The sequence below is a fragment of the Phocoena sinus genome, chromosome 10 (genome assembly GCF_008692025.1).
Source record: "Phocoena sinus isolate mPhoSin1 chromosome 10, mPhoSin1.pri, whole genome shotgun sequence".
NCBI classification, from domain to species: Eukaryota; Metazoa; Chordata; class Mammalia; order Artiodactyla; family Phocoenidae; genus Phocoena; species Phocoena sinus.
The window spans coordinates 28,635,004-28,779,182 of record NC_045772.1 but is presented as its reverse complement, the minus strand read 5'-3'; positions in this window follow the sequence as shown (position 1 = coordinate 28,779,182).

Below are 144,179 nucleotides of genomic sequence, written 5' to 3'. Positions count from 1 at the left end.
TTCAGCAGCTGTGTTCATAGAAACTCCTTCTCATTTCTGGTGGGACAGGTTGCACCAGTGAATCTCTGATACAGACAAACTAGGCAGGCAATTCTTTCAGATGCCAGTAGCAGCAACCCCTCCCCACCTGCGCGCGCGCGCGCGCGCGCGCACACACACACACACACACACACACACACACACACACACACAGGGCTTCTCACTGCCCTGACTGTGTGATCCCCTTCCCCCGACACTGGGAATCCCTCTCAAAATTAAGGCTGAGCAATGTTTGACCCCTCTCTGGTATGGCCAGTGCAAATTTTCGAGAGAGAAGCTTCTCTTGGATTCCCTTAGATGTCAATGCTAATCAAAACCTACAGACTTACTATCACCTCCTTCTGAATCTAGATGTCTCATGAGGCTTCAGTTTTTGGTGTCTAGACATGTATTATTTGGAACCACAGGGTCGCTGGGTAATGTTCAGAGAACAGCAACTCACTATCTGACCCCGAGAGAGAGACTCCATGTGAGTCACTGACCCATTCCCCTGAGGAAATGTTTTTTCTGGAAGCAGGGAATGAGACGCTCTCATGAAGAGTTGTCCCACCTGGGGATCACAATTTAATTTTTTTTTAACAACAACCAAAAAAAACCCTGAAAAACACTAACTCATTTCTGACACAATTTGCTATTTATTATTTGTGACACTTAAACAAGCTTTAAATGAAGGCTCCCTGAGAATGTTAGATTAAAACAAAGATATTCATATTCCGCCTGGGATTGTTAGTGACTAGGGAGTGGTGGAGAGAGAAGGTCTATATCCATCATCACAGCTCTCTTTACTCTCTCCTCTGCCACTTCTGCCATCCAGAAGCAGGAGGGACAGATCAGTATCATCACATTCACATTTTGGGAGGGCACTTGGGTCAACGGCAAATGTCAGTAAACTTTGGTCTACAAGCCAAATCCAGTCCGTCATATGCTTTTATAAATACAGTCATCCCTTGGTATCCACTGGGGATTGGTTTCAGGACCACCTGAGGATACCAAAATCTGTGGATGCTTAAGTGCCTTATATAAAATGGCAGAGTACAGGCATACCTCATTTTATTGTGCACCTCTTACTGAACTTTGAAAATACTGCATTTTCTACAAATTGAAGGTTTGTGGCAACCCTGTATTGAGCAAGTCTATCAGCACCATTTTTCCCACAGGGCTGTTCATTGCAGGTCTCTCCATCACATTTTGATAATTCTCACAATATTACATTTCTATTTTCATATCTTCCCAAATACGTTAGGTCATCTCTACTTATAATACCTAATACAATGGAATTTCTATGTAAATAGTTGCAAGTACAACGTAAATACTATGTAAATAGTTGCTGGTGTGTGGCAAATTGAAGGTTTGCTGTTTTGGAACTTTCTGGAATTTTTAAAAAATATTTTTAATACTCACTTGAATCCACAGATGCAGAACCTGCAGATATAGAGGGATGACTGTAAAGTTTAACTGCAGCACAGCCATACTCATTTGTTTACATGTCACCTACAGCAGCTATCATGCTGGTAACGTTGAACAATTGCAACAGAGGCCATATATGACCCACAAAGTCTAAGACATTTACTCTCTGGCCCTTTATAAAAAATGTTTGACTTGATCTAAGGTAAAGCAGAGACATACATGAGGAACAGTCTGCTCAATATTTACCACATTTTGGTTCATTTGACAAATATTTGTGAAGAACTTCCTGGGTGGGAGGCTCTGAGGATACAACAGGGAACAGAACCCGCAGAGTCGTTTGCTTCACAAAGTTCACAGTTTTCTCAGGCTTTATTGCAATGGTCCCTGTTCAACTTTTCTTTCTTCTTCTATGTTTGTTAAATACAAGCTAGTATTACAATACAGTAATAGGCATGGAATAGGGTATCAAATAGAGTTACTAAATACAGGATGCCCAGTTCAATTCAGTAAACATGTACTAAATTAAAATAGCTACTATGAACAAAGCCAAATGCTGTAATATTATCCTTCCTCTGAATGGGACATCAAGAGAGGGCCAACGAGTAGTGTTCTGTACAGGTAGGGTGTTTTTATCCCATTATCAAGGAGACAGAGGTTAGTGATGGATAGAGGTGACTGATGGACTTTAACCATGAGGACAAAGCCATCTCTGTGTAGATGTATGTGTCAAGCTATTTTAAAACGATGCTAACAAATATTCCATTAAAAAAAGTAGTAGTAACAAGGGGAGATATTTTAAAAAAAGAAAAAAGAAGAGGAAGAGAAAGCTCTTTCCTCCTTTCTGGTAGGAGGGAGAAAAGAGAAACCTGTACGTAGTACACAGAGGAAAAAACCAAGTTGATTAATTCATGAGTGCTGAGAAATGTGAGGAGTGCTCATCTGTACAAGTCTCATTCTGAAAACATCTGGCTTGACAAATCTGGGATCTTAGTGTTGTGATAACAAGAAAAAAGAATGGAGGGGAGAAAATGTGGTGGGGGCTGAACCTGTCACATATATATAAAATCTAAACCCAGAGTGTTCACGTGGGCAGAATGGAAACCCTTCTAGCAGCATGGCAGTGAGTCCTGCACAGTCAGTCCCTAGAGATAGAGAGCATGCAAAAGGTCACGTGGTATTTGCCATCTAAAATAGATGAACGCATTAATCCATTTCATCAAACTAGTATTTGTGTTTACAGGCATCGGTAGATATTTAACTCACACACAGAGGTAATATATAAAACCAAACATAGAGACAGAGTCTGTTGTGAGCATTTAAAAAATCAAACCTGGACTACATTAGCTAAATCTTAAGCAATCCCTAAATTTAAAACATAAATAAGAAGTGGCTTGTTTTCAGGTCATCCCTGAAGGATTTTCATCAGGCCTTCAGTTTGTCACAGTAGCAGACTGCAGATTTTTCCTCCCAAGCATTTCCCAAGAAGGATTTTCTGATTTGTCACACATGTTCCCATTCATTGGTCCAGTGCCCTGGCAGAACCAGAGATTCTAAACTTGTCCGGAAAAGGGTTTCATAATTCATCATGCATACCACTCTCCTTGGCGCCAAGAGCAGTGGCCTGTTCCAAGTGCATGCTCTTGGACATTCACGGTTGACTAAAGGGACCAGATTTTTGATTAACTAATGTAGGACAAAAGGAAAGAGCCTGATAGCACAGGGCCTGCGGCTGAGATAGAGGAGGGAGAAAGAGAGAGACAGGGAATGAGGCTGTGGTGAGAGGGGCAGGTGGGGCTCCCCTTGTTGGGTATCCCATGAGACAAATGTGTGACTGCACTGGTTGAGGAAGGTTGCTCCCTGCAGTAAGGGGGGTAGGGAGTACTAGAAGAATAGTGAGATGTTTGGAAGGATGAGAGAGGAGGACAGGCAAAAGGGGAAAGGAGAGCCTGGGGAGAGAGCCAATGTTCCAGGACGGATCGTTTTGGAAAACATGGTGCCTACCAGCCAGCCCAGGAAGTTCATGTTGAGGGCCATCGTTGGTACAAGGTGACCATTCACCTTGGCTTTGATGAGGCTGGGCAAGAGGGGGTGGAAATGATGCACGGGGCCCATATCATGCTAACATTCTTTGAGAGTGCCAATTTGTCTACAGAGGTAAGACATTCTGAAAAGTTTCCCATTTCCACTGTGTTCGTAATGATTTCAGCAGTGAGCCATTTAAATTCAAAATTCAGATTTACTTTGTTTGAAATGTTTCACCTTAGAAAGCTGCAGCAGAATCATAAGAAAAGGAATATGTTTAACTATTGTTAAATCTAAGTATTCAGTCAGCCTTCTTCTCCTTCTGAATATTCAAATTGGAGAGCCACAGAGGACAAAGGGAAAAATAAATGCATTTCTGATAGAAAATGCAAATTAATGCCTGCATTCTGCCTAAACTCCTCCAATATATCCTTTCAGTTGTTTTCTTTCATCACCATCTGACTAGAAAACTTACATAAATTTTTTTTGGTTGGTAGGTGAGTGGGAGTCTCTTTGTAAATTTTCTTATTTAAAAAACATTATATTGATAATTAAAGAAATGCAAATTAAAGCTGCAAAATAACAATACCGTTACCAAAATGGTGAAGATCCAAAACACTGATAATTCTCCAGATGGGTACAGTTGTGACAAAACAGAAACTGCATACAGTCTTGATGGCCTTATTAAATAATATTACAGTTTGGACTGACAATTTGAAAATTTATCTACACTCTAAATCCACTTCTCCCAAGAATTTTACATCACTTGATTTACTCCGTAGAAATAGTTGCCCAGTTGATCACACATATATATGAACAAAGATGTTCACTGCTGCATATTTCACAGGTGCAAAGAACTAGAAATGATTAAAATGTTCACCATGAGGGAACTGGTTTATTACATTATGGTACCTCCTTTCAACAAAAATCCTCAACAGCCTTTAAAGGAATGAGCTACAATATGCTTCTGCATATATTATATATCCTTTCAATATATTAGATGGGGGATGGGCAAGGGGAAAAGGTCACAACAGCATTCTAATATGATGATTCTAATCTTATTCTAAAAAACATTATCAGTGGATAGATTTCATGAATATTTTACAGAATTGTTATGCAAAGGAAACATCTGCTAGGATTCACAACAAAGTGTAAGCAGTGGCTACTTCTGGAAAGCAGCAGGTGGAGTTTGGCAGAGATGGGGGACTTTTACTTTCTTTTCTTACTCCACTGTATTTTTCCTATTTTTATAGGCCTGTGTGATTTCATAATTCAAGAAGGTCAATGTACATACTCAGATATTTTAGTTTACTTCTTCTCTGGAAAATCCCAGGATTTGTAGATCCTCCTAGGTAAGAGTCATCATATGTAAAAAATGCAACGTTTTACCATTCAGTACTGATCCTGTTACTTTCTTTCAGTGGTTTCTACTTCAGCCTCCCAAAAGTCCCTGGAATTCATAGCATCCTCTAAATTCAGCTGTCCGGTCCCTGCTCCATTCCTTCACTGTAGGCCCCTCTACCAACATCATATGCAAGCCTTTAGGGATTCTCATACAGAAAACAGGGTGAAATTCCAACCCTTACTTCCAAACTCTCACCATGGCAAAACTCTGCAAATTTTATCTCCAGTAGTAAAGGTTGATGATCTACCATTATATAAGAACAACTGTTAGATCATAAAATAGTAGAGCTAGAAAGCTAACATTATCCAGGTGGGTGGTACTCAACCGTCACTGCATGATAGAAACACCTGAGGAGTTTTGAAAGCATAGAGACACTTGGGCTACCCCCAGACCAACCAAAACAAAGTCTATTTTGGAACCTTATCTAATCCCTTATCAGAAAGGTAAGGACACTGAGTAGCAGAGAGGATGAATGACTTGCCAAAGGTCATTCATGTGCTGGTTGGAAGACATTTTATTCACCAGATTTTAATTGCTTGTCTAGGGTACATGGTAATAAATAACCCAGATACTGGAATTAAGCACACACTTTTTATTAAAATTAGAAAATCAGAAGGTATATTTTTCTATTCTGAGATATATACTGCTTGAAAAGTACCATTATTAATGACACTAGTCCATGTTAGTCCAATATTAGAAAAATAGATCTCACGTTGCCTTGATTGTAAATAAATAATTTCTCAGAACATTGTGTCTAGAACAGTTTAATTGCCCTAATGGCTTGCATCATAACTCATCACCCCATCAAAGGCATCAATACAAAGGCTCAACAGTAGATTTAAATGTCTTAATAAAAGAATATTATAACGACCTATATTATCTCTGTTTATAGCTCAGCATAAATTAGGTCAGAAAAGTAATTTTGAAAACCATCCCCATATGTTTAAATCTAGAAAACCATCTAAAATTAATCAAATTCCCACAGGGATTAATGCACAAGTCTTAAGTTTTTGAATTGTTCTGCAAACAAATCCCAGGGCATGCCTAATGATCATGAATATTTTTAAGAAGCCGTTTTTCTCTCACAAATATTTCTATCTCAACCTTTTAAACAGTGAAGAATTTGAATTCACTTCAAGTTTTCATACTAAAAGTAAAGGCACCTCTCCAAGCCAGACAAACACACATCATTGTTGCACAGCTCAGAAATCAGAGTTGTTCAGCTTTTCCCTCAAAGGAGTTTGGGAACCAGAGTTTGCTATTGAAACCAAGAAGGACAGGGCTCCTGGGCATGAAAGCCTTTTTGTCCCCAGTTTCTTGTAGGCAAGACTCCAGCCTCCGTGACCTTCCCTGAGTTGCAAAGGGCAGATTCGGAACAGCTGCTAATCAAGGGAGGGGCAGCAAAGAAATCACCTGAGGCAAGATTATGGGGACCAGAGAAGTTCATCAAGATTAAGAGACCAACCACCTGAGACAAGATTAAGGGCGTGCAGGCCCTGCACACACCCTAATCTTATCAGCAAGCCCACCCTTGAACTATTGCTATAAAACTCCTCACCAAACCCTCCTGGGTTGGGACACATAGTTTTTGAGGGCAGGAGTCCACTGTGTCCCCCTTTGCTGGAAAACCAATAAGGCTATTCTTTTCTGCTTCACCCAAAACTTTGTCTCGTAGATCCAATCTGGCACCGGTGCAGAGAGGCTGAGCTTTCGGCTTCCCTATTGATGATTCTCAGGCAAAATTCTAAAATTCCTCCTGTAGTAGTCCCAGCTTCAAGGTCTCAAATACCTGCTTCATGAAGCCTGTGTCATAAGCAATACTCTCAGCTGACTAAGAGAGAACCTTTAAAGGAAAGACTCTAACCCTGTTAAAAACAGTTAACTCTTTGGGATATCTTTCATCAAATACATCTTAATCTAAACGTGGCTCAAGCTAGGACAAAGGGTATCAGGCAAGAAAGGAAGAAAACTCCATGGTGGAATCATAACACACTTATGTCCGCAGAAATTGGAAAGTTCATTTCTAGCACTTGTCTTAACATGTATGAATCAGGCATTCTAAAAATATAGGAAGTGTCTTTGATCTGCTGCTGCTTTTTGGTTTTTTCAGAGAAAACATCAATCCTAATGAACTTTTCAAACTTCTCCGTGAACAATGTAAATAAAGCTAGATTCCAGCTTTAAGCAGTAAGTCCTTACAATTTCCCTCTTTTTGAATAAGGACACTTTAGTTACTGCCCTGAGAGAATTCATTATCTTGCTGTTGTTTTGTTTTAAAAATTCTTTATCTTTGTTTTTGTTTATTTTTTCCCCACACGAGGAAATAGTTAACTTAAAAATGAGTTACTGGGGGCTTCCCTGGTGGTGCAGTGGTTGAGAGTCCGCCTGCCGATGTAGGGGACGCGGGTTCGTGCCCCGGTCCGGGAGGATCCCACATGCTGCGGAGCGGCTGGGCCCGTGAGCCGTGGCCGCTGAGCCTGCGTGTCCGGAGCCTGTGCTCCGCAACAGGAGAGGCCACAACAGTGAGAGGCCCGCGTACCGCCAAAAAAAAAAAAAAGAGTTACTATTGGTGTGGTTGGGGCAGCCTCATTAAATCTTTCAGAACACTAAATTCTCCATCTTTTATTTTCCTTTCAATAATATGATAAATCCTGTGGGTCTTTGCCTGAGCTAAACAATGTGGCATTTACTTATTCAAAAACATTTCCCAAGAACCACCTAAAAAAGTTTCTAAATGCCTTAATAATATTATACTAATCCATCATGCTGCTCACTATTTGCATAGTCATTTCATTGGATAGTTTATGATAAATGGAAGTGAAAGGATTTTCTTACACTGCCATTTTTCACAAAGCTTGCTTTCTTATTAGAACAACATTAGAGGCAGTTTCCTTCTGAGACCCCTTCAGTTAGTTTCAATTTTCTAAAGAGATACGGGGCTGCCCTGGCAGCCTGCTGATCTTATATACTGATCTATCCTCCTCTGTTAAGCTCCCCTCCCATGCTGACTTCCTGAAGACCACCTTCTGGAAAAAATAATCATGAAAATTCCCATTCAAGTCTATGCAGCCAAGAGCACAAGTGCTCAAGCTTCTTTCACACCCAAAGCTTCTAGGAGTCATTGTACTTCTTTTGTCACCTCTTCCCAAGTACCTTATGACTAATATGGCCTATCCAAACTTCCCATGGCATATTCATCAATGGCTAAAGAACATTATTGTTATGGGCTCAATGATGTTCCCCCAAAATTTGTATGTTGAAGTCCTATTCTCCAGTACCTCAGAATGTGACTGTATTTGGAAATAAGGTCTTTAAAGAGGTAATTAAGGTAAAATGAGATTATGTGGGTGGGTCCTAATCCAGTATGACTGGTGTCCTTATAAGAAGAGGAGATTCGGTAAGACACAGACGTGCACAGAGGGAAGACCATGTGAAATCATAGAGAGGAGGCTAGCCATCTACAAGCCAAGGAGAGAAGCCTCAGAGGAGAAACCCTGCCGAAACCTCGATCTCAGATTTCTAGCCTCCAGAACTGGGAGAAAATACCTTTCTGTTGCTGAATCCTCTTAGACTACTGTATTTTTGTTATGGCAGCTCTAACAAACTAATACAAATATTTTTCTCTAATTCAAGTTTTAGCACCTATTTGAGGTCAAGGAGAAATGTGGGAAAAAGTAAGACTGGAAAGAAGGACTGGGCCAAGATCAGATATAGTCTTCAGGTATGGGAAGGAATTAGAATTTTATTCTAAATGAGATAGAGGGGGGAATACGGAATTCAACAATATGGACAAGCCCCTTTGAGAAAGTAAGATTTGAACAGTTTTGATAGGCAATGATGTCAGCCAAACATGCAGTGGATTAAAAAATGTCTAAATGGGTGCTAAGACCATGGACTCAGGGAACATAGGTGATGAAACTACCTATGTCTTTCCTCTAACAAAAACCCATGTCACACTACTTGGTATTTAATATGAGAAATTCAATACAAGTTTAATGCCTTGATCTAATAGAAACAATTCTGCTTCCTCAGTGAAAAAAGAAGCAGTAGTCCCCTGACAAATGACTTACCCCTAGCACCAAAACAAGCACATTCTTTTCTCTTGTGAAGTTGACTACTTGTAGGACAAGTTATAATTTATCCACATCTTACTTACATTTAGGATAGCCTAAAAATATTTTCTCTAGAGACTGATATTTATGGACTTGCATCATTATGCTAAATAGACGTAGAATGTTAGGAAACTGTAGGTCTGAAGATTCAGTTTTCTTTTGCCGTTAGGCATTGGGTGCCATTAGCCTTACATCCCTAGTCATTGTACTTCACAAGTGAAAACTAAAAATCATATTTGTGCTACCTTGTGACTTTTCTCTCTCACATCCAAATTCTCAGGTGATTATGTGAAACCTTAAATAGGTCATAATAATGGCCAGAGAGTATCATCTGCTTGCCAGTGCAATCTTGGAAGATAGCACTGAGTTTTATAAATAGAAACTTCTTTTCAACTCACTTGCCTGAAAGTAGTCATAATACAATTGGGATTTCACTTGAAAGTTGCATGATAGCCAGAATCAAATCTCCAAGGTTTCCTGAGATGTTGTCAAAGTACATTAAACATTGGCCATTGTTTTGCTCTTTGGTAGGTTGGTCTAATTGAAACTCAGTGAGATAAGGTATGCAAAATACTTAACACAAATGTCTGGTGGACACTCAAAAAATGTGTAGTGAATGAGTTATTAAATGAGTAAATGAATATATCATAATTAGAGCAAGAATGCGGCTGGTTATCAAGGAAACTGAAACTGCGTCCTTAAAGGTTGTCAGGAACCATATCTTTGCCATTATTTCAGCTTCATTGTTCTTCTCCACTACCTGGCTTTCTCTGCCTCTTTGTTCCTATGGGTTTCCTAGTGCTCCTGAGTTTAAATCTTTTTCTTTTTTTTTTTTTTTTGCGGTACGCGGGCTTCTCACTGTTGTGGCCTCTCCCGTTGCGGAGCACAGGCTCCGGACGCGCAGGCTCAGTGGCCATGGCTCACGGGCCCAGCCACTCCGCGGCATGTGGGATCTTCCCGGACTGGGGCACGAACCCGCGTCCCCTGCATCGGCAGAAGGACTCTCAACCACTGCGCCACCAGGGAAGTCCCCTAAATCTTTTAACATGTCAATATATTATTATTTATCCACCCCTCAGAGACTGTTTCTTGTTCCCAGTACTAAATCTCTGGGGTGATCTGCCAGGTTCAGCTTAAATCAAATGTCCACCCAAGGTCCAACTGGCCTTCACCAGGAGAATGGGTTTGCACATGAAAATCATGGCCCCTGTGTAAATTACTTAAGTAAATGGAAGACCAGTTCCCAGAGAAAAAGGAATTGTTTTAAGTTGGGCAGATAACCAAACGATGTCTTCTGGTGATTGATGGTGGGGATGGAAGTGAAATTTTACTGAAAGATGAATAAATGAAAGGACATCAGGACGAGATGCAGAGGAAAGATGAGAAAATGATGACTTCGAATCAAAATGGAAGAAGGAGATTTGGAGTCAATATCACAGAAGAATCATTCATAATTTAGTGTCTCATTTCTCTGCTCATGGTCGCATAGGAACTTTCAGTTTTGCCAAATATACATGTTTCAAATTAATCGTATTTTGGAAATTCTATTATATTCATCTCACTATGATATATGTGATCTGTTGTCAAGAAATACATACACACAGTATGTACTTACATGAGAATCAGGAAAAGTGAAATCAACTATGAATATCTTTACATTTTCTATTCCTTCTTGTACATTTGTTAATCAAGAGTAGCACAGTAATCCATTTCAGAATACATTTTGACATTCCTTCATTATTGAATGAGAGTAGCTTATATATATATATTTTTTAAATCAGCTAAACTTTGGTTTCTGCTGAAGCAGTAACCAAGATGCTCTAGGTTACAAGCTGAAGTTTGGAAAATATTCAACCTGCTGACTTTTATCCTCTCTTTTGGACAAGATGGCTACGGGTAATTTGGGCCTCTGGCTATAAAACATGAACCTGTCTATCTGCATTATTAATGGATGTTTGATGGGATGAGCCAACAGTGACTTTGGTTTCTTTGCAAAGAGACTGAAAGGAAATTTCTTGAAATGGAAAAAGTCAAACTGACAGAAATATGGTGATAATAACAACGAACATTTGTAGCTTGCTTATGATGTTCCAGGCACTGTGCTGAGTACTTGAAATGATTCATTTGATGTAATGTGTGCAATTAACCTATGGCATGGATACTATCATTACTGCATTTTAAAGGTTAGAAAACCAAGGCTTCAAGAAGCAGAGTAGCTACTCAAGATTACAGCAGCTAGAAATAGGGTAGAACTGCAGTTTCATTTCAGGTAATATAAATTTAGAACCATCATTCTCCTCCAGATCTTAACTTATAGCTTTACTGCATCCTTCATGTTGAGGACTAAGTTCCTGGCAGAGCCAACAAGTCATGAAAGTACTGGGGCTGAAATTTCTCTCTCTGGGCTGAACTGTTCCTTGATTTTTTAAAGCATGAGATGAGGAGAGGGACATAGCATAAATGATGCTGAATACAGATACAACTAAAACCACTTTTTAAAATCCCCAAAACAGTTGAAAAGTTTCACGTACACTTATTCCCTGGTTAATATATTACACCCACAGCTTTTAGATATTACTCGCATTTCAGCTGTTTCAATTTTCTGACCCCCTAAAGCTGGAATTTCTCATTCACAGATAGGCGGAGAAACAGCAGGGAGAAGCTAATAGAAGGGTTATACCAAGACTATAATTAATTCTCCACAGGAAACACCAAGGAAATACTCCGTAAGAGGAGAGAAGACTTCTGACCTTTCTTCCTCTCTTATTACATAAAAGGGGAAGAATATTCTGGGTAGATTGTAAACCCAGATGCACATTTACTTACAACCTCCAACCATTCATAATAAAAATCCAACTATGACATGTATCCATGGTGAAATCATACTAAAGCTTTCTTTTGCTTTATTTTGGATAGAAATGGGCATACTTCTCCTTAATCTATGTACATACAGTTATCCCTTTGTATCCACAGGGGATTGGTTCTAGGACCCCCCAGGATACCAAACTCCGAGGATGCTCAAGTCCCTTTTATAAAACGGTGTAGTATTTGCATATAACCTAGGCACATCCTCCCATATACAGTCAGCCCTCCATATCTACAGGTTTCATATCCACAGATATGGAGGGCCGGCTATAGTCATTGTTCAATATCATTTTATAAAGGGGACTTGAACACCTGTGGATTTTGGCATCCACTGGGGCTCCTGAAACGATCCCCCATGGATAAAGACAGATGACTATACTTTAAATCATCTCTAGATTACTTATAATACCTAATACAATGTACATGCTATGTAAATAGTTGCCAGTGCACAGAGAATTCAAGTTTTCCTTTTTGGAAATTTCTGGAATTTTAAAAAATATTTTTGATCTAAGTTTGGCTAAAACTGCAAAGGCAGAACTCATGGATACAAAAGACCAACTGTAAATATGGATATGGCTCTATAAATATACAGATACATCAAAAATATTCTGAACAAAAAAGGAATTTGCATATTTTCAGTATTTTTATCATTTCTAAACGAGATAGGCAGATATCTTACAGCTGGGATCTCTGTGACCTTGATAGTCATACTTTGCTTAAAATAATGGTCATACTTTATTATTTCACCTATTCTTAAAAGAAGAAAAATACCAATACATGGGTGTTCCAGGAATTGCAGGCCCATCTGTTTATTTTCCCAGTGGTGCCCATACACTTCCCTCCCACAGCTTCTGGATGTGCTCCTAGGGTGTGAATATGGGAACAGAGAGGAGACAGAGCCCTCTCGCAAAGGCTCACTAAATGTGGGATGAGAGGAACAGGGCAAAGAGATTTGCATGGAGAAGAGCAGACAGTTTTGGCTTTAGAAGTTAAAACCCAAATCCTGAACCACAAATTCTTTTAACCCTACCGCAGAAGTCTTCATTATGAATACTCTCTTTGGTCTTAAAGTAAACAGTACTCATCCTAAGCCTTCTTCAAATGCACATTTTTTTCCCTAGGCTAATGTGCAGATTCAGAATTGGAAAACGTAATTAAATTGTATCATATCAAGTATTTTAAAGTATTTTATAATACAAATTTGAATGTGTTTATTGGCTTTTAGCTATGCTTCTTTGCATTATTTTTTAATGATTGCTTTGGAATTACAATATACACCTCTAACTTTTCACAGTCTTCTTATAGTTAACATTGTACAAAAATTTTCAACCATATAGGTCCATTCACCCCTTTCCCTGTCCTTTATAATTGTCATATTCATTACATCTTCATACAGTAAATACCTCATAGACAATAATGTAACTTTTCCTTTTAAGTCACATATATTTTAAAGAAATTAAGAATTAAATAGTCTTTATGTTTATCCAGACCTTTTCTAATGCTCTTAATTGCTTCCTGAAGATCTGAGTTTGTATCTGCTTTCATTTCCCCTAATTCTGAAGAATTTCTTTTAGCCTTTTTTTGTAGCACAGGTCTGACTGGTAATTGATTCTCTTTATTTCTCTTTTAGGTAAGAAGTTCTTTATTTTGTGCTATTTCTTGAAGTATATTTCTATTTTTTTTCCTGAATATAGAATTCTGGGTTGAAGTTTCACTCTTTCAGCACTGTGTGTTACACTGTCGTTACACTGTCTTATGGCCTTCATAGTTTTGTTGAGAAATTAGCAAAACTTGATCACTGATCCACTATGTATAATGTGTCATTTTTCTTTGGCTGCTCTCAAGACTTTCTTCTCAACTTTGACTTTCTAGCAGATTGACTCTGATGTGCATAGGTGTGGCTTTCTTTGCATTTGCCCTTTCTAGATTCACTGAGCTTCTTACATCTGAAAATTTATGTCTTTCACCAAATTGGTAAAAATTTTGGCCATTATTTCTTAAAATATATTTACTACCCAATTCTTCCTTCTCCTTTGGGAACTCCAATTACATATATATTACACATATTATACCTTTTTATATTGTTCCTCAGGTCCCTGGAACGCTGTTTTGTTTTGTTCCCCAGAATGAATAACTTATATTGTTCAATATTAAATTTTACTAATTTATTTCTCTATCTTTTCTATTCTACTGTTAGCCTATCCAGTATATTTTAATTTTAGATTGGAAGTTTTTATTTATAGAATTTACATATGGTTCTTTGATATATTTAAAATTTATCTGCCGAGTTTTCTATTTGTCATTTCTTATGTGTATATTTTCCTTTGTTTTATTGTGCTTAGTTGTAATAGCTGCTTTCAATTCCGTAGTCTGCTAATTCCAACATCTGGTTATTCTTTGGACTGGTCTTGGTTGATTGTCTTTTCTCTTGAAGCTGACCCATACTTTCCCAAATCTGTGTACATCAAATAATCTTGAATTGTGTCCTGAACATAGTGAGTGATCCAATAATGATTTTCTTGTCCTTATGTTAGCAAGTAATTAATTTTATTGCTCTCAAACTGGAAATTCTGTCTTTTGAGTGGCAACTAAAATATCAGTTTTATTCTTTCATCCTCAATTGACTGCTTTAAGTCTGTCCCACGAATGTATAGTTCAGGAGTCAGTCTAAGGTCTGGGCAGAATGTATACACAGAATTCGGAACCTCTCATCTCTGGCTCTCTTCTTTCCTGGATTCCCGTTCCCTTCACTTTCCCAGCAGCTGTGCTTTCCCTGATCTCTGTCCTCTCATTTTTCAGGGCAAAAGACTGGTTCTACGTGTAAAAATGGGACATTCACCCATGTCATTCCATTTATCCAAGGGTCAACTTCTGCCCAGAATTTGTTCAACTTTCTTTATTCTCCAATATAATAAAAATTATTTTTAAAATTTTGTCCAGAGTTATAATTATTATCTATAAGAGGTTTAGGTCAGTAAGAGATTACTAGGCCATACCAGAGATCAAACTCAAGGTTATATTGACACAGTGTAGACACTGATTGCTTTTATTATTTTCTTTCTCCTCTTCTTTTATTTTTTTTAATTGCGTTATTTGATTGTAGAAACAAACTTTAAAGAACATAGTTTGATGATTTGGGGGAGAGGTTGTGTTGTTATTTTAGTTTTTCATCTCTTTTTTAATGAAATGGGTAGTTTCTCTTCTCAAATATACGAGGCAAATTTACTATGAAAATGAAGTGTTTGAAGAGATGTAATCAAAGAAAAGGAAACGTCACAGCAGGGTAGAGTAGGAGTTAATTCCAAATACACTGATGACACATCAGATGACAGAGAAGTGGTAAATGTGAGAAAAGAGAACCAAGAAGAATTTGGCCAGCACTCAAACCCAGGTGTGAATTACTCCAAGGTGCACACTCTTGCCCACCCATGCTATACTGAGGAAGAATATTAAAACTGAAGATGGGAAAATACCATTTAACATAGAGGAGAAAAGAGAAGCCAGTGAATTTTTTTTCCCAAAGAATGTGAGGAAATTTTAAAAAAAGTTATTTTAGAAAATGGCGCTGTTTGTGTTATCTAACAACAGAAACCAATTTAAAAGGAGTTTCTGAATTCTAAAATTGAAATCTCAAGCTCTTTGTATAGAATTGGGCAAGTATCTTGAATATTGTAGAGAAGGAGCAATGAGATTTATTAAATACATTTAAAGAAGCATTCGTTCCCTGGGATGTCATCTTCATTGCCCCTTATTACTATTTGCTATTATTGTGGAAAATAAGGTAAAGTATTTTGACCATCTATAAGAGCTTCAGGACTCTTGAGTACTAAAGGCAGTTGCAGCAACTTCTTTAGAAATACCTATCAATAGGTATTTGATAGGTACCACCTGTTTGCACACATACTCTGCTGTTGCGTCACTGACGACATTAAAGACCACATTGATATAGGTTGACAGAAACAACCTACTGATCAACCTGAACAAGTATTTGCATTAAATAATAATTTATATTATGTAAAGCAAAGGTAGGTGCATTCACGGTAGGGAGGCAGATAGAGAGACCAGCAATTTCTTGTTTAGACAGAAAGACCTGACAAGGAAGAGTTCATTAGGGTCTCTGGAGAGTAGCTGACAGCTGAGGAGCTGTCAGCTCTGTCAAAAGACCTTTGAAAATAATGCTTGTTTTTGAATCAGAATTTTCCTAATCACCAGCAGGACGCCAGAATCACATTGTTTACTTCCTTGCATATTCCCTCACCCTTCAGTGCTATTACAATTTGCCCAAAGCCTTAGCTGCCTTCAAAACTTTTTTACTTTGGCACAAATGCCCACAAACAAACTGGAATTTGTTTTCTCAGAAATCCCTTTATTTATCCTTGCTTCTATTCTGGCTAATTAAGTCAGTGCTTGCCTTGAAATATGTCATTGTTTGTGTATGTGTGTGTGTGTATGTGTGTATAAGAAAGACACACACATGCACACACAAACAAGCGCAGAGATTAACTTTGATTTTGTGTCTCTAAAATGAATAAAATCAAGACAGTAGGAATAGAGTGCTAGACCTGCAAAAAGAGAACTTATTCAAATGACTATTGTTCAAGAAAAGCAAAACCCCAAATATCCCTGCAGACAAATCCAATGTAAGTCACATACTTTAATGATCTGCCTCTCAGATTTCTTCTGCTTACACATAGCAGTTTCTAATTTTCTATCCCAGAATCAGGATAGAATTCAGATATACACATGTTGGCCCTCAGCACCACCATTCCTAGTCTTCATGTCTATTCAACTTTGGTATCTTATCTTCTCACACAGCTCCTTCCCTGCCCCCGACATGCCTCCTCTCAATATTACCCTCACAGCAGTGTTACCCGCAGCTCTACTAGCAGCTTTGTATGTCCTAACAGCTTATACCAGCACTTAGCTTGGATAGGAAAGACGATGTTCATAAATATGTTTATGTACCTCTTTGAATGTGATAAATGCATTAATAACAGTTATTATAAAAGGTATGAGAAAGATTATCCTCATTTTAGTGTGGGGAGAACTGAGAAATGTTCAGCACTAGCTCAAGAGTATATAGCCAATAAGAGACAAAGTCTAGATCTGGCTTTCACACCTTGCTTTGTTTTAGCCACTATACCAGACCGCCACCCCTGAAGCAACCTCTTTTTCCTTGGTTGGTGGTTGTAGCCTCCCTGAAGTTAGAGGATGTGTGGGACCTTGCCTCCAAGATTCTGAGTACAAAACTGCCTCCTAGGTAAACCTACCACTGCTGGATGAATTCCTTTAATGAAATAACAGAAATTCTGTGTCACTTTTGGTGTGTGGTTTCCTTGATTTTCTTCACTATCTGACTGCTTCAGAGGTATGGTAGTGGTTGAGCTACTGGTCAGCCTGAAACAGGTATAATCGTAACTTCCACTTCATAGACAACGTGACTGAGGCTTATTAGAGGAGTCATGTGCAACCAGGATCAAAATCAAGATCTACTTGTCAACAGAACTACTTATGGATGAAAACTTCATCTTTATGTTGCTCAGAGTTCTGGTTCACACCCAATATATTTGTTAACTTAAATTACCCTAAATAACTAATTTCAGCACAATCTCCTTCCTGTGCCAATTCTCTCATGCTGAGCAGGAGCCCTTATGTGTTTCAGCACATTCTGACATCTCTCAAAATCTTTTTTCCTCCTGTATCAGTTAAAATCCCTACAAGAAAAAATAGCCTACTCAAAGGTTTTAGATTTTTATAGAATAATTATTTTTTCAGGAATGTGAATAGAGCTAAGAGTGCCTTGCTAGATGGAGAAATGCCCAGGCAGTAGCAACAATGGGTATCCATAATCACCCACCAAGCCTAAAAAGGCAAGGAAGAAGAATGGTGTTTGTAGAACCAGTGAGAGCTGGCACTTTGGAAGAGTGGCTGTCCAACAGGAGCTGTGTCTATAGAAGAATGGAAACTCTCTCTCTATGGTGGTGAAGTAGAGAGACAACAGAAGGAATAAATACTCTGATCTCTCTCTCTCTCCCCCCATTCTTCAATCAACTGCTGGGGCTTCCATAGGCTAAATCCAACCAGGAGCCAAAGTATTGGGTTGGCCAAAAAGTTCATTTGGGTTTTTCCGTAAGATGTTACGAATGGACCCCGAACCAACTTTTTGGCCAACCCAATATAAGGAAACGGGAAACTAGGATGATTCAGGGCACAGAGTATGACAGAGAAAAGCAAAAAATCGATCTAGAGGGGCAAACAGAGAACCACCAGTACATCTCCCATCAAAACTACCCTCCCAGAAAACAGTTTGGGCATTTTCTACTAAAGCTAAACTATGTATACCCTATGATCCAGCAATTCCACTCCTTGGTGTATATATGTAAGAGAAATATATGCATATATCCACCAAGCTACGTGTACAAAAATGTTCATATTTTTTTAAATGTTCATATTTTAAATAATCAAAAAATAGAAACAACCCAAATGTCTACCAACTGTACAATGGTTAAATTGTAGCATATTCATAAAAGAGTATACAGCAATGAAAAACAGCAAGCCATCGATAAATGCGACAGCATGAATGAATCTTACACATATAATATGAAGTTGAAAAAGCCAGACACCAAAGAGTACATACTGAATGATTCTATTTATAAAAAGTCCTAAAATAGGCAAAACCAGGCTGTGGTGATAAAAGTCAGAATAGTGTTTACTTTTTGGTATGCGTGGGAGAGGAGACAGAGCTGTGTATTGACTGAAAAGGGAGAGGAAAGAGCCTCCAGGTGGTGGTTACTTGTCTATATACACATGTAGAAATTTAATGAGCTGAACACTGAACACTGCTTCACTTCATGCAAGTTATATTTCAATTCAAGCAACAATAACAACAACCACTTCTACTATTACTACTCTCCCACGTAGCGAAGTCTTTCAGAATTAGGTTGTCTGCCAGTTAAGACCAGCAAGTGAGAGACAATCAGAAAATACTCTCTTCTGGTTTGTAAACTGGATATCCCTCACTGATAACAACAAAGAACAAATTATTGATAAGCAAACAACAATGACAGAAAAGCTTTCAACTCCAGAAGACATTTAGGGAGTGAATTCAACTTCTATAAACAACAAGAAGACCATGGGTAGAGTTAACATTTGCAGTGGGCAGCCCTTGGAACCCCTCAGATCATAACTGGCTGGCTAATGCTTGCGTAAGCCTGGCTCACAGCTCTGTCCTGTGTTACTATGTCACACGGGGCTAAAGCCTCAGAGAACTGTGACAGATAATCCATTTTCATGAAAAGTGGCCAGAAATACTGCATGACTGATTTTCAAACATAATTTATTTTTTGCCTGGTAGATTGGGTAGAACATAAAGTTGAGTGAAATTATACAAACCCTCCTGGCTTGCTGTTTTCTCATTTATTACTAAGTTGGTTTTCAATGCAATAGTTATTAATATTTCTAAACAGGAGCTCCAATTATTTTTTATTATTTTTTATTTTTTATTTTTTTTAAACATCTTTATTGGGGTATAATTGCTTTACAATGGTGTGTAAGTTTCTGATTTACAACAAAGTGAATCAGCTATACATATACATATGTTCCCATATGTCTTCCCTCTTGCGTCTCCCTCCCTCCCACTCTCCCCATCCCACCCTTCCAGGCTGTCACAAAGCACCGAGCTAATATCCCTGTGCCTTGCGGCTGCTTCCCCCCAGCTATCTACCTTACTACGTTTGTTAGTGTGTATATGTCCATGACTCTCTCTCGCCCTGTCAAAACTCACCCTTCCCCCTCCCCATATCCTTAAGTCCGTTCTCCAGTAGGTCTGCGTCTTTATTCCTATCTTACCCCTAGGTTCTTCATGACATTTTTTTCCCTTAAATTCCATATATATGTGTTAGCATACGGTATTTGTCTTTTTCTTTCTGACTTACTTCACTCTGTATGACAGATTCTAGGTCTATCCATCTCATTACAAATAGCTCAATTTCATTTCTTTTTAAGGCTGAGTAATATTCCATTGTGTATATGTGCCACATCTTCTTTATCCATTCATCCGATGATGGGTGCTTAGGTTGTTTCCATGTCCTGGCTATTGTAAATAGAGCTGCAATGAACATTTTGGTACATGACTCTCTTTGAATTTTGGTTTTCTCAGGGTATATGCCAAGTAGTGGGATTGCTGGGTCATATGGTAATTCTATTTGTAGTTTTTTAAGGAACCTCCATACTGTTCTCCACAGTGGCTGAACCAATTCACATTCCCACCAGCAGTGCAAGAGTGTCCCCTTTTCTCCACACCCTCTCCAGCATTTATTGTTTCTTGATTTTTTGATGATGGCCATTCTGACTGGTGTGAGATGATATCTCATTGTAGTTTTGATTTGCATTTCTCTAATGATTAATGATGTTGAGCATTCTTTCATGTGTTTGTTGGCATTCTGTATATCTTCTTTGGAGAAATGTCTATTTAGGTCTTCTGCCCATTTTTGGATGGGGTTGTTTGTATTTTTGTTATTGAGCTGCATGAGCTGCTTGTAAATTTTGGAGATTAATCCTTTGTCAGTTGCTTCATTTGCAAATGTTTTCTCCCATTCTGAGGGTTGTCTTTTGGTCTTGGTTATGGTTTCCTTTGCTGTGCAAAAGCTTTGAAGTTTCATTAGGTCCCATTTGTTTATTTTTGTTTTTATTTCCATTACTCTAGGAGGTGGGTCAGAAAGGATCTTGCTGTGATTTATGTCATAGAGTGTTCTTCCTATGTTTTCTTCTAAGAGTTTGATAGTTTCTGGCCTTACATTTAGGTCTTTAATCCATTTTGAGCTTATTTTTGTGTATGGTGTTAGGGAGTGATCTAATCTCATACTTTTACATGTACCTGTCCAGTTTTCCCAGCACCATTTATTGAAGAGGCTGTCCTTTCTCCACTGTACATTCCTGCCTCCTTTATCAAAGATAAGGTGTCCATATGTGCGTGGGTTTATCTCTGGGCTTTCTATCCTGTTCCACTGATCTATCTTTCTGTTTTTGTGCCAGTACCATACTGTCTTGATTACTGTTGCTTTGTAATATAGTCTGAAGTCAGGGAGCCTTATTCCTCCAGCTCCTTTTTTCGTTCTAAAGATTGCTTTGGCTATTCGGGGTCTTTTGTGTTTCCATACAAATTGCGAAATTTTTTGTTCTAGTTCTGTGAAAAATGCCAGTGGTAGTTTGATAGGGATTGCATTGAATCTGTAGATTGCTTTGGGTAGTAGAGTCATTTTCACAATGTTGATTCTTCCCATCCAAGAACATGGTATATCTCTCCATCTATTTGTATCATCTTTAATTTCTTTCATCAGTGTCTTATAATTTTCTGCATACAGGTCTTTCGTATCCTTAGGTAGGTTTATTCCTAGATATTTTATTCTTTTTGTTGCAATGGTAAATGGGAGTGTTTTCTTGATTTCACTTTCAGATTTTTCATCATTAGTATATAGGAATGCCAGAGATTTCTGTGCATTAATTTTGTATCCTGCTACTTTACCAAATTCATTGATTAGCTCTAGTAGTTTTCTGGTAGCATCTTTAGGATTCTCTATGTATAGTATCATGTCATCTGCAAACAGTGACAGCTTTACTTCTTCTTTTCCAATTTGGATTCCTTTTATTTCCTTTTCTTCTCTGATTGCTGTGGCTAAAACTTCCAAAACTATGTTGAATAAGAGTGGTGAGAGTGGGCAACCTTGTCTTGTTCCTGATTTTAGTGGAAATGCTTTCAGTTTTTCACCATTGAGGATGATGTTTGCTGTGGGCTTGTCATATATGGCTTTTATTATGTTTAGGAAAGTTCCCTCTATGCCTACTTTCTGGAGGGTTTTTATCATAAATGGGTGTTGAATTTTGTCGAAAGCTTTCTCTGCATCTATTGAGATGATCATATGGTTTTTCTCCTTCAATTTGTTAATATAGTTTATCACATTGATAGATTTGCGTATATTGAAGAATCCTTGCATTCCTGGAATAAACCCCACTTGATCATGGTGTATGACCCTTTTAATGTGCTGTTGGATTCTGTTTGCTAGTATTTTGTTGAGGATTTTTGCATCTATGTTCATCAGTGATATTGGCCTGTAGTTTTCTTTCTTTGTGACATCCTTGTCTGGTTTTGGTATGAAGGTGATGGTGGCTTCGTAGAAGGAATTTGGGAGTGTTCCTCCCTCTGCTATATTTTGGAAGAGTTTGAGAAGGATAGGTGTTAGCTCTTCTCTAAACGTTTGATAGAATTCACCTGTGAAGCCATCTGGTCCTGGGCTTTTGTTTGTTGGAAGGTTTTTAATCACAGTTTCAATTTCAGTGCTTGTGATTGGTCTGTTAATATTTTCTATTTCTTCCTGATTCAGTCTTGGCAGGTTGTGCATTTCTAAGAATTTGTCCATTTCTTCCAGATTGTCCATTTTATTGGCATAGAGTTGCTTGTAGTGATCTCTCATGATTTTTTTTATTTCTGCAGTGTCAGTTGTTACTTCTCCTTTTTCATTTCTAATTCTATTGATTTGAGTCTTCTCCCTTTTTTTCTTGATGAGTCTGGCTAGTGGTTTATCTATTTTGTTTATCTTCTCAAAGAACCAGCTTTTAGTTTTATTGATCTTTGCTATTGTTTCCTTCATTTCTTTTTCATTTATTTCTGATCTGATTTTTATGATTTCTTTCCTTCTGCTAGCTTTGGGGTTTTTTTGTTCTTCTTTCTCTAATTGCTTGAGGTGCAAGGTTAGGTTGTTTATTCGAGATGTTTCCTGCTTCTTAAGGTGGGCTTGTATTGCTATAAACTTCCCCCTTAGAACTGCTTTTGCTGCATCCCATAGGTTTTGGGTCGTTGTGTCTCCATTGTCATTTGTTTCTAGGTATTTTTTTATTTCCTCTTTGATTTCTTCAGTGATCTCTTGGTTATTAAGTAGTGTATTGTTTAGCCTCCATGTGTTTGTATTTTTTACAGATCTTTTCCTGTAATTGATATCTAGTCTCATGGCGTTGTGGTCGGAAAAGATACTTGATACAATTTCAGTTTTCTTAAATTTACCAAGGCTTGATTTGTGACCCAAGATATGATCTATCCTGGAGAATGTTCCATGAGCACTTGAGAAAAATGTGTATTCTGTTGTTTTTGGATGGAGTGTCCTATAAATATCAATTAAGTCCATCTTGTTTAATGTATCATTTAAAGCTTGTGTTTCCTTATTTATTTTCATTTTGGATGATCTGTCCATGGGTGAAAGTGGGGTGTTAAAGTCCCCTACTATGAATGTGTTACTGTTGATCTCCCCTTTTATGGTTGTTAGTATTTGCCTTATGTATTGAGGTGCTCCTATGTTGGGTGCATAAATATTTACAATTGTTATATCTTCTTCTTGGATCGATCCCTTGATCATTATGTAGTGTCCTTCTTTGTCCCTTTTAATAGTCCTTATTTTAAAGTCTATTTTGTCTGATATGAGAATTGCTACTCCAGCTTTCTTTTGGTTTCCATTTGCATGGAATATCTTTTTCCATCCCCTTACTTTCAGTCTGTATGTGTCTCTAGTTCTGAAGTGGGTCTCTTGTAGACAGCATATATAAGGGTCTTGTTTTTGTATCCATTCAGCCAATCTGTGTCTTTTGGTGGGAGCATTTAGTCCATTTACATTTAAGGTAATTATTGATATGTATGTTCCTATTTCCATTTTATATATTGTTTTGGGTTCGCTACTATAGGTCATTTCCTTCTCTTGTGTTTCGTGTCTAGAGAAGTTCCTTTAGCATTTGTTGTAAAGCTGGTTTGGTGGTGCTGAACTCTCTCAGCTTTTGCTTGTCTGTAAAGGTTTTAATTTCTCCATCAAATGTGAATGAGATCCTTGCTGGGTAGAGTAGTCTTGGTTTCAGGCTATTCTCCTTCATCACTTTCAGTATGTCCTGCCACTCCCTTCTGGCTTGTAGGGTTTCTGCTGAGAGGTCCGCTGTTAACCTTATGGGGATTCCCTTGTGTGTTATTTGTTGTTTTTCCCTTGCTGCTTTTAATATGCTTTCTTTGTATTTAATTTTTGACAGTTTGATTAATATGTGTCTTGGCGTGTTTCTCCTTGTATTTATCCTGTATGGGACCCTCTGTGCTTCCTGGACTTGATTAACTATTTCCTTTCCCATATTAGGGAAGTTTTCAACTATAATCTCTTCAAATATTTTCTCAGTCCCTTTCTTTCTTTCTTCTTCTTCTGGAACCCCTATAATTCGAATGTTGGTGCGTTTCATGTTGTCCCAGAGGTCTCTGAGACTGTCCTCAGTTCTTTTCATTCTTTTTTCTTTATTCTGCTCTGCAGTAGTTATTTCCACTACTTTATCTTCCAGGTCACTTATCCGTTCTTCTGCCTCAGTTATTCTGCTATTGATCCTATCTAGAGTGATTTTAATTTCATTTATTGCATTGTTCATCGTTGCTTGTTTCATCTTTAGTTCTTGTAGGTCCTTGTTAACTGTTTCTTGCATTTTGTCCATTCTACTTCCAAGATTTCGGATCATCCTTACTATCATTATTCTGAATTCTTTTTCAGGTAGATTGCCTATTTCCTCTTCATTTGTTAGGTCTGGTGGGTTTTTATCTTGCTCCTTCATCTGCTGTGTGTTTTTCTGTCTTCTCATTTTGCTTATCTTACTGTGTTTGGGGTCTCCTTTTTGCAGGCTGCAGGTTCGTAGTTCCCGTTGTTTTTGATGTCTGTCTCCAGTGGCTAAGGTTGTTTCAGTGGGTTGTGTAGGCTTCCTGGTGGAGGGGACTAGTGCCTGTGTTGTGCTGGATGAGGCTGGATCTTGTCTCTCTAGTGGGCAGGTTCACGTCTGGTGGTGTGTTTTGGGGTGTCTGTGGCCTTATTATGATTTTAGGCAGCCTCTCTGCTAATGGGTGGGGTTGTGTTCCTGTTTTGCTAGTTGTTTGGCATAGGTTGTCCAGCACTGTGGCTTGCTGGTCGTTGAGTGAAGCTGGGTGCTGGTGTTAAGATGGAGGTCTCTGGGAGATTTCCGCTGTTTAATATTATGTGGAGCTGGGAGGTCTCTTGTTGACCAGTGTACCTGAAGTTGGCTCTCCTACCTCAGAGGCAGAGCCCTGACTCCTGGCTGGAGCACCAAGAGCCTTTCATCCACACAGCTCAGAATAAAAGGGAGAAAAAGTAGGAGAGAATTAGTAGAAGTATGAGTAAAGAAAGAAGGAAAGGAGGAAAGGAAGGAAGGAAGAAAGAAGCAAAGAAGGAAAGAAAGGAGGGAGGGAGGGAGGGAGGGAGGAAGGAAGGAAGGAGGGAAAGAAGGAAAAAAAGACAGAAAGAAAGATGATACAGTAAAAATAAAATAAAGTATAATATAGTTATTGAATTAAAAAATATTTAGAAAAAAAAAAAAGGGACGGATAGAACCTTAGGACAAATGTTGGAAGCAAAGCTATACAGAGAAAATCTTACACAGAAGCATACACATACACCTTCACAAAAAGAGGTAAAGGGGGAAAAATCATAAATCCTGCTCCCTGAGACCACCTCCTCAATTTGGGGTGATTCGTTGTCTAAAGGAGGGAGGGAAGGAAGGAAAGAAAGAAAGAACGAAGGTAAAGTATAATAAAGTTATTACAATTAAACTTAATTATTAAGAAAAAGAATTTTTAAAAAAAAGTCATGGACGGATAGAGCCCTAGGACAAATGGTGGAAGCTAGAGTATACAGACTAGATGTCACACAGGAGCATACACGTACACCTTCACAAAAAGAGGAAAAGGGAAAAAAATCATAGATTTCGCTCCTAAATTCCACCTCTTCAATTTGGGATCATTCCTTGTCTATTCAGGTATTCCACAGATGCAGGGTATATCAAGTTGATTGTGGAGCTTTAATCCGCTGCTTCTGTGGCTGCTGGGAGAGATTTCCCTTTCTCTTCTTTGTTTTCACAGCTCACAGGAGCTCAGCTTTGGATTTGGCCCTGCCTCTGCGTGTAGGTCGCTGGAGGGCGTCTGTTTTTTCCGCTCAGCCAGGACGGGGTTAAAGGAGCCGCTGATTCGGGGCCTCCGGCTCACTCATGCCGGGGGTTGGGGGATGGGGGTAGGAGGGGCACTACGTGCGGGGCGGGCCTGCAGCTGCAGAGGCAGCGTGACGTTGCGGCAGAGGCCGGCGTGATGTTGCACCAGCCTGAGACCCGCCGTGCGTACTCCCGGGGAAGTTGTCCCTGGATCCCGGGAACCTGGCAGTGGCGGGCTGCACAGGCTCCGCGGAAGAGGGGTGTGGAGAGTGACCTGTGCTCGCACACAGGCCCCTTGGTGGCGGCAGCAGCAGCCTTAGCGTCTCCCGCCCGTCTCTGGGGTCCGCGGTTTTAGCCGCGGCTCGCGCCCGTCTCTGGGGTTTGCGCTTTCAGCCGCGGCTTGCGCCCGTCTCGGGGGCTCGCGCCCTCAGACGCGGCTCGCGCCCGTCTCTGGGGTTTGCGCTTTCAGCCGCGGCTCGCGCCCGTCTCGGGGGCTCGCGCCCTCAGCCGCGGCTCGCGCCCGTCTCTGGAGTTCCTTTAAGCAGCGCTCTTAAACCCCTCTCCTCGCGCACCAGGAGACAAAGAGGGAAGAAAAAGTCTCTTGCCTCTTCGGCCGGTGCAGGCTTTTCCCCGAACTCCCTCCCGGCTAGTCGTGGTGCACTAACCCCTTCAGGCTATGTTCAAGCCGCCAACCCCAGTCCTCTCCCTGAGCTCCGTCCAAAACCAAAACCCGAGCCTCAGCTCGCAGCCCCGCCCGCCCCGGTGGGTGAGCAGCAAGCCTCTCGGGTTGGTGAGTGCTGGTCGGCACCGATCGTCTGTGCAGGAATCTCCCCGCTTTGCCCTCCGCACCCGTCGCTGTGCACTACTCCGCGGTCCCGAAACTCCCCCCTCTGCCTCCCGCAGTCTCCGCCCGCGGAGGGGCTTCCTAGTGTGTGGAAACTTTTCCTCCTTCACAGCTCCCTCCCACTGGTGCAGGTGCCGTCCTTATTCTTTTGTCTCTGTTTTTTCTTTTGCCCTACCCAGTTACGTGGGGAGTTTCTTGCCTTTTGGGAGGTCTGAGGTCTTCTGCCAGCCTTCAGTAGGAGTTCTGTAGGAGTTGTTCCACGTGTGGATGTATTTCTGGTGTATCCGTGGGGAGGAAGGCGATCTCCGCGTCTTACTCTTCCGCCATCTTCAAGGTCCCCCCTCAGGAGCTCCAATTACATGGCATTTTAATATCTTGACCCATAGATAAGAATTTAACAGATATCTCTGCTATGCTGCTATCTCAATGGTCCTGAGCCTATGATGAAAAAAACCACACCCTGAGAGCAAATTGTTCCCCATAAGAGTGGAATTAATGTTTCTAAGCACCATGGCTCCATTTTGCAAATTGCTTCTCCATGGTACATTACTGGGCAACCACAGAGAAGTATATAGAGTTGGAACACAAGAGAAGAGACAACTGGAGTTGGTACTAGTCAGAAACAAAGATTTTAAGGATGCTCTCAAGGCCAGAAGGGGAATCAGGACTCTATTTATGTGTAATTTGCATAATCCATGAACCCAGAGCCACAGTAGCTTGTAGACGCACAATATGCAATATTTCTCTGATCTGTTCCCACTATATCTATGAGAACATCACCCCAAGTTCCTCTCACATTCGTATTGAAGTCCCCAGAAGTCATCTCGTATGGACCCCATGAACAAACCTGCAAGGCTACCATATGTCCTTCACCATTTTCCTCCTTTCTACCCAGCTCAACCCGGACATGTCTCCTGTTTGGGCCAATGCTGTTTTCTACAGCACTTATGTCTGTGATGAGGGCACTGTCTTTAGTCGGTGCAGCAATGTACACAGTGTTGCTGCTGATTTCTTAGTGCTCTCTCAATGTCACAGAGAGATTTTAGTGAGACCACCATTAGGGTTTTTTATTTTTTATCGTCTTATAAAATACATCACACATACAAAAGAATATCATTTATAATTGTCCTTAAATAATAATACTAATAAATTAAATAAAATAAGCCTCCTGTACCCACAATTCAGCTTGAGAAATAAAACTTTCCCAAAGATTTGAAGCTTTCCCGACATCCTAAACCCCTTCTTTTCCTCCTTTGTTCACAATTAAACATTATCCAAGACATGCTATTTCAGGTATTGTTGATTTTCAAAGCGAAGGGAGAGCTTTGTGAATCTCCCCCCCGAGAAAGGTCAGCTAGGGCAGAATTAGAGGACAGCTCACCTTGGAACAGCTGGGAGGTGGCTGGGGCAGCTTGTCTGAAGCATGGATCCCATAGCACATGGCTATTGGGATACTGAGCCTAGGGCCAGCACACAAGTGATGAGGCCAAATCTGAGCCTAAAACCTTAAGGTTAAAATGGTCCCAAGTCAGGGGTATCTCCTGGCTACTTGTAAAAACAGAAGTAGAAATAGAAGCAAAACCCTCTCCAGAAGAAAGGTACCTTCATTTAGGTGCGTGGACGTCACACATATTAAAACCAAAGTAAGTACAAAATCACAGAACACCAAGTACACAAGAAGGCAAGCTATAAAGAGTGGCCATCAACAGAAACAATAAACAATAGTTATTGATGCCTCCCCCTTCAGGGACTGTAGATACTGGAATTATTAGGTGCAAAATATAAAACAGGTATGTATGAAATCTTTAAAGAAATTACGGACACAAAAATTAAACAAGAACTACCTATTTATTTTAAAGGATCTGAACCTAAAGTTTTTTATCGTTTATGTGTGTGAGAATATTTTTAAGTACTGTGCAATTTCATTGATCCTTTAGGAACATTCAAGTTCCTATATCTTTAAGCATCAACTTTAATAATTTTATTTTTCCATGATGTGCCTGTTGAAGTTTTCCAAACTTATTGATATAAAGTTGTTCACATTTTCATTACATTTATTATCTTTGCTGCATCTTCAGCTACACGTTTTTCATTTCTAATATTGTTTCTTTTTCCCCCCTTTTTCTGACTCATACTTGCCAAAGTATTTTTTTATACAAATTTATTTATTTATTTATTTATTTATATTTTTTTGACGGCATTGGGACTTCATTGCTGCACACGGGGTTTCTCTACTTGCGGTGAGTGGGGGCTACTCTTGTTGCGGAACATGGGCTCTAGGTGCACGGGCTTTATTAATTGTGGCTTGTGGGCTCAGTAGTTGTGGCTCACGGGCTCTAGAGCGCAGGATCAGTAGTCGTGGCGCACAGGCTTAGCTGCTCCACGGCATGTGGGATCTTCCCGGACCAGGGCTCGAACCCACGTCCCCTGCATTGGCAGGCAGATTCTTAACCACTGCACCACCAGGGAAGTCCCGCCAAAGTTTTTTTGTATTAGTTTTCCCAAAGAATCAAAATTTAGTTTTGTTGGTCCTCTCCAAAAAATATTCATGTCCTATCTTATATATTTCTTCTCTTCCCTCTATTATTTCTACCCTGTGCTTTGTTTTGGCTTCTTCTGTCGCTATTTTCTGAATTTTTCCACTGAATAATGTGCCAGGTATTAGGTTCCAAATTCTATACTCTATTCTGTGATGACAGTTCTGCAAACAACAGGCAGTTCTCTTTGTCAGAAAGTCTACTGTTTCCCTCCCTAGGAGGAACTAACAGGGAGACTGGATGGCAGGAGAAGAGGAGAAGGGACTTGTCTATTCATGCTTGTTGATTTATCCTATCAGTCCACCCTACTTGCCTTGTATCCTGGCAGCAGAAGGATAAAAGCTCACAGCTGCAGCTTACTGAGGCGTTCCCACCACCAGCCTCCTTGTTCACCAGCTAGACAGTGCCTACTCCTCATGTGTCTGAGTCACAACAACACGAGAACTCTCTCAAGCTTCTGAAACACCAGCACCAGCTGTGCAGCATCCCCTGCTCAGGGCATCCCCTGCTCCCTCCTCCAAACCCCTGAAATACCAGCAGCATCCAGCTAGGTGGCACCCTCCCTTGGAATCCTGAGTTCTAACTTTGTAGGCTCCTTTCATGAAACCTCTAGATTATAATAATCGCAGCCTCTTCTTTTGACCTCTCCACCCCTAAGGGTGGTAGCAGCTTTTTGTAATGATCCCTTCTGTTCTCATTTTCCTTTTTTCAGTCCTCTAGCATTTGATTAACAAATTCCCTCTATTAAATTCTTTCTGTTGAAATACCTAGAGTGATTTGTTTCACTCACTTGAATGAATGAATGAATTCAACCAATATAAATGTTCAGCTTATTTATTTTCATACCCTTATTCTAAACATTTAAAGATTATGCTAGATTCCCTGTTGCTACTCCTTCCTTGCTGCACCTGTATGGCAGAGGAGAATCTGGGAACTACATCTCCCAGAATAATCTTCTCTGTATGTTTTGTATTTGAGTGTGGATTGGAGTTTCCTTCTCTAAAAGAGAGGCTATTACTAGAAGCATGGGCATATACCCCATATAAAATTCACAGTAACTTCTGGGTGAGCTCTGCTGTTCCAGTGCTTCAGGAAGCTAAGATAATCAACAGGAACTTCCTGAAGGTTTTTCAGATTCTTTGGGGCTTCTGGGAATGCACCTGAGAATCAACTGGAATTCCTCTTATATTTGTCTTTTTTTTTTTTCTTTTATTACAACTGTCGGGCTCATTCTGAGGCCACACTTTCTATTTCTTTAGGGTCATCTTTTGTTTCCTACTAAAATATAATCATATTGGGATAAACTGACATCTCTTACTTTTTCTCTACTAATTGACTTGTTATTAGTGAAGGGATTTCCGAATGGCTATTGAAAGTGTACTAAATATCTAGACTGTTATGAGCATTTAGAAATCATACTAAAGAAAAATTATGAGCTCATTTTTCAAGATTATACATACAAGTTAAAATACACAAATAGGCTCCCCATATATTAGCTTCCAAATTCTTAAGCAGCAGCTCTAAACTGAAACTGATCATCAGAATAACCATGGGAAATTTTTACTAGACAGGTGCTTGGGCCTTATTCCTGGAAGCTCTGCCTGAAACTGGGTTCAGGTTTCTATATATATATATTTAAAGCTCTTCAGGTGAATTTAGATGACCAGCCTTGCTTTGAAAGCATTACTTTGTATTATCTTTTAAATAATCTTGTGAGTTTGTGTTCTTAAATTCAATCCCAAGCTTTCTGCCTTACTTGTTTTTCTCCTTCACTGGCCTCAGTATATTTCAGGAAGTCACTTGTAAACTAGTGCTTTAGGAAGTAAGAGTTAAAAAAAAGAAAACTTCTCCTGCCTGACATTATCCCCCAAAACAAGGATTCCTTACTTTGTACATGATGTCCCTGACTATGTTTATTTCAGAGTGAATGATAATGATAGGCTTGTGAAATCAACATGCTGGACTACATATTTCTATTTTATAAATGCAGAGTAAATCAGGAATGCCAAATGGCAATGTCACAATCCTTCTGTTTTCTGCCAACTTATTTGCCTTATGGACTGAAATATGTTGCTCTTGAAGCAGATGGCTCTCCCTACCCTCCAGGTTATTACATAAGAAGGTGAGGTGCAGTGGATTGGGTATGCTTGGTTTCCAAGAAGACTAGCACACTGCATGTGGCAAGGCCCCAGGTGTAGGGGAAAGAACAGAGCTTCAGAGCCAGACATGCCTGGACTTAAATCCTGGCTCTGCCTCTTTCTGATCATGAGAACTTCAGCAACTCAGCTCATTTAGCCTCCACTGCCTCTTCCATAAGAATGGAGATAATATTTCCTTTGTGTTCGTATCGGAAACTTGAGTAATATATGTATAAAGCAACTGGCAAATAAAAGATGCATAATGAAAGATTTGCTTTTTAAGAATTTCTGTATGAAAAAAAGGGATTTCTCCTAAGCTTACTTTTTTTTAAATTTTAGTTTATTTATTTATTTTTTATACAGCAGGCTCTTATTACTTATCTATTTTATACATATTAGTGTATATATGTCAATCCCAGTCTCCCAATTCATCCCACCACCATCACCCCCACCCACACGCTTTCCCTACTTTGTGTCCATACGTTTGTTCTCTACATCTTTGTCTCTGTTTCTGCCTTGCACACTGGTTCATTTATACCATTTTTCTAGATTCCACATATATGCATTAATATACAATATTTGTTTTTCTCTTTCTGACTTACTTCACCCTGCATGACAGTCTCTAGGTCCAACCACATCTCTACAAATGACCCAATTTTGTTCCTTTTTACATCTGAGTAATATTCTATTGTATATATGTATTACATCTTCTTTATCCATTCATCTGTCGATGGGCATTTAGGTTGCTTCCATGACCTGGCTATTGTAAATAGTGCTGCAATGAACATTGGGGTGCCTGTGTCTTTTTGAATTATGGTTTTCTCTGGGTATATGCCTGGTAGTGGGATTTCCTAAGCTTACTCTCAAATGGCATTTGTTCTGAATTGAGGAGTTCACCTGATATGATTTAATGTAATCACAGGTCAGCAATCCTTTTGCAGGAACCTGTCACAGTAGTTGTTATAACTTGAAGCACACACAGACTGAAAACTCAGTCTGTAAAAGAATGATGCTTATGAGTTTGCTCTCTCAAGGCACTGAAATCTTGACTCTGGTGGTCTACCTGAGCTCAACCTTCCAATTATCTACAAAAAAAATCTCTGCATGTGTGTGTATACATTGTGGTATTGGAGGGAGACACAAAACTTAAAAGAACCCCTCAAAAAATATTTGATGAAAACTACTGAACCCACTCAACAGGATGAGAACTACATAAGAATAATTCAACAATTTATTTAAATACACTTCCAAAAAACAAATGACAAATAATAAGTAATGGGAAATTCAGAGTAATTTCCACTTTTGCTCCTGCAGAGGAATTAGTAAAGCTATGGCAATAATCAAAGGAATAGTTCAATTTAAAAATGTCTCATTTCATCTTCTGCTCAGAATTTTGTGTGTCCTGCATCCATGTCCTACACAAGCAGAGTGGTGTTTTCTTGAATTAGAGCCTCTGCACTGTTTTCAAATTTTTTTATCTTAAGCAAATTTTTAAGATATTTATATTAAGTATTTCTTGAGCTACACCTCAAATCTTTTACTCCATCTCAGTGGCCACAGTCACCTTTTGGGAGGGTAAAACCTGTCACCACCTTGCCCCAGCTGTACCCAGTTCTCTTGCTTTCTGTGCTTGGACTTGTCTGACACCTGACATCAGATGCCTGTGGAGCCCTGACTGGTACCCATGCATACCTAAAGCTGGAAGATCGGCATCCTACGGGGTAACCCTTGGGTCAATGCAGAATTAGAAACAGTGGGTAAAGGCCTGCTCTTCTGCCCCACCCTCCTGACAATTCAGACGTGCATTCTACATGATCCTCAGAGAGTCACAACGGGACCAAGCCTTTGTCACCCACAGCTATGACCTACTCGAAGATGCATCCTTATTTTGACAATCCCTCCTCCCCCTTTTCACTCTTCCCAGTCTTCACTCATGACCCCCTGAGATGACATCCTCTAGTAAACTACCTTCATAAAAGTGAGTCTCAGACTCTACTTTCTCATGGGAACCCAGGTGAAGATAGTATCACTAAGGCCAAACAAATAAAGCAAAATTGCTGAGGGCCTGAGCTTACAAACCACAGCAAGAGTGGCTGGGCTTTGCTACAGCATGCACTGTGTCTCTCTAAGACGACTGTTGTGTATTTTCTCTCTCTGCTTTCTGTTCCTCTGAGGTGGCAGAGAAGTTGATGTGCCATTTTGTTCAGTGGGTCAGAGCTGATGTTCCACTTCTACTGGGGTATAAAACAGATTCACCTTTGGGTCGAAAAGTGGAGTCATAACACTTGCTATGTAATACCCCACCACTATTCTAGTAGAATTAGCTCTCAGACTTTCCTGTTTAACCACTTAAAATATCAGGTAGCTTAACCATTTCCCCTCAGAGTTAAGGTCCCCAAATCTATTTCCCACAGCATCCTCTTTCACCAACCCCAGTAAAACAAGAATATGTCCTCTTAAATTTGTACCCACTGTGGCTTTTATGTCAGCTGGACAGTATCAACAAACACTCAGAAATAGAAAATGATGGCACCACGTGGCACATTCTTGGCAAAATGTTCTTTACCTTCTTTCACTTTCCTGCTGGAGAACTTCCCGAGACCTGCTCTCCTCCCCATCTGCTCACAGCCAGGGAGTGTTGTCTCTGCTGTGCTTGTGTGTTTACATGTTACTCTAGGTGGTGTGCTTTTCCCTGGTGTACCCCTTAGGGGCGGGGGAGGAGCCACCCATATTCTGCATATTTAGATCTGGCCTTGAAGAGATGACTACAGATGGGGCTTCTTTCACTCTAAGCTCTATTATCACCCAAAATATCTTCTGTTCTCTAGTGAGCTTCCTCCTCTTAATCAGCCATATGTTTTTGCGGGGTTTAGTTTTGTTTTCACCACAGGCAGTTTCCCCCACTCCTTCCAAAAGACTGAAGAATTTTCCCATGACAGTTTTGTTGTCTTACTTTATCTCCCAATATGACCTCCCTTGTCCAATATTCCTTTTCTTTACTCCTGCACACAGAAGCACAGAGAGAACGTGAACTTTGGAGTCAGACTGGCTTGGGTTCTAATCTGAGCTCTATTATCTCTTGTCTGTGTGACTCTGAAGCACGTGTTTCTACTCTTGACCCTGAGTGTCTTCTCCTGTAAAATAAAGGTAGCAATGTGTATCAGAGAACCGCAGAATTTTTGCAAAGAGTAAATTAAATACAGAGTAAATGCTCAGAAACTGACTGTGTCTTTATGTCTCTCTGTTAGTAGCTATATGTTACTTGAACATCTAGTTGGTTTTGCCTTACTCTAGTTGTCCGTTACAGCTAAGTCTACTTTTCCCAGACAATCTGCTTCCTTTCTCCTAGGTTTCATGCTCACTCTGCTTTTAAGACCACCCCTTGATCAGTTTATAATGAATGCCTTTGACCTTTACAAAAAGTTTCGTATGTCATTGTAGGAGTTGTTCATTGCTGAATAACAACAAACCTTATCACCTCATACAGTTTCTGAGAGTCAGGAAGCCAGGAGCATCTTAGCTGGGTTGTTCTGGCTCAGGGTCTCTCCCAAGGCTGGGGCTTCAGGGCATCACAAGACTCTATGGGGCTGGAGGACACAAAATACAGTACCTACCATAGAACCCATCTCAGAAATCAAGTAAACTGTGTGACCCCAAATTGTGATCATCAGAGCACTTACTGATTTACTCACTTTGGGTTTACAGTCTGGCTTTTCTCACCTAGACACGAAATCCCTAGCTGGATCAAATTGTTTTTCTTATCTGGGGACTTAATGGATTGAAATTCACAAAGCCTAGTAGTACCTTTGCCTGGTAAAAGTCTACCCTGTCTCCACATGAAAACGACCTGCAAGCAAGCCAGGATTTTCCTCATGGAACCACTTTGCATGCATGTCTAGTAAGTCCAGAGTTCTGCACCTTCTAGTTGAGCACAAGGGCTGGGCTTGTGTTCAAAGTCAATTTTAACAGTTCCCTCATCAGCTATGGGACAACTTCAGTAACGGTGATACTGGCTGCTTTCTGTTTGTTCTTCCAAATCTACTCTTCAAGGTTCTGGGCTGTACAAGACTGACCTACATGGACTTCATGAGCAGGCTCTCTTGACCTCAGACTTCTCAAGTTAGGTCTGGCCAGTTGGAAGCAATGGGAGGGGGTTAAAAGGGCAGAAAGAGAGTGAGGCTGGTGTATTTACCTCCAACTCCTTCCCAGAGCAGCATTAGCTGTATCTCAATACCAAAGGTGACAGCCCCTGTCGGGAGGTCCTCTCTGAACAGCTATCCACACTATGTTCCTGAGGCCACATCCTCCCCCTGCATTTTCAGACTTAGAAGTGGTAACTGCTCTCCCATATTTATGAACTCTAGGGCACTTCATTATCACTCTTTTCCCCTAAACCTGCCCACAACTTTGTACATAGCTCTTTACTAAACTCTTCTCCATACTCAGTTTGAATATGTCACCTGTTTCCTGCCAGGACCCAACTGATAGCTACTATGAAGTGGCTGGCTTTATCTATCTACCTATCTATCTACCTATCTATCATCTATCTATCTTCCAGTTGTTTTGAGATGAAATTGATACACAGCACTGGTTAAATTCAAGATGTAAGCATAATGATTTGTCTTACATACATCATGAAATGATCACCACAATAAGATTAGTGAACACTCATCATCTCGTGTCAATACAAAATTAAAGAAATAGAAAAATGTTTTCCTTGTGATGCAAACTCACGATTTACTCTCTAACAACTTTCAGATATAACATACAGCAGTGCTAAGTATATTTATCATGGTATGTTACATCCTAGTACTACGTTACATCCCTAGTACTTATTTATCATATAACTAAAAGTTTGTACCTTTTGTGAAGTGACAGGTTTTAAACAGCTCAGCCTCCCAAGCTTCCTGCAGGTATACATTAACTGTAAATTATAGTCACAACTAATTAAAAATAATTGACTGTTGAATTACCTAGTTGTTATTTGAATGAGACAGTGATTGGCAGCAGTTTTCATTTCAAGAAGTTCTATGTGAATAATCATTTATTGCCAAAAGTGACAAGAGGTGAAAATTAATTGAGGATCATCAATATTAAACCCAGCAAAAGGCTTCATGATTTAAAATAATATATAACTTGTATTAAGTGCTGTGTGACAAGCATTCCATCAAATGATTTACATTTTTAAATTCTTACAAATTCACTTTTACAAATTTTAAATTCTTTTAGTCCTCACAATTACTCTGTGAGATATATTATTTTTGCCATTTGACAGGTGTGAAAACCAAGGCTTAGCTAGGAGAAATACCTTGCCCAGTGCTACACAGGCAGTCATCAGTGGAGCTGGTATTCAAACCCAGGCCGTCAGAGTCCAGAGGCTACATGGTACTCAATTTCCTCCTTAGTTAATAAGGAAATAACTAAGAAAATATGACGAAGGTATGTCTTTGTTTAAATGGAAAATATTTGCAAATTCCTGTATGGTATAAATAGGCTGTTAAGAATTATTAATTATAATTTATAATTTACAAGTCTACTGCTTGTAAGACTTTTATTTATTCCAAGCTTGTTTGTGGATTTTGTGCAATAAAGGGTGCCCGAGCTATTGTGAATTTTAAGTGTAGCCCACAAATACAAATAATTCTGAATCCACCAAATACACACAACATAAACACACACACACACACACACACACACACACACACACACACACACACACACAAAGGAGCCTGACTTTACTAATTCTAGTGCTTAGCAATTCCTCAACTGGGAAGTGGTTAGTCTCCGTCTTCTTATAAATCGCCTTATAAATAATAGTTGTGTTTATACACCTGGAAATACTGGATTTTTCCCTAAATGAGTTGTTGTTTTGGAATAGTATAAATAGAGCCACTGTTAAGGAAGAGGATTTCTTTGTCTATTAAAGCTTTGAGCATTTAAACAGCTGCTTAGTTTCACTACCGAGGTGTTTGCATTTCATTGACAGATGGAGTAATTTACAAATGGTTTCAATCAATATATACTAGACAAGTGGTTGAGAATTATTTTTTTAACATCTTTATTAGAGTATAATTGCTTTACAATGGTGTATGAGTTTCTGCTTTATAACAAAGTGAATCAGTTATACATATACATATGTCCCCATATCTCTTCCCTCTTGCGTCTCCCTCCCTCCCACCCTCCCTATCCCACCCCACTAGGTGGTCACAAAGCAGCGAGCTGATCTCCCGGTGCTATGCAGCTGCTTCCCACTAGCTAGCTATTTTATGTTTGGTAGTGTATATATGTCCATGCCACTCTCTCACTTTGTCCCAGCTTACCCTTCCCCCTGCCCGTATCCTCAAGTCTATTCTCTAGTAGGTCTGCATCTTTTCTTTCTTTTTTTTATCACATAAATAGCCTACTTAATTAAGTCATATTAATAAGTTAATGAAATCTTTTAGGTCTGCATCGTTTTTCCCATCTTGCCCCTAGGTTCTTCAGACCATTTTCTTTTTTTTCTTTAGATTCCATATATATGTGTTAGCATAAAGTATTTGTTTTTCTTTCTGACTTACTTCACTCTGTATGACAGTCTCTAGGTCCATCCACCCCACTACAAATAACTCAGTTTCATTCCTTTTTATGGCTGAGTAATATTCCATTGTATATATGTGCCACATCTTCTTTATCCATTCATCTGTTGACGGACACTTAGGTTGCTTCCATGTCCTGGCTATTGTAAATAGAGCTGCAAAGAACATTCTGGTACATGACTCATTTTGAATTATCATTTTGTCAGGGTATATGCCCAGTAGTGGGATTGCTGGGTCGATGGTAGTTCTATTTTTAGTTTTTTAAGGAACCTCCATACTGTTCTCCACAGTGGCTGTATCAATTTACATTCCCACCAACAGTACAAGAGGGTTCCATTTTCTCCACACCCTCTCCAGCATTTATTGTTTGTAGATTTTTTGAGGATGGCCATTCTGACAGTGTGAGATGATATCTCATTGTAGTTTTGATTTGCATTTCTCTAATGATTAATCATCTTGAGCATTCTTTCATGTGTTTGTTGGCAATCTGTATATCTTCTTTGGAGAAATGTCTATTTAGGTCTTCTGCCCATTTTTGGATTGGGTTGTTTGTTATTTTGATATTTTTTTTTTTTTTTTGCGGTACGCGGGCCTCTCACTGTTGTGGCCTCTCCCGTTGCGGAGCAACAGGCTCCGGACGCGCAGGCTCAGTGGCCATGGCTCACGGGCCCAGCCGCTCCGCGGCATGTGGGATCCTCCCACACCGGGGCACGAACCCGTGTCCCCTGCATCGGCAGGCGGACTCTCAACCACTGCGCCACCAGGGAAGCCCTGTTTTTTTGATATTGAGCTGCATGAGTTGCTTGTATGTTTTGGAGATTAATCATCTGTCAGTTGCTTCATTAGCAAATATTTTCCCGCATTCTGAGGGTTGTCTTTTCATCTTGTTTATGGTTTCCTTTGCTGTGCAAAAGCTTTTAAGTTTCATTAGGTCCCATTTATTTATTTTTGTTTTTATTTCCATTTCTCTAGGAGGTGGGTCAAAAAGGATCTTGCTGTGATTTATGTCATAGTGTTCTGCCTATATTTTCCTCTAAGAGTTTGATGGTGTCTGGCCATACAATTAGGTCTTTAATCCATTTTGAGTTTGGGTATGGTGTTAGGGAGTGTTCTAATTTCATTCTTTTACATGTAGCGCTCCAGTTTTCACAGCACCACTTATTGAAGAGGCTGTCTTTTCTCCACTGTATATTCTTGCCTCCTTTATCAAAGATAAGGTGACCATATGTGCATAGGTTTATCACTGGGCTTTATATCCAGTTCCATTACAGATGGATACAGACAGTATTTTTGTTTTTGTGCCAGTACCATACTGTCTTGATTACTGTAGCTTTGTGGTATAGTCTGAAGTCAGGGAGCCTGACTCCTCCAACTCCGTTTTCCTTTCTCAAGATTGCTTTGGCTATTCAGGGTCTTTTGTGTTTCCATACAAATTGTGAATTTTTTTGTTCTAGTTCTGTGAAAAATGCCAGTGGTAGTTTGATAGCGATTGCATTGAATCTGTAGATTGCTTTGGGTACTACAGTCATTTTCACAATGTTGATTCTTCCAATCCAAGAACATGGTATATCTCTCCATCTATTTGTATCAACTTTAATTTCTTTCATCAGTGTCTTATAATTTTCTGCATACAGGTCTTTTGTCTCCTTAGGTAGGTTTATTCCTAGATATTTTATTCTTTTTGTTGCAATGATAAACGGGAGTGTTTCCTTAATTTTTCATCATTAGTGTATAAGAATGCAAGAGATTTCTCTGCATTAATTTTGTATCCTGCTACTCTAACAAATTCATTGATTAGCTCTAGTAGTTTTCTGGTAGCCTCTTTAGGATTCTCTATGTATAGTATCATGTCATCTGCAAATAGTGACAGCTTTACTTCTTCTTTTCCAATTTGGATTCCTTTTATTTCTTTTTCTTCTCTGATTGCTGTGGCTAAAACTTCCTAAACTATGTTGGATAACAGTGGTGAGAGTGGGCAACCTTGTCTTGTTCCTGATCTTAGTGGAAATGGTTCCAACTTTTCACCACTGAGGACGATGTTGGCTGTGGGTTTGTCATATATGGCCTTTATTATGTTGAGGAAAGTTCCCTCTATGCCTACTTTCTGCAGGGTTTTTATCATAAATGGGTGTTGAATATTGTCAAAAGCTTTCTCTGCATCTATGGAGATGATCATATGGTTTTTCTCCTTCAATTTGTTAATATGGTGTATCACGTTGATTGATTTGCATATATTGACGAATCCTTGCATTCCTGGGATAAACCCCACTTGACCATAGTGTATGATCCTTTTAATGTGCTGTTGGATTCTGTTTGCTAGTATTTTGTTGAGGATTTTTGCATCTATGTTCATCAGTGATATTGGCCTGTAGTTTTCTTTCTATGTGACATCTTTATCTGGTTTTGGTATCAGAGCAATGGTGGCCTCGTAGAATGAGTTTGGGAGTGTTGCTACCTGTGCTACATTTTGGAAGAGTTTGAGAAGGATAGGTGTTAGCTCTTCTCTAAATGTTTGACAGAGTTTGCCTGTGAAGCCATCTGGTCCTGGGCTTTTGTTTGTTGGAAGATGTTTAATCACAGTTTCAATTTCAGTGCTTGTGATTGGTCTGTTCATATTTTGTATTTCCTCCTGGTTCAGTCTTGGCAGGTTGCGCATTCCTAAGAATTTGTCCATTTCTTCCAGGTTGTCCATTTTATTGGCATAGAGTTGCTTGTAGTAGTCTCTCATGATCCTTTGTATTTCTGCAGTGTCAGTTGTTACTTCTCCTTTTTTATTTCTAATTCTATTGATTTGAGTCTTCTCCCTTTTTTTCTTGATGAGTCTGGCTAATGGTTTATCCATTTTGTTTATCTTCTCAAAGAACCAGCTTTTCGTTTTATTGATCTTTGCTATCGTTTCCTTCATTTCTTTTTCATTTATTTCCAATCTGATCTTTATGATTTCTTTCCTTCTGCTAACTTTGGGGTTTTTTTGTTCTTCTTTCTCTAATTGCTGTAGGTGTAAGTTTATGTTGCTTATTTGAGATGTTTCTTGTTTCTTAAGCTAGGCTTCTATAGCTATAAACTTCCCTCTTAGAACTGCTTTTGCTTCATCCCATAGGTTTTCGGTCGTTGTGTTTTCATTGTCATTTGTGTCTAGGTATTTTTTGATTTCCTCTTTGATTTCTTCAGTGATCTCTTGGTTATTAAGTAGTGTGTTGTTTAGCCTCCATATGTTTATATTTCCTACAGGTTTTTTCCTGTAATTAATATCTAGTCTCATAGCGTTGTGGTCGGAAAAGATACTTGATACGCTTTCAATTTTCTTAAATTTACCAAGGCTTGATTTGTGACCCAAGATATGATCTATCCTGGAGAATGTTCCATGAGCACTTGAATGTGTATTCTGTTCTTTTTGGGTGGAATATCCTATAAATATCAATTAAGTCCATCTTGTTTAATGTATCATTTAAAGCCTGTGTTTCCTTATTTATTTTCATTTTGCATGATCTGTCCATTGGTGAAAGTGGGGTGTTAAAGTCCCCTACTATGATTGTGTTACTGTTGATTTCCCCTTTTATGGCTGTTAGCATTTGCCTTATGTATTGAGGTGCTGCTATGTTGGGTGCATAAATATTTACAATTGTTATGCCTTCTTCTTGGATCGATCCCTTGATCATTATGTAGTGTCCTTCTTTGTCTCTTGTAATAGTCTTTATTTTAAAGTCTATTTTGTCTGATAAGAGAATTGCTACTCCAGCTTTCTTTCGATTTCCATTTGCATGGAATATCTTTTTCCATCCCCTCACTTTCAGTCTGTATGTGTCCCTAGGTCTGAAGTGGGTCTCTTGTAGACAGCAGCATATACGGGTCTTGTTTTTGTATCCATTCAGCCAGTCTATGTCTTTTGGTTGGAGCATTTAATCCATTTACATTTAAGGTAATTATCAATATGTATGTTCCTATTACCATTTTCTTAATTGTTTTGGGTTTCTTATCGTAGGTCTTTTCCTTCTCTTCTGTTTCCTGCCTAGAGAAGTTCCTTTAGCATTTGTTGTAAAGCTGGTTTGGTGGTGCTGAATTGTCTTAGCTTTTGCTTGTCTGTAAAGCTTTTAATTTCTCTGTCAAATCTGAATGAGATCCTTGCTGGGTAGAGTAATCTTGGTTGTAGGTTTTTCTCTTTCATCACTTTAAATATGTCCTGCTACTACCTTCTGGCTTGCAGAGTTTCTGCTGAAAGATCAGCTCTTAACCTTATGGGGGTTCCCTTATGTGTTACTTGTTGTTTTTCCCTTGTGCTTTTAATATGTGTTCTTTGTATTTAATTTTTGATAATTTGATTAATATGTGTCTTGGCGTGTTTCTCCTTGGATTTATCCTGTATGGGACTCTCTGTGCTTCCTGGACTTGATTAACTATTTCCTTTCCCATATTAGGGAATTTTCAACTATAACCTCTTCAAATATTTTCTCAGTCCCTTTCTTTTTCTCTTCTTCTTCTGAGACCCCTATAATTTGCATGTTGGTGCGTTTAATGCTGTCACAGAGGTCTCTGAGACTGTCCTCAATTCTTTTCATTCTTTGTTCTTTATTCCGCTCTGCAGTAGTTATTTCCACTATTTTATCTTCCAGGTCATTTATCCGTTCTTCTGCCTCAGTTATTCTGCTTTTGATCCCTTCTAGAGAATTTTAAATTTCATTTATTGTGTTGTTCATCACAGTTTGTTTGCTCTTTAGATTTTCTAGATCCTTGTTAAACGATTTTTGTATTTTCTCCATTCTATATCCAAGATTTTGGATAATCTTTACTGTCATTATTCTGAATTCTTTCTCTGGTAGACTGCCTATTTCCTCTTCATTTGTTAGGTCTGGTGGGTTTTTATCTTGCTCCTTCATCTGCCATGTGTTTCTCTGTCTTCTCATTTTGCTTAACGTACTGTGTTTGGGGTCTCCTTTTCACAGGCTGCACATTCGTAGTTTCCATTGTTTTTGGTGTCTGTCCCCAGTGGCTAAGGTTGGTTCAGTGGGTTGGGTAGGCTTCCTGGTGGAGGGGACTAGTGCCTGTGTTCTGGTGGATGAGGCTGGATCTTGTCTTTCTGGTGGGCAGGTCCACGTCTGTTGGTGTGTTTTGGGGTGTCTGTGGCCTTATTATGATTTTAGGCAACCTCTGTGGTAATGGATGGGGTTGTGTTCCTGTCTTGCTAGTTGTTTGGCATAGGGTTTCCTGCACTGTAGCTTGCTGGTCTTTGAGTGGAGCTGGGTCTTGATGTTTAGATGGAGATCTCTGAGAGATTTTCGCTGTTTGATATTACGTGGAGCTGGGAGGTCTCCTGTGGACCAGTGTCCTGAACTTGGCTCTCCCACCTCAGTGGCATAGCCCTGTTGCCTGGCTGGAGCACCAAGAGCCTGTCCTCTCACGGCTCAGAATAAAAGAGAGAAAAGAAAGAAAGAAAGAAAGAAGACAAAATAAAATAAAATAAAGTAAAATAAAATAATGTTTTTAAAATAAAAAATAATTAAGAAAAAAAAATTTTTTAAGTAATTAAACAAAACAGACAGATGGAACCCTAGGACAAATGGTAAAAGCAAAGCTATACAGACAAAATCACACACAGAAGCATACACATACACACTAACAAAAAGAGAAAAAGGGGGAAAAATATATATATCATTGCTCCCAATTCCACCCCCTCAATTTGGGATGATTCGTTGTCTATTCAGGTATTCCACAGATGCAGGGTACATCAATTTGATTGTGGAGAGTTAATCCACTGCTCCTGAGGCTGCTGGGAGTGATTTCCCTTCCTCTTCTTTGTTCGCACAGCTCCCACGGTTCAGCTTTGGATTTGGACCGGCCACTGCGTGTAGGTCGCCTGAGTGCATCTGTTCTTCACTCAGACAGGACGGGGTTAAAGGAGTAGCTGATTCGGGGGCTCTGGCTCACTCAGGCCGGGGGGGGAGGGAGGGGTACGAATGCGGGGCGAGCCTGCTGCAGCAGAGGCCAGCATGAAGTTGCAACAGCCTGAGGCGCCGTGCGTTCTCCTGGGGAAGTTGTCCCTGGATCACGGGACCCTGGCAGTGGCGGGCTGCACAGGCTCCCAGGAGAGGCGGTGTGGATAGTGACCTGTGCTCGCACACAGGCTTCTTGGTGGCGGCAGCAGCGGCCTTAGCGTCTCATGCCCATCTCTGGGGCCCGCGCTGATAGCCGCGGCTCACGCCCCTCTCTGGAACTCCTTTAAGCAGCGCTCTCAATCCCCTCTCCTTGCACAGCAGGAAACAAAGAGGGGAGAAAAAGTCTCTTGCCACTTCGGCAGGTCCAGACTTTTTCCCGGACTCCCTCCTGGCTAGCCGTGGCACACTAGCTCCCTTCAGGCTGTGTTCACGCAGCCAACCCCCGTCCTCTCCCTGGGATCCAACTGAAGCGCGAGACTCAGCTCCCAGCCCCTGCCCGCCCCGGCAGGCGAACAGACAAGCCTCTTGGGCTGGTGAGTGCTGCTCGGCACTGATCCTCCGTGCGGGAATCTCTCCGCTTTGCCCTCTGCACCCCTGTTGCTACGCTCTCCTCTGTGGCTCTGAAGCTTCCCCCCTCTGCCACCCACAGTCTCTGCCCACGAAGGGGCTTCTAGTGTTTGGAAACCTTTCCTCCTTCACGGCTCCCTCCCACTGGTGCAGGTCCTGTCCCTATTCTTTGTCTCTGTATTTTCTTTTGCCCTACCCAGGTACATGGGGAGTTTCTTACCTTTTGGGAGGTCTGAGGTCTTCTGCCAGCATTCAGTAGGTGTTCTGTAGGAGTTGTTCCACATGTAGATGTATTTCTGATGTATTTGTGGGGAGGAAGGTGATCTCCACATTCTACTCCTCCACCATCTTGAAGCTCCTCCGAGAATTATCTCTTAAGGGGAAAAAAGGAAAACAAAAATAGGAAAATGCAATTTAACCATGGTGTCTTTAATTATTTTTTTAGCATCTGTTATTAAATAACTACCACAAAAACCACATGTGGGGATGTGAAATTCTATGCAGTCGTCCATATTTAAAGCTGTTTATTTTCATGCCATTTAGTAGTTTTTGTGTTCTTGTAATTTTTTTAAAGAGGAAATAATATATGTACCTGAAGCATGTTTTTGCCCAAATTTATATTCATGCTACTCTTTACTTTGGCTTCTCTAGGAGGTGTCAAATTTTCAGTAAAACCCACAAGGCATTATTATTGTTATTTTATATAGCCAATGTTCACATAGATTTACCCACATGTTAACCATATTCTTTGTTTCTCATTTCTTCCTGTCTTCATCTCAGAGCATTTTTCTTTTGCCTGAAATACATCCTTAAGAATTAATTCCCTTAGTGAGAGATTGCTGGAGGCAAATTCCCTTTTTTTTTCTTGAAAATGTTTTAATTTCACTTTCATTCATGAAGTATAATGGATGAATATCGAATAGCAATTTGGGAATTACTTTCTTCGCACATTTCTGGTATTACCCACTGTCTCTGACTTCCATTGTGGCTGTTGATACGTCAGCTGTCAGCCTCACTGCTTTGAGCCAGAGAGAACTCTGTTCTGTGCTGTCAGAATTCCTTTGGGATGGAAGGAGTTGTACTCTCAGATGCTGAGAGTGCTCCCAGCTGACAACCCATGGCTATCAATCTTACTGGAAATTGCTCTCAACTCCATAGACCCACCTCAACCAAGTTCATGTCTCATTTTCGGAGACTGTTGGTATCTAAATACTCCTCTGACCCATCAACCAGGTGGCATGAAAGGTGCCAACTTTGACTGAGGGCCAGTGTAGGAAATGGCTGTGATGCAAGTGGTCTTGCCATTTGGGCCATTTGACTCAGCAGACCGTAAGTTATTAGATGTATCAAAATTAAAGAAAGGTGCAGAGCAGAGGTTAAGGCAAGCCAAAATAGGAGAATCACCTTTAGAATTCTGAAACAAGGCAATGCCATCTGCAGCATACACCTTTCCAAAACCTGCTTAAGTGTGCTACTTGGCCCTGGTAAAGACTAAGTACATGACCATGAAGCACAAAGCAACCATGAGTCAAATATCCTATTACGAGCTGGGTTCCACCCAACATACCAAATTGAGCAGGCCCAGAAGAAATTGATCATAGCTGGAAGGAAAATATTGGGATCAAAGCCAAGACACGGCCAGAGACACAAGGAGGTGGACTCGTGTCACCCATCATGATCTCATTTGTGCCTCTTCCAATGACAAGCTTGGTTCATGGATGGCCTATCTCATGACCTTGAATGTGGGTCAGTATATGAGAATAGCTGAAAATGGACTTGGGCCACACTGCATCCCCATCCAGTGATGGTCTGAAAGGTAAGGTCTGTGAGGTAAAACTTCCCCAGTGGACAGATCTTTAGGCAACATATCTGATCTTCTTTATGTGGAAAGAGAAGTGTCCTAATATTAAATGTGCATGGATTCAACAAATAGCTTAGCTGGTTAGTCATAGGCCTGGAAGAAAAAAATATTAGAAGATCAGAGAAAAGAAGGCCTAGAATAGACATATGTGGATAGACTTTGGGACTTGAAGAGAGAAGATCTCTGCATTTGCATTACATGTTATCACAATCATAGAGTGTCATCCAAGGAAGAGGCACTAAACAATCAGATAGAGAGAATGACTTGGCCAGCTGATGTTGACCAGCCTCTGTCATCTGCTTTCCCAGGGCTGGCAAAATGGGTCTGTAAACGTAGAGCCATGGTGGCAGAGAAAGAGGCTATACGTGGGCCCACAATCATGGGTTTCTACCTACTAATGTCCAGCCTTCCAGCAGCACTAACTAATGCTGATCCCCTTATACAGGAGCATCTCTCAAGGACACCAACAATCCACTTAGCACTAGAATTTGCCTTAATTGGATCTTTTCTATCCTAGAAGGAACACAGATTCATTTTGACTTGCCCACATATATTCCAGGTGTGAGTTTGACTTCGTATCCACAGGGTCTTAAACAGACTATTATTTGCAGGCTTACAAAGTTCAAGCCACCCAAATGGGTTTCCCAAACAGCATTACATCAGATCAAGGAGTCCATTTTATGACAAATACCATGGCATGATGGGCAAATACTATGAGTTCTACTGGCTACAGGCCTGAGAGAGTGATACAAATGCTAAGTGGTCCAGAGGATTGGAGGAGGCCTAGGGTCTGAGAAAAAAAGGTTCAAGGGGTCCACATCTTGTTACCACAGGGCATGGGCAAGCATGTGGATATCAACAGAAAATTCTGGTACATTCCCAAAGGCTTGGCTAGTGCAGTGCAGACAGGTATAGCAATGACAAGGTTCATGTCAAAAGACCAAGCAGAGGTAGTGAGGACCTGAGAAGAATGTGTAGACCAACACCACCTCCCCAATGTCACGATGTTTGTACCTTCCTAGGCTGGAGGGAAGCAGTGGGGAGAGCCAGGCCCAGAACAACTCTAGTGGGTGGTTTGACCTTTGAATTAATAAGTTTAAATCCCGAGTGGAATTAACAAGTTTTAATTACTTGTTACTATTTAAACCAGAAGAGACCATATTACTCTTCACTGGCAAGATTAGGAAGTTTTCAACATCAGAAAAAATGGGGGCACCAAAGCTGAGTTCAGTAATAGAAAAGGTAAAGTTATATTTCCACACCGCTAAGCTGTGACTATTTCAAAACACCACACATGTAACCTTCTTACATGCAGGTGCCCTGACAACAGCTTTCAGAACTTCCTGGAACCCAACTCAAAATTAGCCGTCATGATCCATTCTCATCCCTGCAGGAGGGAGAATTTAATCAAGAAGGAGATAAATTCATCTCATTTAAAAAATATGAAGCAATTTTCTGCACAACCATCCAAATGTCATTTAATGATTCACTTACAGGCACAGACACCTTTACAAAACACTCTTTTTTTTACATTTTTATTGAAATACAGTTGTTTTACAGTGTTGTATTAGTTTTAGGTGTACAGCAAAGTGATTCAGTTATACATATATATATATATATTCATTCTTGTTTTACATTCTCTTCCATTATACGTTACTACAAGATACTGAGTATATTTCCCTGTGCTGTACACTAGGTCCTTGTTGGTTATCTATTTTATATATAGTAGTGTGTATATTTTAATCCCAAACTCCTAATTTATCCCTCTCCCCCCCCTCCAAAACACTCTTAAAATTCTCCAAAACTCATCCTCATACATTACTGGTGGGATTGTAAGGTTGTTCAGCCACTATGGAAGTTGGTTTCATGCTTCTTCAATAAGTTAAACATAGAATTACCATATGATCCAGCAATACCACTCCTAGGGATACTCCAAAGAATTGAAAACAAATATGCAAACAAAAGCTTAGCACAAATACCAGAGCAGCACCACTCACAACAGCCTAAAGCTGGAGATAACCTAAATACCCATCAAAAGAAGAATGGGTACATAAAATGTGGTGTACCCATGCAGTGGAATATTATTCAGCCACAAAAAGGAATGTAGCATTGATACATGCTACAATGCATATGAAGCTTGAAAACATGCTAAGTGAAAGAATCAGACACAAAAGGCCACACATTGTATATTCCATTTATTTGAAATATCCAGAATAGGCAAATCCACAGAGACAGAAAGTAGATTTGTTGTTTCCAGGGGGAAAAGGGGAGTGACTCCTAATGAGTGTAGCGTTTCTTTTAGCGGGATGAAAATGTTCCGGAACTAGATAGTGGTGATGGTCTCACATATCATAGCTGCACTTAAAGCCCTGAATTGTACACTTTACAATGATCAAACTGGTAAATTTTTATGTTATGTGTATTTTACCACAATAAAAAAAAAATTCTCCCAAACTCAATTACCAGGTACTTTCCTTGCTCCCACAAAACAATTTTAGATCTCAAGGAAAGTTTCCTGCAGTTCTAAATAAAGTGGGTCATCAGTTTTTCCTTGTGGGAGACAACCCAAGACTCTGATTGCAACTGAATAAAGTCGTTCAGCTGTTTTACAAGGAAAACACCTGGCACCAAATCCTGGGCTCTTTAAAGAACTGCTAGCTAAGCCTCTTCCCCAGGGTAAATTCGGGAGAAGCACTATGAGTCTGAGCTTGCCAGGTTCATGGGGACCACACCCAGCAGTTAATAAGTTGTTCCGAACTCTGCATGCCCCATCTTAATAACTAGTTCTCTTCCCAGTTTGTAGGTTCCCATAATCATGTGGCTACTCAAATGAGAACAGCGAAAACCACTAACAATTTGGAGACGAGACAGAGTCCAGAAAAGGAAGAAAAGTCATGAAAATATAAATTTAGCTTGAGGTGTTCCATGAACACAAGGCAGAGACCTAGAATTAGGCCTTGTCCTAAATTTTGAAATTGACAAAAGAGTGGCTTCTCTGAAAGCAGAATCATTTGGATAAGGAAATCTCTCAAGGAGGCATCTGCATGAGCAAAAGGGAATTGATCAAAGAATTCAAAACTTTTGGAATTCAAAACAAAAGACTCTTTGGTCCATCTGGTGACAACTGGTCAGAGCAATGTGCCATAACGTTAATCTGAGAACCAACCTGCAGGTAGCAAGAGAAACATAGCTTCCTCTACCCTCAGAATGCTAGTTATAAATGCTAGCTTTTAAGTTAGAACAAGGACAGTAGACAGCAGGAAAAAAATATGAGTGTGAAGAGGTAGGCAGGAGCCAGATAATGTAAAATCTTGGTCTAGGATTTCTTCTAAGCTCAATTAAAAGACATTGCAGAGTTTTAAACAGAAAAATTGGCATCATATAATTTACATTAATAAAACATCGTTCTCTCTGGTTGTGTGGAGGATGGATGGATTGCCAGGAGCAAGAACAGTTGCCAGGACAAAAGCTAGATGATGGTGGCTTGGACAAAGTGGGTAACAGTGGAGATCTAGAAAAGTGGATGGATTCAGAACATATTTAGGAGTAGAATCTACAGGACTTGTTGATGGAATAGAATGTGTGGAAGGGGAGCAGAAAGGGAGGAGTCAAGGATGACTTCCAGATGGAGAGGAAGGCTGTAGCATCTGGACTTTTTGTTGCAATAAGCAAAGCTGGTATTCACCCTGTAGGAAATCTAGTATACATTTGCTCCTTCACTCCTACAAGATTGTGCTATCCAGCCCAATTGAGTCAATACTATATATTTTTTCTAAATCTTTGCCAACATGAGAAATGAAAATGGTGTCTCATTATGTTTTTTGAATTAACAGCGAGGTAAAACACTTGTTTATATATTTGCTGGCCATTTGTGTTTCCTATAGTTGTCTGTTTTTCTATCCATCTTTTTTTTTCTTTTCTTCTATCCATCTTTTCTTTACAGTTTACGAGACCTGACCACCAATCCCTCAGAAACCCTTTGTCCCCCCTTAGCTTTCTTGACTCTGTCCTCCTCTTACCTGCCTGACAATTCCTGCCCAATCTCCTTTGCTGACTCTATTTCCTCAGTACTCTGCCGTAGTCCCACTGCACCTTGCCGAGCTTCTATCCTCAGTCCTCCTCTCTTCTTTCTATAAGTGTCCCTAGATGATCTCTTCTATTCATGTAATTCAGCTGTTTTCTCTACATTAATCATCCTAAAATCTCTATCTCCAACCATGACCTCTTTCCAGATGTTCAAAACAATGGTTCCAACTGTCTACTCTGCATTTTCATCTCTATGTGCAGCAGACACCTTCATTAAAACATGTCTAAAATTAAATTTCAGCCATCATTTCGACCGGCCAACTTCTCCTCATTTCTTGTTTATCTGCATAGTACCAAACTGATCTAGATTTCTCAGATTATAACTTCCTTCATTTGTTTATTTTTTCAACAGATATTTATAGAGTATCTGCTATGTGCCAGGCACTGTGCTGGGCCCTAAATTTTTTGACTCCCTAATCTTTTTCCTTGTATTAATTCTATTATTAAATCTTGTGAATCTTTCCTTTGTGATAATCTCTCAAATGTATTACCTCGCTTTCATTCCTGTTGCCACCATCTTAATTCCTAGTCTCTCCAGCAGGTCTTTGGCATCTCATCATTGCCTCATAACATTGCTTACTCCTCACACCTAAGCAAGGTGAATCACTTTAGAACATAGCTCTGATCCTCTCACTTTCCCCCTTAGAAACCATCTTTGATGGCACATTTACAAGTAAAGAAAAATCCAACTCTTCAGCCAACAATGATGGCCTTCAAACCATATCTCCCACTAATCCTTGCTCTGCATCCAACTCTCCATGAACATTTGGTTTCCTTCCTTCTTTTTGTATATTATTACTTTATTTAATATACCATTTTTATTAAAATATAATTTATATACATTAAAATGTTTTCCTATATGCTTCTATTTACAGCAAATATCTATGAGATTAGTATTGTGAATTATTTTATTATCATTGCCACTGTTGAATATTTTGCTCTGAAAGACAATTTTTATACATATGTAACTTCCAGGTTCTATACCTATAAAGCGTAGGTATTTCTTACATTGTCAAACAAAATTCAGGCAAGAATGTATTAGTTTCATGTATCACCCTAACTTGAAAGAGGGTACGCTATGGCAAAACAACATTTCTAATAGACAAAATGAAATGGAGAGAAAATAATGGTAAGAGTTTAAAGAACTGCTCAGATTTTTATTTATTTATTGTAATTTACCTTGATTTTTATAGTGGTGTATAGCTGATTTACAATGCTGTGTTTCTTTCCGCTCTACATCCACTTGATTCACTTACAGAGAGACATCTACAGATTCTTTTTCAGATTCTTAACAGTCATGTATATTCTTTCCTGGTGATTGCAGTGTGTTGAGTCGAGTTCTACATGCTATGCAGTAGGCCCTTATCGATTACCTATTTTCTCTATGGAAGGTTATGCATGCTAATTTCAACCTCCTGGTATATGCCTCCCCCCCCCCCCACCTTTCCCCTTTGGTAGCCATAAGTTTGTTTTCTAAATCTGTGAGTCTCTTTCTGTTTTGTAGGTTAAGAACTGCTCAGATTTTTAATCTCAGTGGAACAATATAATGAAGCCCATTAAAAATCTCAACTTATTTCTGAAACTCAATTTATACCTGTCTCAATAGAGCCCCATTTATTCTCTGAAATCATGTTCGTTTTTTGTTTTTTAATTAATTTATTTTTCTCTGCATTGGGTCTTCTTTGCTGCACGTTGGCCTTCTCAAGTTGTGGCGAGCGGGGGCTACTCTGTTTCAGTGTGCAGACTTCTCGTTGTGGTGGCCTCTCTTCGTTGCAGAGCATGGGCCCTAAGTGCATTGGCTTCAGTAGTTGTGGCATGTGGGCTCAGCAGTTGTGGCTCACGGGCTCACTAGTTGTGGCACACAGGCTTAGTTCCTACATGGAATGTGGGATCTTCCCAGACCAGGGCTCAAACTCATGTCCCTGCACTGGCAGGCAGATTCTTAACCACTGTGCCACCAGGGAAGTCCCATGTCTTTGTTTTAAAGACTGTGAATTATTCCAGTTACATCAGTATCTTACAATTGTCTTTATTTTCACATAAAAAATATATTTGTATTTGTAGTAAGATATTTTTTGAATTTTATTTTATTTTTTTATACAGCAGGTTCTTATTAGTTATCTATTTTATGCATATTAGTGTATATATGTCAATCCCAATCTCCCAATTCATACCACCACCACCACCACTACTGCCCCACAACTTTCTAGCTTGGTGACCACATGTTTGTTCTCTACATCTGTGTCTCTATTTCTGCCTTTCAAACTGGTTCATCTGTACCATTTTTCTAGATTCCACATGTATGTGTTAATATATCATATTTGTTTTTCTCTTTCTGACTTACTTCACTCTGTATCACAGTCTCCAGGTCCATCCACGTCTCTACAAATGACCCAGTTTCGTTCCTTTTTATGGCTGAGTAATATTCCATTGTATATATATACCACATCTTCTTTATCTATTTGTCGATGGGCATTTAGGTTGCTTCCATGTCCTGGCTATTGTAAATAGTGCTGCAATGGACATTGGGGTGCATGTGTCTTTTTGAATAATGGTTTCCTCTGGGTATATGCCCAGTAGTGGCATTGCTGGGTCATATGGTAATTCTATTTTTAGTTTTTTAAGGCACCTCCATACTGTTCTCCATAGTGGCTGTATCAATTTACATTCCCACCAACAGTGCAAGAGGGTTCCCTTTTCTCCACACCCTCTGCAGCATTTGTTGTTTATAGATCTTCTGATGATGCCTATTCTAACTGGAATGAGGTGATACCTCATTGTAGTTTTGATTTGCATTTATCTAATAATTAGTGATGTTGAGCAGCTTTTCATGTACCTCTTGGCCATCTGTATGTCTTCTTTGGAGAAATGCCTATTTAGGTCTTTTGCCCATTTTTGGATTGGGTTTTTTTTTTTTTTAATATTGAGCTTCATGAGCTGTCTGTACATTTTGGAGATTAATCCTTTGTCCACTGATTCATTTGCAAATATTTTCTCCCATTCCGAGGGTTGTCTTTTCGTCTTATTTATAGTTTCCTTTGCTGTGCAAAAGCTTTGAAGTTTCATTAGGTCCCATTTGTTTATTTTTGCTTTTATTTCCATTACTCTAGGAGGTGGATCAAAAAAGATCTTGCTGTGATTTATGTCAAAGAGTGTTCTTCCTATGTTTTCCTCTAAGAGTTTTATACTGTTGGTCTTACATTCAGGACTTTAATCCATTTTGAGTTTTTTTGTGTGTGTATGGTGTTAGGGAGTGTTCTAATTTCATTCTTTTACATGTATCTGTCCAGTTCCCCCAGCACCACTTATTGAAGAGACTGTCTTTTCTCCATTGTATAGCCTTGCCTCCTTTGTCATAGATTAGTTGACCATAGGTGCATGGGTTTATCTGTGGTATTTCTATCCTGTTCCATTGATCTATATTTCTGTTTTTGTGCCAGTACCACATTGTCTTGATTACTGAAGCTTTGTAGTATAGTCTGAAGTCAGGCGGTCCGATTCTACCAGCTCCATTGTTTTCTCTCAAGATTGCTTTGGCTATTCGGGGTCTTTTGTGTCTCCATAGAAATTTTAGGATTTTTTGTTCTAGTTCTGTAAAAAATGCCATTGGTAATTTGATAGGGATTGCATTGAATCTGTAGATTGCTTTTTCCCCTGTAATTTATTTCTAATCTCATAGCATTGTGGCCAGAAAAGATGCTTGATGTGATTTTAATGTTCTTAAATTTACCGAGGCTTGTAGTAAGATATTTTTAAATAGCTAAGTAAAAATAATTTAAGAATGGCTGCTGCTTTATTGCCATATTACATTTATTTTAAAATACATAAAGTACTTAGAAGAATAAAGGTATTGCTATCCTTTTATTGTTGTTGCCATCACTGCTGGTGATAAGATTCTGTAGAAACACTGGAATAGAGCAGAAGGCCATCACTAATACTCTTGATGTGATTTCACAGCCCTCTGACACCTGCCTGGTGGGTCCATCTTCCTCCCCCAGACTATGCATGTCCTTAATTTGCAGCCTATCCCGATGTTAGCAGGGAGAGGCAGACTTGAGTTACTGCAACATTCAGGAGCCAGGCTGTGTCATCCAAAGCAGACCTGTCTGTCCTTTTCCAGGGAAGATTTTAAATAATCAAGAATTTTGTCTCTCTAGTCCTCTCTTTCTCAGGACAAAATTCCCACTTTCTTTAACTAGTCCTTGTCTAACAATATTTCTAGAAATAATACCTCCTGGCTTCTCACTTATACACAGTGTTAACTTAATTTGTAAAGCAAAATTTACCTTGCCTTTTCTTTACTTTCCATTAATGTATATTCTTTCTATAAAAGTTATTTTAATTTACATAGCTATTGTTTCAGGAACCAAAAATTGAGCATTTATTCCCCCAAAACTCTTTATTCTCAATATTTTTAATATAAGCCTTTTAATATATGTATGTTATTCCTAGTAAACAATGAAGAAAATTTTATTGCACGTACATAAAAGAAAATTTTTTTAATTAGGATAGAATGCATTTCCAAGAGCATCATTTTATAAAGAACACCCAAGTAATGGATTGCAATGTAATTCCTTTTTATACAATATAGGCTCATTATTGAGATACTCCACAATTTATACTTTTATTATAAAAACGATAAATGATTCTGTGCTACTGTTAACGAAAAAAATCACATTATTTTTCTGAAACCAAAGTAATTCCAACTTTTGAGTAGAATACCTCTGTAGATATCCTTCTGTACCTTTGGTTATTTGTTTAAAGTAACTTTTAATATTGAAGATGTATACATATTCCTTCAGTGGAAATAAATATATCTTATACATTGTTTAATGTCTTCTATCACATGTGACTAGTGAATTTAGGGGGCTGGTGGGGGAGGAGGGATGGGGGTATAAGTGATAATTCTATAAGTATTTCTTAATAGCATAAATATGGAAAAGGGTTTAGAAACTCCATCTGCTGAAATTCATATGATTTTAAAGCACAAACCTGTGTCTGATGTCAGTTTCAATGCCTCTTTAAATATTTTATACATTTCACATCATGAGTTACAACAAAGAATGTTTTTAAAAAGTCATATAGGGCTTCCCTGGTGGCGCAGTGGTTGAGGGTCTGCCTGCCGATGCAGGGGACACGGGTTCGTGCCCCGGTCCGGGAAGATCCCACATGCCACGGAGCGGCCCGTGAGCCATGGCCGCTGAGCCTGTGCGTCCGGAGCCTGTGCTCTGCAGCGGGAGAGGCCACAGCAGTGAGAGGCCCACGTACCGCAAAAAAAAAAAAAAAAAAAAAAAAAGTCATATAGAGCATGAAGTCACATGACTGAAATAGATAATTATTTCTTTATTAGTCTCACTGTCCATATATATAATGTTCAATTTTTATTTTCTCTTAATGAGAGAGGGGGAAATGTCCCAGGAGCTGAATGAATCAGGTCAAAACTGGGGCCATGATGATTGACTCATCTATCTCTAGTTCAACATTCAGTTCATTATTTCAGTTAAACTATAATGAAAACCTTCATTCATTCTAAATATTTCATAGGGCCAGATACTAGATATGTACTCAATCATGAGATATTATTTTTTAGTCTATTTAATATATCTCTACCTCAATTTAATGTTATAGTTCCCAAGACCTCAGTGTGTCCTATTTCTGAATGCTGAAAATATCTTTAGTCTAATCTTGTATTTTTGCCTGAGTCAGACAATTTATTCTTAAGTATGACATGCTTCCCTCAAGTTATGAAGGAAAACATTTTCAAAAATAGGTGTAGCAAAAACAGAAAACAGAAAAAATCCCACATGTCTCCAAGTAAGTCAAGGCTATGAATCTCCCAAATGATAGACTAGCTACCTGCTTCGGCATGCTAGGATCTAATTTTTATAATTCATCGTATAATTAGCCATGTTCAGTGATTTTCAGCACGATGTCAGACTATATGTCATGACAAGGATAGTTTAAAATTTACTGAGGTTTGCTTCTAGAAAACAGTGTACCTTATAAGTTAAAGAGGATGATTTTATACAATAGTAATCAAGGCCAGACATGGAAAGGGCAATTTGCTACGCCAAGAGTAACCAAAATATGGCCTTTTTTTCCAAGGAGTTCAGTGATGGTACAGTACAGTTCAGTGACGGTATGGGAACGAATATTGTTATCACCATGATACAAAGTGTGGACTACCTGGCAAATGCAATGTCGAAAGAGTGATTAATTTTGACTGGAGTAGGAGTTGAGAAAAGCTTCCCAGAAGGAAGTAACGTTGAATTTGGCCTCAGAGGATCAAGTAAGCAGAGAGAAGGGGGAAAAACCTTGAAGACTGGGATTGGTCATTTCAACAAAGATGCAGAGTCAGGAGAAAAGTAAGCCATATTTAGGGAGCAAAATTGTTTATTACAGGTAAAATACATGGTGACTCAGAGAGCATAAGGCCAGACATTAGGGTAGAAAGAGGGCTGAGATGTTGAAGGGCCCAAGGAACAGACAGAGGAATGTAAATCCTATTCTATATGCAATGCTCTAAGCAGGGAAATAGCACGATCAGTTCAGGGTTTGGCAAAGATAGTTCTAACGGCTGTGTCTACAAGCAATTAGAACAGAGATAGAGCAGAAGCAGGCAAAGCAGTGGAAAGTCAGTTGCAGTTGTGTGGGAGAGAGGAAATGAGGTAAAGGGGGCTTGAAATGAGGAAGTGGCAATGAGAACAGAAGAGAGTAGGTGATTCAAGAGATTGGTAAAGTGTTACCAATGTCACAGGAGTGAGGGAGAGGCGGAGTCAAAGACAATCCTCAAGGTTCTTGCCCCACCGACTGGGTGGACAAAGATCAGACACATTTACGTCATTGTGACTTTGTAAAACCCTTCCTTCAGCCTGAACTATCCCTTCCCCATTTACCACCTACAGATAGTCCAGCCCTCTTTCAAAGCTTGGGGGACATTCCCTAGCTGCATAGCAGCTTCCCAAATTCCCTGCCCTATATACTCCACCAACATCCCAAATTCATCACATCTATACTTACACACGATATTATTTTTACTTCTGCTTTCTGTTATAAGTGATTACTTACATGTCTGCTTCCCCATGGACATATAAATGCTTTGAGAAACCATGTTCCACTCACCTTTGTATTTGTCATAATACCCATTATGGTGATGTTCAACAAATAACCTCTATGGCTATTCCATTTGAGACATTTCTCAATACAGTAAGTACCCTACATATGACTCTTCAAGTTGTGAACTTTCAAAGATGCAAATGTGCATCTGGTTCCAGCAAGGAACCAGAACCTGTGCAATCAATGTCAGGCGTGAGTGAAATTGCAGCTTGCCCTCTGTCTCCTATTGCTGACGATCCTTCAGCTCTACTATCTCCCACCTCCTCTCCCTCTTCCAGTCAGTAGTTCTTCTTGCCTGTCCACTCGATGCCAGCCCCCGTATGCCAGCTGTTGTGCTGTACTAGGGGACTTACTGTATTGTCCATGATCAAGATGATTCAAAGAGAGGCAATACTGAGCAATGACTCTCAAAGTGTGGTACATATTTTACTGGCGAAATATGGAAAATAACTTAGAATATGGAAAGATTTTTAATGGTTTCTATTTTATATTCCTAAAATAGAATAATACATAGATATTTTAAAAAGAATGAACTACATGTAAACAACTAGGATGAATCTCAAAAATATTGTATTGAAAAGATAAGCCAAATATGAAAGAATACATATTGTATGATTTCATTTCTGTGAAATTCACAAACAGGAAAAGTAAATCTATGTTGATAAGAATCATAACAGTAGTTGCCTATAGAAGTGGGATTTGACTAGAATGGTGTGCAAGATAACTTACTAAGGGGATGGAAAAATTCTATATTTTAGATTAAGGTATTGATTTTACAGGGGTTTTTTTCCCCAGAAGTGTTTGTATTATACCCTTAAGATTGATATGTTTCACTCTAAGTAAACATTATCTCAAATAAGGAAAAAAACGTTCAGGGAAATTTGAATATCATCTCAGTATTAGTTGATACTGAGGAATTATTCTTATTAATTTTATTAGAGTATGATTATAGCATTATGTAAGAATATGTTCATGAGACTGAGAAATATTTACAGAAGTGTATGTGGGTGAAATGATACGATGTCTAGATTGCTTTAAAACAACTCAGAAAATACAAAAATGATTCAAAAGGAGATAATTAAAGCCAATGTGTCAGAATATTGATAAGTAGGATTCTGGGTGAGGGGTATATGGGGATTCATTTTACTACTGAATCTAATTATGTGTATATTTAAATTTTCAAAATACATTTTACAAGAACCATTTAGTGAAAAAAATTAATTATCACATAGATAATAAACTCCGTTTTTGATCTACAACCATTTCTGTTGCCTCCAACTTGAAAATACATCCACAATACATCAATTCTTACCACCTCCACTGCTGCCTTCCTGAATGAAGCCACCTTCATCTCTCAGCAGAACTACTACAGTAACCTCCTAACCATCCTCTCTGTCCACAGTTTCCCCATGATGCCTATATTCCACTCTAAATTCAGAACCATCTTTTCAATAAACAAGCTATAATACTTGTTTATTCTACTACTTAAAATTCTCTAATTTCCCATCTCTTGCAATGTAAAATTCAAATTCCTTGTGTTTTGTTTTAAGAACCTAAGTGAACTTGTTTTCATGTGTCCTCTTTTAACTTATCTCCTACATTCTCCCATTTCATTCACTCTGCTCCAGCCACAGTGGCCTCCCTGTGGCACTCAAGAAAAATGGCAAGCATAAGCCTACCTCAAAGCCTTTGAATTTGTTCTTCCCTCTACACAGAAAACTCTTAGCCCAGGTGGCCACATGTCTCACTTCTTTACTCTCTGTTCAAATGTCACATGAGCAGAGAAACTTTCCTTGAGCACCCATATGAAATAGCACCATCCCACCCACACTATACGTGCTCTGTTCCCTTTCACCTGCTCTGTTTTTCTTCCTATCTTTCATCACTATCAGACATGTTATGTACTTTTTTGTTTGTCTCCTCTGACTAGAATGCAAGTTCCTTGGGAACAGGGTCACGGCTACTTTTGTTTACTGTGGAATCCCCAGCACCTAGGATACTGTATGGCACACAGCAGCTACTGAATACATATTAATTACTGAAAGATGAGTCAACTGGATCATAGTACTACCTTTAATTTTGGATTTAGAAATTCAGCTTAGACCCATGAACAAAAGGAATTCTGTATTCCTCTCACCCTAAAATAGTGTTACCTACCCAGGGGCAGGATGCAGAAGCCATGACTAATTCATTCACCTATTGCATGGCAACAAGATGAGGATACAGAGTAGACAAGATTTCAGATTAAAGAAAGACAGGCCCCACGGGACTCTCCATTAGGTCCAGTGGTCCTACAGGCATATGATTCACTCCTCCCCAGGCAAGGAGGAGTGAAGCTGGGGGTGGGAAACTCCCATGTTATCTTCCTAATATAGTCAGGAGGGCCAAGTTCCTTTTTGTGAGCCAAGAGAGAAATACTGGGAAAGGGACAGAACATTTCCTACCACAATGAAGATAATGGTTATGACTATAATAATAAAGAAGATAATGTTGGGCCTTTTTCCATCCCCATTTCCCTCCTAAGCCTATCAGAAACTAATTAGATTGTGATCTGAAAACTTCTTGTTTAATGTTCATTTGTTTTGCAATCTTGCTTATTCTTTTTTTATGTGCATGAATTATGGAATAATGCATTCTTTTATATCCCAAATAAGGTAAAATAAATGTATGCACTCATAAAAAAAAGAAAAAAACAAATTAGATTACAGGAGTTTTTTTTTCTTCTCCACCCACCACAGTTTCCATCATTGGTACTGTAAACCCAGGAACTCTGCCCACCCACACACAGGTATGCACACAAAGAGAATTGGGTGTATTATATTGAAGGAGACGATGATCCTTTCTAAGAAGGATATGACTATATGTTAGGTAGGACAGTGATGGTTAGAATTTGTGGTAACCATACGCTTGAGAATTTTCTAGAACCAAGCTTGATAAGCATTATAACTTACTAACTGTATAACCTTACACAAGTTACTTAACCTCTCTGTGATTCAGTGTCTTATCTGTAAAATAGATAAATAATAATACCTCCTTTATAAAGTTGTTCTGAGGAATAAATAAGTTAATATGTATATAAAACACATAGAAAAGAGCCTAGCACTTATAAGGACTCTATATTACTTATCAATTTAAAGTTTTCTACGATCAACATTAAAGATGTTTTATGAGATTCCAGAAGATGTGTTTGTATATTTCCTCAAGACAAATAATGGAATATTTGTAAAGGAGGAGACATAAGACAGTAGGTGGAATCAGATGCATAAGTTCCATCTGAAACTGAGCTATTTGGCAAAGATGACTTCATTCTGGCAATTCGTAAAAATAAAATAAAATAGAAAAGAATAATGAGACATTAGGTACTAGGATACCACTCACAACTCTACGATTCATCCTATTCAACATTTACTGTTAATGACTTGGATAGAGACTAAGATGGCATGCACATCTAATCTGTCAGTACTACAAAGAATGGCAAGATAATGAATAGCTTTGATGGTCAGCTGGAGAACAAAAAGAGTAGGACAGCCTGGAATGTTGGACTAAAAACTAGCTATAATAAAAGATGAATGTAGAATGATATTTATAAAAATGTCGAATGATGTAAATAGCAAATTACCATACAGTGGTTAATTATTCATCCAGGCCCTTTGTTAGGAGATACAGATACCAAAAAATGAAAAATATTTTATCCCAGCTCCTCATAATATTCAGTCTAATTGAGAGAGAATCATAAAAAGCGCAGTGATAGGCATATTCACACAAGCACAGAGAAGTAACATCTAACTCATCCAATGGAGAGTGAAGGGATAAAGGCAGGTGTCCCAGTGAAATAGGCTCTCAAGCTCAGGGGGGTTTTATTCGAGCCAGAGGACACAATCTGAGAGGGACACGCAAGTAAAAACTAGTATGGTGCATGCAGAAAATTTTAGGCACTAAAATGCAGTTCAGGAAATAGTGAGAGATGATCCTGGAGAAGCAGAGTGAGCAAAGAGACATTACATCATGTAAAGGAGTGGGGCTTCATCACAGAAGCATGAAGAGCTGAAGCAGAGATTCAACCAGGAAGCATCAGGCTCAGACTTGCATTTCACATGATCACTCAGGAAGCAATACGGAGGATGATTGTGATGGACGAGGAAGGAGGGAAAGACGAAGGGGAGAAGACTGGAGGCCCAGACCCGAGTGAGAGGAGTCAAAGATTTTAATTAGTCCAGTGTTACTGTGGGCACTCCAGGCTTTAAGGGCCAGAAAGAAGAAGAAAAATCCATAGAGAAACAGGAAAAGATAGAGGAATACAGGTAAAACTACAAGGGTCCTGGGTCATGGAAGCCATGGAAACAGAGTTACAAGAAGGAAACGTGATTTACAGTATCCAATACCACATAGAAGATAAGGACTTTAAAATGACCTCTAAATTTCACAATCAGACCAATTGTTAGACTTAATAGGAACAAGTTTGGTAGAGTGGTTGAGATGGAAGACAAGTTAAAGTATATTTTAAAAAATAAATGAGAGATGAGTAAGTGTAGCATGCACTTTCTTGGTAATAAAAGAAAGGAAAGGGGTAAGGTAGTAGCTATAAGAGAGATTGTTTCATTTATAATGGAAGAGATTTGAAACAGTTTAGAAGTAAATGTGGCAAAGCCGGTAAAAGAGAAAAGAAGAAGAAAATAAAAAAGAATTAAGACAAGGTCCCAGGGAGAAAGAAAAGAATGAATTACATAGGTGGAGAGGTTAGTTTTGATTTAAAAAAAAAAAAAAGAGTCAGCTTAGCCTTTAAAAATTGGGAGGAAATGAGGGTAAGCTGTGGCTAAGTCGATGGATATATGGTAAATGTAAGGTGACCAATTTTCTCAATGATATGCTATTGTTGTGATGGTAGTTACATAAGTTCTGCATTTCTTCTTTTTTTTTTTTTTTTTTTTTGCGGTACGCGGGCCTCTCACTGTTGTGGCCTCCCGCTATTGTGGCCTCTCGCGTTGCGGAGGACAGGCTCCGGACGCGCAGGCTCAGCGGCCATGGCCCACGGGCCCACGGGCCCAGCCGCTCCGCGGCACGCGGGATCATCCCAGACCGGGGCACGAACCCGCGTCCCCTGCACGGCAGGCGGACTCCCAATCACTGCGCCACCAGGGAAGCCCTGCATTTCTTCTTTTAAACTCCTATTACAGAATTCAGAAGTCCTAACTTGACAATATAATGTGAAAAATATCTTAGGAGCCAACAACATAACAGAAGCATTAGAAAAATAAATACAGTCTTAATATACATCCATAGAGATGGACATCCAGGTCACATTCCAATTATTATGTTCAATTTTCAAGGGCCACATTAAGAAAAGGCATTGTGAAATAAGGTCATGGTCAGGAGAAGAATATTAAGAACTATAACCCCATAAACCCACTTAACAAAAAACACTTGAGGACTTTTCACAATTTTAATATAATGTGTCTTGTAGAAGGTATTTTTGCATCGAGGTAATTTCTGGTGGTGAGCACACCGTAGGGTATACAGGAATAGAAATATAATGTTATATACATGAGACTTACATAATGTTACAAACCAGTATTGCCTCAATAAAAAATAAATCTAAAATTAAAAAAAATAAAACAATTAAATGTGGTTGATATTGTTTACCCTAAGAAAGGAAAATTTAGAGATGAAGCCGTTGTAGAGCACAGAGAGTATATTTCCTCTTAAGTGCTCCATGAGGCAGAGTTTGGATGTGACAAAGAGGTAAGTTTTATTTTAACAGAAGGAAACGCTCATTATTAAACACACAACTCTCCATCACTGGAAGTGTATAAGAGGTTTGATGACCAAAAGGCAGGGAGGTTGTAGCAGGGACCCCCACAATGGGAAAAAGTTGGATATCTTCCAACTCTAAATTTCCATAATTCCGTATTTAAACATCATTCACTCATCCTTGAGTGGTTATGGGATGAGCTATGGAGTGTGTCAGTCTTAGTATCCAATGGAACACGAAGGCAGATAAAACTGGAATGTTTAAGGTTTACACTGTAGGATTTGGCACTGAATGTGACATTTAGTTTAACTGCATGAACCACTAAAAAGGTAATTTACTGTTTGAGAGTAAAGAATTCCAACCTGTAGTAATGATGTTTGAGAAGGATGACGGGAACCTTGGCAGGACCTGGAACTTTACAAACTGTAAAAAAAAAAAAAAAAAAGCTCATGTGCATGAGGTGGGGGAGCGTGGGGCAGGGGTCAGGGGAAGTATGTGCTGATGCGTAGAGATGGAGAGAGAGGGGTGAAGAAATAAGCACATATCTAATCCAGCATCCAAACAACCAAGTTTACTACAGAGGAAAGGGTAAGGAAATGAAGTTGACAGGACATAAAAGGATCTTGGGCAGTCAGAAAAAATGGTCATGAGCACAACACTCGTATGGGAGAGGGGCTGAGTTGCTGCAGATGTTTTCCATCACTCAATGAGATGATTAATTGCAGCCAACTGAAAACCACTGAGCCTAGCTTAAGTGAAAAAGAGAGAATTTATTAGGGATTTAAGGGTGTCCTAAGAAGTAGGACTTCAGGAAAGCACTAGGAACTGGAGTAGGTCAAGAATTTGCATTTCTAATAAGTCCCCAGGTGATGCCCACGCTGCTGGTCCGGGGACCTCACTTTGAGATCCACTACTTTAGAGCTTGTGAAGCATCTTTACAGGTATTATCTTATTTAATCCTTACCATAACTCTGTGGAAGAGGCCTTATTATCCTCATTTTTCAGGAAAGGAAGCAAAGGAATAAAGAAATTTAACACCTAAGCTCTTACAGCTTCTAACCAGTGAAAAAGAGACAGGAATCTAGTTCTTATATTACCAAGGTTCCATCGTTTCTCCCTACCCCTTAGCTGTTTAATGGGGTTGATGGCCAATATCTACCAGAACCCGATGAAAATAAATAGTTAATGGCACATCACTAATCCCATCTGTTTAATAGTAACACAGCTAATGAAAATGTTGTTATACTCTTTAAGGATAAGGGCTGTTATATTTTTATACTGCTAAGAGTGGGATTCAAAACTGTTTCCTTATTAGTTTAGCATGCTTTTATATCAGAATGCAAGTGCTACAAGCCTAAAGAGAGCACTGGGACAGCTACATTGATAGACTAATTAAATTCTCTGTAGTTATGCCGGTTTTCTTTTCAGCAACTTTTTCCCTATACCCTGTAGCAGCAGCCATAATTACGTTGAAACGTTATTAATATTGTGTCAATGAAAGTAATCAATAATAAGAATAGAAAAGGGTTTTATTTGAGCCAAACTGAAGACTATAGCCCAGCAGCCAGCTCCCAAGATTACTCTGACAAACTGCTCCCAGGAAGACTGGTTTTCAGCACAGTCTTATATCCTGTCAGGACAAACATTAAAGTCAGGAATACATATCTTCAAGGTTTCAAAAAAAAAAAAAAAAAAGACCAGCATGTACACAGTGAGTCAGTATTGCCTTGGCACCTGCAAAGGGAGTCTCATCAAAGGAGTACCAACATTGGTGTACGAGGAGGAAGGGAGGAATTTAATCTTTATTTTTAACATGGACATGCTTTTTTTTTTAATTTATTTATTTATTCTTGGCTGCATTGGGTCTACATTGCTGCACATGGGTTTTCTCTAGTCTCAGCAAGCGGGGGCTACTCTTTGTTCTGGTGCGTGGGCTTCTCATAGAGGTGGCTTCTCTTGTGGAGCATGGGGTCTAGGCACGCAGGCTTCAGCAGTTGTGGCATGCAGGCTCTACAGCTTAGGCTCAGTAGTTTTGGTGCATAGGCTTAGTTGCTCCGCGGCATGTGAGATCTTCCCAGACCAGGGCTAGAACCCGTGTTCCCTGCATTGGCAGGCGGATTCTTAACCACCGAGCCACCAGGGAAGTCCAACATACACATTCTTTACTTCTGGTCAATGTGTCATTTTTTAGTTATTAAAGCAGATGTACAAAGTATGTTTCATAGGCCACAAACATGTTGTTTTAGTTAGAGTAAAATTCAAGTTAACTCATGTATAAGCCAAAATGACTTCCCCATTCCTCAATATGTGAAAATTTCTTCTATCAGTTGCCACAGTGAAAGTAAGTTTCTGTGTGTAAGCTCCCTTTGCAAAACCAAATTTTTGATTCTGTTTCTTCATAAGTTTCAGCAAAGCATTATTAAAAAGTGGTCAAGATATCCAGGCTATTTTTTCAGAGTATTTACTTTCTAACTTAAGATCAGGCCTGATTTTTAGTAATCTGGTATAAAACAATGCTGCATATTTGAACTGTATAACCACAAGGTTTAAAAATAGCAAACATCATGGTTCTGGAAACTTGCAAATTGTTATTAAAGGGGTAGGGATGGGTAAGAAGAAGAGCTGATAGAGGGGTCCTCAGACTTTAACTTCTAGAATGGCCAGTTTCAGCTTCAAATTTTTTAGTTTAAAAATAATTTAATGAAGGATAAAACTGTGGTATCAAGCAGCTTTAATATAAATAAATACAATTCTTTAAGGACACATAGAATGTAATAATCATAAGAAGCAACTAAAGCCAGTAAGTTCTGAGGAGTTTCTGGCCTATAAAAGTGGTGTTCATGAAGGCTCGTTCTGCAAACTTTCATTCAACAAGCATTTACTTGGTACGTGTCTTGCGTGAGGCACTAAGCCAGCACTGACGCAGCATACCATAGCAAGCAGGATCAAGGTCCGATCAAGGCCATGGATAAAAACAGAGTATACCTCCAGTCTCCATAGCCTTGAGTCTGTACTGCCCATGGAACCTGGACTCCTACATGGCCCAAAGAGAATGGAAATTCCAAGCCCAGAATTGAGCAAACACCAGTGTGAGACTGTTACTTTCTCCAGGGCTCCAGAAAGGCACTTATGACATTGCCCTTACAAAATCTCTACAATGACTTAGGGCATGCATGGGATGCCCGTGCAGCACTGTCATGCCATATGTGCACACAGACAATAGCCCACTGTGCCAAACTGGAAAAATATCAGAAGGAGAAACAACAGGAGAAATTACACCCAAGAAACTTCAGAACAGAGCAAACAGAATGCAGTCTTAAAACGAGTATGTTTAATTATTCAAGGAGATAAAGAAAGGAATAGAAAATAAGAGTAAATGATTATTTTTAAAAGAAAAAGATAGGCAGATTTTAAAGAACCAAATAGAAATTCTAGAAATAAAAATTAGACTAAGCATAGCTAAAGAGAGAATACATGAAAAATAGATCTGAGAAAATCAACCAAAATGCAGGTGAAATATTTAACTGAAAAAGTAAGTGGAGGAAAAATATTGAGAAGAGACACGTATAGAATGAGACAATATAGAATGAGAAGTTCTAATGTATGTTTAATAGGAGTTCCAGAAGAAGATAATAGAGGAAATGGTGGAAAAGGATCTTTTGAGTGATGCTAACTTCAATATATCCATGAGCATCCAATTCAAAATGGTAGCCTAACATCAACATAATAAATAAAGATAAGTTCCTACCTCAGTGCATAATAGTGCAAGTGTACAGCAGGAAGGATAAAGAAAGGATCCTTCATCTGATCCTCAAAGCTACCAAAGAGAACATATGGATGGCCAGCTGAGGAATGACAATCAGATGGACATCAGCTTTCTCACTGGCAACAACCACAGAGTCTCCCTGCAGCTAAACATCATTTAGGAATGAAGGCAAAAATTGTGACTTTTCTCAAATGTACAAAATATAAACAACTTCACTCCTCACAGGCCCTCATGGAAGAACTACGGAAGGATACAGATAGGCAAGAAAGAAAAAGAACCCCAGGAGTAAAGGGACCAGAAGCGATTATGAGCAAATCAATCAATCTAAAGAAAACATGTTGACAATTAACAGTATACAAGTATTCATGACAACTGTATAAGAGCAGTTTCAATACTTTTCTGTAGTATAATTATCTTTAGTAGTTTTTTTCAAAAAAAACCAATAGCAGCAGTTAGTATTTATAGATGTTTGTTGTGTTCCAGGAACTGTATTAAGAGTTTTTATGGATTATCTCATTTATTCCTGACAACAATCTTGCAAGACATACCTACTTGTTATTCCCATTTTACAGATTCAAAACTGAGGCATAGAGTAGTAATTTTTCCAAGGTCATGCAGATAACAAACAATGGAAATGGATTTGTGTTGACCTAGGAAGTCATTTAGCATTAAAATGTCAAAACCCACTTTCCTCATCTATGCAATGAAGAGATGGATATTTGCTCTGACCACATTACAAGGGTACATGAAGATGAAATAATACTAATAAGTGTTCAAGTGCTTTAGAAATTGTAAAGTATTTTACAATTTGAAATTATAATAAAAATAAAATGAAATATGTGTGCCAAACTTTAAAAAGGGAATTTGGTCACAGAGTTAACAGATAGTAGCATTTTTAAATCATCCATTCAAAATATTTCTTTAACAGGGCTTCAGTCAGTAGATAATAATTTGGAAATAGTAAAGCAGAAGTGTTTCACGTATCACGTATTTCTAACGCATCCTGATCCAGAAAAGATCTTCAGGCAGCTAACAAAAGTATACAAAAAATTTAATACACAAGGATTCATCTCAGTTTTTAATTTTAAAAATATACCTTAGATTTAATTTCTAAATATACACACACTTTGTGAAAGCAACTTGTTATAAATTTAAAATATAACTGCACTCTACATATCCTCTGTTACCACCCCTATCCCAACACACACACATGAAACAGATTTAAGCAGCAGGAAGAGTTCATATTGTCTCTTTTAAAAAATGAAAATTGCTCATTTTCATACTGCTTTGGCATGGTTCAAGTTAATGATGTGCTCATGTGATATTAAAGTAGTAACTCCTGCAGTTCTAACAGCCTAATTGGGCCTCCAACATCACAACAGTATAACTAAAGCGTTGAATTTTACTCAATTTCCATCAGTGAATGGGATCTGAGACTCACTGCATGTTAATCACTGCAGTTTGGTAGGTCCCTTATTTATTTTGGATAAGCATTTCATTGGCAAATAAAGAATTAAGTGAGAAAACGAGCCAGAATTTGATAGACACTGGTGAGTAGTCATTTCTTTTGGCTCCCATAACAGAGAATTTTTAAGCCTATAGAAAATGAGAACAGATGTGGATAATAACACAATTTGTTATTTATGAATACAAGGTTTTTCTGAAGATTTAGGAATTATCGTGAGAACTATTCATTGAACCTCAAAAAATCAATAAATATTAATATCAGGGCACAAATGTTTGCACTTTAATCTGAAACATGAAGACTATTTACCCATCATGCCTTTGAAAAATCCAGGCTGCCCTGAATACTTATGAACTGTGTGTCATCAGATGATTCAGAGAGCATCTCTGAACTACTTAGAATTCTCAAGCAGAGCAGTAAGAACACTTTCTCAGTAAAGGAAAGCTTGTATATTGTTCTGTCTGTATTTTTCCTGGCTCTTATGACTTAGTAAAAAGAGGACTGAATATGGAATCAAGAAAACTGGGCTTCCATATTGGCCTTGCCCCTTAATAGCCAATGTGATTTCAGATAAGTTCTTTAAAGTTGAAGTTATGTTTTCCACATCTATAAAATGACCATAATGGCACCTCCTACAAAGGGTTACTTGAAGATAAAGTGAGAGTAGAGTCTGGTATCCAGTTAATTAAATCTGATTTAGAAATAAGGATATCCCACAAAAACTTTAATAATTAACCTTATTCACTTTGGGAATTCTGTTTTGACCTCTATGAAGCTGATGACATCTTTCTGATGGAAATGAAGTGACAGGTTAAAAAAATATATGTTGTTTCCACTTTACCAGTTATGATAGCTATGATTGTATGGGACTGATTGGATATATATACATACGTGTGTGTGTGTGTGTGTGTGTGTGTGTGTGTGTGCGTGTCAAGCTGTTATGGCATATTGATTCAATCTTTAATGAGTTCTGAGCAATGGTCACTAAACGTATTTAACTGTTAAAATGGATTGCATCAGTCTATCACTTTTGTTATGAAGACTACTGTTTGGGCTCATTCTGAGAGAGACACCATGGACTATTGGTTTACTAAAATATCATCGGGCTGATACACTGTAGAAACATTAACAGAGCAGAAAGACTTGTCCAAGCATCTTGGCAATCATCTATTACTACGCTCTGCTGAGTCCAAGACATCCTAGGATGTACTTGGGCAATCCTGGGAGGTGGTGAGAGGAGAAGTCGAGAGACTGGTTCCTGCTGCACTTGCTAGGTTTAACCCCACCAGCTCTGCTTTTATCACTTTGGAACACTGACCTTTTGTCTAAGACTTCATTTACACAAAGGGTTGGGCTGCTATAAAAATGTTTAACTAGCTGATCTAGTCCAACTTGCTCACTTTAGAGATGAGGAAATTAAAGGCCAGAGAGATGACAGAAATCACCAAAGATCCCTCAAAAGTCAGTCCTCCAATCAGGATCAGATAAAAGGCGTCCAGACTCCCAATCCAGGTTATTTCTACCACATTGTTCTCTTGACGATAAGATTTATCCCTATCAACTACTGAATGTTGCGCTCCATGCTAGTTATTCTGCCTGTATTTACTAATGACTCCAGCAAAATCTCTATTTTCACCATTTGAAGATGAGGCTCAAGAATGTCAGTTTACCAAGCCTACATTAAAATCCAGTCTAACTCCCAATCATATATGTATATTTGCCAAGTTTCATTAAAGTTGAATGTTTCCTGTCAGCCACCAAAACAACAGACTATTTATAATGCAACCCAGAGGGACAAATCAGTGAATGTTGGATACTTAATTGCCAAATTTTGGCTCTACTCTTTATGTGTACTTTATAAAAATTGAGACACAATGCATATGGATGTAGAAAGGCTGAATGAAACCTAATTTGAGAATTGCACTTGTCTCTTTCTGGGCTGGGATTATCAAAATCACCTCTTATTTTATGTTGGTTCTTTATCAGAATAAGCACGTGGCTTTTCCATTCCTTGATGTATCATAGATCATGCATTTGCACATATTAATTTCTTCCCTCATTCAAAAACTCTGTTGCTTATACTACAAATCAAATTTGTACATGTGCTCATAGGAGGGAAATAATGCAAAGATGTTTTCCCTCTGGCATCATCATTTTTCTTTTTTTTTTAACTTTTTATTTTATACTGGAGTATAGCCAATTAGCAATGTTGTGATAGTTTCAAGTGCACAGCAAAGAGACTCAGCCATACATATACATGTATCCATTCTCCCCCAGACTCCCTCCCCTCCAGGCTGGCATTGTCCTTTTTAAGTTTCATGTTTAAGACAGTTTTCTTTGCCTTCTGTATCCTCTAACACAGATAAGTAATGTAGTTTCCAATGCAACTGTGATATAACTCTGTTTTTGTCCTATTTTATTTTTCTTCAAATGTGAGTCCACATTTCATTTGTAGAGAATTGTAAAGGTAATGTTAGGGTGCATAGTCCTTAAAAATCTCTATGATATGAAACAATAGCAGATAGATCTAAAAAGAGACTGCAAAAGAAAAAGTGATCTATAAATGAAAATCAAATAAAAAGACAGAATGACAAAAATTTTATACTGAATAGAGTGAGGTGACCAGAAAGAAGATGTTTCTCATCTAATTGTTATTTACATTTCTTTCTTAAAGTTTTTTGGTAGTTGTCCTAGGGCTTAAAATATTACTCCTTACATTTTGTTTATGGTTTCCTTTGCTGTGCAAAAGTTTTTAAGTTTAATTAGGTCCCACTTGTTTATTTTTGTTTTTATTTTCATTACTCTAGGAGGTGGATCAAAAACAATCTTGCTGCAATTTAAGTCAGAGAGCATTCTACCTATGTTTTCCTCTAAGAGTATTATAATATCCAGTCTTACAGAATGGGAGAAAAGATTTGCAAATGAAACAACTGACAAGGGCTTAATCTCCAAAATATACACACAGCTCATGCAGCTCAGTAGCAAAAAAAAAAAAAAAAAAAAAAAAAAAACCCAATCAAAAAATGGGCAGAAGATCGAAATAGATATTTCTCCAAAGAAGACATACAGATGGCCAAGAGGCACATGAAGACATACAGGTGGCCAAGAGGCACATACTCAACCTCACTAACTATCAGAGAAATGCAATCAAAACTGCAATGAGGTATCACCTCACACTGGTCAGAATGGCCATCATCAAAATGTCTACTAACAATAAATGCTGGAGAGGGTGTGGAGAAAAGGGAACACTCCTACACTGTTGGTGGGAAAGTAAATTGGTGCAGCCGCTGTGGAGAATAGTATGGAGGTTCCTTAAAAAACTAAAAATAGAGCTACCATATAATCCAGCAATCCTACTCTTGGGCATATATTTGGAGAAAACCACAATTCAAAAAGATACATGTATTCCAAAGTTCATTGCAGCACTATTTACAATATCTGGGACATGGAAGCAACCTAAATGTCCTTTGATGGAGGAGTGGATAAAGAAGATGTGGTATATATATATATATATATATATATATATATATATATATATATACACACAATGAAATATTACTCAGGCATAAAAAAAGAACAAAATAATGCCATTTGCAGAGACATGGATGGACCTAGAGATCGTCATACTCAGTGAAGTAAGTCAGACAGAAAAAGACAAATATCATAGGATATTGTGTATATATGGAATCTAAAAAAAAATGGCACAAATGAACCTATTTACAAAACAGAAATAGAGTCACAGACATAGCAAAAAAACTTACGGTTACCAAGGGGGAAAGGGGGGAGAGGAATAAACTGAGAGATTGGAATTGACATATACACACTACTATATATAAAATAGATAACTAATAAGAACCTACTGTATAGCAGAGAGAACTCTACTCAATACTCTGTAATGACCTATATGGGAATAGAATCTAAATAAGAGTGGATATATGTATATGTATAAATGATTCACTTTGCTGTACAACAGTAACTAACACAACATTGTAAATCAACTATACTCCAATAAAAATTACTTTAAAAATATTACTCTTTAATCAGAGTCTACTTTCAAATAATACTGTAACAATTTACTAGTAGTACAATCACCTTATAACAGTATGTTACCAATCCCTCCCTCTCATGCTTTGTGCAATTACTGTCACATACTTCACTTTTATAAACCCAGAATCAATTACTACTATTTTTGCTTTAGACAAGTAATGATATCTTAGTGATTAAAATAATGAAAAATAGAATCCACCAGAGAGCAGACAGCAGAAGCAAGAAGAACTACAATCCTGCAGCCTGTGGAACAAAAACCACATTCACAGAAGGATAGACAAGATTAAAGGCAGAGGGCTATGCACCAGATGAAGGAACAAGATAAAACTCCAGAAAAACAACTAAATGAAGTGGAGATAGGCAACCTTCCAGAAAAAGAATTCAGAATGATAGTGAAGATGATCCAGGACCTCTGAAAAAGAATAGAGGCAAAGATCGAGAATATGCAAGAAATGTTTAACAAAGACCTAGAAGAATTAAAGAACAAACAAACAAGGATGAACAATACAATAACTAAAATGAAAAATACACTAGAAGGAATCAATAGCAGAATAACTGAGACAGAAGAACGAATAAGTGACCTGGAAGACAGAATGGTGGAATTCACTGCTGCAAAACAAAATAAAGAAAAAAGAATGAAAAGAAATGAAGACAGCCTAAGAGACCTCTGGGACAATATTAAATTCAACAACATTGGCATTATAGGGGTCCCAGAAAGAGAAGAGAGAGAGAAAGGATGTGAGAAAATATTTGAACAGATTATAGTCAAAAATTTCCCTAACATGGGAAAGGAAATAGCCACCCAAGTCCAGGAAGCGCAGAGAGTCCCATACAGGATAAACCCAAGCAGAAACACGATAAGACACATAGTCATCAAATTGGCAAAAATTAAGGGCAAAGAAAAATTATTGAAAGCGGCAAGGGAAAAAAGACAAATAACATACAAGGGAACTCCCATAAGGTTAACAGCTGATTTCTCAGCAAAAACTCTACAAGCCTGAAGGGAGTGGCATGACCTATTTAAAGTGATGAACAGGAAGAACCTACAACCAAGATTACTACCCGGCAAGGATCTCATTCAGATTCGATGGAGAAATCAAAAGCTTTACAGACAGGCAAAAGCTAAGAGAATTCAGCACCACCAAACCAGCTCTACAACAAAGGCTAAAGGAACTTCTCTAAGTGGGAAACACAAGAGAAGAAAAGGACCTATAAAAACAAACCCAAAACAATTAAGAAAATGGTCATAGCAACATACATATCGATAATTACCTTAAACGTGAATGGAGTAAATGCTCCAAACAAAAGACACAGGCTCGCAGAATGGATACAAAAACAAGACCCATATACGTGCTGTCTACAAGAGACCCACTTCAGACCTAGGGACACATACAGACTGAAAGTGAGGGGATGGAAAAAAGTATTCCATGCAAATGGAAACCAAAAGAAAGCTGGAGTAGCAATACTCATGTCAGATAAAATAGACTTTAAAATAAAGAATGTTACAAGAGACAAGGAAGGACACTACATAATGATCAAGGGATCAATCCAAGAAGAAGATATAACAATTATAAATATATATGCACCCAACATAGGAGCACCTCAATACATAAGGCAACTGCTAAGAGCCATAAAAGAGGAAATCGATAGTAACACAATAATAATGGGGGACGTTAACACCTTACTTACACCAATGAACAGATCATCCAAACAGAAAATTAATAAGGAAACACAAGCTTTAAATGACACAATAGACCAGATAGATTTAATTGATATTTATAGGACATTACATCCAAAAACAGCAGATTACACTTTCTTCTAACGTGCACATGGAACATTCTCCAGGACTGATCACATCTTGGGTCACAAATCAAGCCTCAATAAATTTAAGAAAACTGAAATCATATCAAGCATCTTTTCTGACCACAACGCTATGAGATTAGAAATCAATTACAGGGAAAAAAACGAAAAAAACACAAACACATGGAGGCTAAACAATACATGACTAAATAACCAAGATATCACTGAAGAAATCAAAGAGGAAATCAAAAAATACCTAGAGACAAATGACAATGAAAGCACTATGATCCAAAACCTATGGGATGCAACAAAAGCAGTTCTAAGAGGGAAGTTTATAGCAACATAATCCTACCTCAAGAAACAAAAAACATCTCAAATAAACAATCTAACCTTACACCTAAAAGAACTAAAGAAAGAAGAACAAACAAAACCCAAATTAGTAGAATGAAAGAAATCACAAAGATCAGAGCAGAAATAAATGAAATAGAAACAAAGAAAACAATAGCAAAGATCAATAAATCTAAAAACTGTTTCTTTGAGAAGATAAACAAAATTGATAAACCATTAGCCAGACGCATCAAGAAAAAGAAGGAGGGACTCAAATCATTAAAATTAGAAATGAAAAAGGAGAAGTTACAACAGACACCACAGAAATACAAAGCATCATAAGAGACTACTACAAGCAACTCTATGCCAATAAGATGGACAACCTGGAAGAAATGGACAACTTCTTAGAAACGTATAACCTTCCAAGACGGAACCAGGAAGAGATACAAAATATGAACAGACCAATCACAAGTAATGAAATTGAAACTGTGATTAAAAACCTTCCAACAAACAAAAGTCCAGGACCAGATGGCTTCACAGGTGAATTCTATCAAACATTTAGAGAACAGCTAACACCCATCCTTCTCAAACTCTTGCAAAAAATTGCGGAGGAAGGAACACTCCCAAACTCATTCTATGAGGCCAGCATCACTCTGATACCAAAACCAGACAAAGATACTACAAAAAAAGAGAAAATTACAGACCAATATCACTGATGAATATAGATGCAAAAATCCTCAACAAAATACTAGCAAACAGAATCCAAAAACATATTAATAGGATCATACACCAGGATCAAGTGTGATTTATGCCAGGTATGCAAGGATTCTTCAATATATGCAAATCAATCAATGTGATCCACCATATTAACAAATCGAAGAATAAAAACTATACGATCATCTCAATAGATGCAGAAAAAGCTTTTGACAAAATTCAACACCCATTTATGATAAAAACTCTCCAGATAGTGGGCATAGAGGGAAACTACCTCAACATAATAAAGGCCATATACGAGAAAACCACAGCAAACATCATTCTCAATGGTGAAAAACTGAACGCATTTCCTCTAAGATCAGGAATAAGACGAGGATGTCCACTCTCACCACTATTATTCAACATAGTTTTGGAATTCCTAGCCTTGACAATCAGAGAAGAAAAAGAAATAAAAGGAATACAAATTGGAAAAGAAGGTGTAAAACTGTCACTGTTTGCAGATGACATGATATTATACATAGAAAATCCTAAAGAATCCATCAGAAAACTACTAGAGCTCATCAATGAGTTTGGTAAAGTTGCAGGATACAAAATTAATGCACAGAAATCTCTTGCATTCCTATACACTAATGATGAAAAATCTGAAAGAGAAATTAAGGAAACACTCCCATTTACCACTGCAACAAAAAGAATAAAATACCCAGGAATAAACCTACCTAGGGAGACAAAAGACCTGTATGAGAAAAGTATAAGACACTGATAAAAGAAATTAAAGATGATACAAGCAGATGGAGAGATATATCATGTTCTTGGATTGGAAGAATCAATATTGTGAAAATGACTATACTACCCAAAGCAATCTACAGATTCAATGCAATCCCTATCAAATTACCATGGCATATTTTACAGAACTAGAACAAAAAATCTTAAAATTTGTATGGAGACACAAAAGACCCCGAATAGCCAAAGCAGTCTTGAGGGAAAAAAAACGGAGCTGGAGGAATCAGGCTCCCAAACTTCAGACTATATTACAAAGCTACAGTAATCAAGACAATATGGTACTGTCACAAAGACAGATATATAGATCAATGGAACAGGATAGAAAGCCCAGAGATAAACCCACACACCTATAGTCAACTGATCTATGACAAAGGAGGCAAGGATATACAATGGAGAAAAGACAATCTCTCAATAAGTGATGCTGGGAGAACTTGACAGATACATGTAAAAGAATGAAATTAGAACAGTCCCTAACACCATACACAAAAATAAACTAAAAATGGATTAAAGACCTAAATGTAAGACCAGACAATATAAAACTCTTAGAGGAAAACATAAGAAGAATACTCTTTGACATAAATCACAGCAAGCTCTTTTTGGACCCACCTCCTACAGTAATGGAAATAAAAACAAGAATAAACAAATGGGACCTAATGAAACTTCAAAGCTTTTGCACAGCAAAGGAAACAATAAACAAGACAAAAAGACAGCCCTCAGAATGGGAGAAAATATTTGCAAACGAATCAATAGACAATGGATTAATCTCCAAAATATATAAACAGCTCATGCAGCTCAATATTAAAAAAAACAAACAACCCAATCCAAAAATGGGCAGAAGACCTAAATAGTAATTTCTCCAAAGAAGACATACAGATGGCCAGGAACCACATGAAAAGCTGCTCAACATCACTAACTATTAGATAAATGCAAATCAAAACTACAATGAGGTATCACCTCACACCAGTCAGAATGGGCATCATCAGAAAATCTACAAACAACAAATGCTGCAGAGGGTGTGGAGTAAAGGGAACCCTCTTGCACTGTTGGTGGGAATGTAAATTGGTACAGCCACTGTAGAGAACAGTATGGAGGTTCCTTAAAAAACTAAAAATAGAATTACCATACGACCCAGCAATGTCACTACTGGGCATATACCCAGAGAAAACCATAATTCAAAAAGATATGAACCCCATTGTTCATTGCAGCACTATTGACAATAGGACATGGAAGCAACCTAAACGCCCATCGACAGATGAATGGATGAAGAAGATGTGGCACATATATACAATGGAATATTACTCAGCCATAAAAAGGAACGAAATTGGGTCATTTGTAGAGACATGGATGAATCTAGAGACTGTCATACAGAGTGAAGTAACTCAGAAAGAGAAAAACAAATATGATATATTAACACATACATGTGGAATCTAGAAAAGTGGTACAGATGAACCGGTTTGCAGGGCAGAAATTGAGACAGAGATGCAGACAGCAAACGTATGGACACCAAGGGGGAAAGTGGCAGCGGGGTGGGGTGGATGAACTGGGTGATTGCGATTGACATGTATACACTAATATGTATTAAATGGATAACTAATAAGGACCTGCTGTATAAAAAAATAAATAAAATAAAATTCAAGAATAAAAGAGAAAAAAATAAAATAATTTAAAATACCATTTATTTTAATATTTATTTTCACAATGTTCATCATTCTTTATCTCTCTGAAGATATAAGTTTCTGTGTGGTATCATAGTCCTTCTGAAGAACTTCCTTTAGCTATTCTTGTAATACAGTTATCCTGAGAATAAATTTAGTTTTTGTTTGTCTGCAAAAGTCCATAATTCTCCTTAGTTTTTTTAAGGATTTTTTGCTGAGTAAAAATTTTGGATTGCTTTCTTTTTTTTTCCCCCAGTACTTTAAAGATGTCACTTCAATTTCTTCTGGATTGAATAGTTTCTGATGAGGTCTGCTGTGATTCTTACTCTTCAAGTTTTTCTTCTTCCACCTCCTTTCCCTTTCTCCTAGATTTCCCTAACACATGTGTTAGACCATTTGATATTGTCCCACAGCTCTTAGATGTCCTATTTTTTATTTTATTTTCTTACTCTTCTCTCTTTGTGTTTCACTTTGAGTAATTTCTATTGACCTATCTTTACTGATCTTTTCTTTGTCTGTCTAACCTACTGATAACCCTATCAAAAGCAATCATCATCTCTGTTACCATGGTTTTCTCTATGATTTTGACTTGATTCCTTCTTATAGCTTCAAACTCTCTGAAGAAATTCCCCAGCTGTTTATGATTCTTACCCACCTTTTTTTCAGAGACTTTCACATAATAATTGTAGTAATTCTAAATTCCCTGTCTGATATTTCTAACACCTGAGTCATATCTGAGTTCTGAAGTTGCTTTGCCTCTTGACAAAGGTGGAGGTTTTTTCTTGCTTTTTTTGTGTGTCTCATAATCTTTAGTTGAAAACTATACATTGTGTGTAGGACAGGAGTAACAGAGGTAAATATTATTTATACCTGAAAATATGTAAGGCTCTTCCTCTGAATATAGATGGTCATTGAAGTTTTATTGCCAAAACTTGGAAGCAACCAAGAGATTCTTCAGTAGCTGGGTGGATAAATATAAACATTCCAGACAATGGAATATTATTCAAAGGTAAAAAGAAATGAGTTATAAAGCCATGAAAAGACATGAAGTAAACTTAAATGCATATTACTTAGTGAAAGAAGCCAATCTGAAAAGACTACATATTGTACGATGCCAACTATATGGCAAAACCATGGGAACAGTAAAAAGATCAGTGGTTGCCAGTGGTCCGGGGAGGGGGAAGGGTGAGTAAGAAGAGCACCAAGGAATTTTAGGGCAGTGAAATTATTCTGTATGCTCTTATAATGGTAGACAGATGCCATTATACGTTGGTCCAAACGTATAGAATATCCAACACCAAGAGTGAACCCCAGTGTAAACTATGGACTTTGGGTGATGTAGGTTATTAATTGTGACAAGTGTGGGGCTCTGATCTGGGCTGTTGGTAGTAGGAGAGGCTGTGCGTGTGGGGGGAAGGGCTATGTGGGAACTCTGTGTATTTTCCACTCAATTTTGCTGTGAAACTAAAACTTCCCTGAAAAATAAAGTCTATTTAAAAGAAAGAAAAATGTAACACCTAGGCTCAGGGAGTCTACACAAACTTTATGACAGCCCTGTATCTTCCTAAAATATGTTACAAAAATGGAAAACCAAATTTGAGAAGACCGATAATTACCTGAACAAAACCATGCCACTGGGAATATGTAAAATACACTTGGACAGTAGTAAGTAGGCAGTAAGTGGACATGTCTCACCATCCCAGAATGTTGGAGACAACACTGGAAAAGCAGGCAAATTAGACCAGATGTGTGGAGTCACCAATCAGATGTGGAAATCTCTAATATCAGCTAAGGAGCTCAAACTCAGAGGCCATGAGAAAGCAATAAAATTCTGTGCTGGGGAGTGATATGGGGAAGCTTGTCCTTTAACAATATGTGTCTGGTGGCCTGTGTGAGACAGAATGAAAGTAAGAAAAACCAGAATCAAGGAAATGAACTATTACATTATTACAATAGCCTAGGACTAAGGGGGTCGAGGACTAAATTGGGATACTAGCAATGCAAATGGCGGAAGAAAAGGAACCATTTGGGAGACACTGTAGAGAAAGAATTTATAAATCTGGTTGACTGATTTGATAAGAGTGATTAAGGGATAAAAGAAATCAAATATGCAAGGCTTCATGCTGGGATAATAGTGGTGCAATTTTCTCACCACTATCTTCAATCCTTCCCTTTCTAAGAGCTTTCTTCTCTCCCTTTAAGCTTGCCCATGCTTGAATTAGCATAAATGTTTGGAAAAGGTAAAAAACATTTATCCTCAAAATGTTCTTGAGGTAAACCATTTCTGAAATATGAATCTGTTTGCCAGCCAAAACTCAATTTATATTCAAACTGTGGTTTAAACAATCTGTCCAAACATGACAGATGTTGGAATCAATCGGTTGCAAGTCTTTTTCTTTTTTTTTTGTCAGCTTCAATAAACAAAATCTTCTGAAATTATCTTCTGTCAAATACATTTACTAAATCCTTGCAATGCATATGGACCTCTATAAAGTTAATTGAAAATCAAACTCTTATCCTTTAGGAGCTAAAGAGAAAGGTAATTTTTTAACGGTGGGGAGGGAAGGCTTTAAAAATTGGCAAGAGTAGACGAAAAACAAAGCAAAACAACTAAACAAAAACAAACAAAAAAGCGCCACACACACAAGAATTTTCTCTTGTAACTACCTCTCTAAAAATGTTTCATAACGTTTTTGCCTAAGGTTCCAAAAAATTTTTAAGGTTCCAATCCTAAAATTATGTAGAATATTTTTATCAGATCCTATAAGTTACACAGAAAAGCATGACTTTTGTATAACATTGTATTCTAATTCAGTAATTTGAAATATCTCCTTATTGGTTCATACTATCTCTAATATGCTAGAGTCTGCGGAAGGTAATACTGTATAAGTGAGATGAGTCTGAAACTATTCCTACAGTTTTCTGTGTATAGGACTTTTGCCTCCTTAGGTAGGCTTATTCCTACGTATTTTATTTTTTTGTTGCAATATTAAATGGGATTGTTTCCTTAATTTCTATTTCTGATCTTTCATTGTTAGTGTATAGGAATATAAAAGATTTCTATGTATTAATTTTGTATCCTGCAACTTTACTAAATTCACTGATGAGCTCTAGTAGTTTTCTGGTGGCATCTTTAGGATTTCCTTAGTATCAGGTCATCTGCAAACTGTGACAGTTTTACTTCTTCTTTGCTAATTTGGATTCCTTTTATTTCTTTTTCTTCTCTAATTGCCATGGCTAGGACTTCCAAAACTATGTTGAATGACAGTGTCGAGTGGGCACCTTGTCTTGTTCCTGATTTTAGAGGAAATGCTTTCATTTTTTCACCATTGAGAATAACGTTTGCTGTAGGTTTGTCACATATGGCCTTTATTATGTTGATATAGGTTCCCTCTCTGCCCACTTTCTGGAGAGTTTTTATTATAAGTGGGTTTTGAATTTTGTTGAAAGTTTCTTCTGCCATCTATTGAGATAATCATACGGTTTTTATTCTTCAATTTGTTAATATGGTGTATCACATTGATTGATTTGCATATATTGAAGAATCCTTGGAATAAATTCCACTTGATCATGGTGTATGATCCTTTTAATGTGCTGTTGGATTAGGTTTGCTAGTATTTTGTTGAGGATTTTTGCATCTATGCTCATCAGTGATATTGGTCTGTAATTTTCTTTTTTTGTGATATCTTTGTCTTGTTTTGGTATCAGGGTGATGGTGGCCTCATAGAATGAGTTTGGGAGTGTTCCTTCCTCTGCAAATTTTTGGAAGAGTTTGACAAGGATAGGTGTTAGCTCTTCTCTAAATGTTTGATAGAATTTGCCTGTGAAGCCATCTGTCCTGTACTTTTGTTTATTGGAAGATTTTTAATCACAGTTTCAATTTTATTACTTGTGAATGGTCTGTTCATATTTTCTATTTCTTCCTGGTTCAGTCTTGGAAGGTTGTTCCTTTCTAAGAATTTGTCCATTTTTTCCAGGTTGTCCATTTTATTGGCATATTGCTTGTAGTAGTCTCTTAGGATGCTTTGTACTTCTGTGGTGTCCATAGTAACTTCTTTTTCATTTCTAATTTTATTGATTTGAGTCCTCTCCCTTTTTTTCTTGATGAGTGTGGCTAAAGGTTTATCCATTTTGTTTATCTTCTCAAAGACTCAGCTTTTAGTTTTACTGATCTTGTTATTGTATTTTTTTGTTTGTTTCTATTTCATTTATTTCTTCTCTGACCTTTATGATGCAGAAAACTATAAGATACTGATGAAAGAAATCAAAGATGACACAAACAGATGGGGAGATATACCATGTTCTTGGATTGGAACTATCAATACTGTGAAAATGATTCTACTACCCAAAGCAATCTACAGCTTCAATGCAATCCTTAGCAAATTAACAATGGTATTTTTCACAGAACTAGAACAAAAAATTTTACAATTTGTATGGAAACACAAAATATCTCAAATAGCAAAAGTAATCTTGAGGAAAAAAAAAAACAGAGGTGCAGGAATCAGGCTCCTGGACTTCAGACTATACTACAGGGCTACAGTAATCAAGACATTATGGTACTGGCACAAAAACAGAAATATAGATCAGTGAAACAGTATAGGAAGCCCAGAATAAACTCATGTACCTATGGTTACCTAATCTATGACAAAGGAGGCCAGAATATACAATGGAGCAAAGACAGCCTCTTCAATAAGTGGTGCTGGGGAAGCTGGACAGCTACGTGTAAAAGAATGAAATTAAAACACTCCCTAACACCATACACAAAAATAAACTCAAACTGGATTAAAGACCTCATTGTAAGGCCAGACACTATAAAACTCCTAGAGGAAAACATAGGCAGAACACTCTTTGACATAAATCACAGCAAGATCTCTTCTGACCCACCTCCTAGAGTAATGAATATAAATATAAACAAATGGGACCTAATGAAACTTAAAAGCTTTTGACAGCAAAGAAAACCCTAAACAAGACAAAATGACAACCCTCAGAATGGGAGAAAATATTTGCAAATGAAACAACTGACAGAGGATTAATCTCGAAAATATATAAGGAGCTCATGCAGCTCAATATCAAAAATACAAACAAGGGCTTCCCTGGTGGCGCAGTGGTTGAGAGTCCACCTGCCGATGCAGGGGACACGGGTTCGTGGCCCGGTCCGGGAAAATCCCACATGCCGCAGAGCGTCTGGGCCCGTGAGCCATGGCCGCTGAGCCTGCGCGTCCGGAGCCTGTGCTCTGCAATGGGAGAGGCCACAACAGTGAGAGGCCCGCGTACCGCAAAAAAAAAAAAAAAAAAAAAAAAAAAACAACCCAATCCAAAAATGGGTGAAACACCTAAATAGACTTTTCTCCAAAGAAGACATACAGATTGCCAACAAACACATGAAAAGATGCTCAACATCACTAATCATTAGAGAAATGCAAATCAGAACCACAATGAGGTATCACCTCACACTCGTCAGAATGGCCATCATCAAAAAATTTAGAAACAATTAATTCTGGAGAGGGTGTGGAGAAAACGGAACACTCTTGCACTGCTGGTGGGAATGTAAATTGATACAACCACTATGGAGAACAGTATGGAGGTTCCTTAAAAAATTAAAAATAGAAATACGATATGACCCAGCAATCCCGCTCCTGGGCGTATATCCGGAGAAAACCATAATTCAAAAAGATACATGCACCCCAATGTTCATTGCAGCACTATTTACAATAGCCAGGACATGGAAGCAACCTAAACGTCCATCAACAGAGGAATGGATAAAGAAGATGTGGCATATACATACAATGGAATATTAGCCATAAAGAGGAATGAAATTGGGTCATTTGTAGAGAGGTGGATGCACCTACAGACTGTCATACAGAGTAAAGTAAGTCAGAAAGAGAAAACATTAGTATCGTATATTAACCCATATATGTGGAATTTGAAAAAATTGGGATAGATGATCTTATTTACAAAGCAGAAGTAGAGACACAGACTTAGAGAACGAACATATGGATACTAAAGGGGAAACGGGGGTTGGGATGAATTGGGAGATTGGGATTGACATATATACACTATTGATACTTTGTATAAAATAGATAACTAATAAGAACCTAGAGTATAGCACAGGGAACTCTACTCAATGGTCTGTGGTGACCTAAATGGGAAGGAACTCCAAGAAAGTGGGGATATATGTGTACATATAGCTGATTCACTTTGCTGTACAGCAGAAACTAACACAACATTGTAAAGCAACTATACTCTGATAAAAAATTTTTTAAAACTATTCCTATAGATTATCATAAAAAATAAATATTTATTGATTCTCTCCTTGATAAAGATAATGAAAATAACAACAGGCTAAGTTCAATAAATACAAAAGGAAATGAGAGAAAACTCAGCCACAAAGCCACCTGGCCTGGCCTGCCTACTTACTCATCTATAAACCAGGGATCTCAATAGAACCTAGTTTAAAGGGCTGTGGGGATTAAATAAAATAATATGTGCAAAGTACATAACATGGTGTCTAGCATATAATAAATATTCAATAACTATTATCTAATATTATTATATTATCATATCCCTTTAGTTTATCTCATTATGTTTATTTTTATTAATATCTCTTCATGTTTACTACCTATTGGTATCTTAACATTTTAATTAAGATTTAGTATGTTCTTTTTGTTTTAAAATATTAACCTCAGGGACTTCCCCGGCGGTCCAGTGGTTAAGACTTCACCTTCCCATGCAGGGAGTGCAGGTTTGCTCCCTGGTCAGGGAGCTAAGATCCCACATGCCTCATGGCCAAAAAACCAAAACATAAAACAGAAGCAATATTGTAACAAGTTCAATAAAGACTTTAAAAATGGTCCACATCAAAAAAATCTTTAGTAAAACATATATATTAACCCTTGGTTATATTTACTACAAATGCATTCTCTTTTTTTTTTTTTCTGCTTTTCAACATAAGAAACTAAGTTACTTCTCTTAATATTTTCTTGATATTTACCATTGCTTTTAAATGTAGAAAAATCTTCCCTATTCCAGAAATACATGGTAACATATGCTTCTTTGAAGTTTCTCTCTTTTTTTTTTTTTTGTGATAGTAACAGGACATTTTACATTTAACTCTTTAGTATAGCTGGAATTGGGGGAAGGGAATAAAATGAGGACCAAAACTTAATTTTTCATCAAATACTGTTTACAATACAAGCCTCACATACTGAATAATCTTTTCCTTCATCATTGCTTTGTATTACAGGCACGCCTCAGAAATATTGAAGGTTCGGTTCCAGAAAACTGCAATAAAGTGAATATCACAATGAAGGGAGTCACATGAACTTTTTGGTTTTCCAGTGCACATAAAAGTTATGTGTACACTGTACTGTAATCTATTAAGTGTGCAAAGCATTATGTCTAAAACTACAATGTACATACCTTAATTTTAAAATGCTTTATTGCTAAAAACTGCTAACCATCATTTGAGCCTTCAGTGAGTCCTAGTAGAAACATCAAAGATCACTGATCAGAGATCACCATAACAAATATAATAACGACGAAAAAGCTTGAAATATTGTGAGAATTACCAAAATGTGACACAGAGACACAAAGTGAGCAAATCCCGTTGAAAAAATGGCGCCAATAGGCTGCTTGATTCAGGGTTGCCACAAACCTTCCATTTGTGAAAAAATGCAGTATCTTTGAAGTGCAATAAAGCAAAGCACAATAAAATGAGGAATGTCTGTATGTGTTCAGCCCGGCTCATTGGCTTTAAAAGATCCAGCTGCTCAAACCTCAACTAAAAATCCAGGTTTTGTCTCCCACTCTCCATTCTGAACCTGTTGGCTCTGGTCTGAGCACTTGGTCTAGTCCATGGCTTTTCACTTAGATTTCCTTCCCTCCCTACAACAAGCACCTAGATGTTTGACTCAGGTTGAACTTAGGTCTCTGACTTCACTTGGCTTCTGCTGACCCCTCTGCCCAACGTCGCCTGTGGCAGTGACCAGATTTGATTATGGATGTGGCATGTTTCGGTAGGCTCTGAACTTTCACGTCTGTTCCTGGTCATACTGAGCCCTTCAAACCCACAGCTATGTTTGACAGCTTACTTTAAACTAGATCAGCAAATGTCAGGGCCAAAGCAGTGATCTGCTCACCTCTCTAAAACCATAGCTCTTAAAATAATTCCTTACTATTCCATGTTAGAGCTTCAACACTTTTATGAAAGAGTTTTGTATCTTATCTAGTAATTTTAGTTGTTCTTGGCCTCCTCTTACTAGAAATGGACTTGTTCTGCATTATAATTTAACTTTTCAATTAAATGCATGTGTGTTGATTTCCTATCTAAATTATATGTCTCCTCAGTGCCAAATTATTCTTTGTACCTAATGCAGTGCTTAACCCATGGTAAACACTCAAATAATATTTGACAATAATTATGAAGACAGTACTGACTTCATAATTCAGCCAAACAGAAGCTTCAGATTGAGAAATGGGCCAAATAATTATAAAATATCTGAAACACTGACTCTTAAAAATGATATTTCTTACCATAGAATACTTTGAAGTAATTATGATTGTAACATGATTGGAAAAAAAGATAAAATCTAGAGTCTGTCTATAACATGTCTCTGTTTAGTCAATTAAAAATATTTATGAGGCAAATGCAAAAGAAGTACAAACATGAAGGTCAGGGAGTGAGAAGAGGCACCATCATAAATACGTTTTTTCTATTTTCCAGCAAGAGTTTAGGAATAAATTGCTTTACACCTTTGATTTCATTAATAGTATGGAGGACTTAAAAAAAATAGTATTGAGGACTTGTTGTTCCAAATGTTTGTGAAACCCACATAATTATGTTTTATTTACTACAGGTCCTTCTCCACTTACAATGAGGTTATGTCCTGATAAGGCCACCCTACGTTGAAAATATCATAAGTCAAAATTACATTTAATACATCTCACCTACTGAACTTCAGGGCTTAGCCTAGCCTACCTTAAATGTGCTCAGAACACTTACATGAGCCTTCAGTTGGGCAAAATCATCTAAAACAAAGTCTATTTTAGAATAAAGTATTGACTATCTCATGTAATTTATTGGATATTGTATGGTTAAGTGAAACACAGATTGGTGTCTGGGCCCAGGATGGTTGTCAGTGTATCAGTTGTTCACCCTTGTGATCATGGGGCTGACTGGGAGCTGTGGACTGTTCCTACCCATCTCTCATCATATGTGAGAGCCTCATACCACATATTGCTAGGCAGGGGAAAGATAAAATTCAAAATTGAAAGTACCATTTCTACTGAATGCATATTGCTTTCACATCATCTTAAAGTCAAAAAAAAATCTTATGTTGAACCATCGTAAATCAGGGGAGCATAAGTCCACAGGGAAAACTAAGGTTGTTTTGTTCATGACTATTCACAGTACTGAGTTCATTGCTTAGTACAAAGCAGGTGCTAAATAAACTTTTATTAAATGAATGAGTGGATGCAGTACATCCAGAGGCACAAGACCTGGTTCTGCCTCAGGGAATTTAAAACTTACACAGGGGGAAAGGGTGAGGGGCTCCCATTTGTTTAGCATTTTCCACATGCCGGTTTCCATGCATTAAATCATTTACTGCTTGCAAGGACCTCACGAGATGGCTACTATTACCATAATTTGTATGCACTTCTATCTGCTTTTCAAGATGAGGAAATTCTGTCTTACAGAAGATATGGAGGTTGCCCAGAGTCACATCGTTTTTAAATGGAAAAGCCAGTATTTATCTGAATTCAGTGTTCATACTCTTTCTTGTATTCCACAAAGTCTCTCTACGAGTGAAACAAAAGTGATAAAATACAACACATAATTAAATTTTAAAATGTCCAGGGGTGAGTTTAAATGATTTATAAATTCAAAAAATGAGAAGAGTGAAAATAAAATAGTCAGAACAGACTCATGGGGCAGTGGGGATTTGAGGTAACTCCTAATGTCTCTAGACATAGAGTAGAGCAGAGATCACTTCAGGAAAAGCAATTTCAGAAGTCCCATCAGGACTCTTTAAAGTCAATAAATGTGTTTTTTTTAATGGTATTGTTTGATTAGCACTATAAATAATGTGGAGGCCGGAAATGGTTTACTCACAAACCACATAACATAGCTTAGGCATTATATGGGCATGCGAAGAATGAGACTGATACAGTCTTGGCTTTTGCCCTACGTATACTGAAAAATAATTGAGTGGGAAATGCTTAGGATATTCACACAATACTTTACTAATCTAAATGATAACACTCAATATCTGAGTCCGTGTTATGCCTAGTGATGACTGCATAGAAAATCATGAAGAGCCAATAATACATTCTGATTTCTGCAAAGAGCTAATATGGTAATTTCACCACTTGATGAGGAGGATGCTAACTGTCCAGTGCAAAATTGGCAATGACCTCTATGAAATCACTGGCTCTCTAGATTCAGACAAAATGTAGACAGGGTATCTTACTAGTTAAGCATTTCATTTTTCAAAGCAATGCTTACTGGCATTATGCTGATTTGAGAAAGCCCATTTGACTGTTAATGAAAACTTAATGGAGCTGACATAAGTAAGATGATCTTAAGCCTGCCTCACTCTAAATTGCTTTTTTTTGTTGCCTTCTGGAAAATTGCTGGATCATTGAACACTGATGTCATGCCAGGGTATGGAAGAAGAACTGGTAAACAACATTGAGAAGGTGAAGGAGGTCCAGAATTCAGCCAGGCAGGTCTTAGGGTCGTGTAAGAGATGAAGAAGTAGCAAGCAGCAAATCAGAGCAAAGGCTATGAAATTAGTGATGTAGAAGTGATCAAGACAGACCCTAATTTTGCTTCTCAGTTGTGCTATTTAATAACTGTTAATTTGGGGAAGTTACATCACAAAGACAGATTATAAAAATAGTGTCTACTGCAAATACTTATTGTGAGGGTCAGGCGGAAAAATTCAGGTAAGACACTCAGCATCGTGCTTGACACACATAATTTCTCGAAAAAGAATGACAGCTTTCTCTAATCATTAGTATCATCATCATCAACACTAACAGGAACAAACAAGACAAATGTATAGAGATTAAGATATGTGAAAGAAGGGAATTCCCCGGCAGTCCACTGGTTAGGACTCAGTGTTTTCACTGCTGAGCATGTGGGTTCAGTCCCTGGTGGGGGAACTAAGATCCCACAAGCTGGGCGGTGCAGCCAAAAACCAACCAAATAAACAGAAAGGTATGTGAAAGAAAAAGAAGGAATAACAAATTCTAGTACCACAAGACAGGCAAAGGTCAAAATTCTAGCACAGCTGTTCCTAGAATCACAAAATGTTGGAAGGGCATTTAGAGATCGTCGAGTCAAACATCTCCATTTTACAAATGAGCAGCCCAACACTAAGAAACGTCTCAGCGGTACAACTACTTTTGAAAACATTTTGGCAGTTTTTTATAACATTCAACACGGACTTACCACGTTTACACGGACAACCTAGTAAGTCCATTCGTAAGTATCTACCCAAGAGAAATAAAAGCTTATGTTTACACAAAGACTTGCACGTAAATATTCACAGCAGCTTTATTCATAACAACCTAAATTGGAAACAATTAAATGTCCATCAGCAGGAGAATAAATAACTAAATTTCATACAACAGAACACATTCAGCAATAAAAAATGCACTACTGGTGCACACCACAGCATGGCTGAATCTAAAACCATCAGGCTGAGCAGAAGCAGTACAAAGGCGCACATACTGCCTGATTCTATTTATCTGCAGTTCTAGAGAACACATACTAACCTCTAGAGATCCAGAGAATAGCATTAGTTGTCTGACACCTTGCGGGGAGAGAGGTAGGAAGTGAGAATTTGACTGTGAAGGGGCACAAGGGAACTTTTCGGAGTGATGGCAAAAATTTTATATCTTTCATAAAATGTTTTATATCTTGATTGTGCTGGTGGTTACAAAGTGCATAAATTTGTCAACACTCATTAAAACTGTGCACTTAAAACAGGTATATTTTATTGTATGTTAATTATACCTGAATAAAGTTGATTTTAAAACCAGAGCGAGGGAGACAAAGAAAGATGGCTTGATGCCTTACTCTTTTCAGGGGCAGAGCCAGGATTCCAAGCCAGGTCCTTGCTGGCTAGTGAGCTAAACTAGCACTTAGCTATGCTCGTGAGGCTGAGCTTTGCTCAGTAATCAGTGCATCTTGCTCTGCTTGCTCTTCTTCTGACAGCTAGTCTGGTGAAATGGCATCAGTCTTGGCTTTGGCACAAAGATATAGGTTGGTGTCATGGCTTCCCAAAGCCATGGCCTTGGCCAGGTTGTTAGACCTCTCTGAGCTGCCTTTTACTCATTTGTCAATTGGGGATAAAATTACTATCACAGAATTCCTATAAAGATAAAATAATATAGGTACTACCTGATGCATGACTGACTAAAGTTTTAAAATGAAAGCTATGAAATCTCTGGTCATGTCTATCTGTAAGTATGTACGTGTGTATGAGACAGACCTACAGTCATTTTGGAAAAGGACCAGGGAATGGCCCTGGGCAAAACAGGCCTTGCAAGCTAAAGAACAAAGGTCCTGGGGGCCTGAGTCCCAGAGACCAAAAAAAAAAAAAAAAAAAAAAAACAAAATAATATAATACAAAAAGTGACCAGAAAATGACAGGCAATCACTAAATTACAGCCAGCCGTGACTACTATTAATTTCTTAAAAAGAACATCCCAGACCTGAAGCTGTGCCACAAATAAATCTTGTCTTGTGAGGTTGAGAGAGAAAGCCTCCAGACTGCATGTATGCACTCATTCAACAAATAATACTCAGTGCCTAAGATGTGCAAGGCTCTGTTCTAGACTCTTAGGATTCAACAAAGAACAAAAGAGGTACAAATCAATAAACCAATGTATGTATGTCAGGTGGCAATCTGTGCCAGGAAGAAAAATAAGCCAAGTAAGAGGGAAAGAGAATGAAGAGGGGTGATAGGAAGATGCCATTTTATATGGGATGCTTAGAAGCAGCGGATCTATTGACATAATAGTTGAACAGAAACTTGAAAAAAAAGGAGAGAAGGAGTTATGCAGAAAAGTAGTTGGATGGAAAGTATTGCAGACGGAGGAAAGAGCAGGGAAGAAACTCTGACACAGAAGTCTGCTTGGCCCGTTCTGGGATCAGCAAGAAGACCCGTGGGCCTGTGTGTGTTGTTTTCACAATTTAGAGCAATGCCAGCTATTTGGGCAGCATGTAATGACAAGTAATTTACCAACTGTTCAGGACATTGAACTCTACCTCTGCACTATTTGTACTGGGATTTGCTCCATACACACAAATCTTCATATCAAATTCCTATTGTTATCGTCATGCTTAGCTTTGGTGCCAGGAGGAAGTAGTTACTTATCTATGTACGCTTTGTAAATGGTAACCATTTATTAAAATAAAATAAAAATCAGTAGATACTGGTCCAAATCAGTTGCCTCTTTGTCTAAGAGAGATGTGAATTCACATACTCAGCGTGAGTAGGAACAGCTGAACTCATCCGTCATCATGGGAAATGATGTTCTCCATTCCCATCATGCACCTGGAAGCAGGGAAGACCCTGAAGACGGGCATGGAAGATGGAAGTGCACAGTTCCACCACTTCTCATTCTGATTTTCTTCTGTGTCTTAAGAATGAAAAGTGCAAAATCCAGAAACATGCTCTAAAATAATGCTTCCTTTGTTTGCGGCATTCTCTGTTCATGAAGCTCCACAGAGTGGGGTGCAGTGAAACAAGCCCAGCACCAGCACTGAAGCAGCAGGTGAACATCAGGGCTGGAGTCAGCCAGGACACTGGGTTCCTTTAAAAGTGACACTAAGACCCTGAACACAGACCTGACGGCAACCAGTGACTTCTCTCCTGGCTACCCCTAGTCATCCAAGGTTTCCTTCCAGGAGGAACTAACAGAGGAGGACAAAAGTCAGAGGTGCTTCCTTATCTTCTGTTATGAGCACATTCCACTTGAATGCTGAAATGCTCTCTGGCCACCTACTGGGACACAGTGGAATCCAACCCCTGGAATGAAGCCTCAGGGGTCATTCTGGGGAGCACCAAGCTAAAGCCAGGCAGATCATGGCCCAGGGTGGTTAAGAAGTGCAGGCAGGGTGCGAGCAGGCAAACCACAAGAGTCGCTAGAAACAAATGTTGGCATCAGTGATAAATATTAAGTAGAGTCAGGATCCATCAGCGACAAAATGAAGACCCAGGTGGAGATCCAAGGGAGCAGTCCTCTTTAGTTCTCAGGGAAAGAATATTTTGGCGAGGATCCTTTTAAAAGGCTGAGAAAACTCTTTCTCAATTCTGTTGCTTTACATCTTAAAGTAACTATTCACAGCCCATCTCATTCACCTTGGTAATCTGCACCTAAACTCTGCTTTCATTAGCAGAGACAGTGAAAGCTGGTTGTGTTAACAAATGTTCCAAAGAAAAAATATCGCAAAAGAGCGCAGTGAGAGACTCAGTTTTTCTGTGGGAAGATCTTGAGTGTTTAGTCAATTCAGCCCACTCGCATAGACTAAACATTAAATAAACTGATTGCAGTTTATTTGGCTATTGCTAAACCACAAAAGCACTGAGCTGAAATCCAAATTTAACTTTAGACAGGCATGAAGACAGGACACTGCTTAGTTTCCTGAATTCACTGAATGTTGCATAGAACTGTCCCACATGTGGGCCAACCAATGGTGCTTCACACACATGTGGATAAAGCTCTAACAAAAGCTGCTGTTGAATCTATGTTGATTTGTATATAAAGTTATCAAAACCCAGAAAATTAAAAGGAAGCAGAAATGTTATAAAGCATTACCTAAGTTCAATGATATCGCATATAAATGATATTGGCAATACATAGAAAGCTCTATGTTTTAAAACTTTAATTCAAAATTGAAAATAAATGGTTATAATAATATTGATGAATAATAATAGATACTGACTGGGTGTTTTACATTTTTATAAGTACTCCACATACCACTTTTCAAAAATAGCTTATATTTCTCAGTATACGACAGTTTCAAAGTGTTGTCAGGAAAGTTCACTCGTTTAATGCTCGTAAAAACCCTGAAAGATAAATAATATTACCATGCCAGCCATTTTCCTGAAGAAACCAAAACTTTGATATAGTAAATTATTTTCCCAACTTTCTACAGGCAAGCACCAATGGCACACCAAGATTGGTTACAAAAAGATTTTTGATTCCAAAATCCTTTACAAGTTTCCCATTCTGCCTTTTCCAGTAAAACCTGAAAACAATTTGACACAAATAAAACTGATGAGTGAAGACTCTCCGCATATGCAAGGCATATTTCATGATCATAAATACTAAATACGACTTTTTTGGTTTTTTTGTGTGTGTATGAAAGAGAGAGAGAGAGGGAAAGAGAGGCAGCCCTCAGGGGAGAGAAAGAACTGTTTCATTTAGTCACTATGCCTTTCTCTGCACTCCACCCCCTCAACACACACTCTTTTTTTTATTTTTTTTAACCATTTTTGTATCTTAAGAGTTACCCATTTCCCTTACCAAACTCTCCGAAGCTGGTTAGCTAGCATTTTCCAAAATCCGTAAAATGATAGCCCTCAATATTAAAGAGGTTTTGCTGATATCTATTCTAACACATAGGTCTCTGGTGTAAATTAAATGGTGCATTTTAAGACTGGTTCACCCAAGCAATGATAACTATGCAGTCTCACTGAACTTATTAACTTAATCAATGCTTCTATTAATTTTAAATATATAATTTTTAAGGTATATCATACACATAGGACAACATGTGAAAAGATCTTGCTGTTATATATATAGTGGTAAGGTAAAACAGAATGCCATGTAGTGCAAAGATGGTAAGGGGGTTTCCATTACAATCCTATTCCAACTGATTGGTAGCTGCTGCCTGAAGCTGTGTTTTGTAAAATAACCTGAGGCCAAGACCAGAACCCAAGAAAGGGAATACAGAGATGGATTAAGAATGTCTGTCATGGCTTCAGGAGTGGGGAGTTATACTTCTCATCCTGAAGGTATTCTATCTTGCCAGACTAAGAAATAAAATATTAAATGTCTTTCATTAAAAGGCAAATTCATAATTTACATGCCAGTCTATAAAGAGAATCACATACTTATTTCTAACTCCCTGAGGTTGACTTCTGGATGGACTCCAAGTGATGGTTTTAATCAATGGTACATTGGGTAATTTTAGAGCCTGAGAATAGCCCCAGTCTGGCATCTGACTGTGGGTACATTTCAGTATGTGGGGCAGTAAAGCAGAGATGTTGGAAGAGAGAAAAAGGAAGGGAAAAGAGTGTACGTCAAGACCGATCAGGATATTTAGAAGTGCGTTCGCTAAATACTGGGAACGTCTGACGTGAGTGCTGCCACATCAAAGTTCAACACACGCAGTCAGTCCAAGTGTTTAGCTTGTCACTCTCCTTCCTACCTTCGGCCCCTGCTTTCAGCCCCTCGACTCTCTCCAATTCACTTGTGACCCTGTTTGAATCTACAGAGGCTCAGCATGAAGTTCATACATTAACAGTGAAATGCAAAACAGCTTAATTGAATAAAAATTGCAAATCACTCTCTCATTTTTCTCCTAGTGTCATTTCATTAGGTCTGTCTTTTCTGAAACTGCCTACATTTGCAGAGTTAACCTTTAACTTTCCTATTGGTTTGGACAGAGAGTTGGTTCTTTGTAGTATCTTAACATCTAGAAGACAAAGAATATAAATGAAAAGCTGAATGAATATCCAAGCCCTCCCTTCCCTTCCAATTGCCAAGAAAATGCAAGAGCCTCTGTTTCTCCTTTATTTGCCATTCATAAATAAAAGCAGATCCCTTTTAGGAGTTGGTGTGAGGTGATAAAATCACTGAGGTGTCCCTGACTTAAGTCTCAAATGTGCCACCTTGACAAGTAAAGTACAGTTTCAGAACTCAATCCCCTTTTGATCATTTCAGCTCTCAAGATCTTTGGTGCTGGAGGTAGTTACAGGAATATTCAGTAGACAGATACAATCATTCCTGTTTATAGAGTTCCTGTAAAAAAAGAAAGCAGACCAAGTCTCCCTACTGTGGATTATGGATTGAAATATATTTAGCCAATGAAAATGCAAGCCACAGAAGACAGTGGAGAGAGGGTATAGTGTGTATTTCTTGGCCAGGAGGTCACTGGGCCTTGAAATGCAAGGAGTTAAAGAGGAAAATTTGCTCACTGCCGTCTCCTTCAATTAACCCCCCAGGAAAATGCTCTCATTAATCACTTGCTACTTCAGACATGACTTTCTAGCCCCTTGTTTCATGTTCATAATCATATTCCTCTTTTCATCATACAGTCATCTTTTGGGTACCATAAATCTGGAAGCACGCTGGGGAGACATAAATAAACCAAGCCCTGCCTTTAAAAAAGAGATCACATTTTTTGTGGTGCAGAAAATAATGTCATTTAGTCAGGTCTCTGCTCATATATCCCCTCCTCAGAGCAGCCTTCCATCACTCTGCCACTTAAAATAGCAATTCCCTGAAGTCCTCTATTTTCTTCTTCTGTGTATTTTTTTTTTCATGGCACTTACAACTTCCTGGAATTACATTACATTTGTTTATTGTCAGTCTCCTCCAATAGAATGCGAATTCCATGAAGGTAGAGATTTTGTGATTTTTATGTTTTGTTCTCTGCTGTATTTTCAGATCCAAGAGTTTTCTGGTATACAGGAAGCTCTCAATGAATATTTGCAAGATGGTTGAATTCATGGGTGCATGAGCTGCAGACAGCTTACATGGCGGTTAAAACTTGAGTTCTGAAGTCAGACATCTGGGTTTGAATTTTGTTTACACAGATTACCTTCGGAAAATTATTCACTTACCTAAAGTCTCAGTTTTCATTTTTCTGTTATATGAAGATAACAGTAATACTTAGCTCATAAATTGCTTGTGCCTGATGTATAATTAGTATTCAGTACATATCACATATTATTACAATAGAGGCATGGACACAAAACAAGAAAGTACAAAGTCAGAGAACACTCCAGCTGTGTCTTAAAGACAGGGAGGGTACAACCTATAGAAGGGACAGCACAGACAAAAGTACACGGACATGAAATAATTCAAAGCTTTTTAAGGGTGATGGAATGCAGAAGCTAAGGCAGCAATACAGAATGCCAGATCATCCAAAGATGCCCAAGGACAACATCATAATCCTGGCGGGACCAGAGCCTCATAACATGCTTTCATCAATCACAGAAAGAAAATCCTATCTTCTCTCTTCAATAATAGGACTCAGCAATATTTAATAAATAGGGAAACTCTAGAAGAGTCTTTTCTCTAGCTAAACACCATACGTGCTCCTAGGACTTAAGAAGATGAAGAGATGGAGGATGGTAAAAGACAAAAAATCTGAGCCTATCCCACTGGCCACAGGCCCTTTAAACTCGCTTGGACCTCCCCACCCCATGCACTACCCATCTGAAAAATGCAAGTTACAAAGAGCAATGATAATGGAAAAGTCCCCTGGAGCTCCCTTTTGCCCATTCTTGACCTGCTTGCCCTCTGAACCATCTTCAGCTAACTCTGAGTTCTTCCTGAGTAACTCAGTCTCAATCCCTACCTCTGTCTCACTGACCATGAAGTCTTATAAGCCACCACTGGGGACTGGGGTTTGGGCTTCTGTTGTAAGGGGGCCTTGACTTAGTCTTTTGGCAACCAGGATTCCTTTACTACATTGGGCAGAAGCATCTTTCTGGAACCTCAAGACTTAGATGCCAGGCTCCACCTCGATCCATGAAGTCTACACCCAAATAATTAACCCCAGCCACTGTCTCTCAACCTCACCTACAATGAAGAATGTGGAATCAGGAGACATGGATTCAATTCCAGTTATACCCCTTATAATTATACTCCAAGACTGATATGGGATTTCTCTGGTTAAGGATACCCAACAGGCAATACAAGGGAGACCAAGACCTTTGACCATCCCCACCTCGGAGGGCAGCAGAGGCAGGTACTGAGGCTCAGAGAGGGGACCCTGACTGCCTGTGTTTGAAGGAAGTCCAGTTGGGCAGGTAGAATATGGTACCTTGAGGAACTGCAGCAGGGAGCAGCGAAGACTTACACAGCAGTTGCTATTGAGGGACTTTGACACAGAGTTAGAGGAGCCTTAGCAGGTTGGGTAGCCTGAGATAAGGGGGACCAAACATCCAGTATTGCTCAGATAGTGTGATGAGCAAGCTGGAGAAACAGGGGCATGGATCAGTAGGTAAGTCCAGCTTCCTGGTGACCTGAAAGATCTAGGTATTTCCTTGTGAGACTGAAAGAAGCATTGTAGGGCACTATTTTGAGTTACCGTGCTAAAGAAAGAACTTTTAGCACGTGGGGCAGTGTTGAAGTTTACTTGCAAGAACTGAACATGTAGGTAATACATAGAGATAAAAATCTTGATTCCCCCAGGTCACCTGTTCCACCTCTTTTTTGTGGTTTCTAACCTCTCTATCTCCATTTCCTTAACTATAAAATAGACTCAAAATGTTTTCCATCTGACTGAATTTTGGAAAGATAACATGATATTCAAGTTAAAGCCTTATAACAGTGCATGGATTATATAAGCAATTGATAAATGTTCATTCTGTTTATTAGTTTGTAAGATATATATAATTAATGAAGATTTACTTAGCAATTTTTTTGGCCAGCCATTCTAAGTCCTTTACATTAATTACTTCATTAAATCCTTAAACAACCCTAAGAAATCTGTACTATCACCTCCACTTTGCAGATAAGGAAACTGAGGCATATCCAGTGAAAGCCACTAGTCCCAGGTCACACTGTTAGCAAAAGGCAAGCTGAGGTGTAAGCCCAGGCAACCCAGTTTCAGACCCTGAATTCTAAACACTCTGCTTACTCTGCTGCCCCTCTAAATAAGGGGTATAGTATTGCCCTCTGAGAGTCAAGCTATGAAATAAACATGGCAACATGCAAAATCCCTCCAAGGAGTCAGAATCACCATCTGGCTAGAGTCAGCCTTCCCTGTAAACTCACTAGAGTTATTAATGTGGTGATCTTAAAAGGGGAGTTGGTCAACCATGGAACACGAAAAACTGAGGCTCCCAGAGACAAAGACTAGCAGTGCATGTACAACCCTAAGCAGGGGTGAGGTCACCAGACAAGAATATTAAGGCCAGTACTCCTACAGAAGAGAAAAAGTGCCCCAGATATCTTAGCTGAGGTATTCTTCTTAAGATCAACCAATTCTCTTTGCTGTGATGTTATGCTCGCCAAGCAAATGTTTGATTAGTTTGCCTATAGAAAAAACAAAAAATGTGTTGCTCTGGGGATTCAAGTATTTTGGGTAACTTAAAAAAATAAAAACAAAAACAGGATTCTCGCTTAAATACCAATCTTTGCTGTATTTATTGAGTGTACCCTTCCCCTGAAAGCTCTCTCTGCCATCAGTCAACATAAAATTAAGCCTTTGAAGTGGAAGGCCAGACATGTGCAATTATACAGAGAATCTGCTAAGGTAAAGACTGCCACACAAGGGCTCTTACAGCCAGATGGTCAACCTCCCCTGGTGAAATGCATTCACCCCATCAAGCACCTTTGCAATGTCATCATGGCTCAATATAGGGCTAGGCCAGCCACAAGATCATTAATGCTGAATCCTGGTGTTAGACTAGGGAATTGTAAATCCTTCTAACAGTCTGTCCTAAGATTAGGGTTGGTGAGACTGAGCCTACACATGGGCACTTGTGGCTTCAAAAATTAGCCATGATTGCAAATAGGGAGGAAGAAACTAAAAACAGGGAAGGACAAGTGTCCTGCTAACAGTGGCACCAGTCAAGTCATTTAACTGCTCTGAGCCTTAGTTTCCTCATAGAAAGCATTTTAGATGAAATGTCTGCTTCACTTACCTCTATAAGCACCTCTATGAGAATCAAAATCTATATGAAACCATCCTGTGAACTGTATGTAACGACATCACACTAAAAAGTGCTAAGGTGGACCTCGAGTGTATGATGGCTGTCATTCACACAGCGCTTATCACACACCAGGTACTGTTCCAAGTCACTTCATTCCCCAGCTACCACGGCAGTGCTGGTGACTGACCACTCAGAGCCAAGGTGCTCTCAAGAAATTGCTTTCAGCCAAAGGGCACTACCTCACCAAAGGTTATGACCCCTGGCTGGGGGTAGCCCACTTCCAGTAACTAGTTGGCATGGGTGAGAGGGGACAAAGTCTCAGCCCCCTTGCCTTAATATGAGACCACTCTGAAGGGCCATCCAGCCCCACAGATCCCCGTGGGAAGGGCTGAGGCCCCAACGGTACCTGCATCACAGGTCAACTTCTCACTAGGTCCCTTCCTGCCCCTCTCACTCCCTTACAATGCTACTCCCGGGAACCTTCCCCAGTGCATCATGTCTCACAGATAGCTGCCTCAGAGCGTGTTTGAGGGGGTACGAAATTTAAGACAGACCCGGTGGATTATTATTATTCTCATTTTAGAGATGTGAAGTAATTTGTTCAAGTTCACACATCTAGTAAGTAGCAGAGCCAAGATGTGAAACCTCGCCACCTAGAAATATCTAGAAAATGTTCTTACTGTAATATTTGGCTCAGGAATTCCTCTATGTGAATGGACTGCTTGTGTTTGACGTGTACCTTGATTAATGGTTGGGCCAGAAGCTGAGCCCTAGGAGCTAGAGACATTGGTTGCTGCCATAACTTCAGAGGCAGGGAAAAGCTGCTCCGAAAAAAATAGCAAGACAGATTTGTAGCTGAGTATTTAGAGATTAACCCAGAATGGGGGAGATGGGAAGAAAGAGAGTGCAGGGAGAGATGAGGCAATTTAATTGGGGGGATGCTGTGGGCCGTGTGATGTGATCCCTCCCTGTGACATGCCTCCCTCCAAATATCTTCAGTAAAATCTACCCAACTCAGGACATGTTTGGTAGTGTATTCATTTACTAGAGTTGCCATAACAAAGTACCACAGACTGACTGGATAAAGAACAGAAATTCATTGTCACAGTTCTGGAGGCTAGATGTCCAAAATCAAGGTGTCAGTAAGGTTTCCTTCTGGCTCTGCAGAAAGGATCTGTTCCATGCCTCTTCCCCGAGCTTCTGGCAAACATTGGTGTTTCTTGGTGTACAGAAGCCTTACCATGATCTGTGCCTTCATCTTCACAAAGAGTTCTCCTTGTGTCTGTATCTGTGTCCATATTTCCTCTTCTTATAAGGATGCCAGTTATACTGGATGAAGGGCTCACCCCATTCCTGTATGACTGCATCTTAACTTAACTGCATTTGTAACAGCTCGATTTCTAAATAACGCCACATTCTGAGGTACTGTGGGTTAGGACTTTAACATATGAATTTTTGCAGTATACAATTCAACCCATAACTGGTATGGGTTGACTTTCTGGTGGAAATATTTTAGGAGTTTGACTTCTACCCAGATGACTTCTACATCTGGGTTGACATGGAAGTAAAAAGAAACCACAAGAAACCACAAGATGTGGTCAGTAGATCTGTGAGAAAAAATTCTGAATCTGCTAAGGTAAAGACTGCCACACAAGGGCTCTTACAGCATGGCCTAGTGCTTTCTCAATTTGAGGAATTGGGGTTAGAGGCAAGCCTGCCCACATTTGAAAGACTGGCAGACCGACCTAAAATCTGATGACAGTGTCTGGAAATGAAGTCATTTCAAGGACCACTATCCATTGCCTCCCCACTATGACCTTCAGACCTTATACAACCAACTCTATCCTCCCAACGCTCCAAAACGATCATCTTCTCCCATAAATCCTCAGGTCCATTGGAGGGAGAATTTCTTCTACCTCTTTTACATCTTCTGCATGTCTAGCACACAGGGAAATGCCCTACCGGAGGTTGATTACTGGGAGATTTCTGCAAGGGAGTTCATAGTACCTAGATTGCTTGTGAACACATACAATTTGTGGTGATGTAGCACTGCAATGGCTAGACTGATACACATCATTTTTCTTGGTGTCTGATTTAAAGAAAATCTCATAGCACAAGAAATATAGCAGTATATGGTATGGGAATTTCCTACTCAAGTGGTCGGAGCTAAAAATCCAGCTCTATCACCTATTAGCTGTGTGACTTTGGGCAATTTACTTAATCTTCCTGTGCTTCATTTCCCTTGTCTGTAAAATGGGGATAATAACACATCTCATCTCAATGGGCCGTTGTGGGAACTAGCTGAGTTAAACTAAGTAAAACAGAGTGTTGGCTCTCACACAGTAAGCTCTCAATAAATTGCAGCTATTATAGTGTCACAATAGCCACTCTCCTTCATACTATCAAAACGTGGTACTGGAAACTTATAGGAGATGGTCAAAATAAGTATAACACTTAAAATTAAGTAGAACAGAGGAAATAGCTCTGCCTTGTAAGACTCATAACCATGCGTGAAACTTAAATCATTGGTCAGGGGCCAGGCAATATTCACAAGATACTTAGGCCATTATACATATTTCAGATAGAAACTTCCTGAGCCCAGAACCTACCTTATCAACCAACTCAACTACATAACCAAAAATAAAAATTCATGGCTCAAGCACTGATGATAATAATTTAACTATATGTGTAGTCTATCAACATCATTAAATAGACAATCTGATGGCTTAAGAATATAAGTACTAGACCAAGATGCAATTTCAGAGTAACCATTACCTTTCTCCCATTTTAAAAATGTCTTGGGGGAAAAAACCAATGGCACCTCATAGACAAGAGCTGTTATGAAAAAAACTGGCAACAAGAAGTAAGGTATCTATTTGATAATAAAAGCCAGAGATCTGATCTACTCACCAGGTTTGGTTCTTTAAAAAAAAGCTCCAAAATGGTGGGGTTCTTGTCTTGGCAAGTCTGTCATGATCTCAGACATTTCTTAGAAATACCACCATTGAGAAGACAGCAGAGGTTCCTCATCTGCAAAATAAGAAAATAAAGGTCAGTATTTCAAGGCATCACTGGAGAATCAAAGTGAGATAATTTACATAAAGGCAATTTGAAAACTATAAGATGTATATATGGTAGTTATTATTATACTTATGGAGGGAATTACGACTTCTCAATAATTACTAGATACTATTATGTGAAAATAGAATAAAATAATTTGAGTAACACATGGCCACATTTGAAGGAAGGCAGGCAGCTATAGTTAGACCTGGTTACTACAAAGGAAACAGAAGTTCAAGATAACATACATACACACATGACAAAAGCAGGACAGGAACAGTCCTTTCTGATTTCTGATCTTGTCTCTGTCCTTTAGGCTTCCTTTAGAAAAGGAAGATGCATGTATGTTACCTTGAGCTTCAGTCTCTCAACTTAGCTTTTCCTGTCATCATCATGCACATTTTTCTTTTATCGGTAAATAAAACATAATTCAAGCTAAGTTCCTCCCTCTTTGTAAATGAAAGTCAGCTCAAAAATATGAAAGAGGTAGCAAAGTTCATACCTCTCCCATAATATCTTACCTAATGTCTTCCAGGAAGAACCCAAACTAGAACCATTTATCTGAATCAAAGCTTGGTGTCTAGAAGGCCATCACACCACTTAACTATGCTGCATAACAAAACACCCCCAAACTAAGTAGCTTTAATAAGTACTTCTTTATTGCTCAGAAGTTTATGGATGAACTGGGCAGTCCTCCTGGTCTCAGCTGAGTTCACTTGTGCATCTGTGGTTAGCGGTGGACTCCGTGAGAAACTCTGTTGCCCCTGGTAGAGCTCTCACATGTATCTGTGGGATTACTTGCTGTAGACTGGTCTAGATTGGCCTCAGCTGGGACAATTAGTCACTCCTTGTGATGCTTAACCTTCCAGGAGGCTATCCCAGGCTTGTTCTTTATGGCAGCGGCAGGGGTCTGAGAAACAAAAGTGGGCATGGCCTCCTGAGGCCAGGACTTAGAACTAGAACTTTGTTCCTTCCACTGCATTCTGTTAGCCAAAGCAAGTCCAAAGACCAGCCTGAAATCAGGGACTAGGGAAAGAAATGCCACCTTTTGATATGATCAGCTGGAAATCACACAGTGAAGAAAGTGGATATGGGGAGAGTTGGAGAATTAGCCATCTTTGCAAGCATTCTACTGTATCCAGTAATATGTTATATCACAGAGGATGGGGAACTACCATATTAGACATTTGCCTTGATTAGCTGGTCTTCACTTTGCAGGATGGAAAGTTCTCAGTTAATCAGGCAGGGGATTTGATAATAAAATAAGATAATTTACTCATCTTTATATTCCCAACACTTAGCATTGCATCAGGCAAATTGTAGGCATTCCACAAAAATGATTAATAACGATAAAAGAAATGATAGTGGAAAATTACTCTATTAGAAATCAGAAACCAGCTGAATCACAATTCAACTATGCCAAATTACCTGTGCGACTTTGGAAGGAAATAATTCAGCCTCCCTGGGATTTTTAGAGACAAACTGGGCATTCTCTAAATTATTCCTTCCTTCCTTCCCTCCTTCCTTTTTTCCTTCCTTCCTTCCTTTTTCTTTCTTTCCCTTCCTTCCTTTCTTTCTTTCTTCCTTTCATTTTAAAATATTAAGTCTGGGGGACCTCCGGGAAGATGGCGGAAGAGTAAGACGCGGAGATCACCTTCCTCCCCACAGATACACCAGAAATACATCTACACGTGGAACAACTCCTACAGAACACCTACTGAAAGCTGGCAGAAGACCTCAGACCTCCCAAAAGGCAAGAAGCCCACCCACGTACCTGGGTAGGGCAAAAGAAAAAAGAAACAACAGAGACAAAAGAATAGGGACGGGACACGCACCAGTGGGAGGGAGCTGTGAAGGAGGAAAGTTTTCCACGCACTAGGAAGCCCCTTCGCGGGCGGAGACTGCGGGTGGCGGAGGGGGAAAGCTTCGGAGCCGCGGAGGAGAGCGCAGCAACACGGATGCGGAGGGAAAAGCGGAGAGATTCCCCGCACAGAGGATCGGTGCCGACCGGCACTCACCAGCCCGAGAGGCTTGTCTGCTCCCCTGCCGGGGCGGGCGGGGCTGGGAGTTGAGGCTCGGCTTCGGTCGCAGCGCCGGGAGAGGACTGGGGTTGGCGGCGTGAACACAGCCTGAAGGGGGCTAGTGCGCCACAGCTAGCCGGGAGGGAGTCCGGGGAAAAGTCTGGACCCGCCGAAGAGGCAAGAGACTTTTTCTTACCTCTTTGTTTCCTGGTACGCGAGGAGAGGGGATTAAGAGCGCTGCTTAAAGGAACTCCAGAGACGGGCGCGAGCCGCGGCTAAAAGCGCGGACCCCAGAAACGGGCATGAGATGCTACGGCTGCTGCTGCTGCCGCCACCAAGAAGCCTGTGTGCAAGCACAGATCACTATCCACACCCCCCTTCCAGGGAGCCTGTGCAGCTTGCCGCTGCCAGCTTCTCGGGATCCACGGTCAACTCCTCCTGGAGAACGCACGGCGCGCGCTTCACGCTGGTGCAACGTCACGCCGGCCTCTGCCGCAGGCCCGCCCCGCACTCTGTGCCCCTCCCTTCCCCCCCCCCCCCCCCCCCCCCCCCCCCCCCCGCCCCCGGCCTGAGTGAGCCAGAGCCTCCTAAGCAGCTGCTCCTTTAACCCCGTCCTGTCTGAGCAAAGAACAGATGCCCTCCAGCGACCTACACGCAGAGGCGGGGCCAAATCCAAAGCTGAGCCCTGGGAGCTGTGAGAACAAAAAAGAGAAAGGGAAATCTCTCCCAGCAGCCTCAGAAGCAGCGGATAAAGTTCCACAATCAACTTGATGTACGCTGCATCTATGGAATATATGAATATACAACGAATCATCCCAAATTGAGGAGGTGGGCTGTGACAGCAAGATTTATGATTTCTTCCCCTTTTCCTCTTTTTGTGAGTGTGTATGTGTATGCTTCTGTGTGAGATTTTGTCTGTACAGCTTTGCTTCCACCATTTGTACTAGGGTTCTATCCATCCGTTTTTTGTTGTTGTTTTTTTAAATATTTTTTCTTTATTATTTTTTATTTTAATAATTTATTATATTTTATCCTACTTTATTTTATTTTACTTTATCTTCGTTCTTTCTTTTTTTCCTTCCTTCCCTCCTTCCTTCCTTCACTCCTCCCTCCCTCATTTCTTTCTTTCTTCCTCTCTTTCTTTCTTTCTACTTCTACTAATTCTTTCTTTCTACTTTTTCTCCCTTTTATTCTGAGCCGTGTGGATGAAAGGCTCTTGGTGCTGCAGCCAGGAGTCAGTGCTGTGCCTCTGAGGTGGGAGAGCCAACTTCAGGACACTGGTCCACAAGAGACCTCCCAGCTCCACATAATATCAAACGGCGAAAATTTCCCAGAGATCTCCATCTCAACACCAGCACCCAGCTTCACTCAACGACCAGCAAGCTACAGTGCTGGACATCCTATGCCAAACAACTAGCAAGACAGGAACACAACCCAACCCATTAGCAGAGAGACTACCTAAAATCATAATAAGTCCACAGACACCCCAAAACACACCACCAGACATGGACCTGCCCACCAGAAAGACAAGATCCAGCCTCATCCACCAGAACACAGGCACTAGTCCCCTCCACCAGGAAGCCTACACAACCCACTGAACCAACCTTAGCCACTGGGGACAGACACCAAAAACAACGGGAACTACGAACCTGCAGCCTGCAAAAAGGAGACCCCAAACACAGTAAGATAAGCAAAATGAGAAGACAGAAAAACACACAGCAGATGAAGGTGCAAGATAAAAACCGACTGGACGTAACAAATGAAGAGGAAATAGACAGTCTACCTGAAAAATAATTCAGAATAATGATAGTAAAGATGATTCAAAATCTTGGAAATAGAATGGACAAAATGCAAGAAACATTAACAAGGACCTAGAAAAACTAAAGATGAAACAAGCAACGATGAACAACACAATAAATGAAATTAAAAATACTCTAGATGGGATCGATAGCAGAATAACTGAGGCAGAAGAATGGATAAGTGACCTGGAATATAAAATAGTGGAAATAACTACTGCAGAGCAGAAAAAAGAAAAAAGAACTGAGGACAGTCTCAGAGACCTCTGGGACAACATTAAACGCACCAACATTCGAATTATAGGGGTTCCAGAAGAAGAAGAGAAAAAGAAAGGGACTGAGAAAATATTTGAAGAGATTATAGTTGAAAACTTCCCTAATAAGAGAAAGGAAATAATCAAGTCCAGGAAGCACAGAGAGTCCCATACAGGATAAATCCAAGCAGAAATATGCCAAGACACATATTAATCAAACTGTCAAAAATTAAATACAAAGAAAACATATTAAAAGCAGCAAGGGAAAAACAACAAATAACACACAAGGGAATGCCCATAAGGTTAACAGCTCATCTTTCAGCAGAAACTCTGCAAGCCAGAAGGGACTGGCAGGACATATTTAAAGTGATGAAGGAGAAAAACCTGCAACCAAGATTACTCTACCCAGCAAGGATCTCATTCAGATTTCATGGAGAAATTAAAGGCTTTACAGACAAGCAAAATCTGAGAGTTCAGCACCACCAAACCAGCTTTACAACAACTGCTAAAGGAACTTCGCTAGGCAAGAAACACAAGAGAAGGAAAAGACCTACAATAACGAACCCAAAACAATTAAGAAAATGGGAATAGGAACATACATATTGATAATTACCTTAAATGTAAATGGACTAAATGCTCCCACCAAAAGACACAGATTGGCTGAATGGATACAATAACAAGACTCATATTTGCTGTCTACAAGAGACCCACTTCAGACCTAGAGACACATACAGACTGAAAGTAAGGGGATGGAAAAAGATATTTCATGCAAATGGAAACCAAAAGAAACGGGAGTAGCAATTCTCATATCAGACAAAATAGACTTTAAAATAAAGACTATTACAAGAGACAAAGAAGGACACTACATAATGATCAAGGGATCGATCCAAGAAGAAGGTATAACAATTGTAAATATTTATGCTCCCAACATAGGAGCACGTCAATACATAAGGCAAATACTAACAGCCATAAAAGGGGAAATCGACAGTAACACATTCATAGTAGGGGACTTTAACACCCCACTTTCACCAATGGACAGATCATCCAAAATGAAACTAAATAATGAAACACAAGCTTTAAATGATACATTACACAAGATGGACTTAATTGATATTTATAGGACATTCCATCCAAAAACAACAGAATACACATTTTTCTCAAGTGTTCATGGAACATTCTCCAGGATAGATCATATCTTGGGTCACAAGCCTTGGTAAATTTAAGAAAATTGATTCAGGTATCTTTTCCGACCACAACACTATGAGACTAGATATCAATTACAGGAAAAGATCTGTAAAAAATACAAACACATGGAGGCTAAACAATACACTACTTAATAACGAAGTGATCACTGAAGAAATCAAAGAGGAAATTAAAAAATACCTAGAAACAAATGACAATGGACACACGACAACCCAAAATCTATGGGATGCAACAAAAGCAGTTCTAAGAGGGAAGTTTATGGCAATACAATCCTACCTTAAGAAACAGGAAACATCTCTAATAAACAACCTAACCTTGCACCTAAAGCAATTAGAGAAGGAAGAACCAAAAAACCCAAAGTTAGCAGAAGGAAAGAAATCATAAAAATCAGATCAGAAATAAATGAAAAAGAAATGAAGGAAACGATAGCAAAGAGCAATAAAACTAAAAGCTGGTTCTTTGAGACGATAAACAAAATTGATAAACCATTAGCCAGACTCATTAAGGAAAAAAAGGGAGAAGACTCAAATCAATAGAATTAGAAATGCAAAAGGAGAAGTAACTACTGACACTGTAGAAATACAAAAGATCGTGAGAGATTATTACAAGCAACTCTATGCCAATAAAAAAGACAACCTGGAAGAAATGGACAAATTCTTAGAAATGCACAACATGCCAAGACTGAATCAGGAAGAAATAGAAAATATGAACAGACCAATCACAAGCACTGAAATGGAAACTGTGTTTAAAAATTTTCCAACAAAGAAAAGCCCAGGACCAGATGGCTTCACAGGGGAATTCTATCGAACATTTAGAGAAGAGCTAACACCTATCCTTCTCAAACTCTTCCAAAATATAGCAGAGGGAGGAACACTCCCAAACTCATTCTACGAGGCCACCATCATCTTGATACCAAAACCAGACAAGGATGTCACAAAGAAAGAAAACTACAGGCCAATATCACTGATGAACATAGAAGCAAACATCCTCAACAAAATACTAGCAAACAATCCAACAGCACATTAAAAGGATCATACACCATGATCAAGTGGGGTTTATTCCAGGAATGCAAGGATTCTTCAATATATGCAAAACAATCAATGTGATAAACAATATTAACAAATTGAAGGAGAAAAACCATATGATCATCTCAATAGATGCAGAGAAAGCTTTTGACAGAATTCAATACCCATTTATGATAAAAAAATCCCTGCAGAAAGTAGGCATAGAGGAAACATTCCTCAACATAATAAAGGCCATATATGACAGACCCACAGCCAACATCGTCCTCAATGGTGAGAAACTGAAAGCATTTCCACTAAGATCAGGAACAAGACAAGGTTGACCACTCTCACCACTCTTATTCAACATAGTTTTGGAAGTTTTAGCCACAGCAATCAGAGAAGAAAAGGGAATAAAAGGAATCCAAATCGGAAAAGAAGAAGTAAAGCTGTCACGGTTTGCACATGACATGATACTATACATAGAGAATCCTAAAGATGCTACCAGAAAACTACTAGAGCTAATCAATGAATTTGGTAAAGTAGCAGGATACAAAATTAATGCACAGAAATCTCTGGCATTCCTATACACTAATGGTGAAAATTCTGAAAGTGAAATCAAGAAAACACTCCCATTTACCACTGCAACAAAAAGAATAAAATATCTAGGAATAAACCTACCTAAGAAGACAAAAGACCTGTGTGCAGAAAATTATAAGACACTGATGAAAGAAATTAAAGATGATACAAATAGATGGAGAGATATTCCATGTTCTTGGATTGGAAGAATCAACATTGTGAAAATGACTCTACTACCCAAAGCAATCTACAGATTCAATGCAATCCCTATCAAACTACCACTGGTATTTTTCACAGAACTAGAACAAAAATTTTCACAATTTGTATGGAAACACAAAAGACCCCAAATAGCCAAAGCAATCTTGAGAACGAAAAACGGAGCTGGAGGAATCAGGCTCCCTGACTTCAGACTATACTACAAAGCTACAGTAATCAAGACAGTATGGTACTGGCACAAAAACAGAAAGATCAATGGAACAGGATAGAAAGCCCAGAGATAAACCCACACACATATGGTCACCTTATCTTTGATAAAGGAGGCAGGAATGTACAGTGGAGAAAGGACAGCCTCTTCAATAAGTGGTGCTGGGAAAACTGGACAGGTACATATAAAAGTATGAGATTAGTTCACTCCCTAACACCATACACAAAAATAAGCTCAAAATGGATTAAAGACCTAAATGTAAGGCCAGAAACTATCAGACTCTTAGAGGAAAACATAGGCAGAACACTCTATGACATAAATCACAGCAAGATCCTTTTTGACCCACCTCCTAGAGAAATGGAAATAAAAAAATAAACAAATGGGACCTAATGAAACTTCAAAGCTTTTGCACAGCAAAGGAAACCATAAACAAGACCAAAAGACAACCCTCAGAATGGGAGAAAATATTTGCAAATGAAGCAACTGACAAAGGATTAATCTCCAAAATTTACAAGCAGCACATGCAGCTTAATAACAAAAAAACAAACAACCCAATCCAAAAATGGGCAGAAGACCTAAATAGACATTTCTCCAAAGAAAATATACAGACTGCCAAGAAACACATGAAAGAATGCTCAACTTCATTAATCATTAGAGAAATGCAAATCAAAACTACAATGAGATATCATCTCACACCAGTCAGAATGGCCATCATCAAAAAATCTAGAAACAGTAAATGCTGGAGAGGGTGTGGAGAAAAGGGAACCCTCTTGCACTGTTGGTGGGAATGTAAATTGATACAGCCACTGTGGAGAACAGTATGGAGGTTCCTTAAAAAACTACAAATAGAACTACCATATGACCCAGTAATCCCACTACTGGGCATATACCCTGAGAAAACCATAATTCAAAAAGGGTCATGTACAAAAATGTTCATTGCAGCTCTATTTACAATAGCCTGGAGATGGAAACAACCTAAGTGTCCGTCATCGGATGAATGGATAAAGAAGATGTGGCACATATATACAATGGAATATTACTCAGCCATAAAAAGAAACGAAATTGAGCTATTTTTAATGAGGTGGATAGACCTAGAGTCTTTTATACAGAGTGAAGTAAGTCAGAAAGAGAAAGACAAATACCGTACGCTAACACATATATATGGAATTTAAGGGGAAAAAAATGTCATGAAGAACCTAGGGGTAAGACAGGAATAAAGGCACAGACCTACTAGAGAATGGGCTTGAGTATATGGGGAAGGGGAGTGTAAGCTGTGACAAAGCGAGAGAGAGGCATGGACATATATACACTACCAAACGTAAGGTAGATAGCTAGTGGGAAGCAGCCGCATAGCACAGGGAGATCAGCTCAGTCCTTTGTGACCGCCTGGAGGGGTGGGATAGGGAGGGTGGGGAGGGAGGGAGACGCATGAGGTAAGAGATATGGGAACATATGTATATGTATAACTGATTCACTTTGTTATAAAGCAGAAACTAACATAATGTATATAAATGTTAAACCACTATTTTGTACACCTGAAACCAATATTGTACTATACTTCAATTATAAAAAGAAAAACTCTGCTATATACTAATAAAAAATAAAATAAAATAAAGTATTAAGTCCGTAAGAACCCTAGAAATTACATAGCTGCAACCCACTCATTATATAGATAGGGAAACCAAGGCTAAGAAATGAATCAATTGTCTTGAAAACACAGATAGTTAATATCAGAACTAGAACTTGAATTCATGACTCCCAGGCCAGCTCCCCCATGTATTACACCAGTACATTGTCACTCAAAGTGCATCTATGGACCAGTAGCATCAGCATCCCATGGGAGCTTGATAGAAATGGAGAATCTCAGACCCTCTCCCAGGCCTACTGGATCAGAATCTGGATTTTAACAAGATCCCCAGATAATTCATATGTGTATTAAAGCGGGAGATGCTTAGGCTTCCCTGGTGGCGCAGTGGTTGAGAGTCCGCCTGCCGATGCAGGGGACGCGGGTTCGTGACCCGGTCCGGGAGAATCCCACATGCCGTGGAGTGGCTGGGCCCGTGAGCCATGGCCGCTGAGCCTGCGCTCCGCAACGGGAGGGGGCCACAGCAGTGAGGGGCCCGCGTACCGCAAAAAAAAAAAGCTGGAGATGCTCTAGGCTTCCTAATAAATGCTTAATGGGTAAAAAAAAAACTAAAGGAACTTGTCTAGTTAGGAGAATGTGCCTTTGGATACATTAACACTGAAACCATATTGTTACACACCTCTCACTAAATAAATAGCTCCTGAGACTTACTCTGTCCGAGGTGTTGTAAAAACATCAAGAGTAGGTCTTGCCCTCCGGGAGTTCACACGCCCCAAGGGAGTCAGACCCCTTCCCTTCCTCCCACATCCCCCTTCCTTCCTCTGTAGCCTCTCTTTGCTCTTTACCTTCCCAACCCCTCCCACCCCTCATCTTTAACGATTCCACTGCTGAAATCTAATTTCAGAAGCTGTTGGTTTAAGAGCAAAGCATTTTATTCATTTGAAATTCCAATTTCAGAATAGTGATTTAAGATGTTGGAAAATTTTTTCTTTGGCTCATTTCCAAGCAGCTTACATGATAATATCAGCATGACCCTAACACTGTGTATAAAGATGACGGAGGTACGCTGAACACTTTGGGAGGAAATTCTATATGAATATAGTACAGGTTAGTCATACACTTTAGTTGTTGCTTTTGTCTTTTTCTTTTTCTTTTTTTAAAGAAATTTATTTATTTATTTTTGGCCGCTTTGAGTCTTCGTTGCTGCACGCGGGCTCTCTCTAGTTGCGGTGAGCGGGGGCTACTCTGCGTCGTGGTGCGCGGGCTTCTTATTGCAATGGCTTCTCTTGTTGCGGAGCACGGGCTCTAGGTGCACGGGCTTCAGTAGTTGCGGCATGCAGGCTCAGTAGTTGTGACTCGTGGGCTTAGTTGCTCTGTGGCATATGGGATCTTCCCGGATCAGGGCTTGAACCCGTGTTCCCTGCATTGGCAGGCGGGTTCTTAACCAGTGCACCACCAGGGAAGTCCCGCTTTTGTCTTTTTCTAATGGAGTCTTTTCTCTAGGAAGATAAAAATACAGTACTAAGATTGTATTTTTCCCTCAAATATTTAAAGCCAGCCCATCTACTTCTACAATCAAACATTTAGTTTTTTATTGAGAAGCAAAGGGAAATTTTCCAATATCAACAGATTAATTTCATTCAAGAACTTAATAGAAAACAGAGACAATTAAACAGAAATCCAGTAAAGTAACTATTTTCTGGTGAGTAATATGCAGGATGGAGTCTTTACATTAAATAATTGGATCACAGGTAATTGTTGTATGATGATATTCAATTCCTTTGAGGCTTTATATGCCTGGCATTTTAAGTTCGAGTGATTGAAAATATTATACTTCTCTCCCTCTCTCTCTTTTTTTTTTTAATACTCCTTCATAGTCCTGAAAAGCCCTGAGCTCATTTTATTCTTTTTTCCTTCCTTTGTCTTCTCCCTCTTCAAAGATATTCCATGATGATGCTGCTTTTCAAAATCAAGACTGCTTGAACTTGAGCTGAGAGTAATGAAATTTCAATCTTTCATACAATGGCAGCTACATCCTCTTTCTGCTCTCTTGGTGTTGTCAGAATAGCAACTGCCTGGCGTGAACAATAGGACTACTTTCAGTTCTAAGGGACTGGCCATTGCTGAACAGCAGTGCATAGAAATAATCCTTGGCAATCCCCTGGGTGACATTTCTCATTCCTTATCACCCATGCTGCACACAGCCGGAACTTGATAAGACACCCAGAAAGAAGATAATGGCTGCTATCAAGCTGTCTAGGTAGAAATAATAATAATAATCTGTTTAAGGAAAAGCAGCTGTCCTATTGTTTTGGATTTCATGAAATCTCAGAGTCGGATCCTCTCTCCCATGCCAGCCCCATCCCCGGTCCCCATGCCAATCCAATCACTTTGGGGCTTTAATTATGGGCATTTTTTTTCATGATCTTTTGATACAATAGACAAGAATGCATGTAAATATCCCATAATCATATTCAGTCACAGGATAAGGTTAAAGCCTAGAGAAGAAGCATTTTATAGGAAGATTTGGAGGCTGGGAGGGCTTGGCAATGAATATAGGAAAGCCCAGTAACCCTTTTAAAAATATGCACAAAACCCAGAATTATTACTGCAAATGAACAGTCTGGGGATCATTCCAGTCTGAAATCTTAACTCCCCAAATTTCAAAGTCTCAACTTCTCAATGTGAAACCCCAGAGAATTGTGGTTGCCAACAGTGTGGGCTCCATCTATGTTGATTGCTTTTTATTTGTTCTAAACAGAACAGCCCAAAGCTCCGAAGCATCCTGGGTGTAACACCATTGTCCTCCTTTTCTTGGAGCTGGATTGCTCCCTTGGCTGGGACCGAATAGGTGATCACTTTATTTCCCAGTGTTCAGCTACACCCTTGCATTTAACACAGTCTTCTTCACGTAGGGTTGTTGGTGGATGCTATTTCTGTTCTTTATCTGTCCCCGTATCTCTGGCAAAAGAGGTAGGCAGCCATGTCCTTCAGGGTCAAACATACAATTGAAAAGAACAACGTATATCAGCTCCTTTTTCCCTTCACTTGGTACTAAAACACAGCCAAAGCTTTCATGTTCACTTCCAGGCTGGTTGACACCTTCATCCATGAAACGGTCATCTTATAAGCGTCCCACCATTGCAGTGAGCAGAGAGACAGGTTACCTTTGTTTCTCTTTCCTGTGGTCACCATAACAGTGATCACCACCTCTAATTTACCCAGGCTGAACTTCTTTTCTCCCTGAGTCCCCTTTTAGTAAGACATAACAGTGATCACCACCTCTAATTTACCCAGGCTGAACTTCTTTTCTCCCTGAGTCCCCTTTTAGTAAGACATAACAGTGATCACCACCTCTAATTTACCCAGGCTGAACTTCTTTTCTCCCTGAGTCCCCTTTTAGTAAGACATAAGGGCAAAGAGGACAGAGATCTGGACATGATAAGTAGAGAAGCAACCTTAAAGAATCTCCCACTGCTATTCCCACTATTCTGTGCACAGAATCACTCTGTAAGTCCAGGTCTCTTCCTACACAACAAAGCTCACCCAACTGAATCTCTCTCCGTCTTGAATATCCCACTCCATAGAGGCATAACTCAAGTACTAGTTTCTTTCTGGGGCCTTCCTCTAACCCTCTCCCACCTTCTCCCACTCTCCAACAGAATTAGTTACTCATGTACATAGCTGTGTGATAGCCTTTTCCATTCTGCATCACATGTCTTTCTTGCCAACCAGAATGTGAATTCCAAGAAATTGAGTAAATGCCTTTTGATATTTGTATTCATTTCTAGGAAGGCAACTTAGCTAAATGAATGAGGAAATAGGTTTTATATCAGACAGATCTAGATGTGAATCCTAGCTCTGTCATCAACTAGCCATGTGCCCTTGACTTTTCTGGAACTCATTTTACTAATATGTCAAATGGGGCTATTTCATAAAGGTTTTTTAAAGAATTAAGTGAATTAAACTGCATGTATGTAAAATGTTTAACATAATACCGACATGCAGTAAGCTCTCAATAAATGGTAGCTATTATTATGATTGTAATTAACTTAGTATCCCCAGCCATCCCATAGTAGACTATCAACAAATACATATTGAATAAAGTAAAGGAACAAATGAAATACACGCATATATACACAGAACACATACAATCATCCTCCTACTATAAATTGCACTGCTTTCTGCTTATCCGAGCTCTCAAAATGGGATACAGTCTGTCAACCTATGGGGCATATGACAAGGGAAAGAAACTGATCACAAAAGAGTTTGCAGGAATTCTCTTTTCTAGCAGCTTTACTGTAAATGGTGGCCGCAAGGAATCCGCGTGTTTAGCTCTGAGAGTGCTGAATTGGCCCTGGCGACGTCCAGCTGAAAACACAGGTGAGGCACGGGACAAGAGCACGGCGCTTCTCACCCATGACCAGCAGGCCTGCAAAGGGAACAGCAGAGGTGATCGAATCCATGTCCGTTTGCCAGAATGAGTTACGGCAGAATTCAGGAAACAAGGAGATGTGGCCTTGAACTTGTACTTCCTTCTCACAATAGCCTTTTTTTTGCACACATCATTATAAATCGCCTGGTCTCACACCATAAGTGACTTAAAATCCTGGAAGCGTCTGCATTCAGACTTGTCATTTCTCCCCTAAGACACCAAAGGGGTTAATGTCTGGCCAGAAATCAAAGTCTGGCAGCTTCCACCCCACACATAATGGGCATTGTTGTTCCTGAGAGTTGGTCTGTTTTTTCTGGCAGACTATACCGTTTGGAACCACTTCTAAAACAGAAAAGGAAAAAGTCAGTCTGCGTTTTTTAAGTGCACATGCAACGAAGCATAAGGCTGGTCATAGAACTGTTGTTTTGCTAGATTTCCAGGAAAGTTGTTGGCTTACTGTTCACAGAAGATGAATTATCAACGTAAAATCCGTTGACCTCAAAAGGAGTTCATTTATATACATGTATGAGACACACATAATATCCTGAGGTGGTCGCCTTCTCTCAGATATGAAGCAACACAGTACAACTGTATTAGCTGATAAGTGAACTGTGGCTGCCCATCCATCCACATATGAAATCCATTTGTGTGACGTTGTTAATGGGCTCACTCATCAACATTTCCAGGTCAGTTGCAATCTCAGGACCCCTTCGTCACTCCCACCTGATGGGACCCTAGATATTCTCATCTGAAACCACATGAATATATCTCACTACATTAGCAATACAACAAAATCCTGTTACAAAACACCAGATTCTATTCCAATGGGAAGGGCCAAGGAATTTTTTTTTTTAATTTCCTCTGTCATAAACCAAGACTTTTGTATAAACCAAAATCATACACTTGGATGTCAACAGCACATCAAATTGTTATAGACGTTTCTAAATACTTTACTCTTAGTTTCCGTACTTAGTGTGTCCCGGATCAGTAACAAATAGTTTGTGAATCACGCTGGTCCGTGGACCACATTTTGCTGGACTGTGGGCTTAGTTATATTGCTGATCTACCATCTTTTAGATCAGGTTCACAAACTTTTTCTGTAAAGGGCCAGAGAGTGAAAATTTAGGTTTTGCAGACCATACAGTCTCTTGTAACTCCTCAGTTCTGCTGTTACAGTGAGAAGGCAGCCACAGACAATAAGAAAATGAATGGGCATGGCTATATTCCAAGAAAATTGTATTTACAAAAGCCGGTCACAGGCTGGGTTTGGCCCACATGCTATAGTCTGCCAACCCCCAGGACGATGATGACGACAATGATAGCAAACATTTACTAGCCAACTCTTATGCGTCAGGCCCTTTCTATCCTCCCACTATAGCCATGGATTAGGTAACACTGCTTTAATTTTACAAACAATGAAAATGTGACAGCAAGAAATGAAGAAATTATTTCACCTTATTCTGAAAATAGATGGATGGTCCAGGATCCAAACCACAGTCCCTAGGCTCATACTATACCACATATACATAATGGGTGGGATGTCTTTTTCACTATGAATGGAAAATTTTAAATGTCAGGGTCACCTTGGTCATCTTTTTCCCTTTCTGATCTCTCTACCCACCATCCATCTCAGAAGTACCAAGGTCTTGGTGTTCAGTCACTCTGTAGAGTCCCTACAGCACCGGGGCCAGGACTGGATGGTCTCCATCACTCATCCACACACTCACTTACTCACCAAATAAGTGTTGAGGGCTTACTCTGTGCCAGACACTGTTCTAAGCAATGGGGCCATAGCAGTGAATGAAATACACAAAGTTCCTACCCTTCAAATGCTTACATTCTAGTGAGAAGTGGTAGGCAATAAGCAGAGAAATATATATCGTGTTGGAGTGTCAGGGAGTCACGCTGGGAAGAAAAATAAAGCGAAATAAGAAGATAGAGAGTGACAAGATGTTTCTCTTTTATCCATCTCTTGTATCTTTTCTTTACCAACTAAGGTACATAAACTCCAAACAGAGGTATACTGTCAAATACACCTACCAGGTATAAACATATTATATTTATAGGATTTTTCTATCCTATTTTTACCAGTTATTTTCCGCATAATTGTATGGGAAAGGACACCGAGGAAGAAATGAGTACATTCACTTATACTGCAAATATTTATTGAGTGCCTACTTTGTGCCAGGCACTGTTTTTAGAACAAAGAATCCAACAATGAGCAAAATACACAGATCCTTGCTATCATGGGTTTCTATTATGGCCAGAGGAGTTGGAGAATAAACAAAACACATAATAAACACATGTTAGAAGGTGATAAGTACAATGGAGAGAAGAAAAGGCACGGTGGGAGGAGACAAGGAGTACCTGTGGGCAGGGGCCAGGTTGTAATTTTAAGTAGCAAGCAACATTCCTTGATCTGGTAGAATGCCACAAAAACAACGTCTATGCCAACGGCAAGCCCTAGGTTTTAGTTCACCCATTACTACAGTCAGAGTGTCATCAATTAAAAGAAAACACAGGATGTTTTGTGTTGAGTGTTCTATTTAAGTCCATAGAAAGAAATGTTATTCTTTCAAAGTCATTTTTGCCCTTCCCTTTCCCTTGCTTCAGAGAAAAATTAGGGGCTGGCAGCTGAAACAATGTAGGGATGGGAGAGCAGAAAGGAAGGAAAAACTAAGGGCCTGCATTCACGCTGGCTGACTGTTTTAACAAGGATGTAGCTGTGACCCAGCCCTCCTGGGTCCCCAGACAGCCTTGTTAAGGAACCCACAAAAACAGAGCTGGCAGACACCAAGCATTTTCCATTAAGCATAGAGATCACTTTTTTCAAAACATAATGAGATGTTAATATAGATTTGAATTTTAATCAGATCCAACTTGGGAACAGAGTGTTTTTCTGTAAATGTGAAATACTTCTAGGCTTTTAGGAAAATGTCATCCTTATAAAGGATAACTACTGTTTTACATATAAAACTGCCATTCTTCATTGGTTTTTCAGGAAAGAGAAAAATACGATAATAAAACAAAACATTGCCACAAAGACTTCTTACTTTCTTGTGAACGTTAATTGTTTCTGAGGATACTTTTTTTTTTTTTTTTTTTTTTTTTTTTTATGCGTTACGCGGGCCTCTCACTGTTGCGGCCTCTCCCGCTGCGGAGGACAGGCTCCGGACGCGCAGGCTCAGCGGCCATGGCTCACGGGCCCAGCCGCTCCGCGGCACGTGGGATCCTCCCAGACCGGGGCACGAACCCGCGTCCCCTGCATCGGCAGGCGGACTCCCAACCACTGCGCCACCAGGGAAGCCCCGATACTTTTTTTTTTTAATAATTCTTACATACTAGGAAGAATGCTTATAGGCTTAAGGCAAGAATTAGGGGGGTTTCAGTTAATAAATTATGAAAACAGACATAACAAATCTATTTCTTGATAATAATAGTATTAATTTAAGAAGGGTATACAATCAGTAAGAGTGGATTCTAATCCACATCTCTCTATTTCTAAAATCACACCTTAGCCTAAACATTTTCCCTTTTTACTTTTTTCATTTTCCTCTGTTTTCCCCCAAAGTCTTCCATGGCTGTGTACTTCTTTTACAATTAAAAAAAAAAATTATCTTTTGGAAAATTATTGTTATATATGCATTACACTTAGTTTAATAACTAATCACCAATCAGTTTATTCTGTAAACCTCAGAATAAAGTCCTCTGGGATGTGATGGGGCAGGCTAGGTCCTGGGGGTCACTATCACCTCCCTTGGATAAATCAAGCTTTTTTCCGCACGACAAGTCTATCCCGCAATCCATTGGTCAAACAAGGAATAGGAACTCCCCGCCCCCAATCCACTTCCTACCTACTCCCCTTGAGATCAAAAACACAATGTCAGAGCCAGCAGCTGGTGGAAGTCAGGAGGCTAGGGACAAGAATTTCCTAAACGCCCTGCATTCAAGCTGACATTCATATTCCATAGCGAAAAGAGAGGTGAGTTCCACTGAACCCCTGTGTTCGGAGGAGGGGCCTTTCCTGAAAGCTTGATATTTTCCATCTGTGCATATATTTGGACGTCTAAATGTGTGTTTATAACACACAATCCTATTCTTAAACATCCAGAGTCATAAGACAAATGCATTGGAGGGAGGGGCATTTATTTACTCTATTAAAGGATTTTTCACATTAAAATATAAATCCTTATTGCATTCTTTGCAAAGTAAAACTCTGAGATGCCATTTTATTTTCCTAACCCAGACAGAACACACAGACTGAGAATATAAACAAGGGTAACTAGGGCAAAGGGGAAGGGGAGTGTACACAGACAGGTGTTCTGAGAAGCCCCTCTAAAAACGACCAGCCCCAAACATCCTAAATAGATTTCCATTTATAGAAATTAAATGTATCCATTTTTTAAATCGCACATATCATCTATAGGAAGATCGACCCAGTTAGTAAACTTGAGTATTTGTATCGGTGAAAGACAACATGGGCCTGTGGGCGCCAGGTTTGGGGTGCATTAGAAGCACTTGGAGTGGTTTTCAACTTGAGCGATTTCAGCCCCACAGTTGAAAATTTTGATTCCGTGGATCTGAAGGGGTCCAGACATCAGCATCTTAACAAGTCTTCCCTGCAGACCCGTCTACCAGGCTACACAGCTCTTTAACATAACGTTTTTGGTTTATAACATGTATTTGGTTTAAAATTAAAAGGGGCTCTGGTACTCCTCTGTTGAAAGCTTCTCTCGTAAGCCTTGGCCCTATTTTTGTACTACCTTACCCATTCTCTGTATTTCTAGTACTGCAATTTCTGATACAGGATTTCAGGTGAAGATCAAGAGATACCTCTAAGAAAAACAAGAAAATGAAAACCATTATCCTTTCTTAATGCTCATTAACAAATGACTCCTATGCACTGTCAGTCAGCTGGGTCTACAGTAACAAAATAGCGCAGTGTGGGTGGCTTAAGAAACAGTCATTCATTTCTCACAGTTCTGGAGGCTGGGCAGTTCAAGATCAAGGTACCAGCCCATTTGGTTCCCAGTCTCTCTTCCTGGCTTGCAGATAGCCAGCTTCTTGCTGTGTCCATACATGGCAGAGAGGGAGAGAGACAGAGACAGAGAGACATGGAGCGGGGAGAGCACTCTGGTATCTCTTCCTCTTCTTATAAGGTCAGTAATCCTATCATGGGGGCCCCAACCTCAAGACTGCTTCTAAACCTACTTACCTCCCAAAGGCTTCACCTCCAAATATCAGAACATTGGGGGTTAGGACTTCAACATATAAATTTTGGAGGAACACAAACATTCAGTCCCTAACATACGCAAGGATAAACTTTATACTCTTCAGAGGAGAGGCCATGAGCACCAGTCTACACATTAATACATCAAAGTCATTGCTCCTCTCAAATGAGTCCTTGGAGGTGAGAAAGTTAACTTATTTGAGAGAATGTAAATCAATCTTATCCCCCCCAAAAAAGATGCTGATGTCAGTTTCTACCATATTGATAGTCAAGCATTTGTAGAAACATAACAATGACAAAGAATGAAATTCAAGAATCTAGCACTCAAGTTGTTTGTTGTTTACTTGGTAGTAATTGCTTGGTTAGTGGCATTGCTGGTTCAAAGTGAAGTAGTAAAGAATGAATGAAATTATCCAATCACTATTTAATTCTGTAATTCTGTCCATAAATTATCCACTCTACTTCATGTAACTGTCTTTCCTATTTCGTTTTTTTCTCTTACTTCAGACAGACATTCTATACTACCTATTTTATAAAAGTGCTACACAGACTGGTAAACTTGAAAAGTATTTCTATTTAGACATGCCAAAGACAGTTTTCTTTTTTTTTTTTTAATTAATTATTTTGGGGCTGTGTTGGGTCTTTGTTGCTGTGCACAGGTTTTCTCTAGCTGCTGCGAGGAGGGGCTACTCTTAGTTGCAGTGCGCAGGCTTCTCATTACGGTGGCTTCTCTTGTTGTGGAGCATGGGCCCTAGAGCATGCGGGCTTCAGTATTTGTGGTGCGTGGGCTCCGTAGTTGTGGCACACGGGCTTAGTTGCTCCGCGGCATGTGGGGTCTTCCCGGAGCAGGGATCAAACCTGTGTCCCCTGCATTGGCAGGCGGATTCTTAACCACTGTGCCGCCAGGGAAGTCCCAGGACAGTTTTCTTCTTCTCCTATATTTCCGCTAGTTAGTACTTAAAGAGGCTAACGAAAGAGGGTATATTCTATCATTTTATTATCTGCTTGCTCCCCTGCAGCCATCACTGGAAAGATTCTGAGCACAGATGCGCTATCGGATCTGTACTCCTAGAAATGAGGAGTTTGTGCAGTGAATAGCAGTTACATTCTAATTATATTAATTCAGACTGCAATTTCTTTGAAATATAAAGGACCTGCTGTCATGATGGTGTGGACAATGGAGGCTGAACATGTCAACGACATGACAAATTCCTCGAATGGAGTGCCAGATGTATTGTTGCCCAGGATTCTTTTCTGAGAGCAAATTCAGCAAGCACTATCAGTGTCAACTCTGGAGCAAGGAATTGGTTCATTTGTTATCTTTCCAAGTTGCAGGTACATCTGCCAGAAGAGCCTGCCAACGGATGAAATGGTAATTAAAATCATTTCCGTGGTTGGAGGAGTGATTCAGAAATTGTTCCTCTTTCCTTTCTTTCTTTTCCTGTGCAAGGAAAGAATTTTGGTGAATACTGATATCAATTTGCCAAGGACAATCCTAGAATTATGTGATTCACTAGGGCCTCGCTGCCCACTTTAGCGCTTGAACATCTTTACTGGGATTGGTCGTTAAGATTTTCTAACAGAGTTTTAAAGTTCTGTTCTTTGCTAGTATCATACCATCCCGTCTTGTAAAAGTTCTTTGCAGATGTTCACAAAATCAAAAATGGGTCAAATACACCTAACAGTATCACTCAATTCACACACACACACACACACACACACAAAAGGTATATTGTATCTCTTCCCTATGCCAGTTACTGTGCTAGAATAAATAGTGGGTAATGGTGATAGATTAAAAAAATATTAAAGTTGCTAAATCATATAATATAATACAGAGGCTAGTTTTGTACCTGCCTCTAGTAGTTACTCAACAAATAGCAGTTTTACTTTCTCTTTCTCTTCTGTGTCCAGAAAGAGACACTACTTTGTAAATATCCCCATGTTTACACGTCATCATCACAACGACAACAAAACCAACTAGCATTTATTTTATCCTTACACACTTGTGCTGTTTTATTCCTATTACACTGAGGAAGCTGAAGCACAGAGAAGTAACGTGGCCAAGCTGACAAAACTAGGAAGGACCAGAACTGGAGATTTGACCCAAGCATCTGAGTCTCAAGGCCTCGAGCTTAACCACGTTACGGTAATGTCACATGACCCCATGTAAATAATTGAACTGCAATAATTTTCTCAGACTATGCAGTAGCCTACTAATTAATCAGTTTGTATTTTAATATTCACTTGCTGGCTCTGTTTTTCAATTCTTCCTCCTTTCCTCCTCCCTCCTTCCTTCTTTCTTTCCTGCTCTTATGTCTATATAAACAGCCGCTTCTGTTTTTCTGGCAACAAAGCAAGGTTTTCTACCATCCTCAGAGACTCAGGGGAATCTTTATAACCGTCAGTAAGTGGAAAAGTGTTTTAAGAGAAAATGTTAAACCACGACAAGAATTACTTTCTTCAAATCAAAACAGCAAAATAGTGTAGATTTACAGACATTAGTAACCTAGAAATTTACCAATGAGTTATTAGCATATATATATGTATATTCATATATATACATATACAATAGAGCATTGAAACATATCAAATATGCTTAAATTCATGAGGTCTTAGTGATATTAACAATAAAAGCAAAAACAACAGCTTCTGTTCACTTTAGAGGATACCAGAGAGAAACAACTCATTACTCTGCAAACTGGTAGATAAAAGAACAAAGCATTTGTCCTGGGTTTATTATATGAACTTTACTTCATATAACCAAATAGGTTATGAGGGGAAAGTTTCTCCTTGTAGAAGGACCCCTGTCAATAAAATAAAAAGAAATCACTGATGGATACAGGCCATTATATATTTGTCAAAACCTATAGAACGTACAACATGAAGAGTGAACCCTAATGTACACTATGGACTTTGAGTGACAATGACGTGTCAGTTTAGCTTCACTCATTGTCAAAATGTGCCGCTTTGGTGCTGGATGTTGATAGGGAAAGAGGCTGAGGCTGGTGAGAGAGACAGGGGAGAAGGAATAGATGTGTATTTTCCACTCAATTTTGCATGAATCTAAACCTGCTCTAAAAAATAAAGTCTATTATTTTTAAATTGTAAAATCAGGATATCGCAACTTTGCAATAGCTAATGAAACAATGGATCTAAGCAAAACTCCTCAATAATTGATAACATGACACACGCACAAATACATTTCTACTGATGGAAATATATACTACAATTTATGACATAGTCTTGCTAAAAACATGGAACCAGAATCTAATAAAACCTCTACCTTTACCTATAAATGTATAGGAAGTGCAAAGTATAAGACAATATATGTACTTGAGAACACCTCAAGGAACAGAATCAAGACAATTCGGACTGTTATCAGACTGTTAGAAAATTTCAGGGAAAACAGTCTCATTTCTTCAACCAAAAATCCTAAGAAAAAAATTAGAGTTGAAGGAGGACCCAGCAGACTTAAAGAGACTTTAGCTACTCACAAGCAATCGCAAGGCATGACCCTTGTTTGGATCTGAATTCAAACAAACTTTTAAAAAACAGATTATAAGACAGTTGGGGATAGGTGAATGCTGACTGCATATTTCTTTTTTTTTAATGAATTAATTTATTTAGTTTTGGCCACGTTAGGTCTTCGTTGCTGTGCACGGGCTTTCTCTAGTTGCGGCGAGTGGGGGCTACTCTTTGTTGCGGTGCAAAGGCTTCTCATTGCGGTGGCTTCTCTTGTTGTGGAGCACAGGTTCTAGGCGCGCGGGCTTCAGTAGTTGTGGCACGCAGGCTCAGCAGTTGTGGCTCGCAGGCTTTGTTGCTCCATGGCATGTGGGATCTTCCCAGACCAGGGCTCAAACCCGTGTCCCTTCGTTGTCAGGCAGATTCTTAACCACCATGCCACCAGGGAAGACCCCCATATTTCTTGATATTAGGAATTATCGTTAATGTGTTAGGTGTTATAAAGTCATTGCAGTTATTTTATTTTAAAGAATCCTTATCTCTTCGAGACTCACATTGGAAGATATACAGATGAAATGACCTGATGTCTGGGATTTGTTTCAGAATACATAATGGGGTGGGGTAGATGTCAGTGAAGCAGACTGATCCTGAGTGAGTGATGTCAAATAAGCATAGAGGTCCATTTTACTATTTTTTCATGTTCTTTTTGCATGCATTTGAGATGTTTTATAATACAAGTTTGTATAACTTATAAATTTACTTAACCTGCCCAAGCCTGTTTTCATTTGTAAAACAGAAATAACATTATCAAGGGCAAGAGTAACATCTCCTTACAGGTTTCTTGGGAAATTTAAATTATGGATTAAACACGTGGCTCACTATAGATATTAGAGAAATATTTTAGGGACTCAGGTTGACGCACTTACTATTGAATTGACTGGCCTAAGCTTAGTGGAGTTTCCACACTGTCCCTGGAATGTAGTAAGACTAGGAAGGCTTAGGAAGGGACAAGAAGAGCTTACGCCCTCAGCTGCCACCCTTTGGGCACCACAAACATGCTGGTTGGAGTTGTTCATTTTTTTTTCAACTTCAGTCTTGTACCCAGTTACAGTTATTAGATTTGCTGATACTGAAGCACATGTAGATACCCTGGTTTTGCTAAACATTTATTCAATTCTAGGCAATCACAGGTGCAAGGAGAGAGTGAAAATACACCACATCTCCCTAAGCCATTTACTCTGGCTCCACCCACACTTGGACAGGCAGTTTTCTTTGATGAAATACCAAAAGTATCAGATGACCTTCAAAACTAAGTAATGCTAAACTCACCAATTTCCCCAATTCATCGTGATCATTCTCTTTTTGCTTTGCATCCCCATTCTACTTATCCTCACAAACCCCTAAGAGACCAAAGTTTAAAGGAAAAAATTTACAAAAGTGAAGAACAGGGGTTCAGAAGCCAGAAAAGATTAGATTGCACCCAAAAACAAATGGTTTGCTTTCAGAGATGACATGCCCTGGGTAGGAATTCTTCTGGTTAGTTTTTCAATAGCTGAATTTTTTGGCTCTCTGGGTCCTGCTGGAGACTTGAGTTTGTCAAGAGCTGAATCTGGACTTTCTCCAGCTCATGGCTGCATGTCAATTCATGTGATTTCTAATAAAGCCAATTTTTATTTTTCTAACTCACTTCCAACTCTCAAATGTAGCTCCAAAGAAAACAGAAAGTAATTAAAATGTCAACACTTCCCTGAAAAGGAACATAAACTCTCTTTGGATTTTCTTCCCACTGGAAACATTGCTTTTCTCCAAGGCACCAGCCCCATGCGTGATAACCAGCAATCACTTATAGCAGAGCCGGTTGATGGGCAACACACATAAATCCCCCTATTTCCATTACCTTGTTTGCATTTCTTCTTCTCCCTTGCCATTTTCCTAATGGAGAGATCCTATAAATGAAGTACTTAAGTCTGTCTCTCATAACGGACTAATATCTACTCCATTGTAATATATCCGAATTTTATGCAATGAAATAAGCTCCAGCAGCAATAAGCTATTGGATCTAACGTGAATAAAGTAATGTGGAGCCTAACAGCTTATTATTCAGTGCAGTGCAATAAATTAACTGAGCACCATTTTGCATAATGGGAGCCTGATTATTTCTTTTACCTTCATTTGGGTTGGTTCAGATGGATTATGACTCTCTACAGGTTTACGTGAAACAACTTCTCTTTTCAATGTATTATATTAAAGGATGAAATAAGGGGGGGGGGGGACATGGGTCATGATTTTGTGTTTTGTAAGGTTAGTCCTTCAAAAGAGATTTCCCCATTGAGAGGAAAATTTTGTGACAGTTGGCCCAAGAACTGCGATGTTCAATTTGGGAGAAAAATGTTCATCTCGCACCCCAGCCCCTTTCCCACTTTCTTCCCATAGATTCCTGCCGATTCCTTGACTCAATTTTGAAAAGTACTTTTAGTGGAACTCTTGATTCCTTCTTTCCAGTACATCCCCGACCCTAGCATCTCTCCTCCCCACACCCAATTACTTAGCACTTTGGTGCACATGTCGGGCTGACTGTCACCATCAACAGTGAGTCCAGAGGCTCCATCTAGGACCACAGCCCCACTTACCACCAAAGGTCTTCAAAACACATCAAAGTGTATGAAAACACATGCCAGCATTAAAGGCTGCTGCAAGTGGTCACAACCATCATGTTTGAGAACTGAGCACGAATCAAGCAACTGTCTAATCTTTATAGCAACTCTATCATGGGTACCATCTTCCCAATTTAACAAGTGGAAACTGAGTCTCATAGAGATAACTTCAAAGTCTGTGTGACGTTACATTATTTGCTGGGAAAAAAAAATGTTAGCAAAGTAGTATCTCTATGTTTCTGCATCACTGTCAAGGAAAAAGCAACTCAAAGTGGGTATTCCATTGGCAGTGAGGCTAAACCTTCATAATCATGTAGGTGGAGTTATTCTTACAGTACTTAAAATAGGATAAATACGTGGTCTGCTGATTTTGCTTTTTACAGAGACATTTGTAGTCTTTCCTGGATTATAAACCGCTTGAGGCCAGGACATTTATTTCTATATTTATAACAGGACATCAGTGTGGTATGGTGTTTGAGGCAGAAAACCCCAGGTTTCAATTTGGACTGTACTTACTACTAACTGTAGAGTGAGTTCCAGTTGGTTTAATTCAAAAGTAGGTAAATATACTACATAGAGTTATTGGAAAGGTTAAATGAAACAAATTACGTAAACAAATAGCCCAGGAAAAGTAATCAATACATTCTATTTCTCTATATCCACCCCACCCCTAGTATCTAAGCATCAGTTTTCCATGCACGGAGATATTCCATGGAAATGTCAATGGGACATGAAAGTGTTATGACTGAAAGACACCCTGATTGAAACACTTCTTCCATTATTTTCTCTTACAAGTATTCATTTCACACACATTTAGCCATCTCACCAAAATGAGATTTTTAAAAGATGATTTTAATCTAAAACTAGGAGTAATAAAGTGAATAAAGATACTTGGCATTCGTACCTACAGTTCTTTTCTTCTAATTCCTCCTTTCTTATTGCTTCACTTCTTTTCCCCAGGTTGTGACAGTAAATGCTGCTGATAATATAAGAAAGCTCCAGATCAAGATCAAGGACATATAACTTTAAACTTTTATCTCCTCACTTCTTTGACATGAAACTCTCCTTTTGTTTGAGGGGGAAAAAGACCTAAGTAAAATAGCAAAAGGTGAATCTTGAGTTTTTCAAAAATTTAAGGAAATTGGAGAAAAAATGAATGACAATCTTGTGAACAAGAAAAAAAAATACATGGCAAAGCCTTGTTTTATTATAAGTGGCTTCAAGCTTTAAAGACACATAAGGAGGGGGACACTGTTTGCTGGAAATAGTTTCACTTTGTTGGGGTCTGAATGAAATGTTTGATAAAAATTATTATTTTAATAAATGACAGTTTATTTCATCTTTGGCTTATGATATCCTTTCCTCTGGAGAGCTCACAGAATTTGGTACATTTCTTTGAGTTATAACAACAGCATTATTTGACAGAATTTGAGTTGATAAAATGACAGCTCAGAGAGGTTAAGTGAAATATACAGGATCACACAGCAAATTAGTGACAGAAATTCAATAATTTGGAATTAAGAGAGTGCAGAAGCTTTACAATGAGAAAACAGAGGTAAGTTGCTGGGTAGAACAGTTTGCTTGAAGACAGAAACTTTGTCCTTGAATCTTTCTCTCCATACACTAAAGGAATACATAATCTCATCGGAGGTGGGGAGCAACGGGGCATATGTGAGATAGTACTTTGCCTAGAAAGCTGGCAAGGAGTACAAAGGTAATGCATAAGATGAGCTTTGACAAGTGGGTAGGACTTCCCACGGACCACACTGTGGACTGGGAGTGGGGAGGGAAGGCATTCCAACCAGATGGGAGAGCCGTGCAGCAGCATGAAAACATGAGTGTAGACGACCTGTGTTGTGAAAGCTGAAGGGGGGCTGTAGACAGAGCCTTTATAGCCCCTAAATTCATATATTGATACCTAATCCCCAATATGATGGGGTTTGGAGGTGGGGACTTTGGGAGTGATTAGGTCATTACTGCCCTAACAGGAGATGTGGTATATATGACTACTACCCAGCCACACAAATGAATGAAATCTTATCATTTGTGGCAACGTAATGGACCAAGAGGGCGTATGCTAAGTAAAATAAGTCAAACAGGAAAAGACAAACACTGTATGACTTCACTTATATAGAGAATCTAAAAACCAAAAGAATAAACAAAACAAAATAGAGAGACTCATGTGCACAAACTAGTGTGGCCAGAGGGGCGGAGGCTACTAGGGAGTGGGCAAAATAAGTGAAGGGGATTAAGAGGTACAAACTTCCAGTTATAAAAGAAATAAGTCACTTGCCCTCCCCACCATGTGAGGACACAGTGAGAAGACAGCCAGACAACGATGAGTCAGGAAAAGGGCCCTCATCTGACCATGCTGGTGCCTCGATCTTGTATTTCCCAGCCTCCAGACCATGAGAAATAAACATCTGCTGTTTATAAGCCACCCAGTCTATGGTATTTTGTTACAGCAGCCTGAACAGACTGATACAAGGGGGTAGTAAGTAGATCCCGATCAGGTTTGCATTTTGGAAAGATGAATATGGTGAGAGTAAAGGATGGAGCTAAAGTTGCGAATAGAGAGGCCAGCCAGTGAGCCCTTACAATCATCAGGGGGTTCGAGCCATCTCTGTGATGCTCACTTAGTTTAGCTCAGCAGTGTGGATTCTGGGTGGCTGGCCAGGATCATTCATCAGAGGTGGTCCTTATTCTTGCATATCACCCGCTTGTCCCATTAAACCACGTTCACATCTCAGCAAATTCCAGAGTGTGTTATATACCTTTGGGATTACTCAAAGCAACAAATCAGTAGAAGCCATAGTTGAAAAGAAAGTAAAACTAAGAACAGGATACAAAAGCACACCAATTTATGAACGGGTGAAAGAGAAGAGGAACCCATGAAGACTACCTAGAAGGAAAAGCCAAAGAGGAAGAAGGAATTTCTAGAGCTAAAAGATGGAAGTCGAGAGAGGAGAAGTTGGGCTTCCCTGGTGGCGCAGTGGTTGAGAGTCTGCCTGCCGATGCAGGGGACACGGGTTCATGCCCCGGTCCGGGAAAATCCCACATGCTGTGGAGCGGCTGGGCCTGTGAGCCATGGCCGCTGAGCCTGCGAGTCCAGAGCCTGTACTCCGCAACGGGAGAGGCCGCAACAGTGAAAGGCCCGCGTACCGCAAAAAAAAAAAAAAAAAAAAGAGAGAGGAGAAGTACATCAGACACAGGGGAAAAAAAGGTCATGAGCACCAAGTGCTGGGAGGAGGCCACGTGAGCAGACAAATGGGGGAAAAGTCCCTGTCTACCTAAATGGAGACTGTGGGGTCATTGCTGGACCTTGACAAAAACACTTTGTGTGGAATAAGAGTACAGAGGTCCTTTTACAGGTAAATTGGGGAAGTATAAAGGGAGACAGACAACATAAATGAGTATCTTTTTAAGACATTTAAGTTATGAAAAAGGAGAGGGAGGGTCTATAGATGGAAGGGCTTGTAGAACTAAGGTAGGGACTTTTTTCATTTTATTTTTAAACAACATAGAGCTTTGAACCTGTTTAAGTCACGAGGGTAAGAAGTCTGGGAAAAGGATATAGTCAGGGAATGTTCTAACCGACAGAAATATAATTGCCAGAAATGAACGCTTTGGGTGGGCCAGGAGATGGATACCAGTAAGTTAAAAAGGGAGAATTAAAAAGGGGAATTTCATCAAAAGAAGCAAGGCGACCCCTAATTTCTGGTGATGATATATAGCAGAGCACACGTGGAAATAACCCTTTAGACTCTAAAGTATCGGAAGCATCCACCATCAAACCTCAGCTACATCTCTTGGGAGCAATGTCACCCTTGACCAAGTAAATACTTCACCTCTCTAAGACTCAGTTTCCTTATCCATAAATAGTGACAAATACCCCTACCTCAATGAGTCATATGAGCGTGTCCATCTTACCACTTCCTATATTTTCCCAGCTTTATTTTTTCTCCCTAATGCTTACAACCTTTTATTTATCTTGTTTATCATCTATCTCTCCTATTAGAAGGCAAAACCAGACAAGAGTGGGGATTTTTGTTCACTGCTATATCTTCAGCAGCACAGCACCTGCACATAGTAGGTGCTCAATAAATAACTGTTGAATGAATAAATAAATGAATGGTTATGACGTTGCAGAGCAGTTTCTCAACTCTGACACTGTTGACACTTGGAATCAGATAATTTATTTGTTTGGGGGCCTGTCCAGTGCTTTGTGGCATGTTTAGCAGCATCATCGACCTCTAACCAACACATGCCAATCGCACTCCATCCCCAGTTGTGCAAGCAAAAATGTGTCCCAACATTGCCAGATACCCCCTGATGGACAAAATTTCCGAGGTGAAAACTTATGCTTTGGGAGTCAGTGCTTTAAAATGCTTGTTTTTAATATTGTTAGAATTATTGTTAAAATTGTTAGAATGGAGGAATAAAAAATGAAGTAACACTTGGTCTCCAAATTCTCCCACAGCCTGCTTAATTTGAGGTGGAGAAAAATACTGCTGCTGAGATGAGTATTGGCTTCACAGCACAGTGACATTTTAGTTATTTTATCAAGAAGCATGTTTAGAAGAAAACAGTTCATAAATCAAGAAAGTGCTTCCTTAGTCTCTCACCTCTTCGTTGCATGTGACATATTTTCTTCCTTGTCACCTCTCTGGACAAACAATAACAACACAAATAATTATCCCTACCCACTTAGTCTGTTATCATCAAAGTTAATAATGTATGAGACAGAATTTAAGAGCCAACACTTTAAAGAGAAAGATGTCTCCACCTCCACATTCTAATTAAGAAAGGATTATAAAAAGCCAGAAGATACAGCTCAAGTTTTCCTTTTCGGGATTATCTCTCCCTTCAGATTTTCCATTTTACCACCCATTCCTTTGCTTTGAACAGAGATCAACTGTCTTGTACTCAAATGGCTAATAGTGACCTTTCAGAAACATGAGGATTTCATAAAATGGGGAATGTTCCAAAAATTGCTTTTGGAAGCATAAAAAAAATAATGCCATAAAAAGACCCAGAAATGACTTGGCTGCAGGTTCTCCCCCTACGTACAGACTCCACGAACTGGGGAGCAGTGTCAGACCAACAGAGAACCCATGGTTAGGGCAACCCTATGTCTGAGTCTGCCTGAAATAGTCCCGGTTTATGCCTGCTATCCCAGGACGGTAATTAATTACTAGCAGCCTCTTGCATTTTCAAAATGTCTGCGTCTGGATGTGACGTATAAAGTCACCTTCACACGGAGTTAATGAGCATTTGATTTGCGCACAAAAGAAAGGCAACATCGAGAACTGGCTGGCTGTTTCCTTTGTCTGGACCCTGAGCACACCTCAGACTTTTCTCAGCGCTCTGGCAGCCTAGCTGCTGGGAGAGAACTTTCTGTAGCACAAGCTCAAAGATGAACTATCTATGAGTCAATAAATGAATCAGTCCACCCAACTTATTGATCTGTGTATCACTTATCTCCCCAGTCCCAGGAAAAGTGAAATGGCAATTAGATGGTCATGTCCCAGAGTCTGGCAAGTAGATGATCACGTCCCAGATCCTAACTGCTCAGGATTTCCAGAAGGCACTTAGATTCAAGGCCAAGTGGGGTGAGAGTTAACTCTCACCAGCCTGGCCTCAGATTCCTGAGCCTGTTAAAAGGGCCCCAGACTGCAAGGTGCCAGCCAGAAGAGCCCCTTGATAAGAACCTCCTTGCCCTGTAGCCCAATCCCCCCAATCCCCCTCAGATTAGGGGAGGGCTGATATTTAGAGATAGCCAACTGACCAAGAATGTCCCACCATGTTGCTAGTAAGATAAGCCTTTGTTTTTCAGGACCAAGAACACAGCTTAAAAGATTACACTAGAATCAGGGGTTAGCCCCATAACAGTACACCCACTCAGATCAGGCGTCCCGGTCCTCAGTAGAGCTGGCCCTCGTTCCAAAGCCAAGCTGAGGAGGAGAGGAACTGAGAACTCAGGAACAGCTAAAAGGTAGCCTAGGATTAGACGATATCTGCTAGGTGGCCACCAAGCCTTTCCATGGCCTAGCAGCCCTGCTACCCCCGGCTGCAACTCTCATCATTCATCCCCTCAAACCCCAGAATGAACCGCTTTCCATTTCTCAGATATGTTATAGTGCCTCTCCTCTTAGTGCCTTTGCACTTAGAGTTCTTTAGAACACACCACAGCCTCTAATCTGCATTTTACTCATCCCTCAAGTCTCAGCATAGACATGATGTCCTCCAAGGAACCCTCACTGAACCCCCCAAATTGGAATTATGGAGTCCCTCCTAAAACATCCGTTTTGTATTTCCCGCTATCAACGGACTCATCACTCTTGGTTTTAACTGTCTATTTATCTATAACCACTACTCAATTATAACCCCTTTGAAGTTAGGAACTGTGTCTTGTTCCTTGCTCTCTCTTTTTCCCCAAGTAACACATGCAATACCTGGTATGTAGCAGATACTCAACGAACATATTTTGAATGAATGAATGATCAGTTTTACTTGGTGGCAGGGACTGTGGAGCCTAATGGCATGAATAATGACACCTGACAAGTAAGTAAGCACTTAAAAAACATGGTATAGAGAACACACAATATTTCCATTACCTTGTTATTTATGTGTCAACTACCATGTGCCAGACATTTTACTTGCAAAGTTATTGTGTTAAATTAGATAATGCACATATCTGATGTTTAATAAACAGCAGCTGATGTTGTTATATTACTTAGCTTCACTGCAACCCTGTGATATAAGTATTTATGATCTGCCTTTTAACACTTGAGGGAACTGAGCCTCGGAATGGCAATGTCAAGATGTTAATAATATCTAACTAAATAATAACTTCCTGACTCTAAAATCCAAGATCTTTAACTATAGAATTCAGCCTCTCTGTGAAATGAAAGGGTGGGAGGGAGGGAGGAATGAAGGAGGGAAAGGAAGGAGGGAGGGAAGAAGACAGGAAGGGAAGAAATAAAGAAGGAAGGAAGAAAAGAGGATTGAAATAATTTTTCTTTTAACTCTGCCTAACTTTTATCCTTGCAGAATTCTTCAAACAATATCATTGCATTTCTTTCCATATAGCACCCAAGCTCCACCTGTCACAGTTATGATTCATGAAGAAATATTATAAAGATGATCAAAATCCCTGATTTAACTGAGCTGTGACATCGCTCGGACATCATAACCAGCGTGAAGCTCTGTCCACACTGACTCTTCTGGCCAATGTCCTTGCTGGGCACATTCTGCATCTGTCGGCTTTGCCCTGACTCTGGTCTCTCTGGCTTGCTGGTGTGAGTCCCCTCATCCTGTGGAAGATGCTGAGTCAGAATGCTCAGCCAATTACTTTGACAAATTGAGGTTAAGGATCTATATGAAGAGTCATAAACGCTTGCAGGGTGGTAGGGGAGGAGGGGTCATCAATTAGCTGCTTAAACCCAGTTTACAAACAGCCTTTCTCCATAGATGACAAACAGGAAAAACAGATAAGATCTAAACACTCTCTAACATCTAGTGGCTGTCAGAAATTTATCAGGTCAGATCAACGCCATCTCTATTCGCCTCCAAAAAGAGAAAACCGCTAACTAAGAAAATGCTTCCCCATCAACAATATAATCCAGAGAACTCAGAAAGACTGTATGTGAGACTATATGTGGAAATGTTCTTGGATGATTCAAGAATAACATACGGCATCTGATGTAACCATCCTGGTCAGCCTATACAACCATATTTCTTCCTTCATTGAACACATACTAGGTGCCAGGCACTACATTAAACTCTAGGATTAAATTATAAACTATATAGAAATGATATATGCCCTCATGGACCATATAGTCTGGTATGAAAACAGATAATTGAATAAGCACAGAAATATATAAACGAGTATAAACTATAATATTCCTCTCAAAGAAAATAATCAGTTTTTTAAAAAAAATTATTATATAATGAATACACTTTAGGAAAGAGGTGTAATTAAAATTTTGGCTATAATAACCAAAAAGTTACCAATAGGTCCCCAAAAGATAAAGCTTGCTGGGTTGATGAAAATAAAGTTATTTCTAAATGTAGGCTTGTCCAGTAAGAAAGGCTACTTTCTCATGTATTTCTTTCCAAGAAGAAAGTGATGTAACAAATCATTGACACTTATGGCTACTAAACGTTATGTATTTATTTTGTGAGGATCAGTGAAGTACGAATACTCATTTTATTTCAGAGAATTATGAAACTTTAGAGTTGGGAGAAGGTTTTGAAATTAAATCCTATTCCCCCTTATAGTTTCACAGATGAGGAAACGAAGATCCAGAAAAAGCAAGTGACTTACTCAACATCACAAGAATATGTGTAAGAGCTAGAAGTGAAACTTGGGTTTCCTCATTCAGGGTTCTTTCCTCCAAACCAAGTTGCAATAAACCCTTTACTTTTTTGTAAGGATGCTAATTACCAAAGAGGTCATGGTTTACTTTTTTAAAAAAATTCCCTCTCTCTCTCTCTCTCTCTGTCATACACATACACACACACACACACACACACACACACACACGGAGCAATAAAAGAATATGCTTAAGGCAAAAGCTATCAACTAAATAGTAATCTAGTGTTACACTACTACTGTTACATAGCAGACAGAAAAAAATATGTGTTCTTTGTTAATTCAGTCCCTGAAAGAAGCTTTCAGACAAAGCCCAGTTGATTACTCCAGATTCTTCGCTGTCTACTTGTGGGTTTGTTTGATTTTATACAGAAAATGGTTTAGTGTTTAAACATAAAAGCCTGAGTTGAACAGACCGGAACTTTTTCAAGGACTCGAAAAAAATATTACAGTATTACACTTAGTCTTTGACAAGAAATATTTTTTCCAAGGTGGCATTCATGTACATTCCATACTGTGGTTATTCAGAGTTTGCCTTAGCAACTTGATTTATTTTACATACTCAGTTATCATAAGCTCAGACAATTAAGAAAAAAAGACAAGGCAAAAACACAAACTTTAAGTGTTTGTTTCTTCAAAATCAAGGTACAAGTTTAATATGTATTATCCACATTCTACAGCTAAAAACATTTTTAGATCTCCTAAAATTTGGCATCATCTTAGCTTGAATCATCTGCTCAAAGCAGGGGCAGGAGTGAGAGATGCCAGAAGACCTAATCTGCCTGCCAAGGATGTACACCCTTTCTCGTTAGGTGCGAGCCAGTCATGAAAATTTAACCAGGCATTCTCTTTCTAGGCCTAAGTTTTCTCATGGAAACAATGAAAAGTCTGGATAAATTAGCTTGTTAGTCCCTTATAGCATCAGAATATCCTGTTCCTTTTAGTTCTCACTTTTATTATTTGCTCTAAAATCTAAATAAGACTCAACATATGTCCCGGGGACAGAGAGAGCTGGCATAAGAATAAGACACATAGCAAACAAGGCTTCAGGTAAAATCTAAAGGTACACATGAATTATACGTGTTAAGAGAAAAATGGTCTAAGTGAGCACCCGGAGGTTAGATATATCTCGAGATGTTGGTACAACTGTACTCTCAAAATACAGACTTCAAGGTGTTAAAAAACATTTGACATGCACAGACTTTTTTTTTTTTTTTACACAAACTACTGTTAATTATATACTGATCAGGTGGAATTTCAAATATGTTTGGCAGTTTGAAAGAAGAATCATCATTCCTTCAATCTAAGAGAATTGCATTAATTTAGGTAAACCACACTTTCTAGTATACACTTATTACATACAATATAATAACACTAAAACACTAATGCTGAATGTGCCTTAGATGAAACGTTATAAGTTAACTCCTATTCTAAGGTTTTACATTATAATTTCAGTGATGGAATTCCATGGCAAAAGCAATAACTGGCACCAATAAATGAGAACAATTTCTCTTAAAGAGAACATTTTACCTTAAAGAGCACAGAAATATCTCTTTAGTAATCATAGTTTGTAGAGAAAACAGTAACTTTCTGGTAAAATATTAATATTCTTTGCACTGATTCCAGTAGCAAAAAAGAAAAGTTGATAATGCTGTTCCAGAAGATGGGGTGATTGCCAATTGAAAATGTGGGAAGAGAAAGTATCCATTTCCCTGAAGGAACATACAGAATCCTTTTAAGAGAAGTACATTTAAAGAAAACTGTTTTGGACAACACTAATTCCATCGTTCGTTTTTGGCTTTCTTTCACATGACTATGACTCTACAGATGCTCTTAGTACCAGTGGGGAATCTCTACTGGAAATTCTTTCTTTGCTGTTTGGCAGAGTCTACATCATAAATAAGTGTCAGAGTTAAGATTTTATTGTTGGTTTTTATGTGTGGCTGGTTAAAAAGACAGACTTTTACCATCACGTTGGATTATACTAAACAAAAATAGGGATGAATGGGTTAAAAAAAAGAAAAGACAAGGCCAAAGGAAAGAAAGAACAAATGAAATTTTCTTTTTGAAACAACATAGCAATAATAGCCTAGCTGATTAGCAGGGACATTGTTAAATATGTTATCCAGAAATAGGAGCAAAATGGCAGTGTGAACACACAGTCTCTCCCACTCTAATTTCTCTGATATGATCAAATAAAGAAATATATTCATAACAGCACTGGAAAACAAGATACAGTAATGTCAACATCAAAGAGGTAAGATCATCGTAAGAGATACAGAGCAGATAGGATTGAATTCTTGGTGAAACGAGACCAGAGAACAACATACAGGAGAGAACTAGCGTGGAATGAGAGTGATTACAGGGAACTTCAGGCAGAAGGAGGTCAGGGAGTGATTGTCACAGTGATTAATTGGGGCAGTGCATTTGGAGGAACTAGGTCTGTCAGCCAGCCCCCCACCTCCTGAATACGTGGAGCAAGAGAGAGCAGTAATTGCCCACAGGCGAAAACAGATGAATGTGGGCTCTGAGACCAAAGAGCTGGGGCGGTTCATGTCACAGGTGGCTAGTGATACTCACATTGCCTCCTTGAAGGATGCCTTCTTCTGCCTCCACAATCAATGAGACAAGCTCTATCATCTAAACCAACTTCTACTAAAATGTAAACAAAATATTCAAACTTGTATGCCAACAAAACTAAGAAGCAGAGAAAAGGAAAGATATGGGATATGAGAAAGCATGGTACAAAGGACAAAAGAAACAATAAAAAGTGTATTACTAACTTTAAATTCTTTTATGCATAATATACAAAATATTTTTATTGTAATTTCAAATTAAAATTTCAGATGATTCTAAATTGGGAGGTGACGAAGCACAAAGAAATGAAAAAATATTAATGTTCTTATTTGGTTTTCTGGGAGCATATAAATGCTGATGAGTTCTAGTTATTGTCCAAAACTAATTATGTTTAAAGATACCTCTTAAGAATTTAAAGGTAAATCTTCTGGTTAAACATAGTGAATTAAATACACATATTCACTGTACTTCCTTTGAAATGCTTCTAAAAACTTAAAAGGAAACTAAGCTCACGTACACACACACACACATACACACTTTAAACCAATAATAGCAAAGATAATTGGAGAGGAAATGATAACAAATGAAGTATGTAAAACAAAGAGAAGAAAAGAAAACAGTTGGGTAAGTGGTAACTGATTTAATTGATTAGAGAAAGCTAAACTTTATGCCTGAGAGAAGAATGTTAACAGGAAATAAAGACAATTTGTGCAGAAAAAAACCCAGAATACTTTAAGAATTGGAGGTTCCAAGTATCTCTGAAGATGAAGGTGAGGGGTGAAACTGAAGAAAGGAATCTTTGAAAAAAGTCTGAATAAGGAGCAGTTAGACCCCTAAAGTCCTCCCTTATACCACCAGCTAGGTGAGTACCTCTAACACATCTAAAAAAGGAGAGTAAAAGATTCTGAAGAGATTGAATCTGAGAAGTTCTACACTTCATACACATGAAGTACAGTGGAGAGATTGTCTACTTGAAGAACTCTGGGACCCTTCCAGCCCTGGAAGCAGCATTATTATCCCCATCCCACTCCGGACAGGACACTGGAGAAGTCCTCCCTGCGGGAACCATCCCATCCAAGGGAAGACCCACTGACAAGGCTGAATCCAGTTTGTACAGACAGTATTCTTAAAGGAGTTGTTGATGACAAGTGCATTCTGACACCTTCTCTGATTGAATGATACCCATGCCATAGCAGTTGTCAAATACTTTTAATATGACACTTGGGGTTTCCCAGTAAATAACCAGTTCCACACTTAGTTACTAGGAAGACCAGGAGTCAGTAAAAACCCAGCCTCAAGCACAGAACATTCCATCAGCTATTTGGAGCCTCACTCTTAAGTGTGAATAGCCAGCCAATGGTCACCAGATATTTGAAGAAAGACTCCAATATGGAAAGCAAAGATTAAAATAATAATAATAAATTAACAGAATTTGTAGGTAGCAGAGGTAATTCAGGAAGCAGGAGAAAACTTCAAAAGTGTTACATTTTCAGGGCTTCCCTGGTGGTGCAGTGGTTGAGAGTCCGCCTGCCGATGCAGGGGACACGGGTTCGCGCCCCGGTTCGGGAAGATCCCACATGCCGCGGAGCGGCTGGGCCCGTGAGCCATGGCCGCTGAGCCTGCGCGTCCGGAGCCTGTGCTCCGCAACGAGAGAGGCCACAACAGTGAGAGGCCCGTGTACCACAAAAAAAAAAAAACAACTGTTACATTTTCAGAGAAATATAAAAAGATATTTATCCATGAAACAAACAATAGAATGCTATTTAAAAGAAAAAAAAAAGAAACCATCAGAAATATAACAAAGGATCCTTTCTGCGTGAACAGAAATTTTTTAAGCAAATAAAAAGGTTCGGGGCTTCCCTGGTGGCGCAGTGGTTGAGAGTCCGCCTGCCGATGCAGGGGACTCGGGTTCGTGCCCCGGTCTGGGAGGATCCCACGTGCCGCGGAGCGGCTGGGCCCGTGAGCCGTGGCCGCTGAGCCTGCGCGTCCGGAGCCTGTGCTCCGCGAGCGGGAGAGGCCACAACAGTGAGAGGGCTGTGTACCGCAAAAAAAAAAAAAAAAAAAAAAAAAAAACACACACACAAAAAAGGTTCGGAGCATAAAGTAGAAATTGCCCAGAAATTAGATCAGAATAATAGAGATGGAAAGTAGGACACACGGGTAAAGAAAAACAAATCATGGGATCAATCCAGAGAGTCAGATATCTGAAGTATTGTTTCAGAAAAAATAAATTGAAAGGGAAAAATATCAATGAATTAATACAAGAAAATATATCACCACTGAAAAATATGCAGATTAAAACCTTCAGAATGACAGCAAGGTATTGAAACATGGGTCTTGCTGGTAAAGAACTACACTTACTGAACAAAGATAGTCATGAGCTCATCTGCTTTAAGGTAAAATAATTAGTGATGAGTCTTCCTGCAGTTGAGGATTTAATCCATCATGAGACCACAACATGTCAATTTTTCATGAGCAGTTGAGTTGGAAAACTATTTTCTTGTGGGTCAAGGAAGTATTGCTCCTCGATAAGAGAGCCAGTATCTTTCACTTTAAGACCAAAGTACTCCGAACATCAGATGTTTAAGTCTGAAAACTCATGACTGCCCAAAAGGATTTATCCACTAACTGGCCTGAATAATGCCTAGAATTCACTTTTCTATCTGTCCAAGTATCATCCGGAATGAGAATCATGACAACCCTAGACAGACACCTTCACCAACAGCAGCATGACTGTCGCCATTTATTGAGTACCGGCCCTATGAGCATAAAAATACTTTGGGAAGCAGGGTTATCAGGTGACGGGAAAAGAGAGCTGAGCAAAGCAACTGATGTTTTAAATAACTTTTTATATGGGAAATTTCAAATACATACCAAAGAAAAAGAATAATATAATAAGCCCCCATGCACATGCCCTCAGCTTCAACCATTTTTCGACTCCTAGTCAACATTATTTTATCTATACCCCCATCCGATCTCACCCCCATGTTTAGAAACAAAACTAAAACCTCACAACATTTTACCTGCAAATATATATGTGTATAATATATATGCATACATATGAAATAGATATACATATATATTTCGGAGATAAAAACTTTTTCTTAAATGTAACGACAATTTATTATCATAACTAAAGATAATTAACAGTGAGTCAATAATATTACTAACTTTCCAGTCAGTGCTCACATTTCCCCAACAGTCTAATAATTTTGTTTTCATTTCATTGATTTGAATCAGAAGCTATTTTCTAGTTGGTTACCCGGTGGTATAGTATACAGAAAAAACAGGATATGTGCTGAATTATTTCTCTTCATTTTTTAGCATTCAAATTTATGAGTTGGTTACCTAGTATCCTCCAAAGAGGGCCAATTGTTTTGGGGGTTTGAGGGGATGTGTTTTGGCTGTGTGTGTGTGTTTTAGAATCACTATAAGTTTAAATATAATGGATGTGTTTCAATCCATCACAGTTATTATTTTATTGATGCTCAAATTGTCCCATCTTTGACCGCAGAAAGCCTTTCCTAGTTGGTTCCAGAGTATTATAGACATAACCCCAAAAGTCATTGATAGCTTCCCTGCTCTTTGGTTTGGCAAATTATTCCAGGCTCATTGTTACACATTTCCTGCCCCAGATCTGGAATCAGTTCTCTACCAGGGAGCCCTAGTTCTTTTTAAGGAGGAACAGTATTGAGAGACCACAACAGTACAGTATTGAGAGACCACAATCTGAGTTTTGAACCTAGTTAATGAACACAGGGGTGTTCATTTTTACTGAGCTGGTCGTTGTTTCTAGGTCTTTTCTGTGACTACAGCTAGGGAATCTGTTATTTTTTGTATTAAAATACATCACAAGTTCAACTGACAATTACAGTACAAATTCAAGACCACATGGTTTTTACTTAACCTCTTTAATCTTACATTTGAATTACCTTCTTCCATGCCAAAAATCTAATTCCCAACCCCAACATAATACCTCATTTGTTTCATTCTATAGTACACACAACGAGAGAGAGAGAGAGAGAGAGAGAGAGAAAGAGAGAGAATCTAAAACAGTAACAATACTATCATAAATAATACAATTAGAAAAAACAGTTTAAAATTTTAACAATTTTTGTCTTAGGGTATTTCTACAGATAAATTAGTCACTTGAAATAATCTCTCTGCATTTATGCCACTAATCTGAGACTCAGACTCATCTGTGCCATTTTGCTTTCAATTTTTAGATTGCTTTGTCTTGCAATTAACTTTGTTTTATAATCATGCAAAATACTTACATGTTTTTAAATTCAAAACAGAAACAAAATATATTTGGAGACATTTAACTTCTAATTCTGTCCCCTCCAGTTGTTTCCTCACTCACTCCCTCATAAATAACTTCTTCCTGAGATTTAAGCAAATTTATATTCAGATTACCCTCTTTGATAAAGAGCAGTATACCATAAACATGATTTTTTAAACTTCACAATGAATCATAGAGATCATTCCATAAACTTATTAATTTTTTAAAAGTATGTTATTTTGTAGCCCAGGTGGAAAAATTGGCTATAAAATAGGAGCATTAATAGGCAGCTGCTGGGAAAAAGATTTAATCCAAATGTTTTACCAAAAAAATATGCAGATTGGAGCTTTGTAGTAAACCTTCAAAAAATGACTCACCAGATTCACAGCATGGTGCTGGGAAAAATTAGCGTAGGTGGCTTTGCTTCTGAGAGACATACACAGTGTACAATTTCACCATGCAAAATGCTTTTGCTACTACAATTTTCCTTCGCTCTGCTTTTTTGAAAAGTAACGGTTCCTTCCATTTTAGCAGCACCATTTGCATTCCTATTATTCACACTTAACTAGGATTTCCATTTTTATCTTCCTTTTGTTACTTGTTTTCATTCCAGCACTTTCTCTTCTTGCTCTTTGCCTTTCCTTTATCTTGCCCTTAAATGGAGGCCTCATGCTATGGGAACAGTGCCATACATTTTTTCTCCATCATGCCAGGCCTCGTCCCAATTTAATAATATAAGTTCCCTTGAACCAGTGGCAACAAAGCTAGGACATCCCACACACGTTTGCTATGGAAACACCTTCATGACTAATGGTCTCACAAATTGAGGCATTTTAAAATTGAAGCTAGAAGTGGTTTTCTTTTTTTTTTTTTTAACATATTCTGCAGCTAAGGAAAAAATATACCAATTCTCTAAAAATTGTGAGTTGCTATACTAATATATCCAGCTTCTCTGAGAGGCAGGTTCTTATAGCCCCAATCCCAAGGTTTGTACATAATGAAAGCAAGAGTTCACGCATACTCATCCATGTCTTTGAGCAGCCTCTGCTCTCTTCTGCTATGTTTATAAGGTCATGTAGTTAAGTTGTATCAAGTTCTTTCTTTAGAACATAAGCGTGGACGTTGAAGACCCTGCATGATTTGGGTGCTGCCAAATCACCAGATCATGTCCCACTACTTTCCCTCTCACACTATGATAGCAAATGACACAGACTTTTATAGACCCACCAGGCCCTTTTGCCTTTGTTTAAGCTATTGCCTTTGCCTGAGAAGACTGGGTCCATTTTCCAGGTGAATCTCCCTTTCATTCATAAACGCCTTGGTCAGGCATCTCCTTCTCTAAGATTTCCCTGCTATGCCTTTTTCTCCTGCCCAGGGACAGCTGATCATTCCCTCTTCTGTATGATTTCTTACATGCCCTTGGAACTGTGACCATTTAGAGTGCAGAGACCATGTTTTATTTATTCATTTCCCCAATCCCTGCCACCATGCCTGACAAGCATGGGTTTTGCTCCATAAATGATGGTGAAGTAAATCACTGAATGAGTAAACAGGTATGTGAATGTGCTCTCCCCGGTGGAAAAGGGAGACTAACATACCACCTACATGCCTGTTGCATTGAAATGTCTGTATTTAGATTTCCTCTGTTTCATGTCTCTGTTAGAAAGGAATGAGGTTTTCATACACACCTCTGGTTTCTGACCATGAAGAATAGCATAAAAATGGTGGCCACTACAGCCAGACACAAAGAAGATTTTTGTTTTTACTTGAAAGAGGACAAGTGGGCTTTGTCATGCTCTGTTCTTTTAACAAAGCAATCTTCAAAACCCATGCAGACAGCCAACCATCCCAAGAATCCTCTACACCCCATTTGGGGCCTTCGTATATGAGGTCTCCATGCTGCCCAGTCTTGCTTCTGCCATGTCCCTCTAATATTCACTATCTACTCCCTACCCTCTGCCCCTAATTGAAGGCTGGCCCCTGTCGGGTAGGTCATGTCTACAGGTCTCAGATGGCAAGTTGCTCATCTGATTAATTTATCTATCCCAATGAGGAAAGACTAGAGTGGTGGCTCCCTGGTTGATTATAGTAATCACCCAGATAAACTTATAGATGGCTTTGTTCTTATGCGTTTCCATTCAGTAGGTCTCAGTTTAACAAAAGATCTCTCTATCCTTTTTAAAGCATCTTCATGATTCCAGTGATGAGGCAAGTTTTGGAACTACCCGACGAGGAGCACAACCGCGGGATGGATGCACATCATGCTCTCTAACAAAAGCCATTCAAAACACACCCCACTGTGCTGTCCACCTCCTGGATGGCAAAACAGTGACTCTGCAACACAGTGAAGACAGAAGGGAAACAATTTCCTTTGTAATTGACCAGCAGAAGTCATTCTTATTGTAGTTATGCCTTCAGAATCTCCAGATGCAGAGAACTAATTTGGGGTCAGCTCCCTGACCACAGAAGTGAGATTTTAATCCTTATTCCATTACGTCTTTGCAATAGATGTGATTTCT